General features: G+C 36.6%; 2 protein-coding genes and 2 long non-coding RNA genes across 5 annotated transcripts; 2 read left to right on the plus strand and 2 right to left on the minus strand.

The window, feature by feature from the left end:
- Positions 1 to 1,522: 1,522 nt before the first annotated feature.
- Positions 1,523 to 19,761, minus strand: g6fl (g6f-like). The gene is made up of 12 exons (XM_051132183.1): positions 18,368 to 19,761; positions 15,840 to 16,166; positions 15,487 to 15,756; positions 12,593 to 12,628; positions 11,602 to 11,925; positions 9,095 to 9,349; positions 3,569 to 3,607; positions 3,341 to 3,463; positions 3,098 to 3,171; positions 2,870 to 2,896; positions 2,575 to 2,621; positions 1,523 to 2,451 (listed from the first exon to the last, which is right to left on the minus strand). Exons 1-12 carry the CDS (start codon positions 18,630 to 18,632, stop codon positions 2,430 to 2,432), a joined length of 1,809 nt encoding a protein of 602 aa, XP_050988140.1. The 5' UTR covers positions 18,633 to 19,761; the 3' UTR covers positions 1,523 to 2,429.
- Positions 19,762 to 20,115: 354 nt separating this feature from the next.
- On the plus strand, positions 20,116 to 107,830 carry si:ch73-22o12.1 (nectin-2). Of its 2 annotated transcripts, XM_051132186.1 has the most exons (10): positions 20,116 to 20,560; positions 52,221 to 52,330; positions 52,502 to 52,754; positions 53,573 to 53,869; positions 54,208 to 54,325; positions 56,629 to 56,777; positions 104,225 to 104,345; positions 104,438 to 104,495; positions 106,838 to 106,909; positions 107,108 to 107,830. In XM_051132186.1, exons 1-10 carry the CDS (start codon positions 20,512 to 20,514, stop codon positions 107,288 to 107,290), a joined length of 1,410 nt encoding a protein of 469 aa, XP_050988143.1. In that variant the 5' UTR covers positions 20,116 to 20,511; the 3' UTR covers positions 107,291 to 107,830. The 2 variants fall into 2 exon arrangements, with proteins under 2 accessions (XP_050988143.1, XP_050988142.1); XM_051132185.1 differs by lacking the exons at positions 104,225 to 104,345; positions 104,438 to 104,495; positions 106,838 to 106,909; positions 107,108 to 107,830 and adding an exon at positions 63,817 to 67,361 and having other exon boundaries at positions 20,117 to 20,560.
- Positions 101,358 to 104,214, minus strand: LOC127178973 (uncharacterized). The gene is made up of 3 exons (XR_007829457.1): positions 103,890 to 104,214; positions 102,874 to 102,953; positions 101,358 to 102,441 (listed from the first exon to the last, which is right to left on the minus strand). It is a non-coding gene; the product is annotated as an uncharacterized LOC127178973 (long non-coding RNA).
- A 2,856-nt stretch (positions 107,831 to 110,686) lies between the features above and the next one.
- LOC127177968 (uncharacterized) lies at positions 110,687 to 116,791 on the plus strand. The gene is made up of 3 exons (XR_007829280.1): positions 110,687 to 110,896; positions 111,464 to 111,555; positions 115,406 to 116,791. It is a non-coding gene; the product is annotated as an uncharacterized LOC127177968 (long non-coding RNA).
- The last annotated feature ends 9,368 nt before the right edge of the window (positions 116,792 to 126,159 follow it).

The raw sequence follows: 126,159 nt of genomic DNA on the forward strand, positions 1-126,159 counted from the left end.
TACGTATCTCTCCCTGATGGCACACATACATCACAAACCGTCTATTTGACGTCTGCATTTACATCCCGAAGAGGTATTTTTAGAGTGTTTGCTCTATTAGATGTCTTTAAGATGTTTATGATTTAGAATGTATGTAAAACTGACATCTTACAGACGTCTGTCAGATGTTTGTACACAGCAGATGCTTTCCAGATCAAGTGATCTTTAACAGACATCTTGCAGACCTACAGGTGCTATCTGGGTTACCACCTATTAACTTTAGTTTGTCAAAATATTGTTCCCTTTCCTGCTTACTAAGTATATGATTTAGCAGCTTCCACACGTTTTACCAGAACAACATATTTAGTACATTAACTGTGCAATCTATTCTGTTGTTTACATCTGAGTAGTCTCTAGTAGGGCAAATTCCAAATGAAAGTGATCATCCATATGCCCTCCTCCCTTCGAAGGGCAGAGCCCTTGGAGTTTAGACTTTGGAGTGAGCAGGCCACGTGTGGCGTGTCATTATGTATGTTTGGAATGCATTCGGCAAACCAGGCGAACAAATAAACATACAATATATATATATATATATATATATATATATATATATATATATGTTTTTTTTTTATTTATTACAAGTTTTTAAAATATGCTGTATAATAAATAAAAACTATATATATATATATATATATATATATAACTAAACATTTTTTAATAACTAAATTATTCCCAGAAGTCATGGAAGAGGTGATGCTTGATGTCAGACTTAACAAGTGAATTGCGAGTTAGGCCTAACTCAGAATTGTGAGATATAAACACGCAATCTTGAGAAAATATCGGTCTTTTTCCCTGAACTGCAGAACTGGACTTTATAACTTAGAATTGCGTGTTTATATCTCACAATTATGAAAAAAAAAAAGTAAGAATATCTTGCAATTCTGACTTTATAACTTGTAATTGTGATATTAAATCACACAATTCTGAAAAAAAGTAAGAACTGCAAGTTTATATCTCACAATTCTGAGAAAAAAGTCAGAATTTATATCTCACAATTCTGACTTTTTATTTTGCAATTCTGACTTTATAACTTGTAATTGTGATATTAAATCCTAACAAACCATATATCAGTGGAAAGCTTATTTATTCCGTTTATTTTCAGCAAAAAAAAAACCCTTATGACTGGTTTTGTGGTCCAGGTTCACATTTGGAGAACCGTGAAAGTTTCTCGCAAAAATGTAAAGTTATGGCTATACACCTTCTTTTTCCAGTACACCTTATTTTCAACTTTCAGAGGTATACTTATAACTGGTTTTGTGGTCCAGGGTCGCAAATGGAAACCAAATAAAAACTGAAAAGAAAAAAATGAAAGAAACCAAATAAATCACACAATTCTGAATTTGCAAGTTTATATCTCACAACTCTGAGAAAAAAGTCAGATGTAAATTCGCAATTGCAAGAAAAAGTTATAATTGCAAAATAAATTTTTAAAATATTTTATTCAGTTTTTTTTATTCAGGCTTCCATAGTTTTATGAAGGAATATAACACACAAAATTAATCAAATAAATACATAAATGCACAATAAGAAAATAATTAGGCCTATATCATAAAATGTTACAATCCATAAATAAAATGCGATCATAAACAAGGCTCAAAATTTTATTTATTTGCTCACGTGTCTCTCTGACTGAAACACATCTTTGTTTATTTTGATATGGTAATGTACTTAATTTTGACATCGCTATTATAAACAAATATTATGATAATAAATAAATCTATCAAATGTACATAAAACGTAGCAATCAATATATGAAATGTGATCATTAAATAACACGTTTATTTATTTTTTAATCATCAATCGATCAATGAATTAATCAATTGCTGAAACATATATTTGACACTGAAAAAAATATAATAACAAATGGTGTTTTATAATAAATATTTATACAAATAATTATTATAACAAGTAACAATTATAACAGTTTACATAGATATTTTATTAAATATTTCATTTTCATAATTGTGTTGTGGATAAATATTTCATTAGTGAGTCAGGGCCAGTTATGAGTTTAGAGACGCAAAGCACTTACATTTATTATACATCATAAGCATAGTTTTACATTTATAGACATTTTAAAATGTATTTTCCACATTTTGAAATATGCATTATATTGTGTTGTTTTTCCTTATCCTTATTTAACCTTCATAGTCTTTTTTTACCCCACATATTTTCTTCTTACAGTGCACTATTATTGACATAAAATAAAACTGCTGTCAAAAATATAAGAAAAAGATAGAAAATACAAAATAAGAAAAAGTTTCTGAAACCTCATGACAATTTTTGAAGGAGTGTCATACTCGTAATAAGAACAGAAGTCACATACACGTTAAGTTTTATTTCAAATACAGTTATTTTATCTTGATATACATTATATATGTTTAATAAACTCAACCGCAGCACTGGTTGTTTCTGAAATGAAAACACACAGAGAGATGGTAAACATCATCATGATGATTAATGCACAGACAGCATAAGAACAATAACACGCCTGCACTGTGTCCCCCGCATGACCCACAGCCAATCATGTCTCACCTCTCTAATTCTTTATATACATCTATTTCACCCGTTGGCTTGAGAACCTAGAGAGAGACAAACAGGGACAAGGATGAGAAGGGCGGAGACGTCTCAGATTTATAGTTTGGCAGAGGTTTGAATCGGTTCATCTGCTAATATCACTAATGCAGGCGTGACAGAACTGGGAGGGAACACACACACACACACACACACACTGTCAAACAGATTGTGAAATGTTGGGACCTGGTTTTTGGAAAACACACACACACACAATTACTCATTGCTCTGCCTGAGAAGGACTATAATAACTCACCATGTAGACTGCGCCTTGGGGAGGTGTCTGCTGGGAGAGAAAGAGGAAGGAAGAAATAGATTTAATAATAGAGCAGAGATAGATATACATTGAGAAAGAAAGACAAGGAGAGAGAGGGAATGAAAGAAAGAAGGTGTAGTAAAAATAGATTTAATAATACAGCAGGGGGGGGGGGGAGAGAAACAGCAAGGTAGAGGGAGAGAAGGAGGTGCTGTGCATTTCAATCACCTGTCTCAGATCATCAGGATTTTCATAGATGTTCTCCACCTCTCCGGAGTGGTGAGACAGCGATTGCTCAACACCTACGTGAACACAGACACATGAGGGGCTCGCATCACATCACACCGAATCCATTGTGGTTTGTTCTGTCCATCAACACCTGCCAGGGTGAACTGACAGCCTTCAGATCTTTGATGGACAGACTCAGGGGGGGTAGGGGGGGGGGGGGGGGAGACAAATGCAGGGCCTTACTTCGACGGGTGACGCAATAGCCCTGTCTCCATAGCAACACCCCAACAGCTACGGCAATCGGGGGGATCAGAAATAGGAGGAATGAGAAGGTGGAAACTTGAGAGGTTTTTAAAACATCTTCTGCTGGGGGGAGTGTGAGAAAGACAGAAAAAGAAACGCTAAGTTAGGTTACCCATCAGTGAGTTTGCAGAAGTGTGTGTGTGAGAGTGTATGTTTAGCGAAACTCACCTGCAGATGTCAGTGCAGGCCCTGGAGAAACTGTTGGAGCTGAGACAAGAGAGCCGTAAGTAAATAAATAAATAGGGCGGCAGCGTATGTAAGTTTAGATGCAAATGCATAGTTAGCGGAAGACGATGAAAAAAAGTTATACCACCTGAGATATTTAAATATCCCTGAATGTGTGTATTGGAAAGATGAAGAGATATGGAGGATGAGGAAGAGAAATGAACAAAATATGTCTTTGACTGGATGTTTTGCATATGGTGAGGTGACATCATTCATGCAAACAGTGAAAGGTGCCGTTCTTATCTTCCCGTTCTTATCTTTTTCCGGTGTCACTGTTATCTGCATATATTTGATGACACTGCTGTCTTTGAAATACCCTCTAATCATGACTTAAACTCCAGGAAAAAAATGAATAACTGTGTAAAACAATAATAATCTTTTAAATATTTGTGAATTTTCTAGTTTTTTTATTTTTATTTATTTATTTATTTAAAAAAAAAAATTATCCAAACCGTGGTTAAAGGAATAGTTCACATATAATACACGGGTCATGTTTGGGCCCAAAACCCAAACAGGTTTCCACAGCTGCTTTAATACAATTTATATTGTATAATGTGCTATATAAATAAAGGTGATCTGTAGGAATATGTGCATAAAATACCATCTGTGTTTGCTACTGTCCACCATGTTACCTTTACTGGGTAACACAGTTGACAGGTAACGTAGTTGACATTTTTAGTGTTTTGGGACTATACTCAACAAGGAAGCCTAGAACTACTGAGCATATGGTAAGTTTAGAAATATATTTTCATAAACAAAACATAAGTTTTAGTTCAATTGTCTTGTTAAAATTTGCAGCAATAATACGTGTGTAACACTGTTGACAGTCAATTAATCCACTCTGGACACAGGTTTGCTAGTTTAACTAATATTAGGGGAAAGAGAAAGAATATAACTTTTAATGTTTCATCCATGTGCTTCTAGAGGAAATATCATCATACTGTGCAAATTATGTGAGAATGGGACAAACCATTCCTTTTTGAGGGGGTGGGGGGGTTTCTAGTGGGTAACTTAGTTGACAATGGTTTTTCGGACACAAATAAAACAAGTTATATCACAATAAACACTTACTATTTTTGAAGTGCACATCCAAATGTCTTGATAACCTAATCTAACTGAAGGCAAAACTATGAAATTAATTTATATGTGAGGTCATTTTAATGCTCAAATGCAGAGTCCAATGAGCAACTTTGCAAAATCGGACAGCTGAATACCAAGGTTGTATGTGATATGAACATCATTTTTGAACAAAAGATGTGGCTTTTTCAACATATAGTAGTGTGATTGGGAAAAATATAATTGTGTACTAGAAAATTAAGCATCAGGTTTTATATTGATGAAAATATATTGAAAATATAATTCACAGACATGAGATGTACCCACGATTATAAAATGACCCATACATTTTTGTCATCATTCCCTTCATTATTTAAGCTATTTACTGAAAAACCTCTCTTGGAGAATGAATAAATTAATCAAACCGTTTTGTGAACCAGTTTACTCGATAGAATTCACGACGCGTCATCATTCGGCCATATTGGCGTTTGTGGTTTGCTAAACTGAACCAGGATTTCCAGAGCAAGAATCTTGACAACATTCATGTTTGTTCTTATCATTTCCAATCAGGTAGGTGAAATATTAGGCTAATATCTTAATTAATACTGCTTGTACAAATCTTTACCACCTATTAACTTTAGTTTGTCAAAATATTGCGCCCTTTTCTATATGATTTATCAGCTTCCACATGTTTTTTCCGTAGTTTAGACAGCATAAATTAGCAGAGAAATGTATTCAGTAGTACATTAACTGTGCAATCCATGCTGTTGTTTACATCCGAGTATCTCCAATATGGCCGCACATTCGAGTAACTGACCAAACCATGATGTAAGTGCAAACCCTCTATTGACTGTAAAGATCTAACTCAAAAGAATGATTCATTTACTAGTCTGAGTTTTCCAATTTACTACAAAGAGCTAGGGTGAATGTCAGAGTGGTCTTAAATTTCAGTCTGTTCCTCAGGCAAAGCTATCATATGATTTCAGAAGACTTTTATGGACCACTCCTAGTGCCCGTTCACACAGAATAGGGTTTTTGTTGTTGTTTTGTATTACACTTCTCCATAGTTTTTCTATGTAAGCTTGCACTAAACTATTGTGCCTCATATGTTTTGAAGTGTCTCACATATGTCATGCACTCTTTAAAAAAAAAAAGGCTGGGTTGTTTCAAGCCAACTTTGGATCAAATATGGACTAACCCAGCTGTTGAATTACATTTTTACATAAACTTTTTAACCCAAAAGTTGGATTAGTCCACATTTGACCCAAAGTTGGCTTGAAACAACCCAGCATTTTTTAGAGTGTGGCATTCTAAAAATGCCGCACTCAAGTTCAAACAAAAGCTCAACTATTAAAAACTGCATCTCTAGGCATTTTTTTTTCCCATAGCCTGCGTCTCATGTTTTTTTCCATTCCACTGTGCTGCTTTTCCATTGTTTTCTACATAAACATCCATTGGATGGATGTGTTTAAATGTTGCACTCATATCTTTTGCAGTGTCTCACACATGACACATCACTCTAAAAATGTACCACTCAAGTAAAAAAAGCAACAACACTTTTTAAAAATAGTTCTGAGCTACCAGTACATTCTTGAAAACTTCTCCTTTTATGTTCTATCCACCTTATTTTTCAATGAGGAGGTAAACTGTTTTCTGGTAATGAGAAGTGTAGAAGTGGAGAAATGAATGGTGTAGTAAACGGTAAAACTGTTTGCACTATAAACCATTTTGTTCATAATTAAGATACATTAAAATAATATGGTAAGACACACCTGTTTGCAATATCAAGCAGCAAAATGAGCTGTTTTGGACTCGGATTAGACTGAAGCCACATAAAATTTACAAATGGCCGCACCCACTCTTATGGGAAAAATAAGGTGGATAAAAGAAAGAAATTCACACAGGTTTGGAAAAACATCAGTAAATGTTGACAGAATTTTCATTTTTGTGTGAACTATCCCTTTAAATCAACGCCACAGAGACAACAATCCCTTTTCAACAGAAGAACTCTGAAGAAAGTCTATTTTCTGCACCCTGCTGCTCTAGAGACTCACTAGCCATGTTTTAAATAATCCATTATGATGGAGTTGGGTTTCATGAAATTGATTGGTCAAGGGACTATAGCACTTGATTGTGCTGCATTATCGTATGCGACCTTTCCGGTGACCTACATGATTCCACTAACTAATGTTCTCGTCATTGATTCATTAAATTCAATGAAACACAGACGGTCTATCACACAGAACAAAAATAACAAAAATAAATATTCACCTGCAATCTCTGCTATTTTCAGGTTTTTAAATGTGAGTGTTGACATCATATTAAGTCCACTCCTGAATTAAAATTTCCTGATAATTTACTCACCCCCATGACATCCAAGATGTTCATGTCTTTCTTTCTTCAGTCGAAAAGAAATTAAGGTTTTTGAAGAAAACATTCCAGGATTTTTCTCCTTATAGTGGACTTCAATGGGGACCAACAGGTTGAAGGTCCAAACTGCAGTTTCAGTGCAGCTTCAAATGGCTTTACACGCTCCCAGCCAAAGAATAAAGCCCGGGATACTCTCGTAGGGCCGTCGGGCAGCGTCTGTCGGGCTATTCTGTTTTGGTGTGTTCCACACGTCTGCGGGAGTTTGCCCGATTCAACATGACGAATCGGCGGCGGTGAAAATGAGAACTCTGATTGGATGCCTAGTTTTGCGAACGAGTAAGTGCCGGAGAATTAAAGTGAAAATTATGAAAACGAGTAAGTAAATGAAGGGGACACAAACAGAAGACTGCTCCAATGTTACGCGATCTTACCCGGGCATTCCAATATGTGAATAATATCATAACAACATGAGCCACTTAAAATAAATAAAGTTATCAACAATAGCAAGCACTGCTTTGTTTACGTTTCATGTATCTACATTTATCCCGTATTTCTTTATTTCGATTTCTCCTTTTGAATGACGAACATATACTATTAAAAGCTGCTAATATCCACCTTATTTTCAATGGGGAAGTAAGCTGTTTTCTGGTAATGTGTTAGTAGTCTGTGTGGTGTGTTTAAGGAGAAGTCCATTTCCAGAACAGCAATTCACGAATAATTTACTCACCCCTTGTCATCCAAGATGTTTGTGTCTTTCTGTCTTCAGTCGTAAAGAAATTATGGTTTTTGAGGAAAGCAGTTCAGGATTTTTCTTCATATAATGGACTTCAATTGTGCCCCCGATTTTGAACTTCCGAAATGTAGTTTAAATGCAGCTTCAAACGAATGATTCGGAAAAACCCGAAGACAGGTGAACTAATTCCAGTACAGAACCTAATAGAATGTTGCGCATGAACGACTGAACGAATCACTCCCCGAGATGACGAGATTCTTTGTGAGTCACATTAAAGATTCGTTCAAAATGAATGAATCGTTCAAGAATGACCCGTGGACATGCATCCGAGAGCCTGTGCTACACAAGCTTTTGTGCTTAAAAAGTATACAAATTTTTATTTTTTGAAAAAAGGAACAGATCGTTTCATTAGATATTTTGATTTGAAGCTGCATTTAAACTACATTTTGAAATTTCAAAATCGGGGGCACAAGAAACATCCTGAAATGCTTTCCTCAAAAACCACAATTTCTTTACGACTGAAGACAGAAAGACATGAACATCTTGGATGACAAGGGGTGAGTAAATTATTTGTAAATTGTTGTTCTGGAAGTGGACTTCTCCTTCAAAGCACAGCTGTTTGTCCAGGCGCTGCCGACGCGAGGCGACAACACCATCGGCTTTCGTTGCCACTAGTTCTTTGAAGTCGGCTTGGTGTGTCCCGGCCTTAAGAGTCTTATGTGGCTAATTTAAAAAAAAATACAATTTATATACTTTTTAACCACAAACAATCCTTTCACACTAGCTCTGCGATGTACATCTGTGTTTTCATGTGTTGTGTAATCACATCATAAAGGTTACGCACGGTTAGTTTATCTTCCGACATCGTTGTTTGACTTTCTTTGCACGTTCGCTTTTTAAACACTTCCAGTGTGACTACGTAATGCGTGAAGTGCAAGACAAGCATTTATGGTTAGAAAGTATTACATTTTTTATTTAATTTTTTTAGAAAATGACCAATCGTTTCGCTAGATAGACCCTTATTCCTCAGCTGGAATCGTGTAGAGCCCTTTGAAGCTGCATTGAAACTCCAGTTTGGTCCTTCAACCCATTGAATCCCAACTGAAGTTCACTATGGAGAAAAATGCTGGAATGTTTTCCCCAAAAACCTTAATTTCTTTTCAACTGAAGAAAGAAAGACATGAACATCTTGTATGACATATGGAGTGAACTAATCCTTTAAAGAATTTACAGCAAGAAATAAATAGAAAATGACTGCATAAAAAGTGCAAGACAGAGAGAGACAGAGAAAAAGAGGATCTTTTTCCCACCTATAGTGGCCATTGTGACGGTGTACATATATTGCACTGAGTTTCCATTTCTTAGATACAGAGTGCAGGCATACTGTCCAGCCGTCTCAGAGGTCACAGGAAGTGCTACAGAGGTTGTGATCCGGCCCAAAACTGCAGATGACTGCAGAAAGCGACTGGGATCCTGAACATACGTCCACCTTACAGATTTGACTTGAGAGCGTTCGGAGTACATGCAACTCAGATCCAGAGCAGTGCGGGATGACTTGGTGTAGCCTGAGGGTAAACCAGACGAACAGATGATGAGCGAGAAGAAATGAATGCGAAGGGTTAAAATGATATATATTCATTAAACAGCCAGGGGTAGTCGGTCAGCTGCACATGACTGTGACTGATGTACAGTGTCTCCTCAAACTCAAAGCAGTATCAATCCTGAGCTAATTGAGCTCAGTGGTTACCACGGTAATGCCACAACCCACAGAGTTGTCAGCGGCAACGGGCAGGTGTAATTACACATAATGAGATCTGTAATGAGGCCTACTAAAAAACATTACGTTACAGAGAGGGAGGGGAGAGAGATATATATAGAAAGAAGAGACAAAAGTAAAAGAATTCAGTGAGGAAAAGGGGAGCGGGGAGGACATAAGGGAAAAAAAGAGATTAAAGTAAGAACAGGGGGAGATCAGATTAAGAACGGGAGAGAAAGATGAAAGTCAAGACACTGACTGATTGAGTCTTGCATGCTGAACTACTGTGATTGATAGAACAGCCTGTGCAATTACAAAATGAATCCAAGAGCAATGATGCAAGAACATGCATCATTAAGAGTCAGTGAACGAGTGAACTGAGGTGCACTCTCTGATAATGAGTGTTTAATCGTGGTTGCAAAATATGAAAACTTATTTGAAAGGAAACTTATGCTTTGAGAGGAAATGCTGACAGAAGAATAAAGCACTTTCAATTTCAATCAGTATTTTCAATCTAGTCCGAATGATTCAGTCACAAATTTGAATGAACTCAAACAACAACAAAACACAAATAACAATTTAAATTTAGTTCAGTTCATCACTCAGAACAATCACTGACATCAGAAGACTATAGGAATATAGTTGTTTTTATTTTTTATTTTTTGGAAGCTAGTTGTTGTACTTGAGCAACAAAAAGGTTTGATGAAGGCAAATTATGAAAGAATTTTAGTTTTTAAATTATATTTAACGATTTTGCATAAAGAATTTATTTTAAACCCTCATAATCTTTAATCATGGCAAATGACAACAATCCAACCAATTTCCTGCTCTACATTTTTTGTTCCACTCAGATATCAGCATTAGGAAAAAAGATTATTGCAATTTCTGTTTAATGCTGACTTATATTAATGTTACAGTGGAGATCAAAATTAGAGAACAACTGACAATTTCCTAAATTTCAAGGTTACTGCCTTATTCAAAGTTATCCTAACAGGAGTAGAAGTGAGTTTTTAAGCATATGTCATAAATTAATTGTATTCTGAAGCACAGTATAAAAAATGTAAGATATTTGAAAAGAACTCGGATCAAACTTAGAGAACACTTAGAGATATCTCCAAGTTATTGGTGTTAATCTGCCACCTGGTGCTAATTTACTAAATTATATGACAAACCCTATTTAACTGGCTGAGATTGCAAGGTGGCGGGCTGCTCTAAGGTGACTGAAACCCTGCAACAGAAGGTTGTCCAGATAAAGGTCAAAGGGATGACCCTTTCAGCCACTGCAAGAGAAGTTGGTCGTTCCAAATCTGTGATTTCTCGAATACTGCAGATTTACAGTGATACTAATTCATTCAAGTCCCCCAAAAAGGCTGGTCATCCACGAAAACCAAATGCACAAGAAGGATTATGCAGAGACTCTCAATGGGAAATCGGTTCAACACTGCAGCTGGAATTGCTTGCAGGGTAAGGATCTGTTTCGGCACGTTTAAGAGAAGTCGGACTGAAAGTGCACTCTGCGGTGACCAAGCCTCTCATCAGAAAGGAGATTCAAAGGCTAAGCTCACCTTTGCTGAGGAGCATGTTGTGTGGAAAGAGGAAAACAGGTCCAAAATTCACTTTAGTGACAAGAGCAAGTTTAATTTATTTGAGTCTGATGGGAAACATTTTGTTCAGCGTCAAACTGAGGAAAGACTGAAGCCCAAGTGCTTAAAGAAGTCAGTCTGAGAAACTAGTGATGTCCTGCAGCTGCAATGTGCTGAAGTCATTCAAAACAAGGGTGTCTACACTTCCTACTAATTTCTGACAGCTGTAACCCTCCAAAATTTGAGTTGTAATCTTCTTTCATGCTACAGTGGTTACTGTTCTCTAATTTTGATCACTGTGTTTTCCACAAAATAAAGGTTTTTGTTGAAATGCCTTGGATATTTTGTTATATCTCACACTCTTCAGTGCTGGTGTCTGGTTTTGAAATTATTTTATAGAGATTCCTACATTATATAAAATATCAGACATTAGACTGAGATAAATTGGTACACAATGTAACAAAACAAAAAATATTACCATGTAAAACACTCAGTCTATTGGCTTGACTGAAAGCCTTGTCATCCAGGAAGACCTCACACAAGTACAATCCTCCATCCTTCAGGGCCGGGCTTAAAAGGAAGGAAAAGTTGCCAGCAGCAGCTGGGGAGGCGTGGTCTATCAAATGTACGTGGGGTTTGGTCTGGTTGGTGTAGCTCCGCCTCCAGCGGTCAAACTGGAATATGAGCTCCATTCTATCTGAATCAGGATACTCCCAGTAGAGTAACACATAGTCACCAAGGACAGAAGGACATGTTAGAGTGACCAGCGATCGAGAAAGGGCTGCCACAGACCTTGGGACTCCTGTAGAGGACACAGGGTAGTGAAGATTACAAAGAAAGGTAAAGTGACCTAGAGAAAGTGCGAAACGAAAAGCGCAAGGCAAAAGAGCGTAAAGAGAAACTGATGAAGCCAATCAAGTGAAAAATGGACTGTGATACAAGAACAATATTGTCAATTTGAATTGATCCCGTCCACATAGTAATCCACTGTGCTGCTAGCCATTTTAGCCTCTTTGTTCTTCACACAGTCAAGCGAATAGAACATTACGAGTCCCAGAGCAAAGTCATATGGGGAGATATCAGAAACGAGACAGGCATGAAAATGGGGATTATGTTATTAAGCTCAGCGAAAGCTCTTCAGAAACATTCTCCTCTCAGATTTAATAACCCTGATTAACCGTGTGCTGACGCAACATTTGGGAAGAACAAACCATGTTTGTTTTGGGGCAAATTGTACAAATTGAAAAAGTTTATTAAATTGTTGTGTTATTATTCAGTATCATTCAAGCATTCAAAGAGCATGTTGAGGTTAACTGGAAAAAAATGCAGTATTCAGCGACTTAAAAGAGCAGGACAGAGAATATTTAGTTTTCATTGCCTAGTGTAAGTTGCTGGGTTAAAAGGCACGTAAGGAAAGTCCCATTTAATACAATAAATAATAGTTTTCCAGTAACAAAAGAGCCTATTACCATGTGTCACATCTTTGAAAGAAAACACAGCTTTCACTGAAAGAGAAAAAGAAAGAGTGGGGCAGAGAGAGAGTTAGATGTCATACTAAGGCTGAGATATTCTCTATTTTTATTAATGAATGTAGTCTCAGATCTGTAACATTGTTTGAATTAAGTATTAATATAAATTTACATTTAGACACAATATTGACACAACAGAATAAGAACTGTCTATTTTTCACATCTCCGTGATGTATGTGTACTATCAGAGTACAGACGATGAACTAAGAGAGATGGACATTCTATGTCAGAACGCTGGATCCTGTGTCAGCAGCACCACACGTATACGTCATAGTACTCTTGTGCACGTGACTGACACTGAAGAGAAGAAACTGTTGAATCATTTTTTTTCTTCACATACAAAAAGTATTCTTGTAGCTTCATAAAATTAAGGTTGAACCAGTGATGTCACATGGACTATTTTAATTTACTACCTTTCTGGGCTTTAAAGGGGTCATCGGATGCTAAGTTCACTTTTACATGTTGTTTGAACATTAATGTGTGTTGGCAGTGTATATACAAATCTACCCTATAATGATAAAAATCCATGCAGTGGTTTTTAATTAATCTGTAAAAATAATATTCCCTTTTTCAAATCAAGCCATTCTCAGATGCCTGTCGTTGTGGCGTCACACCAACAGAGGCCGCTCCCACGATAGTTGAGTGACATGAGTGTTTTACCTCAGATCAGCTGTAACAGTCCACCCAGGGATGTAAGTTAGACAAGAATATCTCCGATTGAGTGATTGAGGTGTTGTGTTGCTGGATGTAATAATGAACGTAGTGGTCGTCATTAACTCCCGACATCTGAGCCGCTGAAGATGCAGTAGATTACGCTTGTTTGTGAAGGGAATGCACCTCCCGATCTACATATATCCGTCTATGTTTGCACGAATCATTCATGATCCAGCTTCACTTACAGCAGAAGTGAGTATAAGGGGGATCGCCTTTCCTAATAATGTGCTAGTTAGCAAGTTTAGTGGCTAAACGCAGCTAAATGCGGTTAAAGTAAACAGGCTCGTCACTCCACAGAGAGAAGAGAGGGGCGGGGCAAGCAAAGCTCATTTGCATTTAAAGCAGCCTTGACCAGAATGGGATGATTTTTGCAGAGCTGATTTTGGCAAGGTAAAAAGAGTGTTCTTTTACACTACCATTGAGAATTTTTAACCAAAGTATATTATAGACTTTTCATTAAGACCCTAAAGAATCATATCAACTTGTGCACAATGGGCATCCGATGACCCCTTTAAATGTGGTAGTTGTGTTGCTGTCTATGCAGGGTCAGAATGCTCTCGGATTTCATCAGAAATATCTTAATTTGTGTTCCGAAGACAAATGAAGGTCTTACAGATTTGGAACAAAATGAGGGTGAGTAATTAATGACAGATTTTTCATTTTTGGGTGAACTATCCCTTTTACAAATCCTCTCTGATGGCCTTATGGGATAGTAAAATGTCAGCTGGATGCGCACTTCAAAATCTTGCTGGAAGTAGTAAGTCATCCCGGTCTTCTTCGTTTACTGTTTTATGAATAATGTGAATTCGGACTGTACCAGTCTTTTTGTTTACTTATTTTTTCCTACTATATAGTAGAGAAGTATGCATATTTGGATGCAGCTTGCCTTTCATTCCACAAATCAGTTGTTTGAACAAATCAGTGATGAGTGAATGATTCAAATGTCTTACTCATAAAGACACCTACTGGAACAACAATGTAACCTACACAAAGAGTCACTGAAAATCCACTAATACATAGACTAGAATGTTTAAATACTAATAGAAATGGGGAAGGTCACAAGAAGTGACCGAAATTGCCCGTGCATTAAAGGGTTAGTTCACCCAAAAATGAAAATTCTGTCATTAATTACCCACCTTCATGTCGTTCCAAACCTGTAAGACCTTCGTTCATCTTCAGAACACAGATGATATTTGTGATGAAATCATAGTTATAAGGTCATCGATAAAATAGTCCATGTGACATCAGTGGTTTAACTGTGTTTATAAAGCTACGAGAATACTTTTCGTGCGCAAAGAAAGCAAAAATAAAGACTTTATTTAACAATTTCTGTTCTTCAATGCATACTTGTGTCTCAGGAACCGACGTTCTGAAGTAGAACGTCCATCTCTCTTAGTTCATCATCTGTACATTCTAGTTTAAATAAGTAAGGCTGGGCAAGAAATTGCAAGTCATCCTCTCTGTCGAAATCTTCAAACATGTTTACAAAGACAATTTTATGTACAGCGTACATCTGACACGCAAGAGAAGAAATTGCTGAATAAAGTCATTTTTTTCTTTTCTTTAGGCACAAAAATTCTTATAGCTTCATAAAATTAAGGTTGAACCACTTATGTCGCATTGACTTTTTTAACAATCATCACCTTTCTGGGCCTTGAACATGATAGTTACGTTGCTGTCCATGCAGGGTCAGTAAGCTTTTGGATTCATCAAAAATATCTTAATTTGTGTTCCGAAGATGAACAAAGGTCTTACGTGTTTGGAACGACATGAGGATAATTAATGACAGAATTATCATTTTTAAATGAACTAACCCTTTAACTAATTTACCATTTCCCTATACAGTGAATGACATTTGAGTCGACTAAGCAGTGAATGAAATGAGTGAGCGAATTTGCACTAATTTAAACTAAATTACATTTTTAGTAAATCAAAACCTGACGCAATTCAAGCCTAAAGGCCTGTTCACACCAAGAATGGTAACTACGTCAACTATTTTATTGTTCTGTTTGTTATAAGCACATGCTGAAATTATGCCTTTCAAATCAAATTCAGTAGATAACACTGACTAAGCAACTTATGTGATTGACGTGTTTTCAAAAAATATCTCCAAATCTCACCATTCACTGTCACATTCACCCGGTGCTCTGAGACAGACGTGCCACTGTTACCATAGATACGGATTCTGCAGGTATAGACTCCGTTGTCTTTACTGGTGATGCGAGGCAGCTTGCTGAGCAGACCACCCATGCCATGGGAGATTTCAGTGTGTAGATGATCACCCGAGGGAGACACCCACGTTCCCCAGGCAGCCACGGAGGAGGGCGACACCTGAGCTGCCAGTCTCACAGTACTGTCCACTGTGACAGGGGGCGTGGGAGTAACAGTTACTGCAAAAGAAGGAGACAATACCTGGAGATATCAAACACATTGAAAAATGAAGAATGCGTTGTAGTGTGGTTATGTGGCCTACATTTAATCAGGACGAGAAGAACAGTCCTCTCCTGTAGATTTTTGTGATCCTCTTGTACCACACAGGAGTAGCGTCCTTGCGCAGCTGGTGCGGCCCTGAAGATCAGCGAGGCATCTGCAGAGATCTCAAAAGTTCTGCCGCCAAACAATATGCTGCGTCCTTTTGTTTTTCCATCGATGCAGTTGGCTGATAACAAATATGACCAGTGATCTTCTCTCGCTGACATCATCTTCCAGACAACCATTACAGAAGATGTGGGTGGTGAATCAAAGCAGGACAGGGTGACAGATGTGTCCTCACGTACAATGACCACATCATGCAATTCACCTATACAGACCATATTCTTTAGGCACAAGAAGTCACAATGCTTTACATTTAAATAAATAAAACATTGAGCTACCCCAAAATGACAATTTGATGAAAATGTACTCACCCTCATGCCATACAAGATGTGCAAATTTGGCAAGATTTAGAATCACTTGCTCACCCATGGATCCTGTGCATTAAATGGGTGCAAAACAGCTGATGAAAACATCACAATAATCCAGAAGTAATGTAAGTAATCCACAAGCTGCATGTTTGTAATATACAAATGCATCAAGACGTTTTTAATTTTAAAACATTGGAATTCAAACACTGTTCTGAACAAATATGTTAGTGAATTTTGGGATGGACTTTATCACTGGACGAAGCATTATTACAGGCTTGTATTTTGGCTAGAAGCGATGGTTAAAAATTAAAAAGCCTTGATGTATTTGTTAATTAGATACATGCAGCTTTTCACTTAACAACATATTACTTGTGGATTATTGCGATGTTTTTATGAGCTGTTTGGACTATCATTCTGACGGCACCCATTTACTGCAAAGGATCCATTGGTACATTTCTCCAGATCTGTACCCAATGAAGAAACAAACTCATCTACATCTTGGATGGCATGAGGGTGAGTAAATTTTCAGCAAATTTTCATTTTGAGGTTAACTACTCCTTTCATCCTGTACACTCTTACAAATTACTGGGTAAAAATAAAATATGATGAAATATAGACAAACTCAGCGCATTTTGACTTTATTACAGACAGGACACATCAGAAAGTGATATGGGGGGTAGGATCAGGAAAGGTCCTCAAGTCAGGATTCGAACACGGGACACCCAGCGCATATGTCATATATGCTATATGTCAGCGCGCTGCCCACAAGGCTATTGGCACCAACGTGAACAGATAGATTTATCCCAATTATTGTTTAAAAATGTCTATATGTCTTGCTTAAAATGAACCCAGAATAGATCATAAATTAAAAATCAGACACATAATAGAAGCATCAGCAATAATCAAAAGTTCAGCATATTAATAAGCAGATTGTTTATTATTTAATTATTATTTATTAAATCTATTAATAAATGTTCATTTGTTGGACATAAAATAAATGTTAATTTCCAACCTATTTCGGTTCACTTTAAGCAAGAATTATAAAGTATATAATATCTTTAAGCAAAATAAAACTACCCAGAAAGCTGGGTTAAACATTTGACCCAACTTCTGGGTTAAAACAATCCAGTTGCAGGGTTTTTCCATATTTGTGACCCCAAAACTAGTCTTAAGTAGCACGGGTATATTTGTAGCAGTAGCCAAAAATACATTGTACGGGTCAAAATTATTGATTTTTCTTTTATGCCAAAAATCATTAGGACATTAAGTAAAGGTCATGTTCCATGAAGATATTTAGTAAATTTCGTACTGTAAATATACTAAACATTAATTTTTGATTAGTAATATGCATAGCTAACAACTTCATTTGGACAACTTTAAAGGCGATTTTCACAGTATTTTATTTATTTATTTATTTTTGTTTGTTTTGCACCCTCAGATTCCAGATTTTCAAATAGTTGTATATTTACTGTCCTATCATATTGTTCTATCAATGGAAAGCTTATTTATTCAGCTTTCAGATGATGTATAAATCTCAATTTTAAAAAATGTACCCTTATGACTGGTTTTGTGGTCCAGGATCACATTTCATCCAGCATTTTTTAGAATGTACTGAAGCTGTGTATTAAGTCTTATCTTTTTACATACATTTTGTAAAATCTTTTTCTCTCTTTTTTTCCTTTTTTTTTTTTTTGTGGAATATCTTAAACCCCCTTGCAGCTCCCTGGGGGTCTTTAGATCCCAGTTTCAGAACCCCTATAGTGTAGTGTAAGCTTTAGTTATCTATGTTAATCAGCCAATGAATATAAGCCCAATGCAATTTAGTGTCTCTGTGGTTCATTTAGATAACACAGAATCCCCCTTAAGTGCTTCTAGTCCCTAATGTATGTTTGATTTTTCGGTATATTATTAAATTAGTTATACTTAGAAATTTAACTTTTTAAGTTTCAAGTTCAACCTTATTTCAGGCAACCTAAAGTGAAGAAATATTCCAGTAGTTGGTGTAAAAAACACATAATATACACATAAATATATTAGATTAAATATTAGTTTAAAAAATAATTATAATACACACACACACACATAAAGATTTTCATACCTGCCATGAGCGGAGAGATGATGAAACATGAACCATAAATAAATATGAAAGCATGAAAATATTTTGCCATGGTGCTGTTAGGAAGCAACATATTCTTAACGGTTAGTGAAAGTGCAAGAGTATGTCTTCTTTTCTCACATTTGACCACAAGGACATCGCAGGAAGAGGGCCCGACACTTAGAGCTGAGAGCAACATGTGACAGAAGCTGATAAACACAACAAATGTGAACACGCATACAAAAACCGGAAGATATATTACAAGCATGAACGCAGATAAAACAGAAAACACACTATTTTATATGCAGCTATATAATCACTTTTATCTGCAGCCAGAAAATTCTGCTTCTGGCTTTAACACAAAAAAAGTACAAATTACACCTTATATGCTCATTTCTGAACTCTAAATCATAAGTAAAGTTGGTCGTCCATAAAACTGGCCAAAGCAGACTGTTAGACAAGAAGACTGTGGGAATTGCTTGTGAAAAGACAGAGAATGTGAGAGAGAGAGCATAAGAAAAAAGGATTTAGAGATGTAATCAGAAATGGTCTTCAGCTTCTGGCTAAATGTCTTTACATCCCCGTAAATGTCTTTAATTAAAGCTAACAGACTTATCAGCACCTCCAAGTCCCATTACCAGCTGAGCTCCTAATCACCTCCGAGCGAAAGAATGAGAGAGGGTCTAAAGAAAAGAGATAAAAATGAAGAAAACTGAAACGGAGAAAGGATGGACGGGGCAAATGAGCAGAAACTTCAGAAAGAGCAAACTAGGGCAAAGCAGCTAATGAGAGTCATAGTACTGTACGTGTCATTGGCCCCGTGTAAACAATCACACAGAGAAAATAAGCAAAGAGTGAGAGATGCTTCGGTTATGAATTAATAGGGTGATGGAACTGATGTGACTACTGAGATATAATCAAGCACTCTGCCTATAAATGAAAGACCTATAATGACCTCAGTGAAACATACAGTTTTGTTCTCTATCTAAGGAAAAACAGCCTGCTTCTACAGCATAACTTCTAAACAAAATCAGGATATTTCTGGAACTCCAATACAAGGGAAACGCTCGCGGTTATAGCGTTCACAGATGATCTCCGGCTGGCTCTGGTGTTTTGTGTATACATGTTACCAGCAGGGGGAGCGCTAGAGCTACTTCTACTAGTTCATCCACCACAACTGGACTTGAAACTAAACTTACCCCAAATGTATTTTTGGCACTTATACTTGCTCTTTCGAATTACTGGAAACTCCACGAACCTCGTGCGGAATGAATCTGCCTTCAGCTGGAAACTAAACTAAAAATACAAAGAGGGAAAAGCACAAATACAGTAGGAAAATAAACTCAGGAGTTTAGTTTCAGTGTTATGTTGAAACTTACTGAAACGGGAACCCCGAAAAATCTTGGGCTGTATTATATGTTTTTTTTTTTTTCTTCAGAATTGACAATATAATAGTCCTGTTTGAACAAGCTAGAAATATTACATCGCAAGTTTCGCAATTTGGCTACAAGTCAAATTAGGAAATAAACCGTTTTGTCTTTACGTGAGTGATACCAGCTGAAATTATGACAAAAGTTATCTCAAATTATCGTTTAACCGCTTTAAATTTAAAAGAGTACCGTTGTAACGGTCAAACCCGCTTCCTTAAAGTTGGAAAGTACCAAAGCATTCGCGCATTCTCTGAATTTTAGGTGGCTTTAAATGCTTCGTGACGTGCACCATGACATCACTCGATTGTGTCCAATGAGCGCATGGATGAGATGTGGATCTGATAGTTTCAACAGAGTACGATCCCAGGGCGACAGGTTTGAGACTCATTCGTCTGCGAAACCTCGCACTCACTTACCGGATATTTATTCACCTGTAGGACGTTTCTTACCTGGCCGCCGGACGCCGCGCTACGGTTTCGGAGGACTTGAACTGTAGGGGATTTCAAAACTACATTGTAAATCCTCTCAAAAGGAACTCGCTGAATTCAGCGACACGCTTTTACATTAAGTTTCAGTGCTTGGCCATTAAAGGAAACCAGAGGAACCACACAGCTTTTTAATCTCCATCTGACCATCTCGGTTTATTTTCTGCGACTCTAAGTTCAACAAGCGGAAACCCGACAATTATTCAAGGTGGACTGTCCACCCTTTCCTCGGATGAACATGTCAGGACTGTTCAGCGCACTCATTCTCCTAATCATTCAAGGTAAGGCGTCTTTAAAAATCATATGATGTTTAAACAACAAAAGGAGTCACAAATTGTTAATTGTTATAAAATACACTGCTCTCTTTCACTTTCGTACGAATAAATAATCAATCAAAGCGCTTGCGCAACTCGATATGTCACGTTAGAAATATCCTTCAGGGTCTCCTAATCGTGTGCGCGCTTCTCCTCACTGTTCATGATGCCTGTGTTCACCTTAACATAATTGTATTAACTATCCCAGTGTTTCATAGGAAACTCTGTGAGCACTTTGTCTATTACGTCGTTCATCTTGTTTCTATTCCCAGCAGGTTGTATGAGTTTCGATAAGCGCCATGTTTCTCTAGGTGTGGCCTTGGGAAGTGCTTTTTTTCCTCTTACGTGTTGACAGGTGTGTTTGTTTGCGAAACTACGGACATTATCCAGTTGTCCTTCAGTGCTCTCGCTTCCTCCTACCATATTTCTCTCGGTACCGCACGTCCCTCGCGTCTTTTCCCCCTTCACCTCATATCCCATTATTTCCAGCTGAGGGGACATAAATGAATGTAATTCAATTCGTCTTTCACGCAACAAAGCAACAGGGTGTTTCTTACTATTTTTTTTGTAATGTGGGTTTGAACTTGGTATTATTTTACTGTTTTCTGTTAAAGAGTAAAAACACTGTTTCAGAAAGTCTTTTCTGTTGGATTTTAGTAAAGTTGTTATTCTGACAGACAGTCAGTCATCTACCGGCATATCACAGAGCTGTTCAAATCATAGGCTGACGTCACTGCCTATTGTTTCGTCATATTTCACTGCGCTGCTCACGTCGCCTCGTTTACTGTAGCTCCTTTTGATCGTGGATTCATTGTCTTTGCAGTTTAATTATTCAGTGGCCGTGTCACGGTTCGCAGGTGCACAACACCTGACAGCGAGCGAGCCGGGCTGGTGCGAGTGTCATGAAAAACTCAGCTTGAGTGTCTAACCGAGCGAACACACTGTGAAAAAAAAACTATAATGGAAAAAGAATGTCAGTGCTACAATAGAACTTGTCATTGGTTAACTGTAAGTTGCTATAACTGTCAAAAAAAAAAAAAAAAAAAAAAAAAAAAATATTATATATATATATATATATATATATATATATATCTCAACATATTTAAAAAAACTACAATGACATCTCCTTTAATATATATATATATATATATATATATATATTAAAGGAGAGGTCATTGTACTGTTTTTTTTTATAAATATGTTGTGTTTTATTATATATATATATATATATATATATATATATATATATATATATTTTTTATGGTGTGTTTCTCTCTCTCTCTATGTGACATTAGGCATTAGGACGATGATGCGTCGTAGCTCTGTGACATCATAGGTTGCAGTTCTTTGTTGTAACTAAAAAACAATTCACTCCTTTAACTTATTCATGGTCTGGACCTCTTCTGCCTGGGCCCATTTCACAGTACATCGACTGCACTTCAGGAGGAAAACTAGAATAACGAAACAAAGGATTTGTTTTATTTATGAACAGCGCGGTGGAAGAAGGGGTCATGATTGCCTCGCTTAAGCAAACAGTATAAACGGGACTTGTGTTTTCTTTCTCCCCCCTTCCCTTCGCATCCGTTTAGTTTAGTATCCTGGGAGCTTTTGCCTTTATACTCCACAGTTGCGAAATATTTTAAGGGTCAAAGCATTGTTTTGTATGCTTGTCTCAGTGGCCCCCGCAGACTCATTTTCATTGCGTGCCTATTAAATACAATGAGACCAACATCAAACACACTAACATAAAGCTTTGTTTTAACAACCTCCCTGTTGCTTTTAAAATTAAGAGCTGTATTGTAAGATATTGTAAAACTTGCACCAGTTCAGTTTACTTTCTAGTTTCAGACTGAAATGTAGGCTACTGGGAGTAGAAATCTGCACAATAGAAGCTACTGATTGTGTTCTAATACCCTGCTAGTGAACACGGGTCAAAAAATGCTTGAACCCGTTGCCATGGCGACGCTGTGTTTTCATTGAAAGCCGGCGTTAGGGGGGCCTACTGTAGCGGCGTCTGGCTGAATGCATCAAGTGGTGTGTGTGTGTTTAGGAGGGAGTTCGAAAATGTTAGGCTGCTACGATGACGGAGGCGGAGGCCAAGCTGACCTTATTCTAAACTGTCTGAGCACAGCAGTAACAGACGCACACTAACAAGCACACGCGGCGATTGCGACAGCGCTGGCTCGAGTGGGCTAAACAGTGAAGAAGTCTTGAGTAAATGGGCGAGACGGTCTCCATTATCTGCAGGTTCCACATACCATGCAAACAAAAGTCGTGCTGAAACTGAAGCTTTCAGCATCCATTCTTCCATCTTCTCTAGTTTCCTTCCCTCCCTTACTCTCTTTCTGTGTCCCTTGCCGTCCTTATCTGCACGCTTTTGTTTGAGAGATGATTGTCATTGGTTTATTCAAATCTTCCCCCCGCCCCTCCTCAATTTGACCTCAAGGCCACGCTGTTTATTAGCGTCTGAGTCGGTGCAAGAACGTGGGAGGAGGTGTAGACAGAACTGGTAGACTGCAGGAAAGAACATTGATTTAAAAATGTTTCTGCTGCGAAAACTCTTATGCAAGTTTATCAGTCAGTGCTTTCTTAAAAATAAAGGGAGCTTTCAGATAGGAGAACTATTTTGGGTTCCCCAAGGTTTGAGTGAACAGTTTCTAAAAGAACCATTTATTTCTTAGTGTGAAGAACATTTTAATCATTGGAAAAAACATTTTTTCCACCATACACCTTTTTCTTTAATGTGGAAGTAAGCCTACCGCTACAGGGACATAATAAGAAGAATAACAATGTGCAATAAAGGGTAAAACTGTTTGCATTACAAAACCAGTGTGCTTATAATTAAGATAATACATTAAAATAATATGGTAAGACACAGCAATCTGCAATATCAAGCAGCAAAATGAGCTGTATTGTACAGCTGACAACAGGCCGGAAGCCGGATGACCCGGAAACCAGACCCATAAAATTTACAAATGAACGTGGATGTTCTTCATGGACCCATAGATTCCAATAAAGAACCTCTAAAGGTGTATATGAGGAAGTTTTAAAATAAAAACAATCCTCATCTACCCTGGCTTTTTCACTGTGTTTCAGAAATGATCTCTGTCCACACAACACACACGAAACCACATATCACATGACCATTCATAATGAGCATGATGTTATTGTTTAGACAGTCATCAAGGATACGCAGAGCAAATGTGGGCAGCCCTGCCATCGTTTTCCTACCTGATCTTGTGACGGAAACGTACCTGTGGGAATTTTTCAGCAAAAGATGCGAAATGTGTACAAAGAAGTACATAACACTGAAGTTTCCAACAGAAATGAACACTAGCGGCGGTAAAACAGTAAGCAATTGTAATTAGTTATGATTACAGCTCCATATGTTTCGCTTGCCGGTGTTGTGCTGAATTCTGACCCCCGTCAGATTACTACCCCCCTACTATTGGTACGTTTAGGGTTAGGTGTGGGGGAGGGGTTAGGATTAGGCAATCATGTAGCGATTTCTACAAGAATAGGAAATAATTTGGCAGGGGGTTGAAAATGGGCACAACACCTGATGTAACAAGGTTGCTCAGTAGCTCAGCCGGCACGGAATTGGACTTAGTATGTGGAATCCTTGGGTACGAATCTAGTGAAAAACGTGACTCACAATAAAAGATGAGAGATCGAAAAACAAGCTAAAACGGCATCCTTGCGATTGTGTTTTTATGTTTGTTATGCTTGTTTATAGTATCAGGTAGGTTTAGGTGTAGTGCAGATAGTACGTTATTTTAAAATGTCATGGAGCATTAGAGTTATTTGTTCCCCCAAATTAAATCTGTCATCACTCCAGAAACACTGGAGTACTGTAAACCAGTGGTTCTCAACTCTAGTCCTCTGGGCCCACTGCTCTGCATATTTTGTATGTTTCTCAATCTGACCCACTCAGTTCAGTTAATGGATCTTTCTCCTAACGAGCTGATGATCTGAATCAGGTGCATTAAATGAGGGAGAAATGCAAAATGTGCAGAGCAGTGGGGCTCGAGGACTGGAGTTGACACGACAGGCGAAACTGTAGCAAAAGTTATGCGTTTTAAAACGAAAATGTGCTAGTGTAAATGTAGCCTCAGTATGGTTGTCCAGAGACTTCTGGGAACCGTGTGTGCGGGTGAAGGGAACAGACAGTGATTGTAGACCTCTCATTCTGGTTTCTTGTAAAGATAAGGTTGGATGAGTGTTGGGGGATTTGTGGATGGGGCAGCCAAAAGCTTTTAACACTTGTCGCAAGTCTGTGTTTGACATGCAGCTCTGGGAATGCAGTCTGCTAAAATCAATGACAGTTCTTGTAATTAACATCAACCTGCACTAATGCAGACACTAGAGAAGCCGTGATATCCACAGCACACAATGAAGTCTGAATTATGAGTGATGGATCAAATATAATATAAGTAACTTTTGTGGTCAGGGTTCTTTTCAGAATGGCTTTTTCTCATTCTTTTTGTTCGAAAGTGGAGCTAAAATGAAACTCAACTGGTCCTCGAAGCACTTAGAGAACAAGGCTCTTTCGAGCGTTTCTTTTCTGACTGCCTCGCTCTATTCTTGTCACTTTCTTTCTCTCGCTCTGCTCTCAGTGGTTCAGCAGATGCCAGATCTCAGAATGCTTTTACGGTATTAGAGATTCATGGGGTTGATCTGTCCAGTTAATTGGACCTCATATTTTAGTCTTGCGCCTGGTGATGGAAAGCCAACCGACCATTGTGACTCCGACAAGATGGTGAGAAGTGAAACAAAAGTGGCGGGGAGAAATGAGAAAGCAGGGGTTTGCTCTTGCTGTGGCTTACTTTCTACTTCTAAAAGTGCCATGTGATCTTGTGGTAAAATTGTTTTTTAAACATTTTAAACATTTATCTGCATAAAATCTATTTTATGCAGATAAAACCTGATTTTGTAAGACATGCAAAAACATAAGGCAGCATGTTATCACATCCCCTGCTGGCTGAGTTTACCCCCCTTCCCATTGCATGCTGGGAGATCAGTGACCCTCCAGGGGTCAGTAGCCAGTTGGTCTGAATAGTGGTATGTGGTTGCCAGTTTGATGTGGGAATGTCAAGGGTTGCCAGATTGCTGTAGTAGGTCATGTCTACTCATAGGGAAAATGACCACAGATCTACCCTCTTTAAAACAGAAGCCAAATGGCATAAAAAGGAATAGGACATGATGAGTGTTCAGCCCCTCTAGACAGAATGCCATCCAACTTGTTTTATGATTAACATCACAACCCTGAAGGTTTTTTGGGATGTTGTAGCTCCTCTGTCTGGTTTGTTGGCTCCATATTCATTTAGCTTTGGTTAGTCATGAAGTTGATCGAAACGGTCTCAGTTTAGAGGATTAGTTCACCCCAGAATTAAATCTGTCATCATTTCGCTCTCATGTTCCACACTGACTTTTATGTTCATCAATCGACACGTGAATCGATCGTCTTCTTTACTTAAAGCACAAAAAAACATGACTGAACATCAGTACGTTTTATTTCAAATGCAGGAAAATGTCAATACACAATTTTTTTTTTTTAAGTTTAAGTCCACCAAAGTTAATCAGTTCTCCTGTCTGATTTGCTTGTCAGACACAGTGGAGGATTCTACCTTATGATTGGTCAGATTCCCGGTCAATCAACTGTTTGCGAACAGTCAATTGTCCACACGGTCTGAACTAGGGGTTGACGATATGTGTTTTTAAGGGTCGATGCCGATATACCGTTTATTGGTGATCAAGTAGACAGATAACCGATATTTTGAACCGATATATATGTCTGATGTTAAAATGAAAATTAATGTCCAAATTAAGAATAACAAGGACTCTGACAAAATCTTTCTTTAAATGGTTTTAAATAATCTTATCGGCAAATCGGTTTTGAAAATAGCTGATACTGATAACCGTAAAAATGCTAATTATCTGTGCCAATAATCGGCCAAGCTAATAATCGGTTAACCCTTAGTCTGAATGCAGAAACAACATACTACACAACCAGTGTAGTCTGATTTACAAGGTGATGTTGCAAATCGGTGTGCCTTACCGTGTTATTTAATGTATTTCCTTAATTATGAACACACTGGTTTGTAGTAAAACAGTTTTACCTTTAACTACACATTGTTATTCTTCTCGTTATTTCCCTATAGCGTCAAAAGAAACGTAAGTCTCACCCATTGACTTACTTCCATGTTAAAGAAAAAGCTGGATAAACAGGTTCATATAATGAATAGTCTGAGTCATAGGTTTGAATCAGTTTGAAACACTGACCTTTATTATTTCCAGCATCAGCAGAAAAGAATTTCTTACAGATGTAAATTAAAATGGACATTATAACTGCAATGTACCCAAATGAATCAATATCCAGCTCTATTTTTAAATAAATTTTCTTTATAATGGGCTCACAGGCATAAATCCTGGAGGGATGGAGAAACGTACCACCTTTCCAAATTTCAGAGGACATTAAATTCATATCATAAAGAAAATGTCCTATTTTTGTCCCCCTTAAGTTGAAATGAGGTGCCTACCAAGTGTTTCTAACTCATGCAGATACTTTATCATTTGAGGCAGAAACATCAGATGATGAAGTAACTGAAAGGCTTCTTTTCTTTCAGCAGAATGAGAGTGTGTGTCCTAAGAGGTTCACAGAGGGAGGGACAAGGCGGGTGAAAGTGGTTTTGATTCCTGAGGATTTTTTAAAAGCACACTCGTGCTGTCTCATGAATTTAGCATGCCAGTGGTTTCAAGACTCCTCACTGCAAGCGCTCTCGCACACTGGGCACAGCAGAGTGTGGAGAGATGAGGTTGCATGAAAAGACATGTCTGGCATGGTAGCGGTGCCTCTGAATAGCTGCATAGCCAGGACTTGAATCCCACATTGGAGAGTCGGATTATATTACGTCTAGTGCTAAAAGAGTCTCGGTCCATCATTACCATTTTAACCCATTCACATGTTAAGACTCGGATTAGCCACAATGTAGAGAGATTGACGGTTTGTTCACAGCAACACACCAACAGAAGTTAAAGGGAGAGTTCACCCAAAAATGAAAATTCGGTCATTAATCGGTCATCTTTATGATCATGCATAGACATCAACACAACTGACAAATTCAAGGCCCAGTAAGGTAGTAAGGACATTGTTAAAATAGTCCATGTGACATCAGTGGTTCAACTGTAATTTTATTAAGCTAAAAGAATACTTTTTGTGCACAAAGAAAACAAAAATAACAATTTTATTGAACTATTTCTCTTCCATGATGGTATTTGATGCTGAATGTGCAGCAAAGACTGACATGGAAGTGAAGAAATTGTTAAATGAAGTAATTTTTAGCATTCTGAAAGTGATTTCAGTAACATTTTCCCTCTGTCGTTGATGTTATACTGTAGCTGTGGTGTTAATCCTATTCTCATACAGTTAAACAATTATTTAAACCGTAGTTGTAGTTAACATCTATGGTGTGAACAGGTCCGTAGTCATTAATTGTGTCATTATGCCACGTTACGCTCCACAGGAGGGAAAATTAAAAATGCTGCTGTCTGCAACGAAGCATGTGACCTTCAGTAGCCCGGTGGTCACTGTTCACAAATCACGCAGAAGACGATCTAACTCTGATTAGCCTCGGTTTCTCTCCCTCGCTGTTTTATGAAGTGACTGCGATACTATTTAGAAGATTGTCCTTCCTCTCCCCCTCTCCCTCTTTTCTCACTGTCCTTAGCTTGTCCATCTAGAGTCGGCTAGCCAGAGGCAGACAAGGAAGTGAGGCTTTGCTCTATTGATCCCGAATCGATCAGCAAGGCCAGCGATGCCCTTGCGAGTCGACACGGCTTATTGAAGACATTAAGCCTCTGCCCTGTCAGACTGACATAGCTGTGAAATGTAGTCCGTCGTTTCCAGAGGACGTCTAATCTCGTTTTATTTACTTTTCGCTTTCTCTTATACCCACTGCCTTTTCACATCCTTTTCCACACTCTCAGTTGTGGTTAGAGATGGTGTTTGCCCTTGTCTGTCATTGTCTTTTCCTCTCCTCCTTTTCCTGAGTGCCTTGCACCTGGTTTGCAGAATGTCGTGCCAGTCCGTGGCATGATGGAAGCCGGACTGGATTCGAGCCAGCCAGAAATGGCCTCGTTTTTTTGTGCAGCCTCATTCTAGACCAGATGCAGTAACTACAGCAAAATCACAGCGAGCTGAATTATCTCGTTCCTGTAAGCGTGAGCGGCACAACGCTCCTTTGAGAACGCTAATGTCATTAGCATGCCCAATGTAGCGAGCTGTCAGAGAAAAACAGCAGTGACCTTTAAGATAATTTTGCCCGTCTCCTGCGAGTTCTGTTGGGTACATATGCTGAATGCTAGTGTATGCTCTCTGTAGTATTTTATAAGGTCAGTGTATTTGAAGAAATACTGTAAAATAACCAAGAACAAGTGCGTGAATCTCCTAAATTAAGTTCTCCTGAGATTGTTGTCTTAAAGAGAACTGGAGCTTGTCTCGTGACTCATTAACAGCTTAGAATTTAAAGAAATAGTTCACCCAGAACTGAACTTTGTATCATTGTTTACGCACCGTCATGTCACTCCAAACCCATATGACTGTCTTCTGTGGAACACAAACAGTTCTAGTGAAATGTGCAAGCAAGAATTTAGTTTCGTTGTATGGTTTCATTATATTTATTTTGGTGGACAAAAATGTCAGGGTTATACAACAGTTTTAATATCATAGTTCCGCAATGCAGAAAAACACGGACGGAATTGCGGAATCCAGTCGTAAAAATAGAATTTAATGCGGAATGTAACTGAATTTTGAATGAATAAATCATAAGTACTTCAGTACACTTAAATTAAAAGGCAGAATAAGCTAGTGACTGTGAATACTAAGCCGCAGAAATACTATTTAAATATGAATCCTGCGTGAATGAATGGCACATGTGCGCAAGTTTATTTACTTTCGCACGTACTTTGCTTGTGGCATTTTCAACCTCTGCCGCCTCATTATGTGAGTACATAAACATCTAGAATTGCTCTTAGAGTCACTTTATTTTACCATTTCTTATGAGGAAAAACTATCATCATATCATATACAAACAGAAATTTGAAAGGTCTTCATAGCAAGCCATCAACATAAAAGTTCAGTTTAACTTGAAGAAATGGTGACAGAAAAAAATATTACTTAATGTAATGATAGTATTACTAGTAATAGAGTTATTATTAAAACATTATTTTTTTTAAGGAATATTTACCAGAAATTATTTACCAGAAAAATGTAAAAAGCATTTCTGGGAGGAAAAAAAAAAAAAAAAAAAAAAAATATATATATATATATATATATATATATATATATATATATATATAAATAAATATTTATATATATATTTATTCCGACATTCCGACATTTACCACTTAATTTGAACTGTGCTCAAATGGTATGAAAGTATTTAAAACCATATGAAACCAACATGAATATAAACAGTACATTTATTTAAAATGACACTTCATTGACCCCGTGTCATTTTTGTGCTTCACAGAATAAACTCCTACAGGTTTAGAACATGACAGAATAACCAGTGATCGCTCTCTCACTTTTAATGCCTCATTTTAGCATGCAAACATATAACACACATAACATTTTGTTAGGCAGGTTTCCTTAACAATCTTCTTTGTTTTCCTCTAAGCAGGTGGTTGAGCTTTGTTCTGACCTCTGCTCCTCATTGTGTTCCTCCAGACTACCCTCTGTGATGTTTTCGGTCTCATTCTTTTGCTCTTTTGCTTTTCAGCCATTTAACAAACGAGCACAGTCCATCCTCCCACCAGTTCCTCTCTTCCTCTTCGTTGTTTCTCACTTCTTCCATCTTGAGGATTCAGTCCTCTTAACAGGTCTGTCTGACTGTTGAGATGTTCAGTCTGTCACTCTCCAGCGACCTTTTTCCTCTTCTCTCTCTGACTCATTATTCCTCTAGCCACGTCTTTTCCTTTCTTTATTATTACTCTACCTCAGCTTTGTTGTTCTGCTGTTTGTTGTGGACCTTTGCTAGATGTTGTTTTGTAAAAACCAGGACAGTTGATTCTTCAACAAGTCAGAGTAAGTTTTGGCCGACTGTGTCTTTGTGCTCTGTTTGCGGTTATTATTATGACGGGAGAACCCAGGCATGATTCTCTTCCTGATTTACCTTTCATGTAAAATCATTCTTTCAAATGCAACCAGTCTATTTCTCTTTACTATTCGGATGCAGTCATGCCTTGTTCTTTCCTTCCGTCTGCCCTTTGTTTTTTCCTCTAAAGCGAGGTCCGTTTTTTTGCTCCCAATCGCACCATTTATTTTAAAATTGGGTCTGACCTCTCTTTCCCTTTCCCAGTAGTCTCTCGTCTCTTGTCTTTTTCTGTTCTTGTCACATTATGTGGTTCATGAAGGTTAAGTCAGAGCAACAGCTCTTTTTCCTTTTTTTGAAAGTGAAAAACACACATGTGAAGATGGTGTAGAAAATAATTTTTTTTGACTCCATTAAAGGTCAAAATACTTGTACGAATCAGTGAAAGAATTCAGTGACACCTTTGACACAAACAGCAGATTCTGAGTCGATGACGCATTTGCTACATTTAAGCTATTTGATGCTGCATCACCCAGGATTGTATATTCAGTTTTAGTCTGTTTTCTGAAAAATATTTAAAGTGAATGAATCACTTTTTTTTTGTACAGTGGTTGGACAAAAATGTTGTCATCATAAGGAATTCAGAACATTTTTAGCCTTTTGTTGTCTTTATTTCTATAGACTGATGTAAATCAAGTCTGAGTAAAAGTGAAAAAGATTTTAATCACCGAAATGAATTATACCTACTAGCTTATGCCGCATTAAACACCAGTACGATTCAGCTGATGTAGATGGTAGGCACATTACAATGCATTATTGTATTATTTGTATTGAATTCCTACTAAATGACTCATAATTATTCACTAACATAGTACCTGTCAGTCGCAGTTCAGTTGGTCAGTGATGAGTAAAGGGAACATGAAATGGTGACCATGCAAGAACAGAGGGACCATTGTGTTCGTCCCCTACCTCTTTTAGAATCACACTGCCTTTCAAACAAGTGTGTGTGTGTGTGTGTGTGAGAGAGAGAGACTAAAGAAAGCCCCTCATTGTTCTCTCAGCCATGTCCATTCATACAGGTAAGCGATATCGCAGCGCCGGAGGATCCACCCTTCTCTTCCTCGGCTCTCTGGAGGACAGAAGAATGAAGAGAGGAGAAAATGTTCCTCACACCCTTATGAGGGGTGAATGGATCGTTTTCACCCTCGTAGTCCTTTTTTATGGCCCTCTGTGCTCCCTGAGAAGCAAAGCATGATGGGGGAATAAAAGCGCTGACGCAGTGGGCGAATTCCAAATGGCATTTTTGTGCCCTCGAAGGGCAATGCGGAAAGAGAGCGCTACTTGTAGGGTCAAACTAAATGAAAGTGAGCCGCTCAATCACTCAGTTAGTGAAGAGTATATCCCTGATAGCACACATACATCTTGGAGATGTCAATTTGATGTCTGGATTTACATCTGCAAGATGTATTTTTTAGTGTTTGCTCATCTGCAATACATCTATAGGACATTTATGAGATGTCAAATAGACGTCTATTAGATGTCTTTAAGATGTTTATAATTTAGAATGTATGTAAAAATGACATCTTACAGACATCTGTCAGATGTTTGTACACAGCAGATGCTTTCCAGATCAAGAGATCTAATAGACATCATGGCAGACGTACGTGTGCAATCTGGGTCCCTGATAGCACACATACATCACTAAGACGTCTATTTGATGTCTGGATTTACATCTGCAAGATGTATTTTTTAGTGTTTGCTCATCTGCAATACGTCTATAGGACATTTTCTATCAGATGTCAAAAAGACGTCTATTACATGTCTTTTAAGATGTTTATGATTTAGAATGTATGTAAAACTGACTGTCTGTCAGATGTTTGTACACAGCAGATGCTTTCCAGATCAAGTGATCTTTAACAGACGTACAGACGTACGTGTGCTATCTGTGATGCTATAATCTTTTCAAGGAAGAAACTGCTCTTTTGCTGAAACATCTTCATCATTATTAATTTGAACCTATTAATTTTGATATTATGTTATACAACAAATATTCCATTTTAAAGTAGTCTGTCTGTTTACATAGGGGTGAGCGATAAACCTGTAGACATAATTAACTGGTAAAAACTTTGTCAACAGTAGAGATGGTGGACTATCGCCTCTCTCGTGGTTACGCGCTCACGTGACATTGCTGTGCTACGTGGTCACGAAAACTTAGTTTGCTTGCGTTTTTAAGCATTGTGGTTTAATGTGGTTTTAAGTATTTTAAGCAGTGAAAGACAACTCATTTCGCTATTCTGAGCGCTTTTCTGAACGTGGGAGTATTAAACAGAGTTATTTTTGCTGCTTTGTAGGACTTCAAAGGTAAATACACAAACTTGAGCACAGTAATAGGTCTTTAGTGAAAGCAAACAGCTGAGAAAGAAATCACTTGTGTAACAGTATATTACATCCAGGCAGGTCTTAAAGTGATAGCAGTCTGATATTCCTGCTGTCTGTCATTCATGTTAATCAGACAACAAAAGAGAGAAAATTTCTCATTGACTATTGACTAAATCACTTTTGTAACTATAATAAGAAATATATATTTTAGTTTACACTGTGAAAAAATCCAGTGTTTTTATACATTTGATTACTTTATTTTTTTTTATTCTTATTCTTATTATTTGTCCTATTGCTTGTAATTAGTTTTTTATTCGTATTCACTCACTGTCTGTTTACTTGTCTTCAGTGAGCTTTTTTTATTTTATTATTATTATTATTATTATTATAATTTAGGCTTGAATTCGCTTTTTGTGATATTGACACTGGTGACACTTGGTACTGTTTTCAGTAGTTACAATAATTGTAGCCATTTTAGTTGCAAAATAGTTTAAGACATGCTTTTTGGGGGCGTTAAATAATGAAAATGGCAGTAATTTGACAAGTGAAAACATTAATAAAACGCGTTGCATGATTCATTTGAATACTCTCCTCCCATTAATTTTGCATCTGAATGAGAAACTTGTACAAATATATATTCAATAAGGTCAGGTGCAAAAATAACTGTTCACGTCTTTTCAGTGCTAATTTATCACTGCGTGTCTTTAGTAAAACCTGACAGTACAATTTTAATGCCAAAAGACTGTTTGCGCTAACGCAAGCTGTTAGTAAAACTGGACCGTAGTAGTAGATTTTGGCCTTATCGCTCACCACGAGATGGCCTGCTCCCTTTAGAATTAATTGGGCGTAGCTCTCACTTTCATATGAAATTTACCTGATCTGTTTTTTCATAGTTGCTGTCTGTTTGCGTGCAGCTTTGTATGTGTTGATCATCTGCTACAATATTGTACGTATGAGTAGACTAACATGTTATATGCGTGTTGTAAGTTTGTTTTCGGTTTGTGAGTGATTCTTCTATGCCATAACTGAGCCCTCGGGGCAACACGGGCCTGTGAGAGAACGGAAAAGAAAAGAACAGGAAAAAAGCCCCAGGCATAAAAGCGAGCTTGGGATGTAAAATCAACTCTAAGTGATTAGCTCGGGAGCATTTTGATTAGGCAGATGCAGCTTAAAAGGCCAGAAATCTCCATTCAGCCTCGTCTTTATCCCTCTGCAAACCCCCTTGAAGTCTAAGACTGGAAAGATTTATCTGATATGGATTATTAATAAACTCCAGTGCTGTTGACCACCCTACACTGCCTGGTTCATCCCACCCCCCTCTTTCCTGAACATCTATGCCCTCCTCTTCCTCTATCCCTTATGTCTTCCTTCCTTCACCTAAATGTGTGCCCGTATACCGTTCCTTCCTGTCTCTCTCTCTCTGTGTCAGTCTCACTGTGTGTGGGGGAGGTCTATGGGTCCCAGGTTGTAGTGTCCTAGTTTTTCTCTCCTGGTCTCCCTCGCTCCCTTCTCGATGTTTATTTATTTAGATGCCGAGGGAGAGAGGGATGAATAGATGGGTGGATGGATGAAGAGACTGATGATGAAGGAGAGGTGTCAGGGAGCGAGAGGAGAAAGATTGATATTTTAACATTCAGTGGAAGTGTGGCTGACAAACAAGCAGCTCTCACACAGAGAGGCAGACGCATTTTCAGGTGGATTTTTAGCATTTATTGAACAGCGTGGTTATTCTTTTCTCACCTTGTGTGAGAGATTTTATTTGATGCCGTTGCTGATGAGCAGATGAAACGAATCTCCCTTCTTTAGCATTCTGGTTTTCTCTGAGATCCCGTCTTGCCTCCTCCCATTCGGTCCTCCGCTTTGATGGGAACTCAACCCGCAAAACTGAAAACCTTTGTGCATGTAGAGTCCCTGGGAGTGCTTAGAGATTTGCAGTAGTTTCTTGCTAGCAGTCAAAGACTGTAGATGTTATTTAAAGTCAATGTGAAATTTAAGATTAACCTTATTTTTGTCTTAATGCACTTTCTTGGTCTTATTGTAAATAATTCATCCGTGCCTCTGCTTTTTTCTCATTAAATATCCCATTTCACTCAGAAATACAGCACATTATGGAAGCTAAATGACACATGACACAATGTCACAATGAAATGTAAGAAGCGACAGATCTTTTTTTTTTTTTTTTTTTTTTTTTTTTTTTAAACGTATTGTGACGTGCATCCGAGTGAAACTGATTATCAAAAAAGAAAAAAATGGGGGCTAGGGACTTATTTCTATCCATAGGTTGATTTGATTTGATTTGATGGAGGGAGATCTACAGCAGTTGATTGTAAGAAAGGGGCGGAGTTTAAGTGGACTTATTGATTGGAAAAACTCTGTCCTTTGATTTATTTAAAAAAAAAAAAAAAAAAAAAATGCGTGGATGACTTCTTTATAAGATCAATAACATGAGTCGACATCAACAGCCCTGGACCACAAAACCAGTCAGAAGGGTAAATTTTTGGAAATTGAGATTTATCTGAAAGCTAAATGAGTTTTCCATTGAAGTAAGGTTTGTTAGGATAGGACTATATTTGGCCGAGATACAACTATTTGAAAATCTGGAATCTGAGGGTGCAAAAAAATTAAAATATTGAGAAAATCCCCTTTAATGTTGTCCAAATTAAGTTCTTAGCAATGCATTTTACTAATTAAGGCTGCAACGATTCCTCAATTCTATTCGAGTACTTGATTTAAAAAAAATCCTTAATTGCATTTTAATTGGTATTATTTTAAGTCATTTAAAAAAAAAAAATTATAATCATTCAATTTCTCGAATAATCATCAGAATAACTGACAGATTACTTGATTACCAAAATAATCGTTAGTGACAGCTCTATTACTAATCAAAAATTAAGTTTTGATATATTTACAGTAGAAAATTTACAAAATATCTTCGTGGAACATGATTTTTACTTAATAGCCTAATGATTTTTGAATATAAAAAATCAATCATTTTTAACCCATACAATGTATTTTTGGCTATTACTACATATATACCCGTGCTACCTTATACCTTTGCTGTTTTGTGGTTCTCGGTCACTTATTGCGTCGTTGTGCTTTGGGCATCCCGAGTTCAAGTTCCGGCTCACGGACCTTTCCCAGTCCTGTCCCCCTCTCTCTTTCCCATTTTGCTTCCTGTCTAAATACTGTCCTGTCACAATACAAAAGGAAAAAATGTCAAAAATAAAAACTTAAAAAAACAAAAACAAAATCAATAACATGCATTTAGAAAATAGGGTGAATTTGCCATTTCATGCCAAAGTCCCTTGCTTAAATTTAACAAAGTACACAAATTTTTGAGCAAAACTGAACAATGTAAAATTAATCATCATCACTAATTTGCGTTATACCTTTAAAATAGTGGCTGTCTCCCAGAATTTATGTATGTATGGATAGATTAACAAATTAATTAGTGCATTAAGAGGTGGACTGCAGAAAGAGATGGATGACGAGAAATGAGAACAGATGGAAAGAGAGAGAGACCATATGAGCATAACCTTACACCTGGTGCACTATAATAGAGTTAGACAGGGTTAAATAGTGCACAGACTGGTGGTATGTGTGTTTGTGAAACAAAAAGCTTGAGAAATGTCATGATTAAAGAAGGTTTTTGTTTTCCCAAAATGCAAAAAGTTTCGTTTTTGTTAGGTTTCTTGTTAAAGTTAGTTTGTAGTACAACTAATTAGCTTTCATTTAGTCCTGTTTACACTGGTATGTAATCATGCGTGAGTTTAAATCAGTTTAGATCAGAGATGTTGTAATGAATGGCTCTTTGAACTGTCAAGTAAACATTTTGGTTTAGTTCTCTGTGGTTGAGAGATCAATCAAAGCCGACTGAAAGCAAAGCAAACAACGCAGAGTTTGTATACTTTAGTGGGCATTATCAGTCAACAAATGCTTTGAAAACCGGTGAGAAGGAGTTCAGAGGCAAAGAGTGTGTGTTTGTGTGTTCTAGTGTGTTTTTCAACACCGGTCTGATTCATCTCCACTCAGTTTGATTCATTATTATCTTTCAGCCATTTACTCTCAATGGTGACCTGGAATGTGATAAACCTACTGCTAACGTCTGTGTGTGTGTGTCTCCATCCCCAGTGGTTACCGGAGACGGAAACTCAGAGGGGTGTTTGGGGGTTAATTTATCTGTTGGCATGGAAACCATGCCTCCCCCCACCCCCAACCCAACCCGTCAGATGACCTCACACCCCATTAAGTGTGTATGTGTGTGCTTAGTTTTCGCAAAGTGGATTTTCCTAATCTTTATGACTCACTGAAATACGAGCTACTCTGTGCGGCAGCAATTTGTATTTGTGTGCATCCGGTCCTCAGTTTTTTATTATAGCTGCTTCGTGTGTAAATGTTAGTTTAATTTTTCTTCAAAATGAATGTAAAAACAACCCTGCCGTTCCTTCGACACGCTCGACTTCAGATGGATGTGTCCTATTTCTTCTCGCTGCTGCGGCTGCCGTGCCTTGACGGTGTAGCAGGGTCTGATGAGGACATTTGCACACACGCTCGCACACTTTCCTTTGGGTTCCTTCATCTTTGAACTCACACAGGCCCTTCTTGTTCCGAGTGTCAGAAAAAGGGAGCGAGAGCGAGAGGAACTTCAGCTGTCTGAGGGAGTGAAAGACTCACTCAAGGGGAATGCAGAGCAGGTTCCTCCAGCGACTGAGCTCAACTCCAACTCTCGCTTTATCTCTCCCTGTCTCTCTCTCCATATTTCATCTACCGCTCACCCCCACCGTGACCGTCCACACGCACACACTCGCGCACACACACACACCACCCTGTGTCTGTCTCTCTCCTCCACAGGGCAGTGTCTGTGAGCTGATGGCCGTGTCTCTGTGCAGATGTGATGGGAAACAGCTGTTGCATTTCTCTGCTCGCTCTGTTTTTTTTTTTGTTTTTTTTTCCTCTCCCTCCTTCTGTTCCACCCCTCCTTATTCCTGGAAATAACAGGGTGATGGGTTTACGACCCATTTTTCAGGACTCCTAGTGTCCGGATCTTCTGTGGCTGATCATTCATAGATAAGCCGAGTTCCTTCACCGATCTGCTCTGGAATGCGTCAGTCGCTGTGTTTGAGGAGAAGCAGATGATGATAACCTTCTGGCCTCCAGTCGTCTTGTCTTCTCTTTTCCAGGTGTTGACTCCTCTCTTTGTTTGATTTTTTTTAAGTTTTTTTAAGTTTTTTTTATTTTTATGGATAAATATCCATTTTTGTGGATTGAATCCCCTTTCTGCTTTTCCCCCTTTGGTAACCATTTTGTCTCTTTCTCCTTTTCATCTTGTCTTTTCACCATCTCTTCGGTCCTCTTCTTTGTCAGGTGATAAATGATAGCATTCTCATCTTTTTCTCATCTTTTTGAAGTGTTAATTTTGATAACCGTCTTGTTCCCTTCTTGTCGGTTTTATTGCTTCTCATACTATTCTCATCTTGTTTCTTCTGTTCTAGATATAAAAGGGTTCGTTTATTCAGAAATGAAAATCTGTTATTAATTACTCACCCTCATGTCGTTCCAAACCCGTAAGACCTTTGTTCATCTTCTGAACCCAAACTGAGATTTTTTTTTTTTTTTTGGATGAAATCCGAGAGCTTTCTGACCCGTAGACTGCAACATAACTACCACTTTGAAGGTCCAGAAAGGTAGTAAGGACATCGATACACTTTTAAAATAAAGGTTCTAAAAGGGTGTTTCTGCAGTGATGCCATAGAAGAACCATTTTTGGTTTCCCAAAGACCTTTTCAGTGAACAGTTCCTAAAAGAACCATTTTGAAGAACATTTCAAAAATCTAAAGAACCTTTTCTGCATTTGAAAGTTTCCATGGATGTTCAAGTTTTTTCATAGAACCACTGATGCCAATATAGTACCGTTATTTTTATAATAAGAATAGTTTAGAATAGTCCATGTGACGTTGGTGGTTCAACCATAATTCTATGAAGCTATGGGAATACTTTTCATGCACAAAGAAAACAAAAATAATGACTTTATTCAGCAAGTTCTTCTCTTATGGGTCAGTTAAATTAGCCCTTAAATGCACGAATGTTTGGCAATTCACTATTACATATTTGGGTCTTCAGCGACCCGGACCTAAATATATAGGACGGATGGATCTATAAGGGTTGAATTTGAGCAGATGATTTGACCATCGCTGTCATCGTCAGAGCACATGTCCACAGTACATTCAGCATCTGGCTCATATTCACGATTTCAAACATATTCGCAAAACTACCATTTTCAGTGACTTCAAAATCAATAGTCTGATCACTGGCAGCTTATTCACCACATCCACCATCAAATTACATTTACATTAGTATTGTATTGCATTGACTGTTACATTTGTATTTTATGGCATATAGTAATTGCTCTGTATTATAGCTATTCAAAACCATTCTATTTTTGCTGATGATATTCTATTTTATGCCTGCGGTGAGAAGTGAAATGTTGCATCATTAATGTCTATTAAACAGTGCCACCTTGAGGAATAAAGGTGAATTTCATGCATTGAGTCATCAGATATTTTAATATTTTTTGCACAGAAAAAATATACACTAATACAAACCTCTTGTCTCTAGCAACCCTATACACTTTTTATAAAATATAATCAGAAGACAGACATTGTATTAATTTTTTTTTTCTTGTTTTGTTGTTTATAATGAATAGAATGAGGAATGCTAAGAATGTTGATGTTTAACTTTAAAAAATGAAGGAGGACGAGGGTAGTGAATGATGTCCCGCGTCGCTAAAGACCCGAGGTATGCATTTAAAGCTTAAGACTGAGCCACTGATGTCACATGGACTATTCTAACAATGTCCTTACTACCTTTTTAGACCTTGAACATGTCAGTTGCATTGCTGTCTGTGCAGGGTCAGAAAGCTTTTGGATTTCATCAAAAATATCTTAATTTGTGTTGTGAAGATGAACGAAGATCTTACGGATTTGGAACGTCATGACGGTGAAAAATTAATGGCGGAATTTTCATTTTTGTGAGAACTATCCCTTTAAAGTGACCGTTTCATTCTCATCTCATGTTTTCTCTTCACTTTTTTTCTTCATCTTGTCTCTTCTCGTCTCCTTACTGTTTCCCTTCTCTTCTTCCTCAGGTGTTAAAGCGATAACCGTCTCGTCTCGGTCTCAGGTGTTAAAGTTCTAACGGTCTCTTTCTCTCCTCTCACCTGCAGCTCCTGTCATTTTCCAGCAGGTAATTAGTTAGACACCGCTGCTGAAGTGTGCGAGGGCATTTGTGTGCGCCTGTGTGCGTTTGTAATTAGCCGCGTCTCTGATGTGCGAGTGTGTACGTGTGATGTGAAGAAAATCCAGGATGATCCGTTCCTAATCAAAAGTGGTGGCAAATCTCTGCCGCCTCAGCCTAATCTCCTTCACATCCTTTAAAAGGAGATGCCGGCAGCCAGCTCATTTAACAGCTTAATACCGCATGTGTGTGCGTTTCCTTTAGCCCCTCTCGTACATGTCATATTTAGCTCTTTGATGATCTGCTTAATGTATATTGTACCTCTGTTAGATTCTCCCAGAAGTCAACAACGCGGATGCATGTATTCATGTAATCAGCCCTGTTCTTTCCTTCTATTTTATTCTGGTCTATCCCCCTTTCCTCTCTCTCTCTTTCTGTCTCTCTGTCACCCTCTTTGAAGATCAGTGTAATTATAGAGAGCTAGTTTAATTAATGGGGGGTGTTAGATCTTGTGTGTGTGCTATCAGCAGATGTGTGGCAGGTAGTGACTGATCTCTTGATTGATTTCCTCTTTTATTGTTCGACTTTGACATGACACGTGCTGATAAAGGCAGAGGATTCACATTCAGTTTTCCACAAGACAGGCTTCTCTGTGCAAATAATATTATGAGAAAAATTATCGACATTTTTGAAACATGGAATCATTTCTGTTGGTCATTGTGATGGAGTAGGCCTACATGTTAAACCCGAACCCAACCTGAATGTGTGTGTGTGTGTGTGTGTGTCCATCTCCGGCACTGAGGCACACAGGAAAGCAGTATAGATTTGTGATCCGGATATTTCCGTCTTTTTATTCTTCTGCTGTAAATCAACAAGATTTATCTGTAATGATGATGATGGTTTCTAACCAAATGAGCTTTATAGTTTACCACACACCCCAGCAAGAGTGGGAGAACCTTTACGACTAACATTTAGTCAGTGTTCCAATTGTAGCTTGCATTAACAGCACATTTATGATTATAGATAGGGCCCTATGATTTTCGTGATGAGGAAAACACAGACTGAATCACAGAATTCAGTCATAAAAATGGAATTTACAGTGTAATGCGGAATGTCACGAAATTTGCCACATTTTTGGATGAAAAAATCAAAACTAGGTCAGTACACTTAAATCAAAACGTGATATGGACTAGTGTCTTATGAATATTATGCCACAAAAATATTATTTAAATATGAATTCTGCGCGTCTCTGTGTGAATGAATGGCGCAGACGCATTACTGAATGTAATGATAGTACTAATACTAATAAAAATAAAAAAAAAAAAAAAAATATATATATATATATATATATATATATATATATATATATATAAATAAATGCTGTGACGTTGTGTAGGTTTCATGATTTTAATTAATTAGACGTGCTTTTTGATTTAATAAAATTTTATTTACCATTAAAACAGAATCTAGAAAATTTAAAACAGAAAAAAATGGAATCCAGAAAAAATGAATGAATGAATGAATTAATACAACATATTTTATAGAGCCTTAAAAATTAGATTTTTGTTCAACTTTTAATAAACTGCTGTTAAATTGTGTAAGTTCCATAATTTCAAATTAAAATTGTTAATTTTTGATTAATAAAATTTAATGTAGCAATTAATTGCATACAAAACAAAAATTTGAGTTTGCCTAATATATGTGTATGTACTGTGTAATATAAATGCAAACGCATTCATGTAAATATTAAAGAAATAATTACAAGTGTATGTATTTATTAACATTTTGATAGAATTTACATTATATATAAAAATAAATATAGTTAAATAAAGTTAAAAATATCTGTGCAAAGGTATAAATGACGTCTCAGAGCATAGTCATAATGGAATTTCTGTGGCTCATGAATATTAAAAAATAATTTTAAAAAAAGGCCGGGTGAATTGTAAAGATTACCTAGCAACGTCATTGTGAGCTAATTACTAGTTATGAGCTCTGTATTCACTACATGGTGATGACATCTAAAACCTCGTTTCAACGCCGCTACACCCAAGTAGTGAAATGCTTGGTTAATGTGTTCAGTGGAATGTGTCTCAGCCTAGTAAATGCGATGTTGTCTGTCCACACACACGACTCACCCTACCTGCCCCCTCATTCTCCTCAGAAGGGTTGTTTTGTGTCTGTGTGCTTTGCTAACAGTGGCCATTTAGCTCCTTTGAGCCAAGTGTTTACTGACTCTCAGTGTGTTTACAGACGCTGTAATGAATGTACGTTCAGAAAGCGTGCTGTGAATGCGTCTGAGAGGGTTGGCGGACTTTGATCCGTGCTCGGTACTCTGAACAGTCCTGGCTAACACTTTATGTACTTGAATTTACTGCACTTAAAAACATAACACTATTATATGTGAAATACTACTTGTTAACAAGAAACAAACAAGAAAAGCATCTATTTTGTGTAAATCTTTTTGTCAGTTTTTTGATGCACACATTCAATATGATGCACACATTCAATATGAACTGATGACTTTGTTGTACCTGGTAAGGATTTGGCTGCCCTCGACTAAGAAATGAAGTCGGTGACACTGACTCATCTTCTCCACAGTAGTGGATACGCCTACATGTTTTGGTTCATTTAAAAATAGACATTTCACTTTCTGTAGATATATTTTTTTATGTCTGTAAGACAAGTATACACAGATTTTTGAGCTTCACAAAGACCTAGACCACATTCTGTGTGCTTTCTTTATTTTACAGAAGCATGCTTCTTTGTTGTTATGAGTGCACACGAACAAATGTAGAGTCTTTACAGATTCGAAAGAATCTTTATCTGTATGACCAAAAATGAGGGAGTATTTTAAGAGCAAGCACCAGCACCTCTATCTGCCATGCAGTGAGCATGCTACTAGATTAACATTAGATTGAACGGACATGTAAAGTTGCTTGTACATACTAGGGATGCAACAAAACAGTTAGTCCACGGTTCAGTAAGTACCTTGGTTTTTAACTATGGTTTTCGGTTCTGATATCTTGGCACTTCAGTGTTTTTTTTTGTTTTTTTTTTCCTTTGGGTCTGTTTTTCAGTGATAATAGCCATTTTGCTTGGGTATGAAAAATATACCAATTTCTTTCTTTAGTTGAAAAGAAAGGTTTTTGAGGAAACCATTCCAGGACTTTTCTCCATAGTGGACTTCAGTGGTTCAAATAGCAGCAAAACGATCGGTCATTTTCTAAAAAAGTGTAAAATTTATAAACTTTAAACCACAAATGCTCATCTTGCACTACCTCTGCGATGTGCGTTCGCAACTTCACGCATTACGTAATTACGTTGGAAAGGTTGCGTGAGGTTGGTTCTTCGTCTGTGTATTTCAGTTCAGAAAGGTTGTGTTTAGTAAATGCAAGATGAGCATTTGTGGTTGAGTATTTTTATTTATTTATTTTTATTTATTTATTTATTTATTTTTAGAAAATAGCCAATTGTTTCACTAGGTAAGACCCTTATTCCTCAGCTAGGATTGTATAGAATCTTTTGAATCTGCATTGAAATTGCCATTTGGACCTTGATCCCCATTGAAGTCCAATATATGGAGAAAAATCCTTGAATGTTTTCCTCAAAAAATGTAATTTCTTGTCGACTGAAGAAAGACATTAACATCTTGGATGACATGGAAGTGAGTAAATCATCAATATATTTTTCATTTGAAACTGAACTAATCCTTTAAAGAGACTTTTTTTCGTGAATCCGTTTGTCGTCCACAAGGACAACTTCATAGAAATACGCTATTATTTTTGCAGTCACAGCCTTTTTATCTCATATTCAATTTCGACTGCAAATGAACTACTGGACTGGTATTGTATAATATGATTCTTGAAGGTTATTGCAAAGGCTAACCAAATTATGTGATTCGTTGTTTACTTACTGATGTTACATTCATAAAACATTAAGTACAAGAGAGTAAGACAAAACAAAAGTCATTCTGCCTCCTGGCAGGTCCTTGATCAGCACTTCAGAGGATTGTTTAGGTAAATGTGAGCCTGCTGTGAGCTTGTATTGTACCCGATTGAAGCCTAGTATAATGTGATTGGCTGCGGTCTCTTAGCTATGGCTGGAGATTGTGCTATCTCTTTACTTTTTACCCAGAAGCGACTACCCGAAAGGGTTCCCTCCTTCTGCAAAGTACAGGAATCCAATTACACACCACACACAGATGAGACGAGTGCGTTTGTATGTGTGCAGAACAGAAGTAAAGAGAAACCAGAAGTGTTTAATTATCACATTGTTCAAAGGCTAGTCAAGTGATCCTGTACATATCACTTATGTTTGCTTTATGCAAGTCCAAATTCTGATTGCTGAAAAGAGGAAGTTGTTTGCTTTTAAGTTATTTATGACTTCTAGATGCAAAACTGATACTTTGAATGTGGTTTGGACTAAGGGCAAATGTGTTTTGTGAGCTCGCTAGATTTTTAATATCAATACTATTGAATTGTATAGACATAAAGCATTTCAGATGTCAATAAGAAAGCTCCTCTGGGACATTCTCTGACATTTTATCCCCGCAAGGAAAGCAAAACCTGTTTTTCCACACACAGTTTTCCAGATTAGTCCTCAGATTACCTTTGAGCTGTGTGTGTGTGTGTGGTCTGTGTGTCAAGTGTGTTTGCTTTTCATTGTCTCTAATCTTAAGGATTTTTGTGAGCACAAACAAACAGCAATCTTTCGTCTCTTTATCTCGGCTCATCCGATTGGTCACCTCTGGCCAGTATCGTTCAAGATACGCTCATGATTGACAGCTGTTACAAGCTCAGAATACATGCGGGCGAAGGCTCGACGTGTCCAGCAAAACGAGGAATGACTGTCACACTCCTAATCGAAAATTGAGTAGGCCATGATTTATTTGAGCGAAACACTTCTTTTTCAGTCCTTGCAAATAGCATCTTGTTGTTATTCTTGTCTCCCTCTCTGTCGTAAGTGGCAGATGAATAATTTAGCCTGTAGGATGGAAGTCCCTTCACCCTGGTCATGTGTCACTCCTCTCAGTCTGTGTGTGTGTTGCACGTGTTTGTACAAAAAGACAAATACTTGATGATTCGTGCTTCATTTCAAGCTGCACATGGCCCTCATTCTTTCTCTCAGGCCTCATTAGCTCATAATTGTGAGTGAGTGTGTATTTGTGTGTGTGTGTGTGTGGTAAAAGTGAACGGGGTTGCGTGACAACTGCTGTTTTTTCTGTGTGTGTGTGTGTGTGTGTGGTATCATTTGAGCTCTCAGGCTTGGTACAAAAATGTCTGATCAAAATTATAACACACTATTGAAATGTTTGAATGCTGATTCTGAAGGGCATCTGCTCCCGTATGTCCAGTAAATTCCCATATTTGCATACTGAAGTCAATAATGGATGTATTTATACTTGAAATATGAATTCTTCACACTTCGACATGCAACAAAAATAGTTTAGCTAGGTTTATAAGCACAATTTAAAGGGATAATTGACCCAAAAAGGAAAATCCTTTCATCATGTTGTTTAAAACTGCATGACTGACTTCTGTGGAGCACAAAAAGTCATTTTTTTCCCATAAATGTCTTAGTGTTTCTGGTCCATACAGTGGAAGCCAATGGTAACTGTTTGGTTACAGTCATACTGGTTTTGAACCACATGAAAGGGAGTAAATAATGGAAGAATCCTATCGCGCTTTGACTTGAAACAAGCAGATTGAATTCTCTATTTTTGTTCAGCTTTTTAATCTGATGGCTTCTCTGCTTCTGTGGCCTCATGGGATAGCAAAGTGTCCACTGGTTGCACACTTAAGAGTTTCAGCAGATGCAGTGTGTCATCTGGGGATTGTTAACCTACTGTTTCATGAATACTGAGTATCAGACATCTGATATCTCGGTCATTTGACATACTGCAATTTGCATACTGTATTTTTTTTTAGTTTGTTAACTTCCTTAAAACAAGATTCATTTACATAAACAGGACAAATAAGTTAGATATTATGTAATATGCATGCATTTGGATTTGGTAAGATTTTATTTAAAGGGGTCATCGGATCGGACTTAATGAAAAGTCTATAATATACTTTGGTTAAAAATTCTCAATGGTAGTGTAAAACAACACCCTTTTTACCTTGTCAAAATGAGCTCAGCAAAAATCAACCCATTTTGATGGATTGTTCCTTTAAATGCAAATAAGCTTTGCTCGCCCCGCCCCTCTCTACTCTCTGTGGAGTGAACAGCTGTGCTCTGAGAGATTGTTTACTTTAGCCGCATTTCGATTTTAGATTAGGGAATATGTTTTCACTATTAACTAAGAGTTTTCACTCAAACTCCTAATTTGCTGCTTATTAATAGTTAGTAAGGTAGTTAAGTTTAGGTATTGGGTATGATTAAAGGTCACTATGCTAGTAATATGCATGCTAATAAACAACTAGTTAATAATGAGAATACATCCTTAAAATAAAGTGTTACCACAACTTTTTTTGAAAACAAGTAACAAGTATCTTTTTTTTGTAACAATATAAAAGTCCTTTACTTCAATTTAATGTGCCCTTGCTGACTAAAAGTAAACATTTCTAAAAATCATATTGAAATTTTTAAAATTGTAATGTATCTTGTTTTGAAATGAAGTGTTACCACAACTTTTTGAAAACAAGTAACTTTTTTGTAATAATGTAAAAGTTTACTGACCTTTTAAAATCAATTTAATTCGCCATTGCTGACTTGAAAAAATAAATTTCTATAAATGTTACCGACCATGTTTAATGGAAATGTATTTTATTTTAATTTAAAAAAAATAATAATAATAATAAAGTGTGTAGAACTTTTTACAAGTAACTTTTTGTAACGATGTATACATTTCTTAAAGATTTTACTGATATTTTTTAAATGGTAATGCATAATGCATCTTAAGTTTTTTTTTTTTTAAATAAAGTGTTACCACAATATTTTTGAAAACAAGTAACTTTTTTGTAACCCTTTACTGCCTTTTTTGTCAGTTTAATGCACCCTTGCTGACTAGAAGTATACATTTCTAAAAATGTTACTGACATTTTTTTAAATGATAATATATGTAGTTTTTTTTTTTAAATAGTGTTACCACAACTTTTTTGAAAACAAGTAACAAGTAACTTTTTGTAACAATGTAAAAGTCCTTTACTGACCTTTTTTTTTTTTTTTTTTTTTTTTTTTTTTTAAATCAATTTAATGCACCCTTGCTGACTAAAAGTAAACATTTCTAAAAATCATACTGAAATTTTTATAATGGTAATGTATCTTGTTTTGAGTTTTTAAAATGAAATGTTACCACAACTTTTTTGAAAACAAGTAACTTTTTTGTAACAATGTAAAAGTCCTTTACTGACCTTTTAAAATCAATTTAATGCTTTATTGCTGACTGAAAGTATAAATTTCTAAAAATGTTACTGACCAGGTTTAAATGGTAATGTAAAGGTTTTTAAAAATACTGTTACCACAACTTTTTTTGAAAACAAGTTGCAAATAACTTTTTTGTATTGTTACAAACATTTTCTAAAAATTTTTTACTGATAGTTTATAAAATAGCAATGTATCCTGTTTTAAGTGTTACGTGTTACCACAACATTTTTAAAAACGAGTAACTTTTTGTAACAAGTCCTTTACTGACATTACTTTTTTAATCAATTTAATGTGCACTTGCTGACTAAAAGTATACATTTCTAAATTTTACTGACTTTTTTTTTTATAAATGGTAATGTATCTTGTTTTAAGTTACTTTAAAAGAAAGTGTTACGACAGTCTGACAGTCACTGTCATTTTTTTTTTTAAATTAATATAATGCGCCCTTGCTGACTAAAAGTATTGATTTCTAAAACTTACTGACATATATATATTTTTTTAATGGTAATAAATCTTGTTTTAAGAAAAATAATATAAGAAAATTATTTTTGCAGTGTATAGAAAGCCATGGTTAGAATTCACCCTGCATCTTTATGCCACGGTTCCCCACGTTCCCACATTTCCAGTCTCCTTTCTACTGTCTCAATCAATAAAAAGTAGCAAAAAGTCCTCAAAAACAGAAGGTACAGTTTCACACTTTGAGACATCTGTATATGCACATAAATAAACATGTTTACTGTACGCGCAAACACACGCACGGCCGTGCTCCCCACGGACCCCCTCCAGCTGTTCATCTCCGTCTGTTCCCACCCCTCAGCCTTTATTCCTCTCTCTGCTCCCATCAGCTGTGTCATGAATGATTCTTATTCAACCACTGGACATCTCCATTTTCCTGCTTACCACGCATTTACTCCGATTATGCGTGGGTGCGAGTGATAATAAGCTCTGCGGATAGAACCTTTATGCTCCGTCATCTGTCCTTGCGATATAAAATGAAGGTCTCCTCACACACACACACTCAATTGATAGTCAGAGCGCGTTGTCTCCCATCTAAACTCTCATTCTGGGCACTCGTCTGTCACCGTCCGCACTGGACTGAACCGTTTTTTTTCTCCCAGAATGGAAGGATGAGGAGTGGGAGCAGGACCAGATTTAAGGCAGCGGTGTTGCCTGTGTGTGTGTGTGACATGATGATGGGTGACAGGCCTCCGAATGGTGGTGTGTGATTTACATAAACGCCCTCTGAGTGTGTGTGTGGCATGTCACCTGCAGGCGCAAGCACAGAGAAGCACGCTTGACACACAGCCTCTGTCTCTCATTCTGTTTTACATGCTGCTTTGGACCTCAATTCATTGCAGATGTCATTTTAGCTTTATACTTTAGAAACGAAGTTGACGTATAGACAGTCTTTTTAGTAGCTGATTTGGTTTGAGAACTTGTTTAAATTTTTTACTTTTACATTTTTATTGTATTTTTTACATTTCATTTTATTCTTTACATAATATATTTTTTTTATATATTTATTTTTAGTTTTCCCTTTTCTACTAAACCCACTTCAGATGATTGAAAACAAAAACTGTAGGATATAAAAAAAACTAGATGTGATAATGGACCTTAAGGTCACACATGCGGTATATATGCGTTATAAAAAGGAAATGTACGTGTATCCCTTTACAGCCTTTTTCATTTGCGAGAAATATGCCGTCTACGCTGACCGAGGTGGTTTGTATCTCTCCTGTGCTTTGAGTTTATTATTAAATCTCTCCATCTTCTACCCCCTTCACTCTTTTCCATTTACACACCATGCTGCTGTATGTTGAGGTGAGAAGTGTATGTGTTTAGCGTTCTGATGGACTGCTGACTCCCTCTACACATCGGTGTAATGACCTATCCTCACTCTTCATCCAGAGAGAGACGGAGAGAGGGAGATTTTCAATAACAGGGCTCAGCGGTGCTAAACGCAGGCTCAGAAGTAATCGCTTTGGTGGGCACACACACGCACACACGTCTCGGACTGAACACCTGCGAGAGACCGAAAGAGACATAGTGGAGTCGGAAAGACCGCTAGGGGAAAATGCTTCAGTTTTTCAAATTAAATGCATTGTTTTATACATGCAAATGTATTATATTATCAGCTTAGAAATTCTAAAACCCATATTATCAATACGGACTTTTGAACTCGCTGTATGTTCCTGTATAAAACAATAAGGAAGCAATTGAGTTTTCCCATAAAATGTTTACTTTTTTAAGCTTCCTCTCGGTTCGTTTTTCTTTCCCTTTCAGCTTCACAGTTTTGATGAGGTGGGGTTTGCGAGTTTCAGTCTTTATAGCTGGTTAGCAGACGAACTGGTCTAACCAGTTTTATACGTACATACTGCATACTCAGGAAAAAATGTACAAATGCCATCGAGGCAGCACCCTTTCAGAAAGGTGCAACTTTGTACTTTTATTTACCCCTAATGGGTGGATAGTAGTGCACTGAAGTGCATATAAGTACATAAATGGTACATATTACCACAATTTAACAGGGTTCCACTCCAGGAACAGCTGTTGATGGGTTTTTTTAAATTCTTGTCTCATTTGCATTAGCGAAATTTCGCAGGCTAAAAAGGTCCATTGTTTACTGTCAATACTGTATTACTGTCAAGACTGTCTGCCTGATAAATTCCTGCTTTAGGGCCCTATGAAAGCCATTTTATTTTTTTCCCAAATTCGGTTTTATTTTTATTTTTTTTCTTTCTAAATTTCTGGATTTTGTATGTGTATGTGTGTGTGTGTGTGTGTGTGTTTTTTTTTTTTTTTTTTTTTTTTTCCCCCTTTTGTTTTAATGATTAAATTATTTTTTATTAGTCAAAAAGCATGTTTAATTAATTGAAAGCATGAAACTTACAATATTCAACAGCAATTTATTAAAGTTTTAACAAAAAATAAATTTTTAAGGCCCTATGAAATGTTTTTTTTTTTTCTCAAATTCAGTTTTATTTGATTTTTTTTTTTTTTTTTTTTTTTTTTTTTTAAACCAAATTCAGTTTTCCATTTAATGGTTTCATTAAATTGTATAATCAAAAGCCTCTCTAATTAGTTATTTATTTTATTTAATTTTTATATATAATTTTATCTTAAATTTTTCTGCTAAATAAATTCTGGTAAAATATTTCTTTATAAATAATGTTTTGATAATTTTATTAGTAGTAGTGGTACTATCATTGCATTAATAAATACATTTCTGTCACATTTTCTTCAAGTTAAACCAAACTTTTTATTTTGACGGGTTGCTGTGAAGACCTTTAAGTTTCTGTTTGTGCATGATATGACGATAGTTTTTGTCAAAAGAAACCGTAAAATGGTCATGAAGTGATTATTAGAGCAGTTCTAGAAATTTTTTTTATGCGTTCATGTACTCGTGTGTGTGTGTGTGTGTGTGTGTGTGTGTGTGTGTGTGTATATTAAGGCAGCAGAGGCTGAAAACACTGAACGTCACACGCGCTTCAGTATGTGTGAAGTAAACGAAACTGCACCTGCGCAATTCATTCACATAGAAACACAGGATTCCTTTTAAAATAGCAGTTTTGTGGTTTAATATTCACAGACACTAGTCCACGTCACATTTTGATTTAAACGTACTGACCTATTTTTGATTTATTCATTGAAAAATTTGTCAAACTCTGGGACATTCCAGGTTATACAGTAAATTCGTTTTTTTATGACTTTTTTTATTAAAGTTTGCAGCATAGAATCTTTAAAATATGTCAGAGTTTTACACACCGGGTTATTGTGGCGACATTTCCACGCCCCTAAACACGACGCGGCACAAAATGAAACGTAATTGATTGATTTACCTGTCAGTCATATGTCCTTGTGTTCTTGGGCGGGCCTTGGCCATTCAAAGCGGCCAGAGTTCCCAGACCTTTTGCTGTCAGTTTGGCTGGCTACGCGAGACTATAAAAACTGTAAATGTGGCTGCACCTTTATGCATTTACATTTGCCACTTTTATAAAGCCATAGTAGAGAAAGCACAGGAAATGAGGAAAATGGAATTGGAAAATGTTGCGAGTCAGATTCAAACTTGCAGGTCCGCATGAGCACCAAAGTTCTGACATGTACACTGCTCCCATGATACTTAACTGTGTTTTGTGTGCAGCTTTCACTTCTTTACCACTTTAAGCCCCCACTGATATGCACACACACATACACACTCGTGCACTCGTAGAATGTGTTCTGTCAGGGTTGTGGTGGATGATGAATGCTTCATGTGGTGAGCAAGCTGAATGTTTTTTTTTTTTTTTTTCATAGGTACCTTTACACACACTTGCACACGCACATTCACATTTAGATTCGCACCCTCTCACACCCTGGCTGAGATCAGAAACATTGGCCTACTTGCTGTTTTGTTGTAACCTCATTTATCATTTCATATTTCACCATCCCAGAACTGTGCTGGTACGTGCTGAATTTCTCTCTGGCATGTACAGCGAGGTGGTCGCGGGTCACCAGAATTTAGCCGGACAGAAGTGAAGGTCGTTTCCTGTTCTCATGGCCTTTTCTCGTTCTCTTTCCAGGAGCGTTGGCTCAGCGCGTGAGGGTGGACCAAGAAGTCGTGTCATATCCTGGTCAGACAGTGACACTGCGATGCCAGTTTCCGAACCCAGGCGAAACCCAGCTCACTCAGGTCTGAAATCAGTCTAAAGCACAGCTGTAAACCCAACAAACAAGAGTTTGTTGAAAGAACATGTTCATTGGGGTCGTAGTAAGAATTTTCTGAAAGTGTCAAATGTGCTGGAAGCATCAGTTGTTCATCATCTGATTTTTTTTTTTTGGATTTGTTTCTTTTGGTATGCAGGTGTCATGGATCTTTGAACGGACTGATGCAGAGCGAACCAACATTGCAGTTTTCCATCCAAACTTTGGGGTAAATTACCCAACAAAATCTCCTGTAGTAGGCCGTGTCAGTTTTATAAAAGATCCGCCCACTTTGGAGAACCCATCCATTCAGATCAAAGATGTGAAGATGACCGACGAGGGCAGATATATCTGTGAATATGCCACCTATCCCTCAGGCAATGAACAGGGAGTCTCTTCGCTCGTCATGTTGGGTGAGTACGTGTTTGTGTGTGCAGAAGGAAAACTGACAGCAGACAGAACAGTTTTTCAATAAAATCAAGGGGGGTGGGGGTGGTATCCGATTACTCGATTAATCGTCAGAATAATCGAAAGATTACTCGATTACAAAAATAATCATTAGTGATAGCCTTAAACCCCACTAATCTAAAAAAATTGGAAAAATAAATAAATTAAATCAGGAGGAGAATTACGCTTTTTTTGTATGTGATATTTTTGGCAGTACTAATTGATAGGCATCAAAATTGTACAAAATAATTGACCATTTTTTGGTTGCGGGCACTTAAAATGGCAACTGACAGCTTGGGTCGATTATCTAAATATTTGTAGATATATTTTTATAAACTAAGCCTTAGTTTGTTTTAAGAAGTATGTGTGTGTACGCGTACTCGCGCTCGCATCTGTGTCCGTTTGCAGGCTTAAAGGAGATTTATAAATGGTATTGTCAGATCAATTGTGCTGCTGTTAATGTGTGTGAAATGTGGCAGTAACCTTGGCCGGGCTCTCGCTCGCCTGCCCCCTCCCTCCTCTCTCTCCCTGCTATTGATCTGCCTGCTTATCATGCTGAGAGGCCGTCGCTTCCCTGTCGTTCCCCGTCTCCCCTGCTTTTCTCCTTTCCCTCTCTTTGATGTCTTTCTCAGAGCGAAACGTGAGTACAATGTGAGCGCTGTGCTAGCGTGTGGCAGGACAAGCCGGGCTGTGATCTTTCCGTCTCCACTTCCTCCCCTCCTCCTCTCATCTTCCCTTACATTATAGCATCAAATAAAGGTCAGACTCTCTCTCTTTCCCACAGCTAAACCGACGAACATGGCTGCAACTGTCACAGTTACCGCCGGCAAAACCCCAGTCGTCGTGGCGAACTGTGAATCATCCAAGGGCCGTCCGGCAGCGACCATTTCATGGTCCACGGCGCTTAACGGAAACGTGACGACGCCGATCACAACGGAAAATCCGGATAATACGGTCTCCATCAGGAGTTCCTACATGCTGGCTCCTCAGCCGTCGGATAATGGCAAAGACATCAGCTGCATCGTGTCACATCGTACCATGACCCAACCCGAGACCTTCCCGATGAAACTCGTTGTTGAATGTAAGATTCAGAACCTACACCAGAAACTACTGATCCTAATGCTGTTATTCTAAGCATTCCCTGTTGCTATAGCTGAGAATTGCTTTAGTGAGTCATGTCTCTATTGGTGCAGGCCGGTAATGCGTCTACACAATATGCCAGACATTAGTAACGGCCATCAAGCAAATTAGCCTGAGGCTTTACAGTGCTGCTTGGACCAGAAACACAAGCTATGGGTCAATGGATTCGGCTGATAGACCATATCAGTGTTCGATTTGTCCAAGACTTCAATAGCTCAAGGCTGAAGTCATTCATAAAGGCTAGTTGTTCGTATTTACTCGTCTTTTTCTCTCTGTCAGATCTTCCCCAGGTGCAAATCGTAGGGTACGATAACAATTGGTACAGAGGTCGGACAAGTGCATATTTGACCTGTCAGGCAGATGGAAACCCCGCCCCCACCACCGTCACCTGGAAAACGTGAGCATTTCTTTTACCTTTTCAGTTCTGTTTGGTTTCAGTCTTAAAGGGGTAGTTGACCCAAAAATGAAAATTGTCATTAATTACTCACCCTCAAGTCATTCCAAACTGTAAAACCTTTATTCATCTTCGGAAAACACAAATTAATTGTGTAGAAATGCTGAATAAAGTCATTTTTATTATTATTTGTTTGCTCACAAAAAGCATTCTCATAGCTTCATAAAATTACAGTTAAACCACTGATGTCACATGGACTATTTTGTCAAATCCTTGCTACCTTTCTGGGCTTTGATCGTAGTAGGACACTTGCTGTCTATGGAGGGTCAGAAAGTTCTTGGATTCCTTCAAAAACATCTTAATTTGTGTTCTGAAAATGAACGAAGGTCTTAAGGTTTGGAATGACATGAGGGTAAGTAAATAATGACAGAATTTTCATTTTTTTGTGTGAACTATCCCTTTAAGTCAGGTTGACACTAGAATTTTAGGCTGCATTTTACCATCTTTCAAGGATCATTAAAGACTTCATAGGACAAAATGTCAAGTCTTTGATTGCTCCAGTCCTAATTAAAGGGTTAGTTCACCCAAAAAAGAAAATTAGATTATAGGGAATAAAGGCCTCCTGTAGTGAATCGATGCATTTTTGTAAGAGAAATATCCATATTCAAAATATAATAACCACTTTAATCTAGATTGCGCTAACTGTTGTACATGGAAGCAGCTCCGGGTTTGATGACGTAGGACATCGGAGTTGCGCATGTGCTTGTGAGTCTCGTGAAAACCAATGTTTGTTTACGGAAGCAAAGGAAGCAAAGTTTCCTCACTTTAGCAAAGGAAAACCAGCTTCCTCTTCGCTTATATCAAAATCCTCCAACACGCTTTACAAATCCTAGTTTTGTGCCGTGTGAGGCACTTTTTATTATGGATGGATGCACTTTATTGGACTTATTTTGATCTGTTGAAGAGAAACACCTGCTTATTGGTAAAGCTTGAAGAGCCAGGATTTTTTTTAATATAAGTCCGATAGGATTTGTCTGAAAGAAGGAAGTCATACACAGCTAGGACGGCTTGAGGGTGAGTAAATAATTGGCTAATTTTCGTTTTTGGGTGAACTATTTATTTATACACACCTGAACCAGCTAATCTAAGTATTTAAGATTACTAGAAGCTTCCAAGCAAGTGTATTGGGACAGACTGAAATTAAACTAGCTATGTTTCAGTCACTCTGATTTTATGTGCATTTCAAAGTATCACATCAGAAACAAGTGATGGAAACTGCAAATTCTGAAAAAAAATCCCTTAATTCACAAAAACATGGGAAGGCATAACCTGACTAACCAGTGGTTTTAGATGTGCAATCTTGTTGCACATCTAAAATGTTTTATGGTCATTCTGAAGCGCCCAAGCAAAGTCTGCCATCAAAGTATTTCTGTTTAACTGCTTCACAGAACTGTCTTAGACGACTATGTTCCCAAACAGCAGGCATCCGCCTCTGAAAGCAATGACCGCATTTACAGTTTTTCATCTGTTCGCTCTGAGGCGCAAGTAATTTAATATATATGGAAATTATTAATATATTCAGTGGCTTCTTCTACTTTTCTTAGTGATATTTAGTTAATCAGGAAGTGGTGATTTTGTTCCCTTTGACTCGTTAGATGAAACTTGTGCCAAAGTTGCTTTATGTTTTATGCGATATTCCATTATGCACATAAGTTAAATCCACAACTTTGGATGGAAACCCTGGCTATTGGTCCTTCAGGAGCAGGATTGGACACCCCTGGCCTGTGCAAACAAAATTGGCTTTCAACAAAGTCTTGGCAGTGTAAAGTCAACTGGATGATTGAGACCAAAGTCTTGGCTACGCTGTGTATCATTGATGTCGCACAGTGTACCATGGCATTTACTTAGAAATCTCACTGGGATCATATTGTGTAGTCTGACAAATAGTAATTGTAGAATACTGTACAAAAAACAGTGTCCTCCTGGCTTAAGATAACCATCCATTGTCCATTCATGAACCCACACAAAAATGGAAAGCACGTTCTCAATCTGGCGCCCTCTATTCTGATTGGCTGGCTTTGACACAAGTTCTTGGAGTAAGAATTGACACATTTGTCCAGGATGTCACTGTGGTACCAACAGTAAAACAAGTAAAAACATAAAATGTTGTCAGTTAGATGGCTTCTCCTGTCTAAGTGGCCAATTCTTGGCCAGATTAAGCTGCAAAGTGGACCAGACTTCATGCTGATAGTCTTTAGGTCTTTTAAGCTTTGCTATACTAATGTTGTCTGGATTTTGTCCCTCAGCTTGTCCGGACTGATGCCTGAAACAGTGCAGATTAAGGAAAACCGTCTCACTGTGCAAAAGGTGGACGACACCATCAACACCACCTTCATCTGCGAGGTCAGAAACAGTTTGGGATCCGGCAAAGATCAGGTCTCCATCTTCGTGAGGGGTGAGTCTGTCTATATAGTATTTGATTACAGGTTCCTCACACGTTTCCACCGTGGCGAGCGTGAGGTGGCAACAGACAAGCAAGGGGGTTACAGTTCAGGCAGTTTGTTGGCGCTTTTCTTGTCTGTATGTGTTTTGTTCGTCACTCTATTTGTCCTCAAGATCACCCCGCATGCACTGTCATCCCTCAGCCTTCAGCTGTTCCTGACTCTTTGGTGGCATATTTTACTTTAGTCTGAGACGTTGTTTATCTGGAAAAACATGCAACACATTTTTCATAGAATTCTGAAGGATGATTTGAGAGAGGAGTGTGTATGTGTGTTTGTGATCGCAGATGTGATTGTGTTTGGGTGGGGTTGAGTACAGCTGTATGGGTGGTGTTAAGTATTGTTTTGACACAGTTTTTTATTTAAGCCATAGTTTTTGTTTTCACAAAATGTCCAAAATTTGTTAACATTTTTAAGATATTGCATCACTTACAGCATGCTGTAAAGGCAAATTCACACGTGTATTAATTGCGATTAATCGTTTGACATCCCTAAATTTAATTTATTCCACTACCAGCAAAGCTGAATTTTCAGCAGACGTTACTCCACTCTACATTTTCCTTCAGAAATCAATGTAATATGCTCATTGAAATGATCAAGTAACATTTTTTTTTATTTTCAATGTAAAAAAACAGCTGTTTAATATCATGCTGTTTAATATTTTTTTTATGATCTTTTCATGAATAATATTTAATTAATTTGAAATATATATATATATTGTAAGACTTGTGATGAATTTATTGCATGTTTGAAGGATAAATATTAGGCATCTAAGTATAGTAAATATTAATTTCTTAAAAACAACAACAATAGTATGCAATTCCAATTGTTAATTTTTTTCCAGCATATTTTCATCCATCCATTTGATCCATGACAAAATCAATAAATTTTAGGCATTTTTTTTATTGCATTAAGATACGTCCTTTATCAGTTTGTGAACTTAATTATTACTGGCGTTCAGGTGGATGTTGGTTGGATTTGTGACGCTGGTAAACTCCTCCAGCCCGTCCCAGAGTTTCACGGCTAAAGCGAGGGCTGCAGTACATTTGATGGCCATCGTGGGATGCGAAATTGTCCTCTCCTAGCTTTTTCTGGCCCGTTCTGATGTCCTGTGACAGGCTGATGGAATAAAATATCCACATGGTTGACTGCGGAGGGACTGAGCTGCTTTAGTGCTGAGCAAGACTAATAGCTCTTAGGTAATGTGGAGGAAAGGTGCTTTGCTCTCACAACTTGGGTTTTAAAAGCCTTCTACCTTCCTCCATTTCCCCTCGCTATTCTCTCTCTTGCATATACGTCTTAGATGGCTTATAGGCAGATCTTTGCTCATTTGGAAAAATCACATTACTAAACTGACAACATCTTGCCTTCCCTCCCCTTTTGGTTCCTCCCATATTCTCACAGAGTGAAAACAAGAAAAAAGCACAAGCAGGAAGAGACTGAGGGGAGGAGGGTGGAGCGGATGAACGCTGGTGGCATTTCTACCCCCTGGGAACCTACGGCTCTCCCATCGCACGTGCATCCTCTCACTCTCCTCCCCTCTTCCGCTCGTATTACTTTCATCCTCTTCACTACAAATTCTCTCGTTTTGTTTGGCTGAACCACTTCTGTGCCTTCCAAACCTGCCTCCCACCCCTCCGTCTCCGACCATCTCCTCACAAAAGAGGCTCTCGGTGAGGATAAGTCAGTCACTGCTGTTTCAGCTCCCGGCCTCTTATCCTTCTGTCAAAGGAAGAGCGGAAGGGAAATGCTAATCAGGCCCGTAACGCAAAGCCGGCCTGCGCCGTGCGTGTGCGGACAAAATTTGTTGGTGTTTGCGGCATGTAGTGTAGGAATCAGGTGCAAGAGGAGATATGTTCCGTGGAGCGCCGCGGGAAGCGTTGCTTAGCCGTGAAGAGGTTCTGCTTAAGCGCAGCCGTTTTGACAGCCATGAAATGGCCACTACCTTCTCAGTCGCGTGGCTGTCTTCGCCCCCCGGCAACCATCTCCATGGTGACTAAGGCCGGCCCGCACAGATCTTGTCTCGGTGTTCCTCCTGAAAGCATGAGAGCGGTACAGAGATACCTTGGAGCGTGTTTTGTAGCTCCACCACTGGAGCCAGAGCCGGGAATCCAGCTACGAGTCCAAATCGTTTCTCAACACTGTGCCTCATGTTGCTCTGAGGCTAACCTAGATTCAACCCCCACTTCTCTCTCTCCCCTTCTCTTTTTCTCTCTCCTCTATCATTCATTTTCAACTCTTGAGATTCTGTCATGTTCTCCATCCAGCTGTCATAGAAAAAAAATCTCCTCCTCTGCCTTGTCCTGCTCTCTCCCGTCCAATGGTGTGACAGAAAAAAATGAAAAGAGAGATGTGAGGCATTCAAAGACATATTTCCCCTCTCTCGTCTATCTAGGAAAGCTCTATGAGCTTCATTCATCCACTCAGCTATTCACTTAGAGTTCTTCAGAGCGCTAATATGTACGTTTATTAATATACTGCCAGTACTTAGAGAAAGATAAAGAGACTACATTAGTGGTAATACAATATAATTAGTGGTGTTCACAAGACAGTAGCACTTTTTACTGTTAATCACGCTTGAAGGGATATTTCCCCCAAAACTGCTACTGCCATGTTATTCCGAACTTGTATGACTTGCAAAGATATCGTAAAGGGATATTTCACCCAAAATAAAAAAAATGTCGTTATTTACTCACCCTCATGTCGCTCAAAACACGTGAGATCTTCGTTAATCTTCGGAACAAAAATTAAGGTATTTTTGATTAAATCGGAGAGCTTTCTGACCTGCATAGACAGCAACGCAACTACCACAATCAAGGCCCAGAAAGGTAGTAAGGTGTCGATAAAATAGTCCATGTGACATCAGTGGTTCAACCGCAATATTATGAAGCTACAAGAATACTTTTTGTGCGCAAAGAAAACAAAAATAACTTTATTCAACAGTTTCTTTCCTGTCATTCTTTGATGTATGCGTGGTACTGAATGTGTCAAAAAGACTGAAATGGAAGATAAGAAATCGTTGAATAAATTTGTTATTTTTGTTGTCTTATACTTTAAGTATAAGCTTTCCGATTTCATCAGAAGTATCTTAATTCATGTTCTGAAGATGAACGAAGGTCTTATGGGTTTGGCTCAACATGAGGGTGAGTAATTAATGACAGAATTTTCATTTTTGAGTGATCTATCCCTTTATAATTTTTATTTATTTATTTATTTTTGCATACAGTGCAAGTCAGTGGGGTCCAAATCAACAATCGACCCCTCTTTGTTTGTATTAACATGGGTATACTGATGTCAGGATTTTTATTTTTGGTTGAATTGATCCCTTTAAGCAACTTTTAACAGAAGTAGTGATAGATCTTTCCCGCCATTATGCAATATACATCATCGGAAGAAAATATAGGGCATGAACTGGGTGCTGTCCATCGGTTGTTTACGGAAATGGATTCAGATCTGAATGTGAGCTTGCAGTTGACTGGAGCTGGGGTTTACACAGATAGAGATTGGAGAAATCCGGCATGCAAAACCAGAGGGATGTCTGTCCTGTCACTGGGAGGCCAAGATAGGACCTTGTGAAGACAAAATTAAAAGGGTCAAATTAATTTGTAAAAATGAGACTTATGCATGGATGAATTCAAAAATTAATTTTTACTTGATGCTGTCTTCAGGCTGCCTCCTTAACTTTTTATGGGACAGATTAGTCTTCAACCAAATGCTGCAACATTGATTCTTTTTCCCCAGTAGGAGTCTAAACACCCCAGATATCGAGTGAAATCTGAGCTGAGAAACTTGCCACGTCGTCATAAGCGTCGGCAAATTTACAGCCTGCCAGGATGGCATCTAGCGTTTCTTGTCTCCGCCGTTTGTAAGCTATTTCAGTAGCTGTGGTCAACTAAAATCCTCAAAAGCATCAGGGCTAAAGTGGAGAGAACAAAGACATGGGTCTTTAGGAAGTTTTATTCGTCTACAGGCATCTTCCCATTCTTTTTTACTCTTCTTATCACTAGGAAAGCAGTGAAGCCTTATATTGCTTCTCTTATTGCCATTCAACTGAAAATTACAACCAAAAGCCACACAATGTGCCATCATATCAGTATGTTACTTTCCAAGTTGTGTATTCCGAGTTGTGTTGTGGTAAAAATAGCAACAGGTAGCTCCATTAGCCTACCGAGTGCAACAATTTGACATAATTAAAATAATTGTGCACCCCATAATCCAAAATATGTATAAAACATTGTGGATTTCATGGGTTTTCTACTGCGTATTTCAGTAAGAGACATCATTTATGTTCTAATAAGCCATACAAGTTTGAATACCTGGTGTTTCCTTTAAATATTGCAAGAAATTTTCTAGAAACCACTCTGAACACCCTAGCAACCACATGGCAACGTGCTGAAAACTGCTCAGAGTGCCATTTCAGTCGTGTGCCAACACCTTGGCATTGTGACAGCGGCTTCGGCACGGGCAAGGACTCCTCTGTGGCTGTTTGCGAGTGTGAAATCTTCTGATAATGAAGCCATGTAGATCCGTGGGTGTGTGTGTGGCCGCTATATGATCAGACTGTCATGTATAATTCAGAGGACTCGGGCAGGCAGTGAGAGATTGAGTCGAAGATCAGAACAACACGCTCACTCTGACTGAAACAGTGGGTGGTAGAGGTGTATGTGTGGGAGAGAGAAGTACGCCACAGTGGGTGGCTAACGGGAACACGGCGACTGAGGCAGTCAGACATGATTGTGTTCCTGTTGTTTCTGGCGTTAGGTGTTTCTGTGCAAGATGCACCAGAAAAAACGATGACAATCAATGAAAAATGTAAGAGTTGGAGATGATGCTGTTGTTTATTTCAGATGTTAACACATCCACTGCTCTCTTTCAGCTGTGCTAGTCACGTCTTCGTGCGCTCATTTCATCTCGTGCACGCATTCGCCAGGCACTGAGGAAGAAGCTGTGCGCTGTTGTGTGTTTGTGGCTTCAAGGCCGATGCGTCTGTCTGCTGTCTCCCCCTGTCAATCCCAGCCTCCTCTCTTACGCCTTCCTTCCTCTCATCCGTCCGTCTATCCATCCGTCAACCAGCCAACCGTCCCTTTGTCCATCATCTTCTCTTTTCTGTTTTATGTGAGGCTGCATGCTGGTGCCGTGTTTCCTCCTTTATTGTGCAGTTGTAAGTGTGAATGCTGCAAACTGGCCTTATGGAAAGCCATTCCCCTTAAGGAATTGCACAGAAATGTCACTATCCCACATGCATTCACGTGATTTATCATGCACACACACACATTTACAATTATACACAGACTGTGTGTGAGGAAGTGGAAATATTTTTTCCCCTTTGTCTCGTAAAGATCCCATGAAATCACTTGACGCATTTCCTGTTGAGTGAATGAGTCAGTGTTTTTTTTTTAATGAATATTTTAGGTGAACAGATTCTTGTTCTCTTCCATGCTCTCCTTTTTTTGTTTTGGTTTGGACATACTAAACAAATATGCTTTTTATTGAATGAGTCACTGTTTTAGGTCTAAATAATACTCTGGGGGATTCATTTAACGAGTCATCGTATGAACGAACTGAATGAACTTGGGCAGCTTTTTTGCGAACAATGATTTACTGAGTTTTGAGAGGTACCATTGAGGGGGTAATTGAGAATGAATGAGGGGAAAGTCACGTCAGAGGAGGCAATGCCGCCTCCACTATATAATTGGATATAACTCGTTATGTTTGACTGTGATTGGTTCATGCGATAAATCCTGCCTCTTGTGTTTGTTCATTCACAAACCAGTCTGAATGAACAATACAACTGCGTTGCTGGGAAGACTAATTTTAAAGTGGTATTGATCATTTTGGGGATGGGGCATTTTTATTCTAGAGAGCATTTGATTGGACAGGAATCTATTTAGTACTGCTAGCATATAGGCTTCAAATATTATACACATGTATAGGGCTGTCACAATTCCTTCATTCAATTTGAGTACTCGATTTAAAAAAACAAAAAAAAAATCCTTGATTGCATCTTGCCCGTGTCTAGTAACCGGCAAAATACCGGAAGCAGCGCGTTCCACAGACGAGAATCCATAAAACGCATTTTTAGAGTTTTACAAAGCTGCATGATGTATTAAATCTCTTTAAAAATCATGAAGCATAATGCTATTGTGAATTCACAAACACTACAAATATATTAAGTAACTATACGCAATGCAGGTTTAATATATATGCTTTATTTATACGCGTATAGGTAAAGAACGTGCGTCAAGTGCAGCTCGGTTCACAGTAAACACTATCATTTACATTGTGAAGCGTCTCAAACTCCATCTCTCCATATTGTTGTGAGATTGGGTTTATTATAACATTCATCTGGGAACGCGCAACGTGTGCCATTTCATTTGTAAGGTAAATCATTTATAAACCTACGCAAACACTGAAGAATACTTTATTATCTTTCTGAATATGCTAACTCTTCATTGCAATTTCAAAATAAAAGCTCAAACCCTGAGTTTACACACTTTGATGTCCACATATTGAAGAAATTACAGAAGATTAGATTGGACAGTAAATTGTAAAAACAATCGGATTTGTTATAATGCGTAGCATAATGTACATGAGCTCTATTGTTTATAAATAGTGCGTTATGTATTTTAACAGTTTTGTTTAATAAAACCATATGATTAGTTGCTTTTGATACTATATTTCATTGCTATTTTATATGCATTTTAAGTCATTTTAAAGGCTATTGTTTGCTTAGGTCGATTTTTATTACCACAAAAAAAAAATGATTTGCAATTATCTAATTATTTGATTAATTGCCAGATTAATCAACAGATTATTCGATTACCAAAACAATCGTTAGTGACAGCCCTACACATGTACTAAAAGCCACAAATCTGAGTTTTGATTTCATTGGGTCTTTAAACATGACTTTCATTTCCTTTCCATGAGTCTAACTCGGTCTAATTCTGTTCTTCTTCCTTTTCTCTCTTTTTTTTTTAACTTTTCTGTCTCTAGAACAACCACCTCCCCCATCAAACACGGGCGTGATCGCAGGCGTAATCTTCGCGTGCATTCTGGCCATCATACTGTTAGTTGTCCTCGTCTACTTCCTGGTATTCCATAATCGCCGCCAACAGCATGGTTACCGTGGCACCGGCAAGCCAGCCGGTGCTCCCTACGACTCCATTACCCGCCTCTTTGGATCTGCCAAATCGAGCAAAAATGGCACCGGAAACAACGGGAACAACAACACGCCCATTTACAGAGGAGAGGTGGGGCTTAACGAGAAAACGGCCAATCAGGGCATGCATCCAGGGGGCGTGGCTTTGCTCGAGACCACGCACACTCATACGGCAGAGGACATCCTGCTTAGCAGAGAGATGGACGAGGTAGAAAGAAAGAAATTCGATGAACTTGAAGAAGAGGATGAGCGATACGATCACTTCGGTGGGGGCGGACCCATCCTACAGCTCCGCCCACACGACGACGATATAGATGATGACATGGAGTCCCAAAGGGACGGCTCCGTGATTTCTCGGACTGCAGTCTACGTGTAAAAGGAGAGTAGAGAGAGCTTCCTCTTCCACAAGGATTAACGAATATTCATTTTATTGTAAAAACAAATTACGGCATCAAATACCATGAGAGAAGGATTAATGGATGGATTGAGTTAATGAATGGATGAATTAATACGCTGGATATAGCACAGATTAAAACATTAAAGGATTGGGTGAAGTAAATAGAGACAACTACATATAAAACTGTTAGGCTTCCATTTCTAATTATTGCTCTGGTTGTCATGGTGACACGCTCCGAGTAATACGAAACTGCGGATGTTGACACTGCGTTGATATATATGACATGCACACACATGAAGTTATATATGTAAATCCACTGTGCTGTTATGTAATGCTTTTAACTTGTTCTTATTTTCTATTGATCATGGGTTCATACCTAAACCGGTTTCAAACTAGATTCACGTTCCTCAACATCTCTGTATCTTCTATGGAAGCTGTGTTGATTGTGTAGATTTTAAAGAAGAGTCACATGTGCCCAGTGCTTTTGATCTGTCATACATTCAAACTAAATCAGTCATGTCTAATATTTGACTAGCCACGCCTCTGTGGCATTCCTTCCTGTAAATTTATCCTCACACAGTCATCCGTCTCAAGATGACGTGCACTGTTCACCCATTATACAGCACTCTATCTGAATCCCGTGATATGACTCACCAGTGAATCATTTGGATTTTCGGGGCTAATCAAATCAAATCAAATCAAATCAAACATTAATGAATGGTGTGTTCATTCTCACCCACAAACCATTTACCCAAGAAAAGATGAGTTCAAGGCAGCGCCTTTTATCATTTTCCTTGTACAATTTCCTTATGCATTCAGTTGAAAAAAAAATGTAGCAGATCGCTGTAGTAATAAAAACCGAGGCAGGGTCACATCCTGCCGGAAAGGAAGAATTTGACTAAATATATGGTAATATGTTACAGTTAAACTAAAGGGATGGTGTGCCACATATTGAACACTATAGATATTGTTAACATTGGGTTTAGTTATCGTAAACCAACTTTCACAGCATTTATTAATCTAATTTCATGTTAGAAATACACTGTTGTTCATGGTTTGTTCATAGTACGCTTGACTTCTAAAGTTGAAATGTTAAAAATTAATAAATGCTGTGGACATATTGATGCATTCTATATTTATAACCATAACCCACGTCCAAGGTTACCATGGCCACACTGCTAAATATACCTCTCCTCAAGACATCGCAGTTCACATTACATACTGTTAATTCCTTGTTTTTTTTTTGTCGTTCCTCTCAGCCGGAGAGATACACTGCCTTGTTTAATGGGAAATAAAATGAAGAAGCTCACGAGTGAGTGAAAGATCGTGCATATTGTTCGATGTGAGGTGATTGTAAACTACTGTATGTACACATTTTATTTTTCTTAAAAAGAAAAGTCTATACTTCTATATGTTGTAAATATGAAAACGGGGCGAATATCCAGGTCGAATGTTGCGCATGTCAACCACAGCTTTGTGCGTACAGTACTATTTGAGAGCACATATCGCATATTTACATCTCTAATCTAGTATCGAAATACTAGATTAGTTGAAACGTTCACATGGGAAAAGTTTCTATCGGGTGTATTTGCGCTCTGTGTGTGTGTGTGAGAGTGAGTCAGCGTGTTAAGTGGTGTCTGACTCGAGGGCAGTGAGTTATTCCTCCAGTCTCTCAGGGTCTCGCACACATACACAGTGTGATTTAAACTGGACATCACACACACTCACATACACACACACACAGACACACATATTCTTCTCCCTCTAAATCATCTGTCAAACCAACTGCCCTTGAGTCTATAAGTGTCCCTGTCTGTTCCAAAGCATCAGAGGGCATAGTGAGTGCCGTAGTGTTGTTTTCCCTTGGCTTCCGTCTTGATTCACTGACCCTATTAGTGTACGTCTGGATCAGAAGTTTTTCTCCCCTCTGAAAGGGTGGTCAGCCTGACACGGGCCGGTCTGGGTCTGACGTGCTCTGATCCCAGCTTTGACGCTGCCTAGTTTACATCCTGATTGAAAGGTCAGACGGCAGTCGGTGAATGTGAGAGTAGAGGAAGTGATTTCGTCACTCGTGCTCTGAGAGGCAGAACGCTTTAGCTCCTCATTAGAGGAGAACGCACTGACCTTCCAGCTCGACGTCTCCTCCAGGAATTCCGTAATGAAGGAACGGATGCCTTGAGAATATTAAGGAAGTGTCCTCTGCGATGGGAGACGGTTTAAGTAGTGGATTTGTGAATATGGGATGTTACGGTCTCCTCGATGTTGTCGTCCCTCGTTGTCTGGTTTAGATGTTCCACAGTCCTGGTAAACACATACACACACACATTTAAAAGCCTTAATGTCACCCGTCACAAACCATTCCTCCTGTGTATATAGTATAAATATATAAACATGATATACATAAGGCTAAACAGTGATGTCACATCCTTGTGTATTGTACTTCACTGTTGTGAGCATGAAGGATACATTTTTTTTTTTTTTTGCGTTGGAAATGCTTTATAATAAGGTTCAATTTGCTAGCATTTTTAATGCATTAGGTATTATGACATAATGTGAATCAGTTTTACTGCGTTTATTAAGCTGTTGTCTAATTTATGAATGCTTATCGATGCTCATGTTAGTTTATTTAACTTGAAATGCAGTGCATAATGCATTAAACTCGTCGCATATTGAACCATATTGTAAAACGTTGAGTTTTATATCACTTGATTTTACTGTTTATTTTTCTTCTTTTTAAGATTTGTGCTTTAATTGTTTTTATTCTGAGTGATTTATTGATGCCTGTAACGTATTTGTGCTGTAAACTGTTGAGCAGTGCTCGCTCTCAAACTCTAATGGACGCAAAAAACACATAAACGCTACTAAATGCTTTACCGCCTTGCATTGCTTTTAGGTTTTATTTTGGTTGTCTGAATGTTTTCATGGTCTTTGTAATATTGTCTTTTTTATTTGGTTGCTTATTAAAGTCTTACAGATATTTCACGGTGTTCTTGGTTTGTGCTGAATGCTCTGGGGCTCAATCAGATCTCTTGTTTTTCTGTCTGGGTTGTGAATGTTCAGTTAGCTGTGTGTGTGTGTGTGTGTGTGTGTGTGATAAGTCACCTGTCACAGATAACACCGCCGGCTGAAATAGAGCTAAATGGGCTGTGCAAGAGAGTGACACATAAAGCGTCCACATAAAGATCTATTTTTGACATTTTCAGGAATTCTAGTTATAACACAGCCTTGACGTTTTCACTTTTATGCAGTTTTATTCACACGCAGCTAGTCTTAGTAAAAATAGTACTTTTGTTGATGAAAGAGCAAATTTAAACCAATACAGGATGGTGAATGCTTTGTTGTATTAATGTGACTCCAAGTACTGTAACAATCACTGCTAGCATTCGCACCAACAAACAATAATGTTCTGTTTATTATAAGATGTTAACTCAGAGTTGTAAGAACAAGTCAAAATTGCAAGAAATGCCAAGTTCTGTCATTGAACTCTGCAGGCTGCTGGGTCCTTAACACAAAATATTTACAGCGTTAAACTATTTGGAACTGATTGGCTCATCTTGTATACACAGCCAATGAGCTTTACTGCTTTACATTTAAATGGCTGGTTAGCACTGGTTCACTAGAGCATTTTGCAGGACACTTTCAAATTTCCTCTGAAACCCTCCACCTCCCCATCTCCACCTGTATAGATTTGCTATGGGTTATTACAGTTGAGATCTAAAGTTTACATACACCTTGTAGAATCTGCAAAATGTTAATTATTTTACCAAAACAAGAGGAATCATATAAAATGCATGTTATTTTTTTATTTAGTACTGACCTGAATTTGATATGTCACATAAAAGACATTTACATAGTCCACAAGAAAAACCAACAGTTAAATTTATAAAAATGACTTAGTTCAAAAGTTTACATACATTTAATATTTAAAGGAACACTCCACTTATTTTGAAAATAGGCTCATTGTCCTACTCCCCTAGAGTTAAACACCTGAGTTTTACCGTTTTCGTATCCATTCAGCCAATCGCCGGGTCTGGCGGTAGCACTTTTAGCAAAGCTTAGCATACATTGAATCTGATTAGACCGATAACATCTCGCTCAAAAATTACCAGATATAATTACAGTATTGTTCCTATTTAAAACTTGACTCTTCTTAAGTTACATCGTGTACAAAGACGGATGAAAAATGAAAAGTTGTGATATTCTTTGTACATGATGTAACTTCAGAAGAGTCAAGTTTTAAATAGGAAAAATATTGAAACTCTTTGGTCATTTTTGAGCAAGATGCTAACTGTCTAATCAGATTCAATGATCTATGCTAAGCTATGCTGAAAGTGCTACTGCCAGACCCGGAGATCAGCTGAATGGATTTGAAAACGGTAAAACTCAACTGTTTAACTTTGGGGGAGTCGGAAAATTAGCCTATTTTCAAAAAAAGTGGAGTGTTCCTTTAATACTGTGTTGTAACCTGGATGCTGTTCTTCAGAAAAGTCCTTCAGGTCCCACAGATTCTTTGGTTTTTCAGCATTTTTGTGTATTTCAACCTTTTCCAATAATGACTATGATTTTGAGATCCATCTTTTCACACTGAAGACAACTGAGGGACTCATATGCAACTATTACAGAAGGTTCAAACGTTCACTGATGCTCCAGAAGGAAACACGATGCATTAAGAGCTGGGGGGGTGAAAACCTTTTGAATTTGAAGATCAGGGTAAATTTTACTTATTTCGACTTAAGGGAAACATGCAAGTATCTTCTATAGCTTCTGAAGGGCAGTAAAAATCTACACATCTTCATTCTGTTCAAAAGTTTACACCCTCTGTCATTTTCCTTCTGAGCATTTGAAACCTTCTGTATAGTTGCATATGAGTCTCTCAGTTGTCCACAGTGTGAAAAGATGGATCTCAAAATCATAGCCATTGTTGGAAAGGGTTCAAATACCTACAAATACCAACTGTATTAATAACAGTATTAAGAATCAAGTGTATGTGTAAACTTCATTTTTATAAATTCAACTATTATTTTCTCTTGTGGACTATATGTAAATGTCTTTTATGTGAAATATCTTCTTTAGGTCAGTACTAAACAAAAAATAACATGCATTTCGTATGTTCTCTCTTATTTTGGTAAAATAATCAACATTTTGCAGATTCTGCAAGGTTTATGTAAACTTTTGACCTCAACTGTATATATGCTACTTGTACAGTATGTCTTAAATACTCACAGCAGTGTAATCAATAATCTACAACAACAGCAATTCAGCAGCACATCAGATCTATTCTGCCAAGACCAAATACAATAACACTGTCATATTTATTACCATGCTAAAATCTTGTCATGATAAAAATAAAGTCAGAGCTGTGTGTTATTAAAGATTTATTTCTTATTTTTATGAGCTTATATCTTGTAATTTTATGTTTTTATTTTGTGGTGGAAAGGGCTTTCATAGTTTGCCAGTGTTTATTCACTGTTCAGCTTGAGCTCACACAGCCTATGTGAGGCAAAACTCAACATTATTGACAACAGGATGATTTGAAACAGTCATATTCTAGAGGTTTTTTTCCAAAAAAAAAAAAAAAAAAAAAAAAAAAGTATTTTTTCCCCAAGTCATATTTTCATTAGTAGCTCTAATTAATTAATCTTGGTAATAATGTTGTTTTTAGTTTTATTTTTATTGTAGATGAAATCAAAAACATCTTGCTATGGAACATTTTCTTCAGTAAATGTTTGTTTTGTCGTTATTTCCTTATAGATAACTGTTTGTTTGTCCACACTTTCAGATGTGCAGTGCAACTACATGACAGAAAAAAAAGTTTTTATGTAAGTCAGAAATAAACCACACGCACTATAAAAAGCACAAGAATGTGGTTGCATTCGTATTTCAGTTTCTTCCCTTTAGGTTATAAAGTTGACAGTCTCAGCATAGTTAAGCCCTACAGGAACTCTGCTCTCAAAAACTTTTTTGTTTACTCAAAGGCAACAGATCTCATTTCTCAACAGGTTAAAATTTAACCAAGAGCACACTATGCAAAGGAGGGGGGAGTGAAACCGAAAGAGTTGGTGTCATAATAAAGCTATTCAGCAGGTAGAATTTCTCTCAGCGCTGTGTATGTGTGTATGCATTAGCAGGTGACCCTGACAGAAACGTGCCTGTTAATGTAACAACAGACGTTTTCCTCCAGAAGTAGCTGTGCCCTAGATTCCGTCCTTTTCCCTCCCTTTCCCTCTCTTTCTCTTTCAGTTGACGGGGTCAGAATCTCGGTGCTCCTGGCACACTTGTCACTGTCGTTTGGAGTTGGAGGGGTTTTTTTTCTCGGCCATTTAGCCATCTGCCTGCTCTAATTGCTCTGAGTTGCAACCTGGAGTGAGGACCAGCTGCCTCTTTCCTCTCCTAGTTTGTATCTCTCTCTCTCTTCCCAAAACACTAGCTGAATGTATCATGATAATAGCCTTATGTTACTGTGTAATGGTGTGTTCAACTTGTCCTGAGACACAATCATGGCCTAACACAGATGTGAGCTTCAAGGTGCACACGGTCATTTTTTTTTTCCTCAATGAAAATGATTCAGCCTTAAAGAGATAGGGTAATTTTCTCTCATGTTATATTTAGGCCATTAACTTTCACTTTTAAGGGGAACCCCAGGTATTAAAGGAGAAGTCCACTTCCAGAACAACTATTTACAGATAATGTACTCACCCCCTTGTCTTTCTTTCTTCAGTCGTAAAAAATTGTGTTTTTTGAGGAAAACATTCCGGGATTTTTCTCCATATAATGGACTGATATGGTGCCCCGAGTTTGAACTTCCAAAATGCAGTTTAAATGCGGCTTTAAACGATCCCAGCCAAGAAAGAAGGGTCTTATCTAGCAAAACGATTGGTCATTTTCATAAAAAAAAATACAATTTAACTCCGATCGTATTTTCTCCCTCAACTTCAAAAATCATTTCAAAATCATCCTACATCACTGCAGAAGTTCCGACCCAGTCTTTGCAAAGTGAACATGCAAAAAAGATCAAACACCCTTAACAAAAAAGGTAAAACAGCGATATAGGGTGATTTTGAAGTTGAGAGAGAAAATACGAGAGCCACAGAGTTCAGGAAGAGCAAGACAAGACGAGCGTTCAACATTACAAAGTATATAAATTGTATTATTTTTATGAAAATAACCGATCGTTTCGCTAGATAAGACCCTTCTTCCTCTCCTGGGATCGTTTACAACCACATTTGGGATCGTTTGAACATTTAAACTGCATCATATCAGTCCATTATATGGAGATAAATCCATGTTTTCCTCAAAAAACGTGATTTATTTACGACTGAAGAAAGAAAGACTCGAACATCTTGGATAACAAGGGGGTGAGTACATTATCTGTAAATTGTTGTTCTGAAAGTGGACTTCTTCTTTATGACTTGTATACCTTAATATAATGTAAATGACAGTTTTTTGCCCAGAAGACCTATTGTTTCATATCGTCATGTGACCACAATATTATCGAGACAGTTTTGGTATCACAATATTGACAATATCATTACATCCTTAATAAACAGTATTAGTTATCCCAGGCATATTTGCTATATGGAAGCTATAAATGTATCTATTGGGTCTAGGGCTGTGGTTCCCAACTCCAGTTGTTGGGGCCCGCTGCTCTGCACATTTTAAATCTGACACACTTGGTTCAGTTCATGGATCTTTCTTCTAATGAGCTGATGATTTGAATCAGGTGTGTTAAATGAGGGAGACATACTCCAGAAGAAGCTCATCTCATACTTTCTGTCAGAACAATGTACAGACACTAGACAACCACTCGTTGTGCCTTTTGTTAAATAAAACAGTGTCATATCGCATCCCCTTAGGGTTTAGGAGTTCACAGTGCTGTGAAACACATGTTAAAGTGGGAAATGATGTCAGGGTAAGGAAATGTAGTTTCATTTTTAGGGCCGTGACTAAAAGTATATGCGCTGTAGTGGTGGTCCGGGATAGATTTGGGCTAAAAGGAGTTCATGATATCATGCACCGAAAAAAACCCCCCTCACACACACACAAAATTCTGTTTAACTCCCATCACGTTCCTCACATACGAATGTGCGGTTAATAGCGAGCGACGAATCTGATCCGAAGGCTCTATTTTTATTCCCTGTCATTGAGAGGGATGGTTTAGGAAAGATGAAAAAGCGAGCGGAATGAAGGCCCGAGTGAAATGCGAGGATGCGCTGGTGTGATTTGGCCCTGAAGCCGTGACACTTCCGTCATCTGTAGTGTTTCCGTGAATTGGACGTGTGTGCGCACGCACCCGCGCTCAGCGGGAGATTGGATTGACCCGCGTTGCCCTGAGCTGTCAGGCTGTGAGGATCGTCTGGTATCCCTTGTCTCCCGCGGGCACCCGGAGGCTACGACAATACACACAGATAACAGATGAATAGATAGATTAGGCCCGACGGGGGTTCTTCTGGTGGCCCGTCTGACCTTATCAATTGCTTTGATTATGGATGATTGATCAGTTGGTACTGGAGAGTAATTCACGCCACTCTTCCTCGATGAGGTTGTTACCATGGTTAGAAGAACTAGTGACCTTTTACACACACTGACATTTAAGTGAAATGATCGGTTGATGCCGCCGCAACGTGTTAAGAGGGGACAGAACACATAATCAATCAGCAGGGATGATGATATAGACTCAATCTGACAGGTAGCCATAGTAACACCAGCACTCTTGTGTTGACTCTGTAACCATTATCTGCTCTCGTCTTTGTCTTTTTTTTTTTTTTCTTTCTGTCAGGTATGCTCCTTCAAGTTCCTACTTATGAGCTCAGAAGTTGTAATTATGATGAGATGTGCATTCATGATTTGATGCAGTAGCCAATTCCATGTCTCTTTTTTTTCACTTACTGACAAAGACAGGAAGGCGCTAGAGAAACAAAATGAAGCAGAAAGGATGCACATTAGGTATGTAATTGATGCTTTAAGCATATTATACACACATAAATGCACAGCTTACCCTGGCCTCGTCTGACAGACTGTACCTCCCAGCTACCATTTTGGGAAAAATGTTTTTAATATGTATGTATATTTTTAGACTTGAATTAATTTGATTTAACATAAATTAAATTAACTTAAATGTGTCATGGTTTCCACAAAATATTAGGCCCACAGCTGTTTTCAGCTGAGATGATAAGAAATATTTCTTTCAAATCAGCATATTAGAATGATTTCTGAAGGATCGTGTGACACTGAAGACTGGAGTAATGATGCTGAAAATTTACTTTTGCCATTACAGGAATAAATTACATTTTAAATTATATTAAATTTGAAAATAGTTATCTTAAATTGTAATTATATAGAACTCTTTTTGCTGGATTTTTATGACAAATCCTTATAGATGCCTGTTTCCACCACTGAATAAAAAATAAAGAAAAAAAGGTTTTTGCCAGTTTTTCTCACAATTGCAAGTTTACATCTCGCAGTTATTACTTTTTTTCTTAGAACTGTGTAATACAGTTTGTGTACTACAATTCTGATTTTTTTCCTCAGAATTGCATGACATAAACAACTGCAAGAAATTAAGTCCGAATTGCAAGATAAAAATTTGTTTTTTGCAATTCTGACTGTTTTTTTGCAAATGTGAGTTTGTCTTGCAATTCTGTTTTTTTTCCAGCACAATTCTCATTAGTGTAATACAAACTCGCAATTCTAAATTTTTCTCAGAATTTCGCAACACAACCTCACAACTGTGAGTTGTAAAGTAAAAACTGCGAGATACAAACTCAGAATTGTGAGTTATATAGTTAGAATTTCGGGACATTAACTCGCAATTGCGAGAAATTCAGAAAAGGTCAGAAAGTGAGAATTCAGAGATAAGAAGTTGGTATATTGCAATTTTTTGCTTAATACAAACTCGCAATTCTAACTTTTTTCTCAGAATTGTGAGACAAACTCGCAACTGTGAGTTATAAGGTCAGATTACGATATATAAACTGGGATATTAACTCAAATTTGTGAAAAATGTAGAAAAAGTCAGAATTGTGTGAAAAAAAATTGGATTTAAATTTTTTTTGCAAATGCGAGTTTGTGTATCGCAATGCTGTTTTTATTCTTCTTGCAATTCCAAATTCATATCTCGCAATTCTGACATTTTTTTTCTCAGAATTGCGTAATACAAACTCATGATTCTAACTTTTTTCTCAGAATTGTGAGACAAACTTACAACTGCGAGTCATAAAGTTAGAACAGCTGGAAATTAACTCGCAGTTGCGAGAAATTCAGAAAAAGTCAGATAAAGTGAGAATTGCGAGATAAGATTTGGACTTCGCTGATTTTTATTCTGCAAATGTGAGTTTGTATCACAAGTCTTTTTTCTCGCAATTCCGAGTTTATTTCTTGCAATTCTAATTTTTTTCTTAGAATTGAGATATAAACTCACAACTGTGAGTTACAAAGTCAGAATTACGAGATATAAAATTGTAATTCTATTTTTTTTCTCAGAACTTCATGATATAAACTTGCAATTGTGAGTTATAAAGTCAGAGTAGTGAGATATAAACAATTACGAATTATAAACTTAGAATAGCAAGATATAAATGCACAGTTGTCTATATCTAGCAAATTCTTACTTCCTATTTATAGTTTATCATGCAATACTGAGAAGAAAGTCACAATTGTGATATAAAAACGACCTTTTTTTTAATTTGTGTTCAGTTGCAGAAACAGGCTTCTGTACATCCTTTGCAAGCATAAGAGACCAAAACGGTAGTGTAAATAATTTACTTTCCCATGAAAAACAAATCAGTATTTAGTATAAAGAGCGATTATCATTTTCTCATCTGCATTTATCAAAAGAACAGCTTTATGTACTGCCCTTTCTAAATCACATGACAAATATTGCACTTGACACATCTTAACCCCTCTCCTTCTATTTTCTGTGACTCTAATCTTCATGAAGAGTACAAAACTTCAAAATAAATATAGTCATACAAACATAAGTACAGACAACACAACCAATACCAATTTGCTTCCGCCACTATTCTTAAATTGACACACCCTAAACTCAGAAACTCAGAGCTTCCAGAAAAAAACCCACTAGCAATTACAGCATTATGGTGGCATTCATCTCATAAACACAGTCATTCTCACAGAACCAGAAGGCAGCAGCAGTCCTGGTCTCCTGCTGACATTGGGTTGTCAGAGGAAAAAAGTAACTGGTATGAGTGATGTGAAAGATATATCCCAGAGGTGGTACAAGAGTGAACCTCTGCAGCTACAGCAGAATGATTGTTGGACACATACCAAAAATTGTGTATGCGTGTATTTTTTTCCTGCTTGTTTGGTTTGTAGAAGACTTGGAAATTGTCTTGTAGTCTCTCACTCATTCTGTCCCCTCCCCTGAGAGACGGCCCACCTGCAAAAACAGAGTGTGAGATGAAAGGAGGACGACTGTTTGTGTTCAGTGCATTCTGAACGGACGCACACACTTTTCCCTCTTCCAAAAGGCAAGCACACATTGCCACTCTTGTATATTGAAACACAAAGCACCTCTCTCATGCACTATTCCACACACTGAAACTGAAGCAAAATATTGTATATCTACAAGCAAGATTAAAGGAATGATTAATCATGTATTCACCCTCATGTTGTTCTAAACCTTCTTTCATAAAACACAAAAAGAAAAAATCAAGACTATGCTGGTCGCTCTTTTCCATGCAATTACAGTTAACAAGGACAGAAGCTTTTAAGCTTCAAAAAAGGCTGCGAAGGCACCATAAAAGTGTTATGAGAGTGGCCCACAGGTCTTGTGAGCTATTTAATAGTCTTCGAAGGAGTCTTTGAACCAAATCAGCTGAATTAATTATTCTGGATAGTGAAAGAGAAGAAATCGTTGAATGAGTTGTTATTTTTGTTTACTTTGCACACAAAAAGTATTCTTGTAGCTTTATCAAAATATAGTTGAACCACTGATGTCACATGGACTATTTTAACGATGTCATTACTACCTTTCTGGGCCTTTAATGTGTCAGTCGTGTTGCTGAGAAAACTCAAAGCTCTCAAATTTCATAAAAAAAAAAACTTAAGTGGTTGCACTTTTAGCATAGCTTAACATAGGTCATTGAATCTGATTAGACCGATAGCACCTCACTCAAAAATGACCATATATAATGACGATATTTTTCCTATTTAAAACTTGACTCTTCTGTAGTTACATTATGTACTAAGACTGACGGAAAATGAAAAGTTGTGATTTTCTAGGCTGATATGGCTAGGTACTATACTCTCATACCGGCGTAATAATCAAGGAACTTTGCTGTTGAAGTTTGTGTAGATGCAGTGTTGCAGCCGGCAGAGTTGACGGCTGTGTAATATCATTGCGCCTGCTGCATTCATGGTACGGCAGCAAAGTTCCTTGATTATTACGCCGAAATGAGAGTATAGTTCCTAGTCATATCAACCTAGAAACTTTTCATTTTTTGTCTGTCTTTCTACACGATGTAACCACAGAAGAGTCAAGCTTTGAATAGAAAAATATGCTAAGATATGCTAAAAGTGCTACTGCCAGACCCGAATTTCATCTGAATGGATTCGAAAACGGTAAAACTCAACTGTTTAACTCTAGGGGAGTTGGAATAGCCTATTTTCAAAAAAAGTGGAGTGTTCCTTTAACAATTTGAAGACCCTGTTCTTATCGCTTGTATCACTGTCCGTCTACAGCTCCTCCCGTCATCTCTCACCCGTCCCTCTCTTTCTTTCATTTTGGAGAGATTGTGTATAGTGATGAAGTGATGTGGATGAATGAGTGTGGGATGCTTTGAAATAATCCATCTGACAACCCAGCAGAGCGCGCTTTCTCTTCTCTCTTCCCTCGTCTTGGTCATTTCTGCAGCTTCAGTGCTGCTCACTTCTGCTTGACTGGCTCAAACACTCAGTCCAACCATTCCACAGCATCCACCGTTATCCTCCACACTAAACAACTAGTCCAGACATACACTCCACTGCTCAATATCACATCAAAACCATCCATTGCTCTAAACACTTCACTGCCCAGTCTAGCATCCAGACAGGAGGAGGACTGTGCATCACAATATCAAAGACAAGCTTAGTCATTTTAGTGTAGTGCATGTCTGTTTTTGTCATTGAACTCTTACTCTTCATGATAAAAGGAATAGTTCATCCAGAAATCAACATTCATTATTTACACACCGTCATGTTGTTCCAAACCCACATGTTGTTATTTTTCCTGTCTCATGTAATCGCTCAGTGTTTCAACCACGGAAAGACGTCAATATACGCTACCAGTCAAAAGTTTTTGAACAGTAAGAGTTTTAATGTTTTTTTTTTTAATTCTCTTCTGCTCACCAAGCCTGCATTTATTTGGTCCAAAATACAGCAAAAGCAGTAATATTGTAAAATATATTTACTATTTAAAACAACTGCTTTCTATTTTATACATTAGAAAAAACATACTCGGTGACCATAAACTCATTAGTCAGCTAGAAAAAATAACTCTAGAGAGGAGCATTTTGCTAAATATATACACCATATAACATTTTCATTATCATTTTTTACTGTTCATCAGTGTATAGTTTGTATTTGAATAAATCTGTCAAGTTTTTGTGATAGCCACCATTTAAATGTTTACATTTCAAAAAAACAAATTGGAGTTTTAATTATGTAATTGTAACTTTATTGTTATAAAAACCTCACTGAGTGTAATTTAAGCGTTTGTATACAAATCAGGAATATTTTACAGCATTAGTTGAGAATTTTTTTTTTCCTTGAGAAAATTTGGTATGTGCTACACCTGATTTATATATCCAAAATAATCAATATTGAATCGAATCGCAAGCTTGTGAATCAGAATCAGATCAAATCAAATCGTAAAATTTATGTCCCCATCGTAGTTCATAGTGACCACAAAAAATTGCATTTATTTCATCAAAATATAGTTACAAAAACAGTAACATTGCTAAATATTATGTCATTTTTAAATAAGTACAAATAAATTTAAATAAAATTGTAAATAAGTTTAAACTTTGAACTTATACCTGTGGTGCTAAAGAGACTTTTCAAAAGAAATTATCAGTTTAAACTTTGAACTTATACCTGTGGTGCTAAAGAGACTTTTCAAAAGAAATTATCAGTTTGAACTGTCACTGAATGGAAAAAAGTGTGAAAATGTATCAAAAATCTATGCTAGTATGATATTAATTTTACATATGTGACCCTGAACCATTTCAACTATTTGAAAATCTGGAATCTGAGGGTGCAAAAAATCGAAATATTGAGAAAATCAAAAATTAAGTTCTGATATATTTACGGTACGAAATTTACAAAATATCTTCATGGAACATGTCTTTACTTAATATCCTAATGATTTTTGGCATAAAAGAAAAATCGATCATTTTGACCCATACAGTGTATTGTTTACTATCGCTACAAATATACCCGTGCTACTTATGACTGGTTTTTGTGATCCAGGGTGACTTATTATATTCATATTTTATATATGTCATTCAGTGACATAAGATTAGACTCTATGCAATCTACTGTAACTAATCAATTTTCCCCTCAGCCTGTGCAGTGTTCATATCTCTGCTTCTGTTCCTGGATCTATTTACAAATCAAGGTTATCCTCGAACTGCATAAAATGAATGGCTATTTTGATCAGAGCAGAATTTCATTATTAGAATTTGTCTTATGAACATCACTAGGTTAATAACATGCAATCGACTGAGAATCCAGGTGTCAATATTCAATAAGCAGATTAATTACCTTCTAAAGCAATTCTGTACTCACAAGACTGAATCAGTGATTTTCATTCATCAAATCATTTGCATTCACATTAAATTACCGCGCTGTGGTAACTGGTTACATTATCCTCAAAAGGTCACATTCATTTAAAAGTCATCTTTTGTTATTTAAAACATTTGAATTAAACAGGTCCATCAGGTTTAAACATGGATGCCACCTTCAGAGAATGCAAAAGATGGTGTTTAATATGCAGGTTGTTTACTTTAAACAGTCTACACTTCAACAGCAGTTATTTACAGCTTGTTTCCACCAGCCAATGTTTTCCACGCCATCAAATAATGGGTCCGCAATGACATGCCGCACAACGCTCTCCGTGTCTATTTCAAAGCACAATACTTAGAAACATCTTGTCACCCTTCAACGCTCACACACCCAATCGACTGCATCATGAGCCATTTTCATGGATATGATTGTACTGGACGACACTTCAGCCAGTCTGCTTTCCCGCAGAGTCAATTCCACAGCCCTTATTCTGTGTGTATGTGGACCACACATCAAATGAAGCACCGATGGCTGATTGTCTAGCTTAATGTTGAGTGCCTTACGAAAATGTGATGGACCGGTAATGATGAGCTACCATGCACAATCTGTGTGATTGGGAGTTTTTATGTGCTTTGTGAATGTTTTAAAGGGATAGCTCACCCAAATTAAAATTCTTTCATCATTTATTCACCCTCAAGCAGATTCAAAATTTTCCCCAACCTGCAATAAAAATGAATGGAAACTATGGACTACCAAGCTCAAAAAAGGCCCAAAAATGCACCATTAAAGGGATAGTTGATGCAAAATTGAAATTTCTGTAATCATTTATTCACCCTCCTGTCATTGCAAGCTTTCGCAACTTTCTTTTTTCTGACCTGCGATGAAAATGGACGAAGGCCACGGCCTACTAAGCTCCAAAAAGCACAAAGAACTGCCATTAAAGGGATAGTTCACCCAAAAATAAAATTTATTCATCAATTATTCACCCTAATGTGGTTCTAAACTTTTGAGACTTTCTTTTTTCTGTACTGCGATAAAAACATGGAAACCACTACCTGCCAAGCTTTAAAAAGGGACAGTTCACCCAAAAATAAAAATTGTCTTCTTTTACTCACCCTCATGTCATTCCAAACGTTTTGTGGATATTTTGAAGTCCCACACTGTGAAATCAATGGAAAGAAAGAGTCATGGAGGTTTGGAAAGACATGAGGGTGAGTAAATGATGACAAAATTTTCATATTTGGGTGAACTATCTCTTTAAATAGAGTCACGTCTTGTATTAGGCAGGTTGAGCTGGAGGGGAAATTCAGTAACACTTGACCTGTTTCACTGAGTCACGGAGAAAAATAAGAGGGGAACGTGCATGGGGGAGAAAGAGAGACGGAGAGAACGAGGGGTCTGTGGTGGGGTGAAGGCAGATGAAATGTGAAGGGGAAAGCAGAAAGAAAGAACAACAGCTGGGAAGGCCAGCGGGCAGAGAGATGACACTGCTCCCCCTCTCTCGCTCTCCTTCTCTCCTCTCTTGTCCTTCGTTGCCTAGCCTTTTGGCTCTTGCTCTCTCTCAGATGCCCCTGTCCTTGTCTCGTTTCTGCAGCTGGAAAGGGCAGAGTTAGACCCTCTACACACACACAAAGGCTCGTGCTGCTTTTGTGGAGTGGTGACATGCCAGCAACCCTGCGTGATCGCAAAGCCAAACTGCCGTGCTCTAATGTGTGGCTGTGTGATGGCGGGTACGATTTTGCACTCATTGATGGGTAAGGTACATGTAGTGTCAGCCTCAGATGGCACACTCATTGACTGCCCAAAGCACGTTCAGTGACTGTCCAGTCAGACTGCCTGACAACAATGCATCTTCCAGGAAGCTATTGTTAGTCTGCCAAAACAGAGGGATAGTTCACCCAAAAATGAAAGTTCTGTCATTAATTACTCGCCCTTATGTCGTTCCAAACCCATAAGACCGTCATTCATCTTCAGAACACAAATTAAGATATTTTGGATGAAATCTGAGAGCTTTCTGACCCTGCTTAGACAGCAATGCAACCATCACATTCAAGGTCCAGAAAGGTAGTGAACTAGGGTGAACTAGTAAGGGTGTGCCTGAAGCCGAATACCTTATTTGGAAAGGCATGGATAAAGGCAAAAAACAAATCCTGGATAACAAGTAATTCTGCCTGAATATTCGGCTGAGGCTGGCACAGTCTGTTGTTTGCTTAATCAATAACAGGTGAGCCAGAGGATCAGCGCGATATTGTACACAAACCTCACCTAAAAGTCACACAATAATGAGTGTGTGAAATAAATGAATGTCAATTTTATGAATGAAATGAGCGCAAATCAAATACTGCATTGCTTGCCTCTCAGAAATCAGAGGTTGGCAAGAGTAATATCAACTAAGATAATACATTATACACATTCTCCTGTTTGTGTATATTTGAAAGGCAATGAAACCTTATAGGCTACAAATAAATGGTGAATTTATTTTTAGAAATTATTAATTTTATATTTTAGAACACTTAAGTGAAATACTTTTTTAAACTATGCAGGAACCGGTGAGCCAAAGGCAGGTTTGTTTTACATAAACCTGTAAAATTATAATGCAGTAATAAGTGTGTGAAGCAAATAAGTGTAAACTCTATGAATGAAATAAGCGCTACACAGTGTTGCAGTTGCCTTTTTCCATGCATTTCCTGGAAATTACTTAAATCAATTTCCATATTTCTTGAACTGCGTAGGAACCCTTACTGTTTTAATTAGAAGATATTCAAATCTTTATTTTTCAGATCATGAAAGTTATGACTTGACCGAAGCACAACCACACTACATCTCGAAGTACTGGGTATACAAGGATATCGGCTCCAACTGATTAAAAAAAAGAAAACACACACACAACATTTTTGTTCAGTGATAACTACAAAAAAAAGAGATAGGCTAGACATAACGATCTTATCAAGTATAACTGTACGAAGTTCTGGTTCAGGCTTTGCCTACTTTTATCCAAATACAGATACAGATACAAATAATTTTGTGATTGTTAAAGATACAAATACTGGCTTCGCCCCTAGTAAGGACATCATCAGGGATTCAACCATGATGTTACGATGAGAATACTTTTTTGTGCACAAAGAAAACAAAAATAACAACTTTATTCGAATGCGCAGCAGAGACTGACATGGAAGAAAAGAAATTGTTAAATAAAGTTGTTATTTTTGTTTTCTTTGCATACAAGAAGTATTCTTGTAGCTTTATAGCGTGACGGTTGAACCACTGATGTCACAAGGACTATTCTAACAATGTCCTTACTACCTGTCTGGGTCTTGAACATGTCAGTTGTGTTGTAGAGTCTCTGCAGGGTCAGAAAGCTCTTGGATTTAATAAAAAAATATCTTAATTTGTTGAATGATAAATGAAGGTCTTATGGGTTTTGGAATGACATGAGGGTGAGTAATTTATGACAGAAATTTCATTTTTGGTTAAACTATCCCTTTAATGTACCATATTGGTCAATTGGTATGTATGTATGTGTGTATGTATTCAATTCAAAGGTTTAGGGTTGGTAAAAGTTTCTTTCTCTTTCTTTCTCTATTTCTTATCTCTATTTATTTCTTGCTCTATTTAATCTGTAAAAACAGTAATATTGTGAAATATTATTACCATTTAAAATAATTATTTTCTATTTTATTATGTTTTATAATGTAATTTATTTCTGTGATGGTAAAGCTGAATTTTCAGCATCATTACTCCAGTCTTCGGTGTCACATGATCCTTCAGAAATCATTTTAATATGTTGATTTGGTGCTCAAGAAACATTTATAATTATTATGAATGTTGTAAAGTTGTGCCACTTAATATTTTTAGCCATTTTTTCAGGATCAGCATTTTTGTAATTTTTTTTTCTAACACTGTAAACATCTTCACTGTTTGATCAGTTAAATTCATCGAGATACATATACACTGTTAATGTTGTGAAGCACAAATGTACTTAAAACTATTGTTTATTATTTTTTGTGCTTTTTTTCTTAACAACAACTTAACAACCATGGCATGAGAATAATTTTCAGCTTAGTGGTATGTTAGTGAGAGACCGATTTTGGTGTATAACTGGACAGTGCTTGCTCTATCTAACTGTGGTCATGGCCAGAGCTTTTCAGACTGAGATCCCCCAGAATGCCCTGCAGCCCAAACAGAGCAGGGTGCTCTGCGACATGCTGTATTTCAGAAATAACTCCTCATCAGGCTTGACGGCCGCTCTCGTACTTATTTATTCAGCAGGACTTCTAGAGCTTCAAACAAACACACACACTCGCAACCCGAGCCGAGCTAAATCGCACAAACGTCAATCTGGATCAACGGGCCGCCCAGAAACAGTCATGCACACTCCTTCTCACAGTTCAGCCTCATGTCAACGGATTGCAAACGCACTGGACGTTGAATAAATGTCTTGTTTCCAATTTTTATAGGGCACATCGAGCTGTAGCTTCTGGACCGTTTGAGCTGCTAACCCATTTCTTTATGGATATTAAAAGATAAGGCTAGTATATGCTGTAGGCGGCCTAAAATCTGACCTTTTCTGTTAAAGCTTGAGCCTCAGGACAGGAAATACCGGATTGTATGCTTTGTATAAACTGGCTGGGGTGGGTATTCAATTGTTTGAGGATTTTAGTTTCGGTAGGTTTGTTGTGAGAAATTCAGCACACTTCTTTCTATTCTCGTCTAGAAACAGACAAAGATAAAATCAGTTCATGGACAATACATCTTTGTCTCTAAGATCAGTCATAAAGACTACTGTATATCTCAAGTACTAAGTCATCATCCGGTCGGCTTTGAACCATTATGCCCAGATGGTTATCAGAGTTCACCAGTAGAGCCACATTCCTGCCTCTAGATATTGCTTTTGCAAAAAGTCACATGACTGGGTAGCTGCCAGCAGGTGTGGCGAAACCATTATGACTTTATGAAAAATGGCCTGTTTCCTCATTCCGCTCAAATTATTTTTGTGCTGAGCCACAGACCAGTGTAGCTGTTTATAGGCCATTCTGAGACACATTAGTCATTAGGCCCATAGCTGCTATGGACCTGACATTTCCAAAAATGACTAGTGCCAGTCTCCGACCTAATGCAGTTTAACTTTAAATAAACATATAGGCTATTTGTCCAACGCTGACATGTCATGTCGACTCAGTGTTGTACATGCTTTCATGGCCTACATAATCAGCTATGACAACTCTGACAGCGTTTTCTGACAAGAGCTGGGGGAGAACATACTTTGGCGTGTTTGCCAAAACACATCTTAGTGTTCAAATCTCTTTTCGTTGCCGTCTTATGAAAAAAAATGTGTCTTTTACTAAACAAGAAATGTGTTGGTCTTGTGTTATTTTAGATGATATTTAGCATTCTTAAAATGCCCATCATTATAACAAATCTTTTTTTAAATCTACAGTCAATACTGTACAAAAAATTATTTGTTTGAGAAAGTATGTTTCTCAATTTCTGTTTTAGTTGTATTCAAGATGAGTTAATAATTTGTCATTTATTTCTATGATTCCAAATCATAGATATGTATATTTCAAGTGTATTTGGAAGGATTAAAAAAAATGTTGAAATAAAATAAAAATAAGACAAAGCATAAAAATAGAAATAATTTTAATTGTGATTTTGTTTTGTTGAATCTTGTTTATGACTTGAATATATTAGGACTGTCAAAATAAAATGGAAAATATATAAATGAATATCAAACTAAATAGTTACACTTATATTATAAGTATAGTTATTTTATATAAATCCTATAGTATTTCCATTTTTTTCACCCACAATACCTATTATTTTTACTTTTAAAAATGTGTGTATAACTTTGCTTTGTTGAACATAATTTATTATGACTTGAACATATTAGGACTGTCAAAATAAAATAGGATATATAAAATACATAAAATATGTGAATATATATAAAAAAAATCTGAATTATAGCAGAAAACATGTTTTTATCAGATAAATAGATAGATAGATAGATAGATGATTTTTTGTTAATTTATGACTTAGCATTAGTACTATAAAAATATTTTTAAAAAACATCAAAATTAAATTATTTTTTAATAGATGGCTTAACATTCACTTTTGAAGTAAAGTAAATAATTTTTTTGCTAATGTCTGAGCAAATTCAAACCAATATCAAACTAAATAATTATTTAAATACCCACACCTATAGTATACCTATATTTATTTTATATATATATTTTTAATATTCTATATTTAAAAAAAAAATTACCCACAGCACCTACTATTTTTAATTATATTAATGATAATATCTACATAGTACACTAGCAGTCAAAAGTTTTATAAAGAAGTCTCTTCTGCTCACCAAGCCTGCACTTATTTGATCAAAAGCAAAACAGTAAAATTTTGAAATATTTCAACTATTTAAAACAAGTGTTTTCTATTTGACCAAATGTAATTTATTCCTGTGAATTTTTAGCATCATTACTTCAGTGTCAACAGAAAACATTCTAATATTCTGATTTGCTGCTCAAAAAACATTTATTATTTTTATTATTTTGAGATCTGCTGAGTAGATTTTTTTCAGATCTCTTCAGAAGAACAGCGTTTATCTGAAATATAAATCATTGTAACACTATAAATCTCTTTATCATCATTAATTTATATATAATTATTATTCATTATTATATAATTAATTTAAAGCATCATTGCTAAATAAAAGTATTAATTTTTATAATCTCACTAAAAAAGTACACTGACTGAAAATTTAGCTTCGCTCACAGGAATAAATTACATTTTAAAATATATTCAAACAGAAAGCAGTTATCTGAAATAGTAAAAATATTTCACAAAATGACTGCTTTGCTGTATTTTGGATCAAATAAATGCAGGCTTTGAAAAACATTAAAATCTTACTGTTCAAAACTTTTGACTGGTAGTGTATCTAGTAATATATAAACATTTCTTGTAGTACTCATCAATGTTGATGGCTCAGATTGCAGGATTCAAACCTAAACCTTTCAGTAACCAGCCTGTTGTTGCACACAGTTTCAAATATCGCAAACCAACAGCTCTGTTCACATGCCTCAGTGAACGCCTCTGATGTGTCTCTGTATATTAGATAAAGGGAGTGGCTGAGGGAGGGAAATGAACTCTTGATGAACTGGATGGACACATTGATTCAGTGTTTGTGTGAGTGTCAGTGCACTCATGACAGACTTCACTCATATGCATCTCATCTCTCTTTCTTTACTTAACTCCGCGTATTGATTACTCTTCATCCGCTGTCACCCGAGAGACGGTTGCCATGACACTACACTGACAGATCCACCCTCCGTCTCCATAGCAGCTGTGACAGAAGGGTACAACGGGGTGTGATGGTCAGATGCACGGCTTATGCTGCTTGTGAAAACTACTCTCATGTATGTGCATGCACACAGAGAGCCTGCAATACGACATGACGGCACTAATACAATTTTTGGCTGATTTATGAAATGTCAGGGCCTTTAACACATAGCTTTTATTGCCATAGTGGACTCATTAAATTTTATGGAGAGCAGATCTTTATGACGCTAGATCAGCTTTTGATTTATGTTTTTAGTTATTGAGGATGTGGTGGTATTTGTTTCGGAGAGAGAGAGGGAATGCACGGGACGGTGTTAAAAGCCACTGATGAAATCATGCTTGAATCCATAGTAAATTTGGCCCTTGCAATGAAAACATCAAATGAATCAGATCAAATGATTGCTTAATTAAGTTCATCTAAATTGATGTGTTGCATTCGGAGGAAGCTGGGAGCAGGAGAATGATGAGTTTAACTCTTGCTCGGCTGCCTAGCAGGAGTCGTATCATTCAGAAACACATTTAGAAACTGTTTAGCGGGCACAAAAGACAAGACTAGTGTATTGTAAGTGCAAATAAATTGCAGAAAATCAGCATCATCCAGTTCTTCTGTAGAACTGGACTGGATTGACAGTGCAAGAACAATACAAGCGGAAAACATTCAGCGCTATACAATGGGCACAGTGCGTAAAGACTAAAATGAAATGGGACTGTAAATGCCACATTTGACTGACAATTCACAGGTTGCACAAATAGACATACCAGATATACAGTCAAACCAAAATTTATTCAGACACCTTCAACATTTCTTACATTTTCACAGTTTATTCGTTATAGTTTAGAAAATGGAAATAAAATTTGACAAGAACTCAAACTGTGTCAGAATAAATTCATCTTGAAAATGTCAGATAACTTTAAAACAAAGGTATTTAATGGATTACGATCAACCAAAAATTCAGGCAACTCTTAATATGACAATATTCACACAACTATCAATACTTCAATGGAGCAGTTACCAAGCAATGCTTTTTGTTCAGTCTGTGGTGTAAAAAGGTCACATTAGCAATTAAAGAAAAACACCTAAGCAAAAACATGTACAGGTCAAAATGGTCTGAATACATTTTAGTCCCAAATTTTTAGCAATTTTCCTGGTAGTCCACTGTATGAAGAATTTTTGGGTATAATATGTGACAGTTTATTTTGCTGTCCTCACTTACATAAATTAACTAAATAATTTTTGGTTTGACTGTATGTAGGTGTCTGAAAGAAAGAAAGAAAGAAAGAAAGAAAGAAAGAAAAAGAAAGAAAAAGCTAACTAACAGCCCAGTGCTGAGTGAAATATAGCATGGACAAACCCCAGTGGTTGGTTTAAATGTTTAACCCAGCCTCCTGGGTAGTTTTATTTAAATCAGTTGCTTAAAAATTACTATATTGCTGGATTTAAATGAATCCAAAATAGGTTGTAAACTAAATGTCAGACTTTTTTTAATTTACTTTTTGACTTTTCTTTTAGAATTATCATGAATTTAGTGTTGTCCCGATACCAAAATCTTATTTCATGATATAGTCATTTTTGTTATTTTATCTTTGTTATTAATAAGAACCTAGATGCAAGTAACAAACTAAAGGACAAATACAATAAAATAAAGACACAAATGAAATAAATAGGGCCCTATGAAATCTATTTTATTCCAAAATTTTATTTTTTCGAAATTGCTTTTTCTTTTTTTTTCAGTTTTAATTTTTCTGTATTCCGCTTTTACCATTTTTAATGTTTCTAGACTCTATTTTAAGTTGCATTAAACATATTAATCAAAAAAACATGTCTAACTGACAAATTGAAATCACGAAACTTACACAGTAAAGGCCCTATGAAATAAGTTTTATTATTTTTCTCAAATTCAGTTTTATTTAGGTCAAATTCTGTGAATCTGTTATCCATTAATTTTCTGTATTCCACTTTAATAGTTTCATTAAATTTTATTAATCAAAAGCATGCCTAATTAATTTATGAAGATTACTTAGATTTTATAAAGAATTAATTTATTATATTATTTCTTTTTTTTTCAGAAATACTGTCTTGTGTATTTACAGTTAGTTTTGTAAAAAAAAAAAAAAAATTCTGGTAAATATTCCTTATATATTTAGCACTATCATTACATTAAATAATATTTCTGTTAAACCAAACCTTTATTTTGATGGGTTGCTGCCTTTATGTTTTTGTTTGTATATACGACAATGGTTTTCCTCAAAAGTAACTTAAAATTCTCATAAACTGACTCTAACAGCAGCTCTAGAGATTATGTTTATGTATTCATGTATTCATATATTGAAGCGGTAAAGGCTGAAAACACTGCGAGTGTCACACATGCTTCAGTATGCATGTGGTAAATGAAACTGCGCATGTGCGCCATTCATTCATACAGAGACATGCACAGTGTGCAGGATTCATAATTTAAATTTAAATTCTGGGATATTCCACGATATACAGTAAATTCCGTTCCGACTGTAATCCTGTAATTCTGTCTGCGTTTTCCACTTCTCTGTAATCATAGGGTCCAAAATAAGTCTTAATACGGCTCCAAAATGCATATACAGACATGCATTGGGAATTTTATCCTCATGATTAAATTACATAAATTATATAAGTAATGATTTTGCCATTATTGCATATATATTGGGGTGTGATTTTTTCATTGTAAACAGGCACAACTTTATTGACATTACACTCTTTACACATTTATGAGCACGTAACCCAACTCTTACCCCTAAACCTAACCATTTATCAATTTAAAACAGGATATAACAGGCAGCTACAATTACACAATTTATTCAAAAAGTATTCAGTTCAAAAATTGCCGCCAGATGAAGTGTTATGTCAGCTTTGGTTGTGAAATGCTATTGCCTCTTGTGTGTCTTGTGACCAACTGCATCATGCTAATGTTCGGGAGTATCTTTTTGAATGAGATGAAAGTGCGTTTAAGCAGCGGGTTCATTTTCAGCAATTAAAACCTTGATTTATTCTGGTCTTCGCATAAAGATATTGTATGGCTTCAGAGGACTTGGAATGCAGAAAGACTTGTTTGCAATACTTTTATACTATTTTTTATAGTCAGTTTAGTTCAGTGCAATAAATACCTGTGACTGTACTTTTATTGGCCTGTTATGTTTTACATTGCTCAGAAGAGGGTAGGTTTAGGGTAGGGATGGGGTTAGGTGCTCCAAAATATCTATGAAAGTATAAATTTATATATAATGATTTCTATTACAAATGCATGCAAGCCATTAAATGCGTCTTGATCTGACGCATAAAGAAAACAACTGAACGCAGTGGAGTACACTGCACTTTGTAAAGTGACGCCAATTGGTCCTGACCAAGCATCAATATGTAACGAGTTGGGAGTAATGCACTGCATGGCTTTGATTTGGTGGGAAAAGGTTTTTCAAATATTAATAAACAACAACGCAGTTTCACTTTTTTTAAAAGTTACACATTCAAAATGAATTTTAGTTCAAAAATGAAAAATGCTCACCATGTACGAATTGCATTCCTAATGTATTTCAGAATAAATTAACAGATCAAAATGAGCACCAAGTCATTGACCCAAATAATAACACGAGCAAAAAATACATTCACTGTGCATAAAGAGCCATCTACACCCTTTGCATAATACATGTGTGGAAAGAATCGACTGTGGGCTATTGTGGCTCTTCAAACACAGGCAGACACTGGTCTTGGCTTGTGTCTGTAACAGGCTTTCAATAGTCTGCTGTCCTGCTCTGCCTTGTTGCTGTGATTAGTGATGATGACGACAGTCATGTAAGCTGCAAATATAAGCTGCACGGTTTCTCGCCGTCTCACACACAGATATCATACAGGCAGTGTGTTTACTGGGGCCGGGCCAATAGCTAGATGAGCAATAATTTCAAATAATGAACGAGAGAGAAAGAGCCTAGCATTAATCAATGCAGTATAGACTTTACACACAAAAAATGACACCCAGCCGCCCGCAGCATCCATGGTAGAAAAGGACAACGTGGACGTCTGTAATGATCATTACTGTCCTCTTTTCTCTCTCTCTCTCTCTCTGTTTTTCTCCCTCACTTTCTCTCTCAGCATTGTTATTTTTATAGCAGATAATGGAGTGGATGCTGTGGCACAGGACAAAGCCACAGATTCCCTTGTTAGGTTACAATAACTCAGTCACATTAAAGACTTTTTATCGGGTGTGTAATTAAAGGTTTTGGGCTGTTCATATACGGCTTCTGGAAAACAGCGCATGGGCTATGGTTTTGAGCTAAAAGATGCTTTTTTGTCCGTACAATGTTTGTAGAATCTCAGATATTCAGGGATGTGTGGGGTGTGTGGTTGTCGGCTTTGGGATGCTTTGAATATCTGGATTGTGTAGGGGTGTGTTCGCTCCAGTTTCAGCCGCTGTGTTGGGGTGAGTTTGGAATGTGGCTGCGGACTGTGGCGGGAAACACAGCAATTACAACTGGAGCAAGCATGAATGCTCACTAATGAAGCTGAATAACTTCCAGCTAACGAACAGGTAAACAAATACACACACATCAGTGAACACACACGCTCACCCAGCGATCGGGCCCCTGTGGCTGTATGCGGCAGTGTAATTGGGGTAATGGCCCGGTAATCAGGAACTGGTTGGTTCAGTCGAGAGGCTGTTTAGGCCACGGGCAGGCGCCTCAAACCACAGCGCTCTAATACATCTGCATCTCTAAACACGAGCGATCGCAGTACTATTGCCCAGCAGCGACTGCTAAATGCTAATACATGGAAATCTTAATGAGTGTGCTTGGATAAATGACTTCCTGTGCGTGTGTGCGAATGTGTGTAATATAGATAGAGGTTAGAAAGGTTAACACACTGTCTGCCCTCGGCAGTAACACATTAACTTTGAGATGGGAACTAGAGAACGTTTGTGGGAAACTCTCGTTCTTTTATGGTTGTTCACTTTTTTATTCAGTCACACTTCTTTAAAATTACACCACAGGTTCCTGTAGAGCTCTGTGTAGTGTATGTACACATACTGAAAATCTGAGATTCAATATTGATTTTATAAATAAAGATAAAGTTTAGGGTTTTAAAAAAATAATAAATTATGGTGTAAAATGAATTAAATGACTAAGACACCTTTACAATTCTGCAGTAGTTCGAGGTCACTCATTTTTTATTTATGAAAATATAATATTAGTATTAGTATCATTTTAAATTTACATTTATCAATTTAAATTTCACATATATGTGTACTTTTTAACAGTTATGATTTAATGTTTATTTTAAAATTATTTAAAAATATTATTTATAATTATAATTAAGGCTATATGATTTCCGCAATATGGAAAACGTGGATGGAATCATGGAATCCAGTCATAAAAATGGAATTTACTGTATAACGCGGAATGACACAAAAAGTTTTTTTACGTAATTTTGGATAATTAAATCAAAAGTAGGTCAGTACACTTAAATTAAAACACAATTTGGACTATTGTCTGTGAATAAAAAAACATAAAAGTTCAGTTAAACTTGAAGAAATTGTGACAGAAAAATATTACTTAATGTAATGATAGTACTACTACTATTAATAATAAAATAATTATTAAAACATTATTTTTAAGGCAGAATATTTACCAGAAAAATTATTTACCAAAATTTATTTACCAATAAAATGTAAATACATAACAAAGTATTTCTGAAAAATAAAAGAATAAATAATTTTTTTATAAAATCAATCAGTTAGAAATACTTTTGATTATTAAAAGTTTATTTTAATTATTAATTAATGAAAAACACAATTTGGTAAAGAAGGAAAAATAAAACGTTTTTCATAGTGCTGTAATTTTTGTTAAACTTTTTAAATTGCTGTTAAATTGTAGAGGTTTTTTTTAGATTTTGATTAATTATACATGCTTTTTGATTAATTTTTTTTTTATTTAACCATTAAAACAGAGTCTACTTTCACACATTTAAATCATTTTTCAAATCAAATGTTAAGCCTTCTTTACAAAAAAAGGATAATTTGGGTAAAAAGAATGTATGTACATGAAGTGCGAAGTGCTGAAGTGCTGATCCAATAAGTTACAAAGTGACAGCTCACTCATCCGGCCCAAAACTCTCCCAAGCTGGCCGCAGGCCATCTTTATTGTTAAGCTTTGACTTAATATCATTTGTAACGAGAAAATTGAATTAAATGGGAAAAACACAAAAAAGAAGCATTTTCACTTTAGAGCTCTCAGACTTTTGGACCCTGCTAAAGAGGTATAGTAAAATTAATTGTGTTCTCATAATGGACAAAACAGAAATGACTGACGAGCCTTACTTGCTGTCCAAAAATAGACAATTTAGAAGCCCAAGCCAGTAGTAAGCAGTTGGATTGGAAGAGACAGTAGAAAAGCAGTTGGAATGCTTGGGAAATACTGAGATATAGTGAAACATAATTAAGCTTTGCAGAAATGACCAGAGAGAGATGATGAAGATGCTTCTCCTGAAAGTCTCAGTGATTGAGAGAAGTGGAAGGGAAAGTACGGTGGTTGCCCTTTCGTGCTTGATGAGCTCCGTATGTTTATCTGTGGGTGTTTATGGGAGAGAGAAGGTATGAGACATCACAAGTTTAAATATAATCCTGATGACTGAGAGAATGCAGGGGGAAGCAGAAAGTGCGGTGTTTCCTCAACACTTAATTAGCAGCATATATGTGGTTGTGTGTGTTTAGGGGAAATGGATGGAAGTCTATGCGAGATCACAAGTTTAAAAATAATTTTGATGACTATAAGGGCACTGGAGGGAGTCATTTTTAAAACTTGACAGAAATGTGTGTGCATTTATATAGCTATACTTTAGGGACAAATTTGTCCTCGGACGTGAGCTAAATGTGACAAAACATCCCCTGGAGGACATCGGTGGTCGGCCTCAATTGCAAAAATGATTCATATATAAAATAATATTAAGTCCACATGAAATCAAATCAGAGTGGACCATATGTGACCCTGGACCACAAAACCAGTCTTAAGAAGCAATAGCCAAAAATACATTGTATGGGTTAAAATGATCGATTTTTCTTTTATGCCAAAAATCATAGGATATTAAGTTATGGTCCTATAAATATATTCAAACGTAATTTTTCATTAGTAATATGCATTGCTAAGGACTTCATTTGGACAACTTTAAAGACGATTTCTCATTATTTCATTATTACTCAAAAGATTGTATCTCAGCCAAATTTTGTCCTATCCTAACAAACCATAATGTTAAGCTTATGTATTAAGCTTTTAAATAACGTATAAATCTCAATTTTTAAAAAATTGACCCTTATGGTTTTGTGGTCCAGGGTCACATATTTACTTTAGGCTACTTGTATCCTATTAAATCACAAATTATTTTATGTTGAATATCCTGTTTCCCTCATAAAGCATGCCACATTATAGCATTATTTGCAAATGTTATACAGGTCTAAGCGTACTAGACACCATTTTGAATTTTACAAAACAAAATTCAAAACTGTATAAAGTTCCTACCTCATGTAATTTTCACAATTATGTAGTTTTTCTACTGAAATTGTTTTGGAAATATGTTTAGTCAGCTGAACGATTAGCTTGTTGTTACAGAGCTATCAGGTATGTCTTATTCCTCACAGCCTCGTTTTCATTTCTGTCAAAAATTACATATGGCGCTACATATGACAAAAATACAACAATAAACAAAACATTAAAGTTCAGTAACTTACATTTTAGACGTAATATTTCTGGTTACTTCGTCGTTTTTTTCTCCAACAAACAAACACACAAAGCCCATTTCGTCTCCAAGCAACACCCATTAGTGACGTTCTGAATCAGTTGAATGAACGATTCAATGAAGTTTATAGTACAAAATGTCCTTATGTTAACTAAGTAAACATGTTTGTGTCCTAGACCACAAAAGGGTGAATGATTGGATGTAGCTTCTGAGAAAATCAGTATTTGTCAGAAACAGAGTCGGAAATATTGAAAAGTCGCCTGAGTGACGTCGGGAGCTGTGGGTGTTGAGGGAGCACTGACCTTGGAGATGGGGATTCGGCCTCCTCCTGTGGCTACTGTCTACTGCCTTAATGCACAGTGGCAGAAACCTCACTGCCTCCCCGGAGACGCACACATACTCATGCACACACAGAGACTCAGTGTCGCTGACATCAGTTTAATCCTCAGACAGTTTAAATGCATGGGCTGAGTCTAGGCCTCAGCTGTGATTAGTGCTGGGCAGAGTGTGATGAATGAGACTGCCGAAGATACATACACACGCACACACTTGTGCCGCATTGTTATCATGAAGAGTGATGGGGTGAGTCAAACTGCATGGCATACATGCAGCATATTACAGCGCTCAAGTGAAATGAATGGTGACCACTTGTGAACCTCATGTCCGTTCAAAGTCAGAGGTAGAGAATGCACAAGACAAACCCGCTGGCATGATAACCAGAAACGCATATGCCAGCCCGTAAATGTTTGAGAAAAAAAAATAGGTACAAAAAGTTACATGTCAGAATGTTCTGCACCTTAGAATTATGCAGATATGTCACCTTGAGACTCTAAGTGACATTAATATAATGTCGAGGTTTCATCCAAACCATCATCTTGGTTGAAATTGACATTTCAAATGCAGAGTATGTTGGTATAGCTCAATTTTGATGAAACCGACAGTACACATGGGTGAAAAATGTGACGTTAAACTAACATTAATTTGTTGTTGACAACCATGTAGAATGCTAGTGGCTGTTCCCCAGTCAGTGAGCTTAAAGGGACAGCTCACCCCAAAATAAAAATTTTGTTATTAATTACTGACCCTCATGTTGTTCCAAACCCGTAAGGCTATTGTTCATGTTCAGAACACAAATTAAGATATTTTTGATGAAATCCGAGAGCTTTCTGATCCTGCATAGACAGACTAACATGGAAGAGAAGAAATCGTTGAATGAAGTTGTTATTTTTGTTTTCTTTGTGCACACAAAGCATTCTCGTAGCTACATAAAATTAAGGTTGAAGCACTGATGTAACAATTTTAATGATGTTTTTGCGTGTCAGTTGCAATGCTGTCCATGCAGGGTCAGAAATCTCTTGGATTTCATCAAAAATATCTTGTGTTCCAAAGATGAATGAAGGTCTTACGGGTTACACTTGTCACTTCAGTGCTATATGGTTTAAAATGAGAAAAAAAACTAGATTGTTTCCATCTTCACGCAGAGCCCAGTCTCGACTGGAAACCTGCCTCGAAGTTTCTACAGTTCCTGAAGGCCTTAATTAAACCCTTCGTGTGTGATTAATTTGGACTGAAGATAAATTCAACTGGAAAGTGCCTCGAAGACTATACACCCCTGCCACAATGCTTTCATTTAGAATTGTTAATTGTAAGAGTTATTGAAGCTTTAGTCATTTAAGGGGGCGTTTACACGACTAAAAATTAAAAATTAAAATTTTTATGCAATGCACAGCCGCATAGTCTTTGTTTACAAACTGACATCGTCAATTGGTCTGCGATGCATTAAATAGCGTTTTTAGTCATTTTCACAGATCCATGATCAGTTTGACAATGACGTCGTCTGTACGCGAAACCTTTCAAAGCGCAAAGGAAAAATGTTTTCATTTTTTTAATACATCGTTGTCGTGTAAGCATACCCTTATATAGATTAAATCAACGGACTTAAATCATACCACATCCATAGGTGTAATTTTGTGTTCAGCAAATCATATTGTTTCATTCATATGTAACATCATTCATACACTACTGCTCAAAAATTTGCGATCAGTGAGACTTAATGTTTAGTAAGTAAGTCTCTTATGCTCATCAAGACTGCAATAATTTGATCAAAAATACAAAAAAAAGAACTAATACTGCAAAATGTTATTACCACATAAAATTATGTTTTTTATTTTAATAGACTTTAAAATATAATTTATTCCTGTGATGCAAAGCTGAATTTTAATCAGCTGTTACTCCAGTCTAAAGTGTCACATGATCCTTCAGAAATCATTCTAATATGCTGATTTATTATTAGAATTATCAGTGTTGGAAACAGTTGTGCTGGCAAATATATTTTGGAACCTGTGATTCTTTTTTGGATTCTTTAATGAATAACAAGTAATAACAATAGCAAACAAATATAAATCTTTTCTAACAATATAAATCTATGCCATCACTTTTTTATTAATTTAACACATCATAGGTGAATAAAAGTATTAACAAATAAATGCAGCCTTGAGCATATGAAACGTCTTCAAAAACTCCCAGACTTTTGGGCGGCAGTGTATGTTGATGTAGCATTGAAATGTATTTGAATGTATCTGTTGTTTCAACATTAAAAGGATAGTTCAAACCCAAAATTTAAATATGGTCATTATTTACCCACCCCCTTAACTTAATTGAGGATGAGTAAATGATGACAGAATTTTAATTTTTGGGTGAACTGTCCCTTTAACTCTGGATATATCAGTTTTCACCATTGATTTAACTGTTAACATTTTACTTGTGTTTTCAATGTCGTTTCAACAAAAGTGATTTAGAATGAACACTGCAGTGTTGAACTATAATATCATATTGTAACATCTTCAACAACATTAACATTGATTATTTATGTTAATGTTATGTTAGCATTGACGAATCAACAGCAGTGATGTAGAATCAACATCTCGGTATAATGTTGATTTAATGACATCATTATTTTTTTTGTTGAAATTTCAATGTTGATTCAACTGATTCGAAAATTTCAACATAGATTTAACATTTATTGAGGGTGCAGAAGTGAATTTTGTAATGTTAATTAATTTTTGCTGAAATTTCCATATTGTTTCATCATTGATTTAACATCATTTCAATCACTGCTTGCTATCTAGGGCAATTAATAAAACTTGCTTCATAATTTTCCAAATAAATTTCACAAAAGAATCAACACTCAGCTGACTAGAGCTGAATAATTACACTATTATTTTCTGCTCTATAAGTATGGGTTCACTTCATAAATAATGAACTTTACAATAATCATGCTGGTATTGAACTCATTTGAATCAACATTGAACTAAACTGAGCTGATTAATGACACCGTTGCCTTTGTATTTGCTTCATAATTAAAGAACTTTGCAAAAGTAATACAACATTAATGTTTATTACTGTGAAACTGTACCATTTGCAAACTGTTTTATATACTTTGTAATCTGTATTGTATGAAGCGTTTTATAAATAAACATGATTATCTGCTTGCACACTAAACAAAAACTATACTGCTAGACTATCACATCGTACTTTTTTAGTTGTTAAAACTCTTCGGGCTGGTTTCACAAACAGGGCTAAGACTGAGCCAGGATTAGGCCATAGCTCAATTAGGACATTAAAGTGATTTTTATAAGCACTGGTTAGCATCTTGAGACAAAACGAGGGCACCAACATATTTCAAGATGAATCAGTGGAAGTTTCTTTCAGTTGAAACAGCTTACATTTTAGTCTGGGACTATAGGCTTAAGCCTTGTCTGTGATACCAGGGGTTAGAGTCACGTTTTTTTCCCACCTAGGGCACAAAGTGGGTCAGGACCACCACTGAAGCCACTTTAAAAACAAAACAAAACAAAAGTAGGGCATTACAGACCTGACAATAATACATTGACTACCATTTGTTCACCTCCGGCTGCTTTTGGGGGCTTTACATGAGCTTCAGAGGTTGGATTCTTCATGTGTGCAGGGTTATATGTCAGACCGTGTGTTTGAACATTTGAGTTTCCAGTGTCAGATGTGTCATCATCTCTCTTTGATCTGTCTCTCTCTTATTGTTATTCACCGGGATGCAACGTCTCATGGGAAATGTTCTCTGATGTCAAATTCCACTCAGTCAGAATGGATGCTGATAATCTAACTCCATTAAGTGCGGATCTGGAGGCTTGGCTTCCTTTCTGCATACACACACACACATACACACTTGGTCTATTTGCGGACTTACGTTGACGGAGAATCATGTCTACAGCCATAATCCCCCTAATTGCGTATGTCTTTTCATATTGACACATCCATAATTCACCTTAAATTGTTTATTCAACAAATTAATCCCATCAACCTGCCACTTTAGACACACCGTGTGAAATAGGATTGTCTCGGCAGAGATGGGTCATGTGACCCGATGCTAATCACCGTAACTGAATTACTGCATACTGTGGTTTATTGAGCCCAAGAGCTTTCAAAATGCTTTTAGTTTCAGTTACTCTGAACTATGAGCCAAGGCCACAGGAAAGATAAACAAAACTACTCATTTATCTCTAATCTGGTTTTGACAAACAGTAGAGGGAAATTTTGTTTAGCAAAATTCATTTCAAAGAGCACGCTGGACTTGAAAAACAGGGTAATGTTTTAATTAAATTAATAAATATTACTGAATTTTAATATCAATAAATATTACTGAATTTTAATATCAATACATTAGGGCTGTCGGACGATTAATCGCAATTAATTGCATAAAAAATAAAAGTTTGAGCTTGTCTTATATATGTGTGTGTACTGTGTTGTATACATAAATACACACAAATGTATATATTTAAGAGAAATATGTTATGTACAAAATACTTGCATTTATATATAACATAAATTATATAAAAATTATAATAAATACATATACTTGTAAGCATTATTTTGTATGGATTAATCGTGATTAATCGTTTGACAGCCCTACAATAAATATAAATGATGCTGTAGAAATAAAATAAATGATATAAAATTAATAAATTAAATTTTAATTAATTAATTTAATACTGTTTTGTCTTGAAAGAAAGAAATGCATACAGATTTGTACTGAAATTAGTATTTCCATTTTGGTGAACTATCCCTTTAACGTGACATAACCAACTTGGTCACTGTGACACCGTGAGGTTAATGCACCGCAATATCTGTGTCTACCCGTTTATGTGGTAGTAAACAGCCTCACGTGGATGTTCTGTCTGAGACTCTGAGCTGCAGACTGGAGTTTATAAACTGAGACGTCACATTGATGATTGATTGAGTTTTTTTCCTGCTTTCTTGCGCCATTGCTCCACACACACACTTACACTCACACTCATATTCTTCCCTCATTCTGCCTCTGTCTGCAGTGACCTTCACTTCCTCTACACCTCATATTCTCTCTCCATCCCTTTCTGTGTTTGTGGTGTGCTGCTAAAGGCTATTTCTCCAATGAATCAGCTGTCTCCCTGATTGTGTTTTCAGATCTGAGTGGTGTTTTGCTCATTCTGTTTGTGTGATGGAATAATTCTGTCATTCATGCTCAAGCATGTGCTGTTTTTATGAACTGTGTGTAATGCTGTATTTATACACAAGTGTGCTGGGTAAGGGATAACTTACAGTCAGATGGTCATTATTATTACACAAAACAAATAAAAGAAGATGTGAAGATGAATGTAAATTAAAATCACATATATTTTACTCTCCAAACCTATTTTTAGTATTTGTAGTAGCCAATGAATCTGATGCAAAATCTGTGAGGAGAAATCTTTCACCCTCACATTAAATTCCTAGTTGTGTGGATTGAAATAACTGCATTTTTTCCCACACAACTGGCTGAACGATCTTGAATGTGACCTTAATGAGACAGAAAATAGAGCTGGTATGTTGCCATGGCCAGCAGTCAATAGTTTAGCGTCATTCTACTAACATTTTCGCGATTGACCGAAATCGCATATTCTTGAAAATCGTGTAATAAATTGATATGCGTTACCTACTCAAATGTATCAGCTTTGAGATTTCATCTAAACCAAGCGAAAGAGAGGAGGAAAGAGTGCTTTAGGATATGAACAAGAGATTGACAGTGCGAGACGAAAGGAGTGAAAGAACGACATGTGATTGACAAGGCATATATTCAGCGAGACATGAGGCGCACACATTTCTTCATCCAAACTCCTGTCTTTCTTTTAAAATCCTCCTCCTATAACAAAAGCAACCCTTCTGTCCTTTAAACCGGTTTGTCTGGCTGGCCAGCATTCGCTCTTTCTTATTTTATTCTGCTTCTTCCTGCTGACATCCCCATGTTGATGACTTGTGGAAAATCGCCAGCACAGGCCCTCGGCCGTACGCCAGACGTTAACCTGCCTGTCAGTATAACACCTGCAATGTAATGTGAGTGATCCGTGAGAGCAGATATATGTTCACAGTAAACGCTGCACTTTTATGGCGGTGACATCAGGGAGTCTGTGTCTAGAATACATCGACCAGGAGGAAGTGAGATAGAGTGTTTTTATACAGTTGGAGTGCCATCTTGTGTTAGTGCACTACAATACAGCTCACTACGACATCTTGCCATTTTTGCCATTTATTTTTTGTATAGAAATAGCTTGTTCTAAATGCACATAATAATTATAATCAAAAATTACATTACATTTCATTAGAGATTAGTGCAGCATTGTTATGGCTTTGAAGTATGTTGTACAAGTACACAGTTGAGCATGACTCTATGTGTTTGGAATCTAGGAATTATTTATCCAACCTTAGGAAGCGAGAACTGCTGTAAGATAACAGCACAGCAGGACTTATGTGGTGGTTTATAAACAACCTGAACTTGTATAGATATGGCACTGTGTGGTGCGCGGGTGGTCATGTCTTATGTTAGCATGCAAGCTGTTTTGACTGCTCACTAAAAAATGTTGGGTTAAAAATAACCCAACTAGTAACCCAACTATGGGTTGGTATAGCACCTTCCCATCTATGGGTTATTTTAACCCAATGAATTGGGTTAAAATCCAGTTGGGTTAAAAGTAACCCAACAGTTGAGTTAATTATTTAGATTCATTTATATCAGTTTTTATTTATTTATTTATTTATTTATTAATAAAAATACACTATAACACTACTTTGTTTTCAAATAAATATTTTGTTTATTTAAATATGCAAATAATTTTTTTACAAATATATTTTTAAATGTAAAACAGTCATACTGCAAATGTTTACAAAATAAGTGTACAAGAATGTGAAAATATAATACATTCAAAACACACAAATATGCACATACAACTGACATATTTTCAAGATGTACACTGAATTCAAAACCAACAAATGTGACTCTGGTCCACAAAATCGTCATAAGGGTCAAGTTTTTTTGTATTTAAATGTAAACATCATCTGAAAGCTCAATAAATAAGCTTTCTATTAATATGTGGTTTGATAGGATAGAACAACTATTTGAAAATCTGGAATCTGAGGGTGCAAAAAAATCTAAATATTGAGAAAATTGCAAAGTTATTAGCAATACATAGCAATACATTAGCAATACATTCAGTTTCGATATACTTATGGTAGGAGATATCTTCATGGAACATGATCTTTACTTAATGTTCTAATGATTTTTGGCATGAAAGAAAATTTGATAATTTTGACCCATGCAATGCAATTTTGGCTATTTCTGCAAATGTACCCATAATACTTATGACTGGTTTTGTTGTCCAGGGTCATAAATGTGTATCAATTCATATTTATTTATATCAACACATACAAATGTGCAAAAATAAAACAAACATAACATACAAACCTTTATCAATAAAACAAAAATAAAAAATCATAAACACAAGTAATAATAATCATAATAATAATAATAATAACAATAATAAAAATAAAACTAAGTAAATCTGCTGGCTGCTGGACTTGCTGATAATCAGCAACATAAAAAGTTTTTACTGATCAATAAATACAAAGTTTCTAAGGAAGAGGTAACGTGTTGAAGGAACTCCTGGAATATTAAAGCTGCAAATGAGTGCAGGGGGCTTTGGGTAGTTGATGTCATACATGTAGAAATGTTTGAAACACAGATCCACTGCTTGTAGTAAGGTCTTCTGTTCCACTGCTTCACCGTTGAAAATGCTCAAAACTTGGGAGGAGTTCTTAGAGTTAGTGCAGCAATGCTGGTGTCATCCGGTTGCATAAAACTTCCTTCATTGACTCCTTCCTCTGTGATAAGATGAAGCAGAAGAAGAAACATTTTACAGATAAACTAGAAAATTTTTCATAATTGTTGGAAAACCTACACTACTAATCAGAAGTTTTTGAACAGTAAGATTTTTAAAGAATTCTTTTCTACTCACTAAGCCTGTATTTATTTGAGCCAAAATACAGTAAAAGCAGTAATATTGTGAAATATTTTTACTATTTTAAATAACTGCTTTCTATTTTAAAAGCTTTGAAGAGACTGGACAATTACATTTTAAAATATATTCAAATAGAAAGCAGTTATTTTAAATGCTGTTTTGGATCCTGAAATGCTGGATCAAATAAATGTAGGCTTAGAGAGAAGGGAATTCTTTAAAAACATTAAAAATCTTGCTGTCCAAAAACTTTTGACTGGTAATGTATATGGATCACTAATATAAATGGTTTACTTACCTTGAAATATTTCAGTTAATTGGCATGTGGATGTTTAATGTATGAGATTCCACTGTTGTAGTTGTCCCTTCACCCAATGTCTAAAAATAAGTAAAAACACATTTAGTACACATTTAAAAACATGCATCTGTCATAGCTTTATATGAGAAATGGCTGTAATTAGAGGCGATTTTAATATATGCATAACAATATTCAATGTAAATAAACCATAAATACACATTTAGTGTTATTACAATTAGTGCTCGCTTTCCAAACAACTGACGCTTGCCCTGTTTTGAGCAGCAGGCGTCGCCGTTGTGTCACGAACGATTAGAAGCAGTGAATCATTTTGCGAAGCGATTCGTTTAATTGATTCGAAACTTTGAAAAGCTTCGTTTCTCCCATCACGTCTTTCTTTTGGGAAAATCTGATTATTTTTAGACTTTTCTAACAGAGAATTCACTGAATTTGAGCGCATCTCTCTGAGCTGCCGCTGAGATAACGTTACATACTGGACCGAAGTTGAAAGGTCCGTGCGGCGCGGTTCTCAACACCAATGTGTCATTTAGCATTAGCCATTTCCCATATAAAGTTAAATGTGATAACCATTATTGCGACCAAACAAGTAGTAAGAAACCGTATGTCTAGATCCCCTCATCAGCTGTAAAATAATATTAAACCTGTAGTAATAGTAGACGGTGATTTCAGTAACATAAGTGGTCTTATATACATTTCACCATACATTATTAACTTTAGGTTACTGTAATACATCTCTAAATAGTTTTACAACTTTCTGCTAATTTTTATTTACTTTATTACTGCTAGCGACCTAACTGGGACAGCTAAGTTAACGTTAAAGTTATTCGTTTACAATCGAGCTCATTCTCCGCAGTTACGTTAAAATACACTGACTAAAGGAAACTACAAGTTTGTTAAAAAAAACAAACATACAACAACAAAAGTTCAATTTTGAAGTGCATTTCACGTTCTTCTTATAAGTATAATGTTATAAGAGTTATTAAAACACTATTACTCACCTCACACTGATGCAGCAGCAGCTTCTTCTGTCGTCAGACACCGTCGACCGTTAAAATTTGAACTGTCGCGGCGGGAACCAATTAAACCCAACGCTGGGTTATTATTAAAAACAACCCAACGATGTTTAAAAAAATAACCCAACGTTTTAGAAAATAACCCAACACAGTGACCCAATATGTGTAACCCATCTATTGGGTTAAAAAAATAACCCATCTATTTTTACTGTGTGAAAAGCATGCCTACAAGGTTCACTGAATTGTTTTGTTTCTGAAGATCAAAGAAAATTCAGTTGTGTGACCCATAGAGTTGAAAGTTTCTCTTTTTTTCTATTTAGAAGAGTCCAATAGTCACTCTACTGGAGCTATTATCGTTGGTATTCTTTGTGCGATCATCCTAATAGCCTTAATTGCAACTACCATAGTGATGGTCCGCAAACGCCAGAGGAAAAACAGAGAGTAAGTATTTCTGCCATTTCTGTTATATTCTGTCTTTAACTGGTTACCCAGCATTAAAAAAGTTACTTATGAATTTGTGTCTGTTCTTACAGCGGTCCACCCACTCACAGACCTCCTCCTCCAATGAAGACATATTCCTATTCAGAAAGAGTGAGTAGAGCTGAGAGATTCATACTTTATTTTACACTTTGAGCAAATGCTGCTGAATTAATTTTAGATTAAAGAGAGTTATTTAAAAGGAACGAAAGAAAATGTGTATAATATATGTGAGCTATGTATATGCAAATGTGTTCAAGTAGTGGGCTCTGAAAGTTTGTCACAAAACAGAGTTTAATTTAAGCCTTACGTGAAGATGAATAGAAAGGTTTTAAACGAATGGGAAATATTCTGCAGTATTTCTCAGTGACTAATCATCACATTGATCGTGTGACTCCTTGTACAGACAGTCAGATCTTGCTTTCGTTAACTTCAGGGTGTTCGTTGGATCGTCTTAAATTTTGATGAGGAACATGTGCATTAGCTTTGACACAAACTTGTGGAGTTCATACAGTTTGATTGCAGCCGTCATTGAAGCAAAATGTGATGAAAATTCTTTTGACCTGAGAAGGAATTAAAGGAGAAGTCCACTTCCAGAACTACAAATTTACAGATAATGTTCTCACCCCCTTGTTATCCAAGACGTTCATGTCTTTCTTTCTTCAGACGTGAAGAAATTGTGTTTATTGAGAAAAACTTTTCAGGATTTTTCTCCATATAATGGACTGATATGGTGCCCTGAGTTTAAACTTCCAAAATGCAGTTTAAATGCGGCTTCAAATGATCCCAAATTCGGTTGTGAATGATCCCAGCCAAGGAAGAAGGGTCTTATCTAGCAAAACGATCGGTCATTTTTATAAAAATAATACTATTTATATACTTTTTAATGGCAAACGCTTGTCTTGCACTTCCTGAACTCTGTGTATTCTGGCCCAAGACAGTTAGGGTATGTCGAAAAACTCAGGTCATATTTTCCCTCAACTTCAAAGTTGTCTTATATCGTTGTTTTTACCTTTTTTGTTAAGGGTGTTTGAGCTTCTTTGCGTGTTCACTTTGCAAAGACTTGGTCGGAACTTCTGCAGCGGTGTAGGATGATTTTGAAATGATTTTTGAAGTTGAGGGAGAAAATACGATCTGAGTTTTTCCGCTACCATACGCGTACACACAAGTTTATGTGTACAAACAAGCTATTTTAAGAATGCTGTTCTTTCATACAGAGATAAACTGTATTCTCAGATCATTGAGGGCTACAATTAATCAATTTCAAAAATAAATACAAAACCAGTCCTAACTGAAAGAAAAATAGTTAACAAAAAGATTGAATCCAATATCAGTTGATACTATAGCAAAAGATTTTTATGTTTTTTCTTTGTAAGCCATTTTTGACCGGGAACACCACAAGAGTATATTTTTTCTTGTTTGGTTTTTTTTGTTTTTTTTTTTTTTTTTTCCAAATTTGTACAAGATAATCGCTTTTCAAAACAAATGTCCTGGTTAAACATTAGAGCACACTAGTGTAATAAACAATGCAATTTTTTTATTTGATTTAATATTGACAAAGTTATCGACAAATAATGCTTTCTTCAATTAAAAAGGTGTGTAAGCTCAGATTAATGAGGCCTACAACCAATACGACCAACAAATAAATACAAAACCAATCCTAATTGAAAGAAAACAAGTTTACAAAAAGATTGAAACCAAAATTAGGTGATAATATATCATAAAAAGCTATTTACAAGTGATTTTAAAAGGCCAGATATTTTGGACTGGCAAAATGCTTTTAAGGAAGATGAAAATTCCTATGATACTTTTATTAGTTATTTTATTTTATTAGAAGTTAGATGCTCTTGTTAAAATCTGAGTGTTGTTATTGTTAATTAAAACAATTAAAACTGTTGAGTAATGTTGCCTTACAATTAACTGAAATAACAAGTTAGGTTTAAGTACCAAAAGTACCAAATTTAAAAATGAAATTAAATAAAATAAAATAAAATTGAATTATAAACAGAATAGAAGAATAAAAATAAAAATGCATATTATATATATTTTTTTTTTTTTGCAAAAAAAAATAAATAAATAATAATAATAAATGACAATAGCACAATACAAAATCACTAAAAATTTAATGAAAATGAAAACTAATATATATACTAGAAATATGCTAATTCTTTTAGTACACTCTTAAAAATAAAGGTGTTTAAAAGGTTCTTCACAGTGATGCCATAGAAGAACCATTTTTGGTTCCACAAAGAATCATTCAGTCAAAGGTTCTTTAAAGAATCATGTTAATATTTTCACTCAGACTGTTATACTGATAATAGCTTATTGTTTGTAATGAATACTTTTTGTGTTATACATTGTGTTTCAGTATTTGTTTACCCCTTGAAAACTTTTATCAATTCTATTAGCAAACTTTATTAAGCTCAACAATTCAACCTTTTCTTTTCCTTTTGTAGCCGAGCGTCAGTGAACCTATGTCTGATCCTCAGTTCATGGACTATGAGACAGAGAAAGGGGAGCCAATGACAGTAAGAGGCCATTTCTCTCACCCTCTCTCTATTTCTCTAATCCTTTTTGACATTTAAGATGGTAAATCATGCATATTTGATGGCATGTTCATTGTCCATGCATTATTCATGCTTATTACTCAGATACCATAATCATCTCTTGTAAAGAAACACATGTGCTTTGAGTCTATAACAACATTACAATCACTTCTCTGACAGAATCTCTCAGAATACCATGATGACAAGGATCATCATGAGCCTTCACATCGCTCCTGGGACGAGAAACAGACTTCTTACCAGGATGACGGAGATGAGGATGAAATTGTGGAAGGGGATGACGGCTATTTTGTCACTTCCTCTGCCAGAGGGAGCAGCTTCATGTCAGCAGCTGTGATAGTGTAGGGATCAATCTGAGCTGTAGGTTTTTATACTGTAACTTGAACACAACCGTACTGTTTTATATTGAATACTTGTAATATGAAGTATGGGTGTGATTGCAATAGCTTTACTTTTATAATGACCTCGATTATATCTTTGCACATATAGATGTAGTGTGCATTTGCACGTTTATTGATCTTTCTGTATCTGATTAAGGGTTATATTTTACTATGTGCCATTTTAAGGGTGTGTTGACTATAAATGTGTAATATAACATAACACAATGAGCCAGTGGTCAACATGCATTGTTGAAGAATTATTTGTCCTTCTTTTTGTTCTTAAACTTTTTGTTCTTTGTTCTCTTTTTATTGACTTGATTTTGATTTAATTTTGTATTGAATTCTTATTTTAGTTAATTGCACTAGATTTCTAATCATTTGCACACTCCGACTTTTATTTTTATATAATTGCATTGATTTTTTTTATCTAGAGAATAATCTTTGTGACATTGTTTTTCAGTGTACTTCTATGACTTTTTAGGCTCAATAAACAGGGTAAAGTGGTCTCAGGTTATTCATATGTTTGTATCTGTGTATTACATCTTCAACATGCATAAACTGATCTCATCTCGTCCAGCTATTTTTTAGCTGTACAAAACAGCTAATTTTGATAGAAATTGCAAACTGGTGTGTCTTACCGTATTATTTTAATGTATTGACTTAATTATAAACACACAGGTTTGTAGTGCAAACAGTTTTACCATTTACTAAACGTTGTTATTCTTCTCGTTATTTCTTTATAGAAGCTACCCAGATAGCACACGTACGTCTGCAAGATGTCTGCTGAAGATCACTTGATCTGGAAAGCATCTGCTGTGTACAAACATCTGACAGACATTTGTCAGTTTTACATACATTCTAAATCATAAACATCTTAAAGACATCTAATAGATGTCTATTTGACATCTGATAGGAAACGTCCAATAGATGTACTGCAGATGAGCAAACATTCTAAAAAAATACGTCTTGCAGATGTCAGATAGACGTCTCCGCGATGTATGTGTGCTATCAGGGTAGTGACCCAGAAGTCTTGCCCATATGCCTACTTGCACGTTGAAGAATAAGGTCCCAGATTGCATGTACAGCACACATACGTCAAGGAGATGTCTATTTGACGTCTGCATTTACGTCTGGAAGAAATATTTTTTAGAGTGTTTGCTCATCTGCAATACATCTATAGGACATTTCCTATCAGATGTCAAATAGACATTTATTAGATGTTTATGATTTAGGTCAGCGCCAATAGACTCGTGGTTTGTGCGTTGACATATAGCGCAACTGCGCTCATGGTGACCCGAGTTTGATACCTGTCTCGAGGTCCTTTGCCTATCACGCTCAGCTCTTTCGTGTCATCTCTCTACTGTCCTATCACAATAAAAGGCAAAAAAAAAAAAAAAAAGTAAAAAAGATGTTTATGATTTAGAATGTATGTAAAACTGACATCTTACAGATGTCTGTCAGATGTTTGTACTCAGCAGATGCTTTCCAGATCAAGTGATCTTTAAAAGACATCTTGCAGACATACGTGTGCTATCTGGGTATATACAAACACACACGTTTGTTTTTGTGAATTGTGGGGACTTTCCATAGACTTCTATAGTTTTTATACTGACTAAACGATATTGTCTATCCCCTAACCGAACCCTAACCCTAAACCTACCCCTTACAGAAAACATGTTTGCATCGTTACATTTTCAGATAAACATCATTTATTATTTTAAATCATTTTTTAACATTGTGGGGACTGCAGGCCGGTCCCCACAATGTCAAAAAATTTCAGGTTTTACTATCCTTGTGGGGACATTTGGTCCCCACAATGTAGCAAAAACAAGTACACACACACACACACACACATTTAAGTGTCGATTAGTAATTTTCACTTTGGTTTTGGTTTTACTACATTTACTAGTTGGCACTCAGTTCGAGCCAGGATAAATACAATCTTATTTCATGTTCCAGAAGTACCTAAACGAACAGACACAACAAAAACAAGAAAACACTCACTGTGTAATGCACAAAAACAACAATATATTCACTGTATAGTCAGCACTTAGACGCTGTGACCTTGCTGTGTGAACATCACACCACAGGAGGGCGCGCGCTCACAGCAAAACATCGCCTGTAATTCCCACAGACGTTTAGTTGCTTGCTAACGGGTAAATACTTTTACTACAACCTAAAGTTATTCAAAACTGTCGGCAGATTGTGTACTAATATAACGAGTATCCTGCCGCTAGTTAACAGTCTTTGCTAATGTCTAAAATACAGTAACAGACATGCTACGTAATGAAACAAGCAGCAATTTTATTTGCTTAGGAACAAAAACAAAAGCGTAACAGGTGATTTACAGTAACTCATAAACTGCAAAGGACACAGAGAATTTGTGGAGAAATGATTATTAGCATAATTATAGTCAGCATGGTCAAATGTTCGGATGTGGTGAAATACTGTATGCTGTGTCACCAAGCTTTTCCGTAATCTCGCTCAGCACTGCTTTGTGTGTAAATTTACTGGCAGCAATGACGACAGAGGATGTGAGCTGTTGGACTGAAAGGTGCCCGGAGGTCTAGAAACTCCCCGGGGATCTCACACCCTCACACCCTCACACCCTAACACCCTATTCCCTCATCCACAAACACCCTCAGAAGAACACAAATAATTAAAGATTATAGAGTGAACTGTCCTTTTATAGAAAACCCTGAGGAATTAATTTTTGAAATCTGTTATCTTAAATTAAAGGGTTAGTTTAGCCAAAAATTACATTAATTACTCACCCTCTTGTTGTTCCAAATCCATAAGACATTCGTTCATCTTCGGAACACGAATGAAGATATTTTTGATGAAATCCGAGAGCTTTCTGACCCTGCATAGACAGCAATGCAACTGACATGTTAAAGGCCCAGAAAAGTAGTAAGGACATTGTTAAAACAGTCCATGTGACATCAGTGGTTCAACCTTAATGTTATGAAGTTAAGAGAATACTTTTTGTGCAAAATGAATATAAAAATAACAACTTAATTCAACAGTTTCTTCTCTTTCATGTCAGTCTTCGATGACGTATGTGTGTGGTACTGCTGATGCAGGAGCTGGCGTTCAGAATATTCATTTTTAGGTGAAATATCCCAATAAAAGTGTATACAGTGAGGTCTAAAAGTCTTGAGACCATAAGTGAAAATGCGTTTATTTTCCATTTTTCTAATTTAATAGAAAATGTTATGTTATTATATTTTAAATTTCAAATTATATTATTAGAATGAAAAGTTGACATTGACAACTTCTGACCAGAGGACTTTTGGATCTCCCAGTAGGTTTCTTCATCTAATCTCCTCTGACATAAAGTCTTGTGTCGTACCTTGGCAGATTGCTGCTTCAGAAGCCGCTGATGAACTTGACATCCCCAAATAATCCAAAATGTTCCCGCTGAGGCCCTGGGTGCGGGTTGCCCAGGGACATCTGTTGCTAAGCAACCAATGACATCACCACAGCAACAATTCTCAGCCTCATCAGAAGACAGACAGAAAGTGTGAGAGAAATCGGGAGAAGGACGAAGCGTCTGGCTCTGAACTGTGTGGTGGGTCGGTTTGTCATTAATTTGACAGCTGTGTTCTGGATTTAGAGCTGCCCTCGGAACAAAAAAATCGGCCTTATTACTGGAAAACCAAGGAGGAGCAGCCTTCAGATTTACCTGAAATTGATATTCCTTTAAATATGGGCACTTTTAGTCATTTGGACTTTTAGAAAATAAACTCTTGAAATGCTTCCAGTAGCTTATTTAATTCTAATTTAATTTTAACATTCTATAAAATTACTTAGTGTTTGTTTTAATAAAAATCAACCACCAGGACATAAAAGTGCCCACCGTTTAAGAAACACCCAGATGAATGATTCTGTTTCACATACTATCATTCATTAAGGATCTATACGCTTTATACAGAAGGCCTCGGGAACATCCTCCTCTCTTCAACTAAGCCGTCTAAAAATAAATAAGAAGAGAGGAGGATGAGCAGGCGGAGAGGATAAAAGAAGGAGGTTAAAGAGGGTGCAGGTGGAGTACACTTCCCTCTGATCCTTCCTTGCTCTCTGCCAATCACAGTCAAATGTGTACTTATTAGCATGTGTCTCTGCTTTGCTCATACAGTCTGATGGAAAAACTCCACTCCTCCCATCCTGTCTGTAACTATGTGCCTGACTATGATGAGCATGGCAGCATGTGCACTGTTGTCATGGCTGGTGAGTAAAGACTGTTTCCCTGTAGAGTAGAGTACACTCGACACAAATAATCGATAACACAACTATGCTGTTTAAAGTCAACATGAAATGACATTCGCAACACATATATGATGTATTTTTCAACAAAAAATGTAGGGTGACAGACTTTATTTTATCCTTGATTGGATTCTGAAATGTGGGCGTGACATACTGGAATGCAATCAAACTTGAATGGCTAAATAGCTATTCGGCTATTATATTTTAGAGGCAGAGCTAGTTATTCCGTTTTTATTATAGATTGTGAAGATAAAAACATTTTTTCTTTGGAATTTCATGGACTGATGAAGTCTTCACAATAACATAAGGTATGTGCTTTAGGAAAGTAGGTTTGATGTGCAAGCCATTTTGACAAATGATTGATAAAAAGTACAATGTGTGATGAGGACTGAAAAGCATTTGGAGATATCCAGGACTCCAGGATCGTAGTGCAGATTACACCTCATATTACTGATGTTACACAGTCCAGTGCTAATCTGTCATGATTTGAGAGGGATAAGCTTAGATATGACGTCGAAAGAGCTTTGGAAACCATCTACAACTTCCAGCTTCCAACTAATTATTATTGTGGGATAGCATGAGTGAAAAAATAACACAATACAAAACAATATGTATATATATTTAATTTAGTACTGTATTGTTTTAATACAATGTTGTTCAGTTAAATTACATCTTTATAACAAGTTAACAATATTGTGTTTATTTTTCTTAGCCCATTTGCAAATAGTTTCTGAAGAATAAAGAAAAAGGCATCAAGAAAAAAAAGTGCCAGTGATAAAAAAAACTATCTATCTATCTATCTATCTATCTATCTATCTATCTATATATATATATTGTGGGATAGCACATGTGGGATATATATATATACAGTAATGACCAAAATATCGGCACCCTTGTCAGAAAATGCCACACTTCTCTCAAAAAATAGTTCCAATTGCAAATGTTTTGGTATTCACATGCTTATTGTTTTTTGTTTGTTTGTTTGTTTTTGCACTGCAACAACACAAAAAAAACAGAGAAGAAAAGTCAAACTTGATAAAATTTCACACAGAACTCAAAAGTGGACTGGACAATATTATTGTCAAAATTGTAAGAAATAATTGCTTTTCAAGCATGTGATGCTCCTGTAATTTGTATTTAGACACACTTGTGGCAAGTAACAGGTGTGGGCAATATAGTAATCACACTTGCAACCAGTTAAAATGGAGAAAAGTTGACTCAACCTTTGTGTTGTGTGTCACACTGAGCATGAAGAAAGGAAAGAAGTATAAAGAGTTCTCTGTGGATTTGAGAGAAAAAATGGAAAAACATGGACAATCTCAAAGCTACAAGTCCACCTCCAGAGATGTTAATGTTCCTGTGTCCACTGTGTGCAATATCATCAAGAGGTTTACAGCCCATGGCACTATAGCTAACCTTCCTATTTTTTTGGTCCTGTGTGGAATTGTATCAGATTTGACTTTTCTTCTCTGTTTTATTTAATGTTGTTCTAATGCAAACAAACAAACAAACAAACAAAATAAACATGTGAGTACTAAAACATTTGCAACTGTAACAATTTTCTGAGAGAAGGGTTGCATGCAAGGGTGCTGATATTTTTGGCCATGACTATATATATATACTGCAGGTAATCACAGCATGCTATACAGCCATATTGCACTGCTATGAGTGTGATATTGTGTTTATACAACAGTTCAACAGTATAATTGTGTAAATACGTAAGAAACAACAACAGAGTATCTTTTGTGCAGAACTACTTCCTTCCGCCATGAATTAAAATCTCATTTTGACAGTTTAACAGCTGAGCCCAAGCCTCCGTTACTCATTTGAAAACATCACTTTAGAACTAGTAATGAAAGAACGCTAATTTGCTTCATAAAAACTTATTGTATTACTGTATTAAAAGCTCACTGTATTGTGCAGAGTCAAGTATTATGAGAGAGAGATGGACTGAGCGAGCATGATTACCAGCATCGAGTACAGCATTAATTCTTCAGCTCAATCTCATATCCACAATAATACATTACTTTAAATGTCTGATGAGGAAAGAATCCCTATTTACTGCTGACTTATAAAAACTCGTCACCATCTAATGAAATAATAGGAATAATGTCACTAAAATCGCCAACATAAACACTAGGGGTGTTTAAGCACTAACGGTACATGTATTCGTAAATTAAATATATTTCAAGTATTTATTCCTTGTATGTATATATGTTCTGAAGATTTTATAGCCTATATATGACATTAATTTAATATAATAGTTAGTATTTTCACCCCTAGGTGGAAAAAATTGTTATTTGTACTACTGTCTGTTTAAAATAAATGAAAAGAAACCTAGCATAGTATATATTTTTTTTTTCTGTTGTACCAAAATCGTATTGAACGGTGACTGAGGTACGTACCGAACCGTGACATCTGTGTTTAGCGTCACACCCCTAATAAACAAACACCATTTCCAAGTACTAAATACTATTATTAAATACTACTGTTATTGGCTGCTGCCGCCCTGGAGCTCACATCTCCGAAAACGTCAAAGCAAATAGACGTTATCTCTCAAACAGACATTATGTTTATTAACAAACTGAATATTTGAAGTCTAAACAATTACATTCTTGCCTAAAAAAAACTATTAAAACTACGTTCTGTGACACAAAAACAGTATTATTTATAAAATATATTGCATTTTGGCATCCACCACGACACTCGCTGTGAGAAATACAGCAAGCAGAGTGATATAAACTGTGAAGTGATTGGAGTTCTGATTACACTAGAATATAGCACTCCTCTCAGCCAATCAGATTTGAGTACCAGAAAGAACTGTGGTATAGATACATAGTCACGCTTTGGGTCAGATGAAGACGATGAAGAGTCGAAAATAACAAAAGTCTTTATTAAATCTCACAAATAGATACAAAAAGCCAGCGAAACAGTGTGGCTAGATAGATAGATAGATAGATAGATAGATACTTGTATATAATTTTACAAATGTATTTGAGAACAGCCAAAACTATGTATTTGCAAAACACGGCAGAAATACTGATCAAGAAAATAATTTTTTTCAGGCATTTTGCAACATGGGCTGTTGGGTGCATTGATGGCACATAGCAAATCATAACAAGATAAATGGGACACCCTGCAATCCTGTGAACTTTTTATGTCAGTGCGTGGGTGAAGGCCACAAGACTGAGAGTACACCATTTGGAAACAAATCCACCATCTTTTTAATTCCCAAACATTACTACTAAATCAGTTTCATAAATACTTAGAGTCAGAGAGAATACAGGCCTCGCTGTGCATGTTCGTGTTGAATAAACACAACAGCTCTGTTCCGAAACCAAGCTTCCTTGTAACCTCATAAGTGACTGATTTGGAACGCTATACATAGGCACCAACTATATGTGTCATATTAATAGACCTAGACCAAGGCACACTTAATTCGCCTCACAATTAATTTCAACACAGGCAACGTGAGTGATAGTGATATATAGCAAATGATAATAAAGTGAATGTTTCTACATTATTTAAAGCTATTAAGCCCACTTTACTACCTTGCAGACTAGAACTACTTGTTTCCTCTTAAGAGGATGATATTCCTGTCATGTGACTGTAGACCCCATATAGTGCTATGTGTGTGTGATAAGTAATAGCTGTGATTAGACAAATTGTTTAAGGTGCTTAGTGGACAGGATCTCTTATTCCCTGTATATAGAGTAAAGTAGAGGCCTTCTGTCACCCAGAATCATTTACTGAACGTCTCTCTCTTTTTCTGACCTGCATCATCCATTGTTTTTGGTTCACCTCTGACCCTGAGGCGGGCAGGTTCTTCTGGATTAGAGGAGAAGACGAAAGAGGAGACGGAGGAGGACATCTGGACAGAATGGTGAGTGAGAGAAAAAGGAGGGGATACTATTTGGTGCAAACTAGAATTCAGTCACATGGTAGATAGTGGACATTTGTGATAGTGATTTGTGTATTCTTTGTCTTAAGATAGCGTGAGGTGGATATTGTCCAATCGCAGAGGATTGGGTTTTGTCCACCTGCTCATGTGAATTCAGGCCCACATGGCTCATTGTTACTGGTGAGATAACCACATAATTAGTCAGCACTCATGAGATCACACTGGATCCGCTTTTGTTCCCTCCCTCGCGCTTTCTGTTCTGCTGAAAAGAGCAGCGCTGCTGGTCACCAGCATATGTTGTGTTTTGGATGCCGGTGTGTTGGTGTCCCTGCCAGGATTCTGAAAGTCATTTATTAGGAGGTTTATTACATTGTGGTTTTATTCACTACATGGTTCCGGTTCCTTTAATCTACTTTAAATAATTATTTTAGTAATTCTTAGAGGAAGAAAGAATAGAAAATGTAATGAAAACAATTCTTGCATTGCATTAAGAACACTTAGAAGTCAATTAAAGATAATTTAAAATTTTGGCAGAGCATTACTCACAAATCAGAAATAATAACTATATAGTTACAAAAAAATAAACATACATTTATTGTTCCGTGTCCTGGATTGCAGTGATATATTCTGGTCTACTTTCTCAGGTTTGGCTCCAGTATATTGAATAAATGCAAAAAGACTAAGAGACCATGACTATAAATATTCAATAACGTGTTTCCACCAAAGAATTTTTAGCCAGCTGAAAAAAATGACAGGCACTCTTCTTTAAACGACCAGCTAATGGCGCTTGAAAACGCTTTGGTGGTACATCGTTTTTCCAGCTGAGATGATGGTTGCTATGATTTGGAATATCCACGTCATCAACGTATATCTCATTTTTAAGAATTTTTCTAAATATAAAAAAGCAGTAACCAGTAATACTGACTTCTCCAATGTTGTAGGCAGTCGTTGTGTAGGATGGTTGGTCTGTATTTGTCCCGCCCCTCTATTTATGGCTCGTACCAACTTTACATCAAAATGGCTTTACGAAAGCTATTTTGAAAGTTTATGCCAAAACGCCTTTATGAATGACTTACACAAAAATTCGTTCAGCTTGTGTTTCATGAATGAGGCCTATTGTATTTAGCTAACTGTAGATAACTTTATCTCTGTTAAATGGAGTTACAGGTAGCTGAATTTTAGAGTTCCTTTTTTGATATACTTAAATGTCTTAAAGGTCTTAAATGTTGTCCAAAACTCGTAAGACCTTTGTTCATCTTAGGAACACAAATTACAATATATTTGTTGAAATCTGAGAGCTTTCTGACCCTGCATAGGCAATGCAACTACCACGACAAAGCACAGAAAGGTAGTAAGGACATAGTTAAAGTGACATCCATGTGACATCAGTGCTTCAACCGTAATTTTTCTAAAGCTACTAAAGCAAAAATACTTTTTGTGCACAAAGAAAACAAAAATAATGACTTTATTCAACAATTTTTTCCCTTCCGTGTCAGTCTTTGACACACGCTCATGACATATGCGACAGAAGAAATTGTTGAATAAAGTCGTTATTTTTGTTTTCTTTGTGCACAAAAATTATTCTTGTAGCTTCATAACATCATGGTTGAACTAAGGTCTTACGGGTTTGGAACGACGTAAGAGGAGTAATTCATGACAGAAAGAAATGCATACTAAAAATACATCTTTACAAGGTAGTGTATCACAAAAAGTAGTGCTATGAATCACATGCTCAAAAGATGATTGATGAGGAAAAATGTTTCAGAACCGTCTGAAGTCATGAAAACCATTTGGTTACTTGGTTTGACAAAGCAAGATTTGCTAGTTAAGCTAGATTTATGGCAATGCTTGTCGATCAGCTTGATCAGCTAAATTTACCAGGATGCTGGTAAAAAGGGCAAAAGCAGCACAAAACCATGGTCTTCACAATAGGGAAAAGGGCGTTATCATTGTGAACTACAGGTGCATCTCAAAAAATTTGAATATCAAATAAAGACTGCTGACTTGGCAATGGCCCAGAAGACAGTTATTGACACCCTACACAAAGAGGGTAAGTCACAGAAGGTCAAGGGGTGGCTGTTTACAGAGTGCTGTATCAAAGCATATTAAATGCAAAGTTGACTGGAAGGAAGAAATTGGGTAGGAGAAGGTGCACAAGCAACAGGGATGACCACAAGCTTGAAAATATTGTCAAGCAAAGCCCATTCAAACACTTGGGAGAGATTCACAAGGAGTGGAAGCTGAATCAGTGCATCAAGAGTCACCACGCTCAGATGTCTTCAGGAAAAGGGCTACCAAGCCACTTCTGAAACAGAAACAAAGTCAGAAGTATCTTACCTGGGCTAAGGAGAAAATTAACTGGACTGTTGCTCAGTGGTCCGAAGTGCTATTTTTAGATAAAAGTAAATTATGCATTTCATGTTAAAATCATGGTCCCAGAGTCCGGAGGAAGACTGGAGAAGCACAGAAACCAAGCTGCTTTAAGTCCAGTGTGAAGTATCTGAAGTCAGTGATAATTTGTTGTGTCATGACATCTGCTGGTGTTGGTCCACTGTGTTTTCTCAAGTCCAAAGTCAATGCAGCCATCTACCAAGAGATTTTGGAGCACTTTATACTGACAAGCCTAATGGAGATGCTGATTTCCTTTTGCAGCAGGACTTTAGCACCTGCCCACAGTGCCAAAACCATTTCCAAGTGGTTTGCTGTCCATGATATTACTGTGCTTGATTGGCTAGGCCTGACCTAAACCCCACTGAGAATCTATAGGATATTTTCAAGAGAAAGATGAGAAACAGTCAATCCAACAATATACAGACAAGCTGAAGGTTCAGTAGAGCCTCAGCAGTGCCACAGGCTGATCACTTCCATGCCACACCTCACCGATGCTGTCATTTGTGCTAGGAGCAGGTCATTTGCAGTAATTTGTTCTGCAGACCAAGTACTGAGTGCATAAATGAACACACTTTAAAGAACTTGAACGTTTCTGTTTTGCAAATCCGTTTTTTTGATTGATCTTAATATTTTAACATTTTGAGGTACTGGATTTTTGACTTTCATGAGCTGTAAGCTCTAATTATCAAAATTTAAGCAAAATGTAATGAATCTAGAATATATGAAAGTTTCATTTTTTGAAATAAGTTACAAACAAAAAATTTACTTTTTCACAATATTCTAATTTTTTGAGATGCACCTGTATATCCCACTCCAGATTTTGGACATGTTCGTATGACGCATTGTGTAATACGGTTAAAATTACAATAGAAGATACTTTGCATTAGTATTTGGCAGTATTATATAACTGTAGATTGACTTAATACTTTTAGGTCTTTAAAACTAACAGCTTATGTAAAATGTAAAATATTAAGGACACAAATTTCCTTTCAACATCATTTTTATTAAGCAAATTCATTTAATAGCAGCCTCTGACATAAAGTTATTAGTAAGAAATACAAAAGTCAGGATCTATACGTTTAAAATGTAGATAAAACATGGGGTATAAAACAAGGAAACTCTGTGTGTGTGTGTGTAAAAGAGCAGATATATTTATATACATATACTAAATTATATATATATATAGTTATATATATATATATATATATACTGGAAATTGCCACTGACTTTATCCTTAGAGGATTTGATGTTGTGTTGTGACATTTATGCTTCATGTTGAGATTTATTTTGCAGTAAATGATTAGACTCGGATGCTTGATGGATATGTTTGTGGTGTGGTCTTTCCTTAGAAATGCATTAACTGCAGGCAATTTGATTGGTTGATACAGCATGTCATACTGCTTGGAAAACATCATTGTGTAAATCATTTCTTGCTTTATGACCCTGGTACTTTGTATGTATGAATCAATGTGTTAATGTGTGTGTGTGAAGCATAAATAGCATGACTAACAGATGTGGAGGAGGGGCTGTGATGTCATGCTGCTATTTATAGACTGCCTTACATTGTGAATTTTCTGCTTGTGCGTATTTCAGGGCATGGGGGCTATCAAAAGACGGGATTAAGCTGAAGGAAAAATCTCCTCTCATCCAAATCATCACGAAATGCTTTACACGCACTTCCACCCAGATTAAAATAAACCTACAGACATTATACTATACACTAAGTGTGTTCATATATAGCATGTGAGTACAATAAAATGCCCTTAGAGCAGGTGTGAAACACACACATATGCCAAAATCTGGCAACCGAAATTATGCTGATTTGCTTGTGTATGTGCGTCTATATGCTTTTTTGTTATACGATACAGAGAGAGAGAAACAGAGGGAAAATGATGATGTGTCTAAAATCTAGCCACAGCACTTTTTCAAACTAATGGGGTAAAAGTGACATTATCTTCAGGATGGGCTATATCTGTACACCTTGTTCTTTATAATAATAAGGAAAAAACTTTATCATAAGCAATGATCGATGAGCTACTGAACTGTGTGAGTGCACACATGTGCATTTGCTCTTTATCACAACAGAATTCATTGTCAACACAGCAGTTTAAGATAGTGCTAAATGCCAGCCTAATGCTAATACAACCTGAGGACCCGCACCTGGAAAACTAGCATGGGGTATCTGTTTTCTACTCTCCTCCTTCTCCATTCAGCTGACTGAGATACAAAAAAGAACAAAGACTGCATCTACTCTCCTGCAGCCTTCTGAAAACTAAAAATAAACAGAAGAAATTCCTTTTGACACAGGCATTTGAATATTCTAAGTAGGAGAGACAGAAGCTAGATGGCTGTATCTCATAACTGTAAGTTTTTTAGTCAAAGGTTTATTTTTTATTAGTTTATAATCTAGTTCAAATCTTAAATATTAAAATATGTGACCCCGGGCCACAAAACCAGTCGTAGCACGGGTATATATGTAGCAAGTAGCAATAGCCAACAATCCACTGAATGGGTCGAAATTATCAATTTTTCTTTTATGGCAGAAATCATTAAGATATTAAGTAAAGATCATGTTCTATGAAGATATTTTGTACATTTCCTACCGAAAATATATCAAAACTTAATTTTTGATTAGTAATTAGTAATGCTAAGAACTTTAAAGGTGATTTTTTTCAATATTTAGATTTTTTTTGCACCCTCACAGTCCCGATTTTCAGATAGCTGTGCAAATATTGCCCCCATACATCAATGGAAAGCTTATTTATTCAGCTTTCAGATGATGTATAAATCTAAAATTTAAAAAATTGACCCTTATGACTGGTTTTGTGGTCCTGGGTCACATATTTTAATAATATCATCATTATCATTATGCATACTAGCACACATTCAGGCCAGAGTCAACTGTATATCCACTGTAGTTTTTAACTAAGAGATTAAAGTATGTTCTCAGGACAAAGGTAGTTTTTGTAAAAGTTTGGGGTTAGTTGTTACATTTGTTTCAAATGTTAACAAATTCTAAAATGTATTAATGACAGCATTTGTTGGCCTAAATATTGGTGTAATATTTCATACAGTAGGGTACAACAGGGCTAAATATTATTTTCCTCTAAACCACTAGATGGCAGAAAAACGTGGCGTAGCACTTTCCAAAACATCCACTTTTCGACATACACATGCAAAATTGTCTGATTCTTGATGCAATCACTGGCGGCAGCGCAAAGTCGATATTGTGCTTGCTTGATCTAATATTTGATGTTTTGAGAAATGTTGTAGATTTAAGTAGCTAAAATGATTAAATATATCTTGAGACAAACGTCTTTAAATGATTTTCAATTTTGTTTAAGAAAATTAAAACAGCAGATTTTAAATATCGAAAGAATATGTAAAAGTATGGTATTTGGGGTAAAAAGCACCCCTGCTGTTGGGGCTAAAAGGCACAATAATTAACAAGATAATTAACAGAAGGCTGACATTTCCATTTGTTGACATGACATTGTTAGATACAGATGGTAAATATATATTATGTTGGGTGTGCATCTTTGAGATAATCACCATGTTTAGAATAAAACCATCATATTTAAAAACATGCTGTTATGATATAATATCATATCAGATAATAAAATATCATTTGTTGTTACTACTGTAAATCTATATTAAATTATTATGGGATCTCCTTCAATGCTATCAGAATCTTTACATTTTAAAATGATTTTGTTTCCATATTTTAAAATATATGTTTTATATTAACATTTTAATGACAGTATATTTTTGAAACAAAAATACTTATTTTATTGATCAAAATAAGCAGAAAATAGTACTAACATCGCTTAAGTGATTGTTTTGAACAAGTATTAACTTACACATTATTTAAAAAAAACAAACATTATTTTAGCCAAAATATTTGTATCAATACTGTGTGCTTTTTACCCCATGCTGGTGAGCTTGTGAGCGTGTGGGGCACCTCATACATTTATGAGATTTTTAAACAAAATAAACAATTTGTATTTGATTTATTTTCACACAAAATCTGTTGCTCCATAAATGTTCAATACAAACGTACGTATTCTTCTGCAATCATACACTTTGGGCACAGTGAAAAGTACATTTTTTTCTTAGCGGGTGCCTTTAGCCCCGTTGTACCATACATATTTTACATTTGCTGCTATACATTCACTTTTAAAGTGTTTTCCTAAATTAGGCTGTTTAATACCTTAACAACTAATGCATTGTGGTACTCTCGTGAACGCGTGGCTGAGACCAACATGGTGACGGAAGAGAAGAAATTGTTGAATACAGTTATTTTTGTTTTCTTTGCACACAAAAAGTATTGTCATAGCTTTATAAAATTATAGTTGAAGCACTAATGTCCTTACTGCCTTTCTGGGCCTTGAACGTGTCAGTTGCGTTGCTGTCAGAAAGCCTTCTGATTTCATCAAAAATATCTTAATTTGTGTTCCGGAGATAAATGAAGGTTTTACGGGTTTGGAACGACACGAGGGTGAGTAATTAATGACAGAATTTTCATTTTTGGGTGAACTATCCCTTTAAGAGTGTCTGTGGCACAGAACATATATAGAGTTTATTGTTAGCTCAAAAGCCTTGAGGATTTGGAGTCACATTTTACACAAAGACCTGAAATAGAAGAAACACGGAGTGCTACGTTTAATCTTAACTTGATTGCTTGTTTTAAAACCCTTGGCCGGAACACTCTCTCACCCCCATCCTCTCTTTTTTCCTCTCTTTTTCCCCCTCTTTCATGTCCGTTCCCTTCTCCTTAATCCTGGTCTATTCCTATCTTGTGCCCTACTCCTTTCAGGGAAGTCATTATGCAACGAGGACGCGTGTTGTGCGGTCACTTTAATCTGGAATGGGATGACGTCTGTGCGTGTGTGTGAAGCAGAGACCTCTGTGCTCTTAATACTCCAACTGTCACCTCATTCTTCTCTGTATCTCACATTCGTTATCTCTAATTCATTTGACGTCATGTAGCTTTGACATGTAGCTTTGATTTCCAATGTACATGATGCTGTGACCTTCACTCCTCTCCTCATCCTTATACCCTGCAAGGTCGTTTCCAAGGACACCCTACTCTTACGGTTTGGCCTTCTGATTGGCTATCCGCCTCTTAAAGCAAAAGTGCCCCAGTAAGCATATGACTTTCTGAATCAAGCACTGTAACCTCACGCTCTCCCAGCATCACGACAGACTGCAGAGTCAGCAGTCATGCCATCACAGCATCTGAGCTGTGCAATTACTTAAGATGCACCCTAGTAAAAAAAAAAAGCACATCGCTCCTGGGAGAGAATGTTCTGTTCTCTGTCAAGCAGCACAAAACCATGTTCATATGATTAATTTGCTCAGAATACAGCTGCTGCACTCAGATATACTCACATATTCGTCCTGTTGTCAGTTTATATTAAGGAAACTTATTTGGGGAACTTCCTGCTTCTAGATTCACTGTTCCTCTTTCCGCTAGTACGAGTATTGACCTAGTTTAGACTATGTATATACAATTATATTTTATGTTTTTACATTAACAATGTACTCAATATTCTTAGCTGGTTTATGCTGGTCCTTTGCTGGTTTATGCTGGTCATGTTGCTGGTCAAGGACCAGCATAAACCAGCATCAAAACATACCTACCAGCATATGCTGTTTTTTTTTTTTTTTTTCACCAGGGCGGGATCTTTGGAAAGTTAAAAAGACATTTATATATGAGATAGAAATCTTTTGTAATCTTATAAATGTCTTTACCGTAACTTTTGATCAATTGAATGCATCCTTCCCGAATTTGAGTGTAAATTTATTTTCTTTTTTTTTTAAATATACATTCAATTTTAAAGTTATACATACATATGTATATATTTTATATAGCCTATGTAGTATAAATGTGTATATATTCATATTTAATTGTATATAATGGATTCATCATATTTTACAAGACAAATTTACTTTATATATTATTTACAGTGTTGGACATATTAATTTAGTTATAATTACTAGTTACTTCTCACAAATAGTAACTGAGTTACATCATTATAAAAGTAACTATTTACCAGGGAAAGTAACTGTTGTATTACTTTTTTTTTTTTAAATGTTCAAAAATATCAAGTAACTTGGATGCCCCCAATATTAAATATGGTAAATTAAAACATTGTACAATCTACACTGTTTTAATGTTGCTGTGGGACAATGCGAGAGACACCTTCCAGGGGGCTAAATATCACATTATTGGGGTCACTTCAGCCCGCGAAAAAAACATCATAATAACAAGAAAACAATTTTGTAAAATAGATCAAATAAACAATGTGCGCTCTCTACCGTCTCGATCTCCATTACCTCTCTTCACAGACACGTAAATAAAACAACATGAATCTATGTATATCTATGAATCTATGAATCTATGAATATATGTATAGAAAGTTTGAAATGGCTAGTTTTAAATGAAGTCACGTCGAAAACAAATTTTCTCTGATTAAATAATCCGATACCATGATACCAACGCGAGATCCCGTTTTTACCATCTAAACTCATCTCTAATGTAACCACGCCTACAGGCGGCTCTGCTTTTCCACATTTTAAACATCCACATGAGATGTACTGACATGTAGGCAATCACCCACATCTGTAAACAAATGTGAACATTCATCAAGTTAATTTCGGCTACTTTTCATTTTTGGAAGAAGACAGGCTGAGAGGAATAACCCAGAATTTACCTCAGAAGAAGAACGCAACGCAAAAAATTATAGTAACGCCGCATTTTATTGTCAGCAATGGTAACGGCGTTGTAACGGGGTAAACAGTAATTCGTTTGATTAGTCGTTACTGAAAAACATAAAGCCGTTAGTTACGCCATTTATTTGTAACGCCGTTATTCCCATCACTATTATTTATAAGATGTACAGAATATGAAAATGAATACATATCAATTTATGTAGTAATATATTTGATGCATACATTTATAGCTTGAAAATAATTTACTTAAGCATTTGCATTGACATTATAGCAGCTAACTCCCCTTTTATTCTGATCCCCATCCTTCACCTCTTCTTGGGTTGTCATCAAAGTTCATTCCTTCACTTTCCTGACTATACAGGTCACTTCAGAGATCTTATTCATCTTAAAATTAAAAGCAGATTTGAGATAATGAGGGATTCTGTTCTCACACGCACGAATTAGCAGCAATGTTCTCACGCTACTTCACACGGTGATGTAACTGTCACAGATTAAAATGAGGGTTTCTTTGACTGTCTCCCTCTGTTCCTCGATCCCCCATTTTCTGAGTCAGCATTATGACTAAGAGATAAGATCACCTGACCGCAGTTGCCGTGGAGACGGAGATTTTTTCCCCTTCCACTTCTCTCTGCAGCGAGGGGGGGATGCTGCCAAAGGTTAAAGAAGGATAGAGCATACATGGTGTCAGCCATTTTGGTTCTTTAAAAATTCAGAAAGAACTTTATCAGTAATATGCCACAGACAGTGCTGCCTACATGAACCTTAAAGGGCTTTAATTGGGCCGCACAGTTGATTAAAATATGAACAGTGTATCAAAAGATGCCAAAAGCAGTTTAGTTAGACAAAATGAAGCTAAATACCAGTATTTTTACACATACATAGAGTTTCATAGCCCTTTTAACAAATCAACCCATTGACCCTATACGTGTGTGTGCTAGAGCATACATTCAGAAAATTAAAGTTAAATGTGTTCATATGGGAGTCTATAGCTGACATGAAATATATCTACAGAAGGATCTGTAGATGCTGGGTCTGACTAAGACGAAAGTCAAGCAGCCAGCAAGATGCTGTTAAGCATCTGTAATTATTGGCACCTTCTGGGTGTCTGGAGTACAAGGCTGTATCCTGGATACTACAGCCAAGCTGTGATAAAAAATGTTAGTCTGTTACACATAGCCTGACATTTATGCATATGTTTTCTTTAACATATGAAATTTGTACTTATGTCCTTGTTAAGAGACTTGTTAAGAAGATACTTAAAGGGCATCTGTGCTATTTTAAGGTGACAGCATGTGTTTGCTTTGTAAGGCTTGACCTTTTCAGGGTCGCTGAGTTTGAGGTCACATTTTGATTAATTCTTTCCATCTCTTTCTAATGAACTTGTGATATATTGTGTGCAATCATCTGTTTTGTTCTAATGTAGTGTAAATCAGTATGCAGTATGAAGCTACTCTTGCAGTTAACATGTTCATTATACTGTACTCTGGATGTATTGTGGATGCTGCTAATAATAGCATTAGAGAAACAGAAATTAAGATTTA

Source organism: Labeo rohita, chromosome 16, assembly GCF_022985175.1.
Source record: "Labeo rohita strain BAU-BD-2019 chromosome 16, IGBB_LRoh.1.0, whole genome shotgun sequence".
Classification (NCBI taxonomy): domain Eukaryota; kingdom Metazoa; phylum Chordata; class Actinopteri; order Cypriniformes; family Cyprinidae; genus Labeo; species Labeo rohita.

Coding starts and splice junctions, on each gene's coding strand:
- g6fl (XM_051132183.1), bottom strand. CDS start 18,632: ATGCTTGTAATATATCTTCCGGTTTTTGTATGCGTGTTCACATTTGTT. Junction 3,172..3,340: donor CTATTGCGTCACCCGTCGAA/GTAAGGCCCTGC, acceptor GTGTTCACGTAG/GTGTTGAGCAATCGCTGTCT. Junction 2,897..3,097: donor ATCCTGATGATCTGAGACAG/GTGATTGAAATG, acceptor CTCTCCCAGCAG/ACACCTCCCCAAGGCGCAGT.
- si:ch73-22o12.1 (XM_051132185.1), top strand. CDS start 20,512: ATGAACATGTCAGGACTGTTCAGCGCACTCATTCTCCTAATCATTCAA. Junction 20,561..52,220: donor CATTCTCCTAATCATTCAAG/GTAAGGCGTCTT, acceptor TTCTCTTTCCAG/GAGCGTTGGCTCAGCGCGTG. Junction 56,778..63,816: donor GGTCTCCATCTTCGTGAGGG/GTGAGTCTGTCT, acceptor TTCTGTCTCTAG/AACAACCACCTCCCCCATCA.